General features: G+C 41.1%; 3 protein-coding genes and 1 long non-coding RNA gene across 4 annotated transcripts; 2 read left to right on the top strand and 2 right to left on the bottom strand.

Moving 5' to 3' along the window:
• Positions 1 to 3846: 3846 nt before the first annotated feature.
• Positions 3847 to 27585, top strand: STAMBPL1 (STAM binding protein like 1). Its single transcript, XM_034062349.1, has 11 exons — positions 3847 to 4069; positions 14933 to 15120; positions 16529 to 16746; positions 18115 to 18190; positions 20195 to 20290; positions 21598 to 21952; positions 22525 to 22649; positions 23546 to 23683; positions 24323 to 24435; positions 25983 to 26082; positions 27281 to 27585. The coding sequence occupies exons 2-11, from the start codon at positions 15037 to 15039 to the stop codon at positions 27335 to 27337; spliced, it is 1362 nt and encodes a 453-aa protein (XP_033918240.1). The 5' UTR covers positions 3847 to 4069; positions 14933 to 15036; the 3' UTR covers positions 27338 to 27585.
• A 476-nt stretch (positions 27586 to 28061) lies between these two features.
• ACTA2 (actin alpha 2, smooth muscle) lies at positions 28062 to 39336 on the bottom strand. Its single transcript, XM_005144032.3, has 9 exons — positions 39242 to 39336; positions 36505 to 36676; positions 34700 to 34828; positions 33288 to 33398; positions 32083 to 32167; positions 31842 to 32003; positions 31401 to 31592; positions 30328 to 30509; positions 28062 to 29528 (listed from the first exon to the last, which is right to left on the bottom strand). The coding sequence occupies exons 2-9, from the start codon at positions 36631 to 36633 to the stop codon at positions 29385 to 29387; spliced, it is 1134 nt and encodes a 377-aa protein (XP_005144089.1). The 5' UTR covers positions 36634 to 36676; positions 39242 to 39336; the 3' UTR covers positions 28062 to 29384.
• Positions 39337 to 55833: 16497 nt separating this feature from the next.
• On the top strand, positions 55834 to 68503 carry FAS (Fas cell surface death receptor). The gene is given in 10 exon segments (XM_031044660.2): positions 55834 to 55926; positions 61886 to 62051; positions 62623 to 62757; positions 64618 to 64726; positions 65224 to 65288; positions 65650 to 65724; positions 65865 to 65935; positions 66429 to 66450; positions 67237 to 67515; positions 67518 to 68503. Coding segments are annotated over 10 exon segments (1110 nt in total). The 5' UTR covers positions 55834 to 55878; the 3' UTR covers positions 67658 to 68503.
• Positions 67626 to 82282, bottom strand: LOC115945666 (uncharacterized). The gene is made up of 4 exons (XR_004079945.2): positions 82224 to 82282; positions 77387 to 77456; positions 70722 to 70850; positions 67626 to 69152 (listed from the first exon to the last, which is right to left on the bottom strand). It is a non-coding gene; the product is annotated as an uncharacterized lncRNA (long non-coding RNA).
• Between the last annotated feature and the right edge of the window lie 50028 nt (positions 82283 to 132310).

Genomic DNA, 132310 nt, shown 5'->3' on the forward strand with positions numbered 1-132310 from the left:
TTCACTATGTTAGTGTGCTCACCTACAAGATTATTCCAGGAAGCAAAAGATCGCATGAAAGGGCTCATCATTTTAGGCTAAGACATGGTAGCTCTGCCACTACGGGTGATTATGGGCAGGAGTTTAAACCCAGATTCCTTAATCAAGACCAGTGGCAAGCGAAACCCATTTGATGATAATCTGGGAGATAAATATCAATATATAAGCAAAACATGTTTGCCTAATGCAATATAGAAAACACATGCTAAGGAGATGACAGACCTTCTCTAGCAACTTGTGGTACCATCAGAAACTGAGCTCACATCTTCTGGAGAGGTTTGCAGTCCAAGACACAGAGATCATGAAGTGGCTAACATTGTTTACAAACCCGTTTTCTGACCATGCCATAGAACCCAGAGCAGACCTAGCGCACCTCCACAATGTAGTAGGGCAGACCTGGCACAGGCACATTAGACATTACACTAAATACAAAGGTGAGCTTTAGGTCTCAAGGGAAGGGGAGCAGGATCAGGAATTCCATCTCAGGTAAAGAGGAAGTGAGCACCTCTTTGAACTGACTGGCAGTAAAGCCTCTACTTTCATTCACACTTCTGCAGCACCACCCAACATTCAGACAAGATGCACATAATGAACCTAACAGCATAATACTGTACAAAATATATGATGGAAGGGAGAGAAAATTAAAAAATCACAAAACCAACCTCCTACCCTCACCTTTTACCTGCCGCAAAATGAGGGCTACCCATGAACCAAGTTGGATATCCTGTGAACCATTGTCAAAGCAACCCCAGGCACAGCTACAGGTTGGGCAGAGAAGAGATTTAGAGCAGCCCTGTGCAGAAGGACCTGGGGGTGCTGGTTGATGAGAAAATGAATGCACACAAGTGCTCACAGCCCAGAAAGCCAACCGTATTCTGGGCTGCATCAAAAGGAGCGTGACCAGCAGGACAAAGAGGGTGATCCTGCCCCTCTACTCTGCTCTCGTGAGACCTAACCTGGAATATTGTGTGCAGTTCTGGTGTCCTCAGCATAAAAAGGACATAGGGGAGCTATTGGAACAAGTCCAGAAGAGGGCCACAAGGATGGTCAGGGGACTGGAGCACCTCCCATATGAATATAGGATGAGAAAGTTGGGGCTGTTCAGCCTGGAGAAGAGAAGGCTGCATGGAGACCTCATAGCAGCCTTCCAGTATCTGAAGGGGGCCTACAGGGATGCTGGGGAGGAACCCTTCATCAGGAACTCTAATGATAGGACAAGGTGTAATAGGTTAAAACTTGAACATGGGAAGTTTATATTGGATATAAGGAGGAAATTCTTTACTGTGAGGGTGGTGAGGCACTGGAATGGGTTGCCCAGGGAAGTTGTGAATCCTTGATCCCTGGCAGTGTTCAAGGCCAGGTTGGATGAAGCCTTGGGTGACATGGTTTAGAGTGAGGTGTCCCTGCCCATGGCAGGGGGACTGGAACTAGATGATCCTTTCCAACCCTAACTATTCTCTGATTCTGTGTGAACGTGTCTCTGCCCAACTGAAAAAAAGCAGCAGGCAGAAACTGGGAACTGCCCTTTCTGGGAGATGAATGAAGAGGGATCTAGCAGTTCTTCAAAACCTGACCATGTGGACATAAGTCTGAGATTAATCTTACTCAGCTTGGAAGCAGCCAACAAGGCGTACTCCAGGACATCAAGTTCAAACTTCTCTAGAGGGCCTTCCTGTCCCACAGAAGAACCAGCCACAGTGCTGTGTTTTAAGCCTAGTAAGCCTAGGCAACTAAGTACTGTGCAGCCACTCACTCCCACGCCCTGCAATGGGATGGGGAGGAGAATCACAAAAACCAGTAAAACCTGTGTGTTGAGATAAGAACAGTTTAATAATTGAAACAAAGTAAAATATAACAACAGTAATAATAAAAGGAAATATATACAAAAAGGAATAAAACAAGCAACAACAACAAAATTAACAAGTGATGCACAATACAGTGTGATGGTCACCACCCACTGACCAAGGCCCAGCCTGTCCCCAAGCAGTGATAAGCAGCTCTCAGCCAGCTCCCCCCAGTTTATATACTGAGCTTGACGTGCTGAGGTATGGAATATCCCTTTGACTGGTTTGGGTCAGGTGCCCTGTCTCTGTTCCCTGCTGGCTTCTTGTGCCCCTCCTCATTGGCAGAGCATGAGGGACTGGAAAGTTCTTGATCAGGGTAAGCGCTACTGAGCAAAAACTGAAACATCAGTGTGTTACAAGCGTCATTTTCAGGCTAAAGCCAAAACACAGCACTGCACCACTTACTAAGAAAAAAAAAACCCAAAACTCTATCCCATATGAAACCAGGACATACAGAAACAACCTGCAAAAGGTTACAGGTCAGTAACTCAGCACTTCTTGGGAGTTGCTCAGTTCAGTAACCAGCACTTCTTGGGAAAGAACAAGATGTAGTGTTTTCCATACTGAACACCTAAATTAGCCTGGTGTTCAACCTAACATCACAAAGGATTGCCAAATTCTCTAATGGAAGACTACATTTTCCAAATAGTCTTCAGATGGGCTCCCTAATTGCCATAATTTCCTACAGCTAAATGTTTTCTTCTTACTGCCATCCACCTGGAACGCAGTCCTGGAATGGGCAGTGTCTGGACAAGAGAAACACCCACCCCTTACACTTCCTCACAAGACAGTTAGCTACTCAGAAAACACCCTTGCAGCACTGCAAGTGTCCCTTGCACTTCTGCTTCCGGATATGATTAACTCAACAGTTCCAGTGAGCACAGATAAAGCGCTCCATGGCATAGAACAAAGCCTGTATTTTATAATATTTTCAGCTAAACTTAGTGAACTACAAGTGTTGCAGGAAAACCCCAAGGTAACAAGGTGTTTGAACAAACAGTATTTTTGTTGCTTGCCCAAATCACTCCCTTCTCCCCTTAAAGCCAGGACCAAGACCTGTTGCCCCATACCACAGCCACCAGCACCAAGAGTGATACTTCAAGGCTGGGATGCCAAGCAGCCAGAACAGCCACACTCACAACAGGAAGGATGGTAAATGCCCTTACCATGCCTGGGAGTGTAGGGTGACTACAAGTATCTTAGACCACATCTAGACACCTATGCCCAGGTCTGGGCCACAGGAAAGACAACATGATCAATATCTGCTGAGCAAGTTCAGTAGAAGGCCACCAAAAAAGTAATCCAAAGTTATCATGGACTGATGGCTGTGTTGACAGGACATTCCTAGCAGAGCTCAAGGCCAGCCCACAGACCTGCACTGAACTGCACTGCACTGAACTGCACTGCACTGCACTGCATTGCACTGCACTGCTGTGCCCTGCATGCCTGCTCAGAAACCCAGGCTGGCAGCCTACTGCAAACCCCCTACCGCCTCTGCCTTAAGGAACAAAAGCCCCGTCCTCTCCAGCTATCCCTCTCTCCCGGTTCCACAGCCCCCTGCGGACCACCACGCCTTCATTTAAACCTTTCTCCACTTCCTCCTCACCCATACACCTTCCTTAGCAACAGTGCTGTGCTCCCCTCACTCAGCCGCATTGGCGTTCACGTTAGCTCAGGCGCGGCACGCTGGCCCCTGTACCTAGCACCTATGGACTGGAATGGCTGGGCCGACCCAGGAGTGCGGGTGAGGTGCCGGGGACACCCGCGGGTGTGCACGGGCCTTGGCGCTCCCCTCGCCCTCCCGGGCAGTCGTTGGAAGGCAGCTGCAGCCCCGGGCACGCGGCGGCGCCCGCGGTCGTTGGGCTGCGGCGGCAGGGACCCCGCGGTGCAGAGCGGACCGCGGCCACGCCGCTCGCCCCAGCGCCGCGCAGGCTCCTCCCTTCGCCCCGCACCGTAACCCGGGCCGGCTGCGGCGGCGCAGGGCGCTCCGCTCGGCTCCTCACCGCCGTGCCGCCGGCACCTGCCCGGTCCTGCGGGCGTGCCCACTGCTCCGAGTCCCGGCGGCGGAGACCCGGGCAGCCCGGCCGCTCCTGCCCGCTCCCCTAGGCCCCCCGCAGCGCGGCGGGCGCCTCTCGCTTTGTCTCCAGAACCGGCCGCCGGAGCCGCTCACACGGATGCGAGATCCGGTAAGCAGCCGTCGCCTTTCCCAGGGAAGCGCGGGGCAGGGAGCTGGCGTGGCGCTGCTTCCATCCTGCTGCTTTGCGCCAACGGTCCCTGCGGGCAGACGGAGGAGGGGGTGGCGCCGCGCTGCGCTGTGCCGTGCCGTGCCCCTTCCGGGGCCGGGGAGCGGTGTGAGCCGTGGCCGGTACGAGCTCCATCAGCCCCGTTACCGTGGTGAATGTCCCTGGTGCGTGATCATCCCGTCCGGTCCCCGCCCCGGTGTCAGGTGCCGCGATCCCGGGAGGCCCACTGGAAATCGCCCTCCTCCAGGCAGGGCGGAACTTTGTGTGCGAGGAGCCTCGGCCGTGTGCGTGCCGGGGTGAGGAGGATGGTGCGGGGATGCGGCGGGGGCATCGCCGTGCCACTTTGTGCGGGAGGCGAAAGCAGCGAGTTCCGCTGGGCAAAGCTGCGGTTTTCACTGCGCCCACATAAATAGGTGGTGATAGGTAGTGTGATGGGGAGCAGAGAGCAGGGAACGTTACCCTGTGTCAGAGAGAAAACAAACTCAGAACAGCAGTCTATTTTTAAATAATTTCCGTATGCTTGTGAAAGATCAGCATCAGACCGTAAAGAATGTAAAAAAAAAAAAAACCAACCAAAAAAACCCAACCAAACAAAAAAACCGAGAAGAAACAATGTTCGCTGGGCATCAGAAATCTTCCGTAAGCTGTTTCTGCTCGAGTACTTCATTTTGCACCTACCTCTGACTGAGTGCAAGTGCGCTGACAGCGTAATTCACTTCTCTCACACATGGATGCACTGCCCTGTTTCAGAAGGGTGGCAAAAAGTCACTTCTGGAGGAATTTCTCTTGGTTTGGAATTATTTTATTTAATATGCCTATGGTTCTGAATGCTTGTCTGAGAAGTCATGGGCAGGAAAAAGCCACCTTTTACTGAGAACAGAAAGTGGTGAGATTATGAAGTCTTGGATGGACTGTGTTCCCAAGGAGTTCATTCCTCAGGCAAAGGCCAGCTTTGAGAAAGTTCTGTCTCCACAGAAGTGGATTTTCTCCTTATTGCAGGCTAAAGAGCTTGACTGTCCAAAGCTGTGGTTAGCATATATTTGATAAATTGCCTTAGACCATCAGGTCCTAGAAAGTAAGATACAGACTCAGAACTTCATTAAATACTCTTAGGAGAATGGAGTCCAGGTTTGTTGCTATGTGTGTTGCAGAAGCAATATACTGTATTACTCTAACAGCTGGATTTTCTGATATAATAAACGCATTTCTGCCTGGTATATTGCATGTTTATTCATACCCTTAGGTGCTAGTATTGACAAGTCCAGAATTTCGTGGATCACAGGAGAGTGTAGGAAGCATTCCTCCCAAATCCTGTATAATTCTGTAGGTGAAAATTTCATGCTTACGTTTCTTTAATGGCATTTTAAATGGCTGTAAGTGCAGGGGGGCTGTTTTGTAGTATAATGTTTAAAAACAGGGTTCAGTGTCTTGCAGTAATGTGTATTATTAATATTGCTGTGGAGTTACTGCAGAGGCATTTCTCATGGTTTTTTTTTGTGTGTATGAAGTACGTTCAAGGTCAGGCCTTCAGGCATTTCCTGGAAGTTAATTACCAAGCTGAGGAAAAGTATAGCTCAAGGTGAGGGGCGTCATGAACTCTGCAACTGCTGAGGGAGTGGCAAGGTCACTTATGCATGAACACACAGAGCACACACTGTATAAAAGTAAATATTTGGTCTCTGCTGGACTTGTACCATAGTGGATTTTATTTTTTTCCTGTTCTTATCTAATTCCTGAGATTTTATTTCTGTATCAAAGGTTCCATTTCAAGTTTGTGTTCTGAAACTAGTTTGCTGCCATGAAAATCTTTGTCTGTATCACTTTAACAAATATTTAAGATTTAGATTGCCATGCCAGAAAACATATTTTCTGGCCATAATTTCCATTATAAATAGAAGTATTGGTCCTTTAAATCAAATTATCTTGCTCATACAGTTCATGAATGGTCCGTGTGTAGCGGCTTCATATTGTTGCTGCATTGGCATCCCTGTTACAAAAATCCAGCATTTTCAGTTTTACATGGATGGTGATACCTTGTGGTAATGCTTGTGAGTCAGGCACCTGCTCAGACACAGCCCATTGCCTACCATTTCCCACTGTCAGCTCTAGATGACTCACAATTCAGCGCAACATGGAACTGCATTAGGGAAGCTGTGGGCTCAATGTGCAAAGTGTCTTCCTCTTTTAGCATCTCTGAACCACTGTTGAAAGGCCTTCAGAGATGTCTAGGTCTTTCCATTGATACAGAACGGGGCTTGGCTAGGCTGCAAAGGTCACTAGAATCATCCTGAAAGGAAAAGCAAATAATTTGGCGATAAGCTCAAAAATAGCCTGTGCAAAGCTTCACTGGGATAAATAGCCTGTTGGCCAGCCAGTGTTCAGCTTTGACATTCTGGATAATTCAACTAACTTTCAAGCAGCCCTGTGAGCTGATTGTGTTACAGTCAGTGCTCTATAAACCATGTGCTTACCATTGTCAATCTTAGCAAATTACAAAAGAGATGAAATATTGCAACTATCCAAGGGGGAGGCGAGTCTAAAGCACACTGTACTCTTCTCATAGAGCCCGACATTCCTGGGTTTCTTTTCCCCCATCTGCTCATAGCATGAGAAATCCTGAATCACCTAGGGCAGGGAAGGAGGTTAAAGACTTCATCATGAAACCAGCTAACTGTGTTATCTTACTATAACCATCATACCATCATATTGCAGAAACATGCCAGGTTAACTGGTAGTTATTTGTACTGGTTGACCACATTCCATCCTTTGGTAACATAGTTACTAGCTTTTTACTTGCACTTTGCTTACTTAACCTTTAGTGTAAAAAATAGTCAGAATCCATTGAACTAATGCCCCAAATTGGTTTTTGTAGATTTGAAACCACAAGGCAAGCTTAATTCTTTATAGACAATTTAACAGACTTCTGATGAACTGTGAATTTATATGGGGGCTTTGAGCAACCCAGTCTAGTGGAAGGTGTCCCTGCCCATGGCCAGGGGGCTGGAACTAGATGATCTTTAAGGTCCCTTCCAACCCAGACCATTCTATGATTATATGTCAGAAATGTCAATTAATCTTAATTCTCCTTTTTTGTCGCCTGCATTTTGAACCATAAGGAAGTAAGGCAGAATAGGAATTTTCAACAGATAGGACAAGAAATTTATTGTTGCAGCCAGCTATTCACCCAATAAATATCCTTATTAGAGGTTATAGAGTGTGAAACTGTTATAAAATTAAGTAGCAAATATTTCCAGAAGAATCATTACCTTTATAGGAAGAAACAGAAGGTTCTTCACCCTTTTTTATTCTAGAGAGATTTTGCCTTTGTAGGAAATAGGGTTGCAGGTAGAAAAATCTGTGAAATCATGCTTTCTTCATTTCTTGGAGGTCTATGAAGCGGTGCAGACCTCTGTCTGATTTTAGCCTCTCATTTGTTTCCCTTAGCAACACAGCTTCTGGTCATTATGGTTGGAAGTTAGTTTTATCAGTGATGTTATGTATTGCAGGTATCTCTTTTTTCAGTATTTCAGCTAAATCATCAAAGAATAAAGTATATTACAACAACTATTTCTTTTATTTTTCTGCCCTCTCCTGGTTTACTGTGTCTTGGTACACTAATTTTCATGCGGGATTGCTGTGAATTTCCTAAAGGAAGGAAAATGGCACTGTTTTTCTATGCCACATCAAGAACACCTTTTTAGTGGGTCACTGTCAGGATGCTGTTCTATATTGCATAAGTATATTTCAGTGACTGCTGAAAAGTCTACTGCTTGTAATCCAGGACATTCTAACGTCCGTGTTACTTTATCCATTATGTTAAAAATGCTTTTCTGCTGAAACTGAATGGTGTTAACAAAAAAGGGAGAGGAAGGGATTGTGTTTTGTTTTGATACAAGAAACCACAAGAGAAAGAACTGTCAGCAGTTCACAGATGCATGCTTCAATGTTCAGTATTTCTAGTCTGTTTTTAGCCTATTCTCTTAAAAGTGACTAATATCTTTGTAGACAGAGCATATTAACAAATCTGGTAGAAAGCCATCACCTATTCTCAGATGCATAGGGTTATGTTGTAGCAGCACAAACATACTAGATTTTGACTTCAAAATAGTCTGCATAAAAATAAATGAGAAAATAGGTGGAGTCAGAGGTCGAGACCTCTGTGCTCTGAAGCAATGGGAAAAGCCTGTAGGTTCTACATTCATATTCTCTGTAGCAAGTAAAAGACAGGATCTTCCATGTGTCATTTTGGATGTTATCTGTATATTATAGTGGTTTATCAGTCTTAGCTGGCCCAATAGCAATATAATTTTATTGCTGTAGCTTCTTAATGCAGTAATGTTGTATCTGTTCCAAAATGAAAACTGTCCATAGAAAACAGCCAGTCAACGATATTCAAGTGGCAACATTAACTAATGGCAGTAATCCAAATATTTGTACAGCAACAATAGAAGTGTTCAAATAATTGGTATAACTTTTTAACTAGAAAAAATAAAACAGACCCTTATGTCACCCACAGTTTCTGTAGGTGAAAATACAGCTCAGTTTTGTGAGGTAAGATACGGCACTGCATGGCATAACCATATAAGCAAGACTTGGGTTTGGCAGATCTGTGCGTGGAGGATCTCCTCTGCACATGATTTCTCTCTCTCAGTACCCAAAGCAGGTGAAGATGCTATTATTGACACGCTGCAGACACAATCTGTGGAGAGACCTGTAGGCAGTGTGCTGAGAGATGGGTGGATCTGGTCCTTCACAGCAGGTGAACAAGAGGATATAATCTTGACCCACTTCTAAGAAAGATGATTGTATAGCTTGGCAGCTGTCTGTGGGAATTAGTGGAGCCTGGAAGGAGGTCTTGGCTATGTTTTTTAAATGGAGCTGTATAGCTGCGGGGCAGTGTTATGAGCTGTTACTGAGACGGGCATTTCTACAGACAAGTTTAGTAGCTCTTACTATGAAGAGCAACTTCTCCATAGAAAGATGTGTGGTTCTCAGCAAGCAGCTCCTTGCACTGCTTCTTTTCAATGAAAAGCCATTCTGTTGGTTTTGGTTGGTTTTTTTTTTCTCTGCACAAGAGAATGATTTTGCCATGACATTCAGTGCTTTATTGTTTTTTCCAGAAGAGACTATTTGCTATACTAGCTGAATCATTTGCTGTAACGGTGAACAGTTGTTTCAGGAAACATGTTGACAGATGAACATGCTGTTTCTTTTTGGAGAGAACGAGCAGAAGGCAGTTTTCTATTTAGGCTGTTTGTTAGCAGATTTTACATCAAGACCAAGTGTGTGTATAAATTACTGTATGCTGTGCCAGTATATGGCCTGGCATTTCAAAAAAAACTGAATGAGTTTGGTGCCTGCATTTTTAACCTATTTTTCACCAAATTCACTTGAACATTTCAAGGTACAGAAGTACAAGTGTCTGCATCACTGGTGACATTGGCCTGAAACAGTCCTTTATCTGGCAGTCACTGACTGACCCTTTTATATTCTGAGGCACATCTAAGTTCTAGGATTCTATAATCATCACACTTCTTAGTACAGAAAAATGGAATATTGTTTTAACTTCTCATGACAATACTGAAGTAACCTTTTTCTTACCATGGGCTAAATGCAAAGTAGTGCTGTCAAATAGTTTATAAAAAGCAGAACTATGCCACGTTTTATCTCCTATATTAGCAAATATTTCTCAGTATTAGGATTGGGATCCTTATTTATGAACTGAAGTGAATGATTTTGGTGGGAACCATATCTGGGCTTTACATTAGACAGAAATATAGAACAAAAGGATGAATGTTTCTGAAATAATCCACTATTTAAAAATATGCAAAGAATAAATCATTGCTAATGCCTTAGGTCCCTGTTATTCTTAACAGAACCTAATATTTGAATCAAAATGTTCTTTGGTAAGTTTTACCCATGATTTCTTTAATGCAGTATTTTAGTAAGACCAATAGTCAAAATATTGACAAATGTTTCCAACAGTGGTGAAGTCAGTGTTATGACTAATTCCCTTGGTATTTGAAAATATGTTACAAAGGGGAAACAAAGTTTCAAAGTAAGTAATAACAATATTTCAAAGTAACTACTAATGAGTAAATCAATACTGAAGTTTGGCAGTTATTTGTTTATAAATATAAAAATCTCATTCAACATTTGAAAACCTCTTCTGAAAAACTGAAGATGGAAAAGCAACCTCAAGATAATAATTAATTGAAATTCAGTCCTCATGCTGTACAGTCAGCTAGCTCCTGGAAGGTACTGGTACTCTGAGCTCATCTTTGTGTCTTCTCCAGCAAGTCTGAGCAGCACAGGTTCTGTTGGGGTACCACCAGTCACTGTGAGCATCCTTGATTGAGCATGGTCCTGCTTGGCTTCACTGTCTTTGCTGGTACAGTCCTCTCTCATAGTCAGGTTATGTTGGTGAAAGATGTATCATAATAAAGAGACATTTCAGCCTTGGGTGATATGGTTTAGTGTGAGGTGTCCCTGCCCATGGCAGGGGGGTTGGAACTAGATGATCTTGAGGTCCTTTCCAATCCTAACTATTCTATGATTCAAAGCCCGTCATAGGAATGCATGAAGACAGACAAAAGCTTTTTCTGCCCAAACTGTGATCTGGCTTTACACAAGCCATTGCAAACACAAAATATGTGACATAAATAGTTCATACTGCACCTGACCTAATAAGCCTTGCTGTACAGCTGTGTGTGCCACATCTTGCTATCACAGAGCATAGTTATATGGCTTGAAAACTTAGCAGGGTCATGCTTCTCAGGCTCTAAGCACAGGCAAAGAGGCTCATTTGTCCACATCCATCCTTCCTGGCAACTGTTTGAAACATGCCAGCATGTAGCAAATTGTGAAGGCATTAGAGAATTTGTGATGAATTATGATATTATACCTCTCAGAACACCATGAGAGTTTGTTTATGCATTCTCCAGATCTTCTCATGTTACCTCTGTCTTACTACCCTACTCTTGAGGTACTCTGTATGTCTTGATAGACATATTCTATCTTTATGCACTACTATTTGCATATACTTTTAAGTTAAAATTGCTCTCTCTGCTTCTCACTTCCCTGGTGCTTGATACCATGCTTGTTAGCCTGAACAGAAAGAATCATTTTCAGTGCCATTTAAAATGCTGATTTTCTCACTTTGCTCTGTTTCCTATAACTGAAAGCATTTGATTTAATCTAGCTGGATTTTGCAAAGGATTAATGCATAGTAAAAGAAGCTAGATCATATAGGAAAGGAAATGTTTTTTGAGGATTTGGTGAGGAGTGCCATTACCAGTGAAATAGAGAAAAGTTTCTTAACTATCGAAAGGATGTTAAATTCTTATATAACTATCAGAAAAGATATAATTAGAAAAAGTTTGATTTGCATGCTAAATGTCCAGGCATTTCTTCTTAATCAGCATTACCTAAGCCCATATAAGTTAGTTGGTGTGCCTAAAACTGTAAAGCAGAAAAAGATACATCTTTAGTCCTTGAATTTAGAACACTTTGCACTCTAATAAACTAAGAGAGCTCCAAGCTGGCATTGTTTCTTATGGCCTGTGGATAGGGTTGGAGTGTAGTTCACTGTGTTGGCTTAACTATTTTGTTTGAATACAATCAGTTGTATATACACAGAGAGGTTTGGTATTTTGCTCTTTTAGAGTGAAATGTAAATGTTTTTCCAAAAGACAAAGAGAATGGGCTATTCTTTACGCACTATACAAGCTCTTAGGGTGCATTTTCAAAGCCAGCTTGTATTGTTCTAGGAGAGTACTGCCTCAGAAATGGGCAAGTCTGCTTGCTGGCTTAATGTTTCTGCCTCCTTCCTTGCATTTCTGAGTTTGAGAAGGAAGTAATTTTAAATTTCCATTTGCTTTTAATTTGGATCAGCTACAACTTGTCTTGAAGTCACTGGTGTCAATAAAGTGGAAGGACAAAGAAGTGTGATGGGGGCATAAGAGGAGCCCCTTGGCAGTGTCATGGCCTTCAGGCAACTGAAGGCAATTGTGAAGCTGCGCCATGAGGAACATTATGTACAGAGGCATCCCGCGGAACTGACTGTGGTGGTGTTTTTAGTAAAGCTTAATTTTCTGCATTTTAATCATTTATCAATCTGGCCAGTGTGTCTGGAGTGCAGTCATAAGAGAGCCCACGTTCTTTTTAGTTTTAGGGGTTTTTTTAAATTATGCTGCCACCTGTAATAGCTAATATCTTTGATTTTTATTTGGCATTTTTGTAAAAGTGATACAAGTTCATCCTAGTATGTATTCTCTATTTGCAGTGTCTGGGTTTTAATGTGTTCCTGAAGCCAAATTTGAACAGTTTCCTCTTTCATTTGCAGTGATTCCTCTGGTAAGCTCTTGCACTGTGACAGAGCTTCTTCATCCTTTCAAAACTCTGACACAATTTTGAGGAAGTGTGATATTTTGCTGTTACCAGATGTCTCCTGTTTAAAATACCTGATATTATACTTTGGTTTTCCTTATTAATACTTCTTTAGTTTTAAAATTCACTGAAATCACATTTATAACTTTATATTCTTGAAGTCAATCAAAATGAGAAATTTTTGCAGGTTAAGGGTTCCATGATGCCTGCCTGTGCCGGTTCCAAGAAGATTTTGGCTGGGGGATACCATAGGCTGCTTTAACAAAGGCGTCTTTAGGAATACTGTCCACAAAAATCCAAACCAAACCACCAATTAGTGGCTTTTATGTTTCCCACTTGTTGCAGTAACATTTCTTTCCTTGCCTACAAGCAAGGCTGAAAGGTCTAGGTGCAGTAATCACTGAAAGAAGCATACTATCCATATCCCATGCCCTCCATTGGAAAGCATCTCAAGAGCATTCTCTTAAATGTTCATTTCCTCACTAGGTTTTAGAGAAAGTCCAAAGCAGTTTTCTTGCCCAAAAGCTGCTAACTGAAATAGAGAATTTAATAGAAATATATTTCTTCTTTATTTTTGAACAATTTTTTAAATATATAAATCAAATTCTAGAGTATTTTGCAGTTGTCATACTTTAATGCATACTCTAGACCAAACCTATTCTTCCATCCAGCTATTGTAGATCTCTTTTTGTAATTGTTATTCCCAAGCCACACAGAGCATATGAATGCAGGATCTCTCACTGAAGATTTTATTTCTGCTGAGAACTGGAGCTACAGGGGCAGAAGACTAATGTGAGCTCTGCACTGGCCAAGCTTTTAGCCCTCTCCTTTCACAGTCTACCACACCTACGGTGGCTCGGCTGAAGACGGGTTTCAGGTGGAACTAGGCATAAGGCAGTAGGTTTCTTTGTGCTAAAGCAAAAAAATGCCATTACTGTGATCCCCTGGGGCCTTCCTACAGCTCATGAATAGGCAATGAATAGGCTCTTGTGCCAAGGTGATCATTTACACCAGAGCTCCATGATATAAAATTAAATTGTTTAGAGAACTGTTTCCATTAGCACTGCAACCACAACTAATGTCGATGTTTTGGGCATATATGACATGTTCCATTTTTTTGTCACAAGTTTTGCAAGGATTTGTAATACCTTAATTTCAAAACCTTAATTTCAAAGAGCAGGTCTTGAAATTGAATTCACAGACCTGTGACGTACCTGATGATGAAAATAAAAATCCTGAAGGTGGAAAACATGGATATAAAGTCAAGCAAGAATATATTCATTGAGACTGGGAGGTTGTACAGAAAAGTAGCATAAGACTGGTTTAATAATGCGGCATGAGAATACCAGTAAGGGCTTTTACAAGTAAAATGGGATGATTCTGATTATTTCAAAGGAAGTCTATTACTGAAATGAATTTAATGTCCCCTGTAATACTTGTGCTAATGGTTAAAATTAATGACTGCTCTAATAGATACTGCTAGTTTTTTGAAAAAATAAGGAAGACCCAAATACAGAAATCAATACTTGGGAAACGCAGCCAGCTAAAAACACGTTAGGGTTGTTTTTCTCTAACCCAGAGTCCTCTAGCCTCTAGAGAGACATGTGCTGAGAAAATATCTTTGCTGAACCCACTCTTTATGCTTTTATGAAAGCATAAACCATATATATATATACAAAGTGCCTTTGACATTCAGGAGCAAATCTGTTTAGATTGAGTGCATGTAAGTGAAAAAAAACACATTAAGTGCTTCTTTTTCATATTTCCAGTGTAATTTAAATAATTAATTTCCCTTTCACAGTTGTTTTTTTTTTTTTTTCTGATGGCCACATGTCTAAATATTTGTCTTCACTGTTCAGAGCTGTGCAAGGAACAATTAATATCAGTTAACTCATTAGAGTTCACTGTATTTCGAGTGTTGTTGAAGTCAGGAACACATGGTGCTTGAAGTGTTTTCTCTGCTTTACATTACTTGTATGAGTTTGTGCTCAGTTTAATTATAGGTTTAGCAGAAAAAAGATGTCAGATTCACGCTGTTTATAATTGTATTTGTCAAAACATACTCTCAAGGAAGCACAGATTCTGTGATTAGTCTAAACTTTTAGTTTAGATTAGTTTAAACTTTTGAGCTGCTTGAAAGTTGGGGGGGTGTGTTAAGTTACTGTAAAAATTGTAAATATAACTTTTTATTACAGTGGATTTGAACATGTTATAATATTAGAACAAGCCAGCTAGTCCAAGCTGTCCTGTAAGCCCCTATGCATTCCCATTTTAAATTCTAGATGCCTGGCAAATTTTAGATTATTATTAAATATGCAAATACTGTGATAGTGAAGTTATGAGTAGGTGCAGGCATGCAAACTTACATGACATTTGAATGTAGTACTAAATCAGAATGACTTGCCTTATTTTTTCCAGCACATGACCACAATTATATATCTATGTTTCCCTTGGGCTAATAAACCCTGAGACAGCTGGCTGCAAATATTGAGTGCTGGATTCCCACTGCCCTTTGCAGTCAGATGGAGACTTTGGAGGAAAAGAGCAATCTCCTTGGTTTGCAGACAGAAAACAGTATGGAACAATCATTCACTGTCAGCTCATTGGTATGTATTACAAAGAAATGCTTTAATGGCTGAGCACCCTCCCTTTCAAATAGGAAACAATTCAAAAGAGATGCTTAGCAGTGTTGGCTGTCAGCTACAAGGGTTGCTTCCTGCATACTGCCAGTTCCTCCCACATTCTGCGTGATGGCTTTGTTGCAACATATTTCTATATATGTGGTTTATGGGGTTTCAACTTGCTTCAGTGATCAGGTTTTTAAGAAGTTGAAATGAACATTTTGAATAGAAAGGGTAAAAATTTTCATCAGAGTAAGAGGAAATAACTTGTAGTAGCCAATTATTTGGCCACTTAAGAGGAAGTTAGTTATAATAAACAGCTACGCTTCTTCAGTGGAGTTCTAACTTCTTGGGCTGTAACTGCCTTGTTTGAAAGTGGAAATGAACATTTGAAGACAACTGTTGACTGAGCAGGGAAACTTACTGCTCTTTATTGGGAACTATACCCAGCAGTCACATGATGGAGTCAGAGTATTCAGGCCCTCCATCAAATTATTACAATAACTTGGGACAGAATCCTGTAGAACTTCATGTATGGAGGTTTCTAAAGAGAATACACTTTGTGTTGCCTTAGATAACTTCTACAGAGATTTAATAAATTTTCTCTTTCTCTTTTTTTTTTTTGTGTGGTTTGAAGATTTTGGAAGGGGATAAGATCACTTTTTATTTGTGATTGCAATCACTATTTATTTGCAATTGAGAAACATGTTGGAATGTTTTAACTGTTTTCCTGGTGGTGAAACCAATGCCTATTTTGTGAAAAAAAGCTAAAGATTACTACATTCAGCTCCGGGGCCTCCAACACAAGAAGGACATGGATTTGTTGAAACAAGTCCCAAGGAAGGCCACGAAGATGATCAGAGGGCTGGAACACCTCTCCTATAAAGACAGGCTGAGAGAGCTGTGCTTGTTCTCTCTGGAGAAGAGCAGACTCAGGGGAGACCTTATAACAGTCTTCCAATACCTAAAGGGGGACTACAGAAAAGCTGGAGAGGGACTTTTTACAAGGGCAAGTAGTGATAGGATGAGGGAGAAAAGCTTTGAACTGAAAGAGGGAAGATTTAGGTCAGAAATTAGGAAGAATTTCTTTACTGTGAGGGTGCTGATACTTCGTGTAGGCTAAAGCAAGAGAAGCTTTGTCCAGAGAGGATGTGGCTGCCCCATCCCTGGCAGTGTTGAAGACCAGGTTGAATGGGACTTTGAGCAACCTGATCTAGTGGAAGATGCCCCTGTGTGTGGCAGGGGGCTTGGAACTACATGACCTTTAAGATCCCCCCCAACACTAACCATTCTGTCATTCTATAATTTCCTTTGAGTTTCTTGAATAAGATCACTTACTGAAAGCAAAACTTAATATCTGGTTCTGTTTGCAAACCTCTCTGTTCTTTTTCAGAAAAAGCTGGTAGCTATTCCTGACCATACAGACATCTCTGTGACCCCAGAAGAGAGAGTACGTGCCTTAAGCAAACTTGGCAGCAATATCACAATCAATGAAGATATCACTCCACGTCGTTACTTTAGATCTGGAGTAGAGATGGAACGAATGGCATCAGTATATATGGAGGAGGGAAACCTGGAGAATGCTTTTGTGTTTTATAATAAGTTCATAACGTAAGAAACTGTTTGTAGTCTTTACAGCTTATAATTCTGAGTAAACTGAAAGCTGCAGTGAAAACAGGGCACACCTTTAGGTTAGGGGAAAAATGTTGTATGTTCTTGCAGAATAGCTTTGTTCTCTGAAGATCTTTAACTAGAGGCTTTGTTGTAATTTTGTCTCAACTGTTAGTACACTACTCCTATCCATCTATTAATTGCCAAGACGTGAACTAGCCTAATATACAGAAGTTTACTATACCACGCTACACTATGAGCACTGTGTCCTACAGATTATTCTGTATCTGTCAGCATGTTGTTAAAATAAAGTGCATGGCTTAAAAAGCTATGGTTAGATAAAATTTCTGAGCCTTTAGTAGCTATGCCCTATGAACTTTTGCTGATCTTCAAGATGGTAGTACTGCACAGCGCTTAAAAACCATGAAAAAATGGCTTTTGCCTCATTTTAGTTTTCTTCCCTAAAGGGATTAAGTAAAATGTATTGCTGCTTACATGAATAAACAAAATCCACAACATATGTTCTTTGTATGATTATTTTTCCCATGCAAACCACCAAATCTGGAGGGCTTTCTTTGCAGCTCTCAAAATAACCAGCTGAAAAATATATCAGTGGCAGATTTCAAACTAGCTAGTTTTGTTATAGTATCGTTTGGTTTTCTTACTTCTGAAATGGGCTTTTTTGTATGTGTATTTTAAAATTTTCATAACAGAATACCTCTTTCCTCCTCCCTTATTTTCCTCATGCTTTGAAAACTAGACCAAATCTTTCTTATTCCACTTAATTTTAAACATCTGTATCTCTATAAAAAGAGGGTCTGGAGGTGAACATCATACAAATTGCTGAAATAATGATAGCAGCTGTGTATTCTAAAGTCTTTGCAGCTGAGTATTGCCATAATTTAGATGCCAGGGTAAGTTCAGAACATTGCAGTTAGCTGTGCAGCTTGATCTGGTAAAAATAACTGCTGTAATGACAGTCAGTTCTGCATTCTGGACTTCCCATGTAAGATTTAGTATTTCAGGTCAGGACAGATAAAGACAGCAGAAATAGGATTTATTAACACTGACTAGGTGTATGGCAATTTTGAGAGCTATTTTTAGGGGCTGGCTGCTAGGTAGCCCTTTTTTTTCCTAACCAAAGTATGTTTAGATGTAGAAAGTAGTCTCCTGTCATTACCCTATGGGTCCCATGCAAGTCTCTACAAGCATCTAAGTGTTAGTTTAAACAAATTTGTATAAACCTGCTCTGAGTCAACTGGAACTCAGTGTTCAACAGTTATGTGAAACTGATTTTTCTGTCAACATAAAAGCTCTTGTGAATGTTCCTCTGGCTACTGAAGTGAGCACACACTTTTAATTTTCTAGGTTGTTCGTAGAAAAGCTGCCCAATCACCGAGACTATCACCAATGTGCAGTACCGGAAAAACAAGATATTATTAAGGTAGGGTTATGGTTTCTTGGCCTTTAAGAAATGTTTGCCCGGAATCTCTACCTATTTTCTCAGTACTCCCAATTCACACATACCCCATGGCAGCCACCACACCTCTCTTCACTAACAATTCATGTCTTTTTTTTGTTTAATCACCTGATCAGTATTGGAAATCATATTATCAATCTACAAAGCAGACAAGAATACTTTATGAAGAAGTTAGTAGACTGTTGGAAACCCAGGTACCTCTATTTCTGAAAGTCTATATATTAAAAATACACAAACTCAACAGTACTTAGAGTTTGATTCTGATCCTAGTTACATGAGTAGATAATGGTCCAAACTGGCTATTGCAAACAGGAAAAGAGAGATGTGTGGCATTACTGGTGTCTGTGTGGTATTTGTTTACCCTGCTAAATAATCAAAGTATATTTTTTCTTTCTTTATTACCAAATATGTAGTTACTTAATACCAGATTTTTCCCTCCACTTGTGTATAAAATAGTTTTACTCTCTCTTTTTGTAATTTCTAAAAGAGAATTTCAAATACAGTCTTATTCTGAGCTTAAAATATCTGGAATTGCCCAGTGAGAAATGTTAGAATAAGCATAAATGCCCCTTGCTTCGTGGTGCCATATTTGCATCCTTTCCCTACAGTTAAAGTTCATTGGTGTTTTATTCAAAGCTGTCAGGGTCCGACTGGGGAAAACCCCAGTGTTGGAAATATTTCATTCATGATCCCCAGAGTGAATTTAAGACACAAGTGAGGTCATGTACCATAATCAGTCGGTTTATTTCTTATTAAAAGACAATTATAAAAAAGGAAATGACTATAAAAAAGATAGTGATAGGACAGATCAGAAAAAAAGATAGAAATTCATTCATTCATTCATTCAGAGCTCAGAGAGATAGCCACCGCTATGGATCCAGTGGTGTCCCGAGGATTCAAAGTCACTGTCCTCAGTAATGGGAGTCCTCCAGGGTCTGTAGCTGGCATCAGAGGACAGTGTCCCCAAGGGCCCATAGTAGTCTTTGGAGGTGGGTGATTACCTTTTTCCCCTTTTGTTATGAGGTGGGGGGAGTACCTCTGTTCTTAACATTACCTACTGCATGTTCCTGGTGGACCAGTTTCACTGGCCTTGCAGCCAGCTCTTCAACTGTGCATGTCTGTCAGCTATCCTTGAGACAATGCACAGTTCCTCATACCAATCCTTGAGATAATGAATGGAGGAGTCTTAGTTCAGCTCCTCCCACCCATCTCTCAAATAATGGACAGTGGAGTTCCCTCTCAGTTTCTCATACCAATCTTTGGGACAATGGACAGTGGAGTCTGGTTTGAGTTCAATCTCTCACAAAAGCCAAAATGCTTCATGCCAGATTTCTGGCTGTGTCTCACGCAGTGGGGCACTCAGTAGGTTTAAGCAAATGGTCTCTTTCCCTCTTTTTCCCTACAGCCTCTAAACGATTTTGTAGTAGCCTCATCATCAGTACAAAACATGGGGCATTGTTTTTGTTTTACAAACAGGGGTGCCACAGGAAGCTACCAGCTGTCTCTGCAAATAAACATTTTTTTTTTCTCCACCTGGAAATGGCTATATTCAGATATATTTCTGTCCATGGAGTCCCAGAGAACACTGTGATGATCCTACCTGAAAGTTTGACTTGGCTTCTTTAATAAATTACACCTACAACAAAAATGTTAGTCATCACACAGCTATTAAAGAAAACAGAGATAACAGATAGCAATCTAGAAAAGAAGGATTAATCTTGCATTGAGATAAGTAGTAGTCATGTCACATCTTTCATTGACATATAGTTTTACTGAAATCAGTGTACTACAGAAGTTTCATAATATGATGAATTAGTTCCTTTCTTTCCTGGGAGAAGATTGATACTTTTTTTTTTCCTATTTTGTAATTTTAAGATCTGTATTACAGCTGAGTTTTACTTTCCAGGTGGTTCTTTTAAAAAGTGCAAAGTAAACTTATCTCTCTTTCTTCCCCATCCCACCCCAAAGAAATTGAAGGAGGTCGCATTTCCACGGACAGATGAATTGAAGAGAGATCTTTTAAAAAAATATAACTTAGAATATCAAGAATACATGCAGAATCAAGTAAGTTTTATATGCTTATTAAATAATTGTTGTTATGAATTATTTCCTGTCATATAAAACATCTTAAAAACGAAGCAGTAAAATGCCAGTTCTACAAGAACCTAATCATTTCACAGGCTGCTTAAAATGACTTCTCACTTCTCAGAATCTAACCAGTTGGTCATTTGAAAGTAAATAATGCAAATGTGTGCTTGGAAATAAGTGTGCTGTGGTATTTACTTAGTAACTGTCTACAAGTATCTAAATAGATCTTGGGTACACTCTGGTTCTGTTTTGTAAGAAGGGTACTGTTAATACATCTGTATGAGTATATGGAAAAAGTCCCTTAGCTCCTGATAAGTTCAAGTTTGAATTGAACCTGCTTTAGTCTTTAAATAACTGCAAATACTTGTTTCTTATGTATTGAAGTCACTGAGAACAGGATCTGTAGTTTTAAAAGCTTGTCTTGGAAAGAGTATCTGGGAAAAAAACATCTTTTTCTTTCCTTCCATAAAATTGACTCCATATTCCTATCACTGATCAGCTTGAGGCTTTCTTTCCTGCTCTGTTTTGTTCATGACATTTAAGAGATGACTTTGCTGTGGGTTTGGTTTTTTTTTTTCATTTGTTTCTGAAGATGCTTGAAGTTCTTTACTGGTGAAGAGGAAGGGCCATTGAAACCCAAAGCTTCCCTTGCAGTTCGTGGAACAGCAGGTGGCTTGGGGACAAGATGACATAGGCCAGGGTGGAGAAGCCACCTAATGTATCAGGCTGGAGAGGCTATGCACCAAAGGCAGATTAAGCAATCCAGGGAAAGCTGAGGAAAGAAAGTAGCAGAAGAAATTTACCCAAACAGCAACTTATCCAAACAGCAGCAACAAGCAACAAAACCAGATAACAAAATGGATTATGAAACCTACCCAGAAAACTCATGTCTTCATAGATCTCTTGTTGCATTAAAAATTGTAAGGGCTTACTCTTCCGTCTAGTCTTTTTACCATTACTGTTCTGAAAAGTCTTGGTCTGTTGACTTTATATATGGCAAATGAGGCCAGTGTTATAGCTGCTGAATTAAAAACAAAACAGCATGCAGCACACGTATGCTAACTGGAAACTTCATGTTAGTAATTCCTTACTTTCTGTATTTCCCTCCATATCCTACTGCATTTGAGGATATAGCTGTATTTTCCAGTTCAGCAAATTTCAAAAGACTCAATTTTTAATGACAGGATCTGGTGGTTTTATTAAACAATTAGATTGCTTCTTTCCCTTTTTTTTGTAGCTTTTTTTAGTGTTTTGAGACTGTCATTGTTTTTCATATGTTTCAGAACAAACGTAGAACTGAATTTCTGAAGAAACTAGAGCATCAAAAGCTAATAGAGGCAGAGAAGAAACGAATTGCGCATATGAGGCAACAGCAGCTTGAATCAGAACAGTTTCAATTCTTTGAGGATCAACTTAAGAAGCAAGAATTAGCTCGAGATCAGAAAATCAAAGAGAACATGGTTATGTCTGAACAGATAGATGGAAGTACACTATCTTGTATTTCTGTACCAGACAACAACTCCCTGTCTACTGCACTGCTTCAAAACAGAGAGGGGAGCAGCAAATCTGGCTCCACTGGGCATTCACCTCCAGTAAACAGGGTCTTAAAACCAGCAGCTACTTTAAGTGCTGTTCAGAGTAAGTGCAGAAATTTTTCTTTATTTTTTTTATCTGCCTCTTTGCTCACATATTGCATATGCTTATGTATATATTCACCATGAGAATGTCCGTAGTGAAATAAGCATGAACCGGTTCATGCACACACAGAAGTTCCATATAGTTTCTTCATTTTAAGAAAGGAGATTGGTTGCACAGTTTCGCATTTTCCATTTGAGTACCAATAGATGGATCTGGGGACTGAGCCTTCGTGTTCCTGTGTAATGAACTCTGAGTCTTGCCATGGATTTCAGAACAAAAAAAGCAGAACATGCAGTGCTTCACCCTGGAAAGCCCTGGCCAGGGATGGTATCAGCTCACTGTCACCTCAGGAGCAGGGTAGTGGGCTTATTTTATGGGCTGGTGACCTCAGTTTAGAGTAAAGTGATTGTGCTGTGGATTTTCTCTTGTTAGAAATCTGTGATTTGGAATTATAATTCTTTCACTTCTAATAATTTTTTGTAACTGTGTGTATTTCCTTATATTAAGGAACTTCATTGTGTAAGCTGCAAATGCCTTTTTCTCACTCTTTTTTTTATTTTCTCTTTTGTCAGCTCAATTGGCAGAAGCACTCAGAGGCGTCATTTTGCCCAGGGATCTCTGTCACAAATTTCTGCTGTTAGCAGAGGCAAATACATTAAGAGGAATAGAGACATGTGGAATTCTCTGTGGAAAACTGGTACAGTTTAATGCTCACATTTGTTTGGGGAAGACATTTGATAGTGCTGTATTTTCCTGTAATGTCTTGATTTCAGAACAAAAGCAGATCTAAACAATTAGTCTTTAGTGTAATTAACTTCATATTATAAATTGAGGGGTCACTTCAGCAGCGTAGGCTTGCTTTATTGGGGAAACATCTGATCAAAGTACACTGCTGTTATAAAAGGTAGCAAGTTTTTCAGCTGTACATGCTGTACAATACAAGCTTTTTCGAGTACGTTCTCTGGCATTCATGTAAGGTAAGTGAGGTTTAGTTGCAGGACAATGAAATATAAAGACTGTTAGAATCTACAGGAGTCATCAAATTCATAACAGCACAACAAAGAAAATCCCTCCCTCCATCAAGCTGTACTACATCTGATTTTCAAGCTGTTTGTTTATTTTTGTTTTGATTTTCCTTTGACCTAGATAACAATTAATGTCCTTTTAGAGCAAGGAAGTATGCCATGGATGATGCTGGCATATATAAAATTTTAAAAATTATGTCCAGGTGTATTTGAATCGTATAAAGAGAAAGAATAGCAAGAGTAGTGATGTTACAAGTTTCACAGAAAATAATAATAGTATTCTGAAACCTCTTTTTTCATGTTATTTTAAAGGACAACCTTTTCACACTCATCTCTGAGAACACTGCAATATAACAGTCTCATGTTGTTACTAATACTACCCTGTATGCTTTCATGATAAAATGTTAAAGCATGTTTTCAGCTGCAGTAAGTCAGTCAGTATAGCTGCACTGGAATCAGCAGAGCTATATAATGCTTTGGTTTAGCTGATAGGCTGACATCTTTCAGATCCTGATTTAGCATTTATTTATTAGTTCATTTGTTCAAACAGTCAATGTTTGTTTTACAGACACATAATGAATTTACTATCACCCATGTAATAGTGCCAAAGCAATCTGCAGGACCAGACTACTGTGACATGGAGAATGTGGAAGAGTTATTTGGTATTCAGGATCAGTATGATCTCCTCACTTTGGGTTGGATCCATGTATGTATGACTCATAAATTCCAGCTTTTCTATATCGGCTCTGCACACTATGTGGAAAAAAAGAACTTGGAAACAACAAACTATAGAACTGGAATAATCCAGATTAATTTGCTCACTTAATTCTCATTGTTGTCATGTAAATTAGCACTAATGTTCTACACAGATAAGTGTTTCTTAATGCAGTTGAGCCATCCTGACCACACAATGGGCCTGCATTTGCCAGTACAACTTTTGTTTATGTTGACCTAGGAGTATTTTATTACTTTCTAATGCCATTTATTTTCTACTGTATTCAAAAGGGGAGGGGAAGGACGTATTGTGTTGTTTAAATTTTATATTAATTTCGCTCTTGGGGATTTTGGACAACAGAGTCATTTGCCTTTGTCTTGTGCTTCTTCATTCCACCTTTTTTCCCTTGTGATCAGAAAATTGCTTGTGCATCTGGTTGTGAATATGCCACCATAAATCTTGTACTGAAAAGCCACCCTAACAATGTAGAATCTGGTTTAACAGAAATTTAAGAAACCAATGTGGGGAAGTACTGATGCTTTTACTTGTTACAAATTACTGTTCTTTCTTGAATGTATATCAAACATGATTGGTATTTCATGATGTTAAGTTTTCCTTTTCTTTTTGTAGACACATCCAACACAAACAGCATTCTTATCCAGTGTTGATCTTCATACTCATTGTTCTTATCAGCTAATGTTGCCAGAGGCCATTGCAATTGTTTGCTCACCAAAGCATAATGAGTGAGTTCCAATTATTCTAAGTAATATTTAGATATTTTCCCCCACTCCTTGCTGCAAAATCTGATCAAGTGCAAACAGCACATGTCAACTGGGATGAAAGGCAGGAATACTGTATTGTGAGTTTGATTTCTTTAGATTGCTTAGACTTGCATTCCAGTTAGTCTCTATGCACAGTATTGTTTATGGCTTCTCTCTCCTCCTCCTCCTTTCCCAGCCCAGGGTTTTAAATTTTATTTATTTTCATACTCTGCTCAGTCAAGTAGTAGTGACAGGAGCTGTTCTTCTGGAGACCTCAGTGTCAGTACCCTACCACAGACCTAGCTTCATTCTGTCTGATGAAGGAAGTAGAGGGGTTAGACATACTTCTCTAGGATGATCTGGAAAATGCAGTTTTTGGAGTAGAAAATTAAAGATCACATTTTTTATAAAGTCCTATTTTTGTACTTCATAAAATATGAACAGTAAGTTTCTGGAAAATAAATGGAAATATGTAAGTATTAATGTGAAGGTTTATAATGGAACAGCTTGCCCAGAGAGGGTGTGAAGTCTACATCCCTGTAGATACTCAAAACCAGGACATGGTCCTGGGTAACCTGTTTAAGGTGATTCTGCTGAAGCAGGGTGTTGGACTATCTGTAGAGGTTCCTCAATCTCAACAATTCCATGATTCTCTTTTGGAGTGCTTGGCACTTCAAAACCCCAGGGCTAACACAATTTTTTAGATGGTGCATTTCTTCAGCCTTCCTTTCTGGCCGTCCACCTTTTTAGATAACTTCTGTGAATCCCATTCTGCTTGCTTAGTTTCCTGTATGAGCCATTCAGGTAGCACAGCTCTAAATACAGGTTGATTGACAAGTGCACTAGGCTTTGTAACCTAGAGTATGCCTGCATACCTTTTCTAATCTCCAGTCTTCCAAACTTCTTTCATAGTTTATGCTGATACTCTGTAACAAATGGAACCTGTTACTAGTATCTGTAACATTTATCAATCAGGTTCTGTCCTGTAGCTATTAGGTATTAACGTTCTTCCCAGAAGATGGGGTTTCTGACATTTTAGTCAACACTCAGTTTTAGGTCATACATATGCAGCAGTGCATTTTGTAGTGCTTTGTGTTACTTACCCAAGAGTGGGGAGGATGTGTACTCTCACCAGTCATTTACACAGCTAGCTTAAAGGCTGCTCTATTTTAAAGTTGTCCCTCTAGAGTTTAGTGAGTGAAATGCAAACCAGAACACCTAAGTTTCTGGTTTCTTTCTGCGTGAACTAGCCTCGGCCCTTAGTAGCCTATCCTCGCTAATGAGAATAGCTCCAGTACTGTGATTTCTTTTTTTCAGTCTTCCCCTCATCATGTCTTCCTTTACAAGAATACAATTCCCCTTGATTCCGAATAGTTTTAAGTATCCAACTCAGCCTTGGCTCCTGTGTACCAAAGGTCACTGAGTACCACTCTGTTGTCCTTCTGTTAAACTAAGCAATTTGCATGTGAAACCTTGAACATGTATTATGGGAGCAGTATGTAACAGGAATTTCAACTTTTGCTTTCCAGCACCGGCATCTTCAGACTTACTAATGCTGGCATGTTAGAAGTTTCTGCTTGTAAAAAGAAAGGTTTCCATCCACATACAAAGGACCTTAGGTTATTTAATGTAAGTATATAATCCAGCATGATTTTGATTATTCAAATTCTTGCCCATGGTTCTGCTGCAAGCAGAACTTACATGTGCTTCAGGTTAGATTTCTTTATAGTTTTTCCTTCATGTTAATAATCTGTTACCCGTAATTCCTTCATTGCCCATAATTTTCCACTGACTTCTCAGTAACTACCATATCTTTTGGTGGTGTAATTAGCATAGTATGCTATATCTATAGTATAGTAAGAATTATCAGAAATGTCACTGTCACCCAGAAGAAAACAATTTTTACCATTGAATAATGAAGATTTTCTTTCTTAAGAAAACTCATTTTCCCACTTCAAATACAGAGCATCTCATATAGCTCAAACAAAAATGATCAGGTACAGAGAAGTAATGCTGAAAGACATTGGAAATTATTTCTTTGTTGAAGGACTCTCAGAATATCAATATTACTCCACAAAAGGAGTAGAAATTGGGGTTCTTTGTTTTCTTCTCTTCTGTTATTATTGACTGTAGGGAATAATAATAAGATTGTCCAACTCTGAAAAAAATGTAAGACTTCTTTTTCCAGATGGGCTCTCTTCAGTGACACCTTACAGACTTAGTTCTTTAATGAAGTTACTGACCATTTGAGCTGATCTATAATCATTAGACACACTGCTGTTATTGTATATTGAACACAAATATCTTTTCAAGTACAGTCCCCCAAACCCATGGATATTCCAACAAAACCAGTGATCACAGCCTCTAAAGACACAATCTAGTCCTAAATGATTAAAAAAAAATCCACTATATGGGCAGACATATCTGAAACCACTGCAGGAGAACAACAGTGTTCATACATTCCTTGCTGCTGTTCCCCATCACCTTTTCTAATGCAGCACACACCACCTTCTTCATTTAAGGTATCCCACACTGTGATACATAAAGGATCACACAGAACTATAATCTGTTTCAGAGGCTAAACCCTGAACAATATTATCTTTATAAATTTATTTCTGATTGGATGTTGTAGTCCTTGCTTTATTCAGCATTCTATACCTGTGATGGTCAGGATTGCCTGTCAACAGGCACAGTGACAGGTACAGTCAAGGCTGGACAGATAGGCATAGTATTAAGCAGGCTCAGAAAATGAAAAAGAAACGATAGCCCTCTTATGCTGCTTTACTGAAAATTATTTTTGTGACTAATGGTTTGACTTCTTCTGCAGCCATGTTCCCATGTGGTCGGGAAAGACATAAAGATAATTGTGCTGGATCTGAGGTGATATGGATGGACAATCACTATGTTACTGTACAAATGGCCAAAACAGAAAAATGGATCTCTGTTTTTCCTACATTTTCAGAAATGAATTTTATATTTATACATTTTAGATTGAATGGTTTGATATTTATTGCTCTAGCCTGTTTCAGAGTTATTTTGTTGCTCCTTCAAGATGGATTTCAGTGGCATTACCCCTGAATCTGTAAACAAATCTCACCTATAAACCACAATAAAAATAACTTCAAACAGTAACTGTGTTGAAATACATAACGTTTCTTCTGTCACATGTTGGCATAATTGCTTTCTGAGAACTAGAGATTTTTAACAGCGGCTGGCTCTTTGTGACCTCTGACTACTTATATCTTCACTGCTTCAGTGACTTTGCATTATATGTAGTAGAGACAAACACAACATTTTGGGTGATTTTGGGGTTAGTTTCTTTTTTCGTCCTTTTCTCTGCCCCATCCTTGTACAGCTTCACTCTCAGCCAAGTTATCAGCAGAAAATACTTAGGAAAGCACAAGTCCTTTACCTGACAGCTGACCATCATCACATCTTGAAATATGAGAGATACATCAGAGTCCCCTGGAGAAATGCGTCTTCTCCAGTGACCCTGCAGTAGAAACCTTTATTTGAAATAAAGTTCTTATCCCAAAAGGGATTCCTTGGATCTATCTAGTGATAGATAAAAAGATGTAGATAGAGTTAGAAGGAAAAGCCATACAAAGTTATTTGCTCTTACACGAGTTTATTCAGTGTCTGTTCCAAGAACCTAGATGGACTGTACTTTAAATAGCAAGGTTAGTACAAAAAAAGTTCGGAACATGTGCTAACAGTCAGAAGCTGGACAAGATCTGGAACCCAGGGGTAATGCAGACATGGTAAATAACAGGTGCTGTTGCAAAAAGCTAACACATAACAGAGGAGTGAGGTAAATGATTGAGTTTAGACAGGAAAATAGGTAACAAAAATAAATAGCATCCTTTATCCTGAACTCTAATGCATACAGATTGCAGCAAGTTCCTTAGAACTGACCTTTTCCAGATCTGTCTCAGTGAATTCTTCTTTCATGTATATACTTTTAAAACAGTATCAGTAGCATCAGGTGCTATGCATGTACTTCTAGTTGAATATCAGCTTTCATGTATTAAAGACTATAAATGGAATCAGAAAAAAAATCGCAGAAAAAGAAAACTGTCTAAATCTTATCTACTTCGATTACATTACACCCCTGCCCCCATAAAAACAACCCAGTTTTGAAGAGAAAGTGTATTAAGCCAGCTTAATTACCCTTTAGAACTTGCCAGAAATCACAACATAAAAATAATAAGCTGCCCTCATCCTGAGGGCATATGATAAGAAAGTCACATGTTCAATCTAATATTAGTGTTCAGATGTGCTCCCAAATGAATCAGTTCTTTAAAGAAAACACACAGAATTGTTGTAGTACACATCGTGCACCTCTGGGGCACAAACTGTAAGAAATTAGCGTTTCCAGCGTGACAGTTGTGAGTTAAGAAGTGTGGATAGATAATATTTCTGGATAGAGCAGATGCAAAGCAGAGTGCAGATGCTCATCCTAATATCAAACACATGCTATGCTCCTTTGGTACTGCCCAGAACTTTGTAAAAATTGAAACTGGTTCTGTTTGAAGACTAAAATGCTTTCAGAGGCTAAACTTTGACAATGTGCAGCCTGATAGCTGAGCATTTTCTAGCATAGATGTCACTGACTGAAAGGTACCTCTTTTTCAAAGCCCAATATAGTGTAGTAGCAAATTGGTGTCACAAGATGGAGCTTCAACCCAGCTGTAATGGTACCTCCACACACGCATTTTATTTTCTCTCTTTGTTGGTTTTTTTTTTGTTGTTGTTGTTTTTAAATAGGAGCAGCAATTTCATAGTATATTTAAAATTTATTTTAAAAAAATACAGTACCAAATTAATTAGAGTAATTACGATGAAGGATTTATGGAATGAAATTATAAGAATGTATTTTCCTGAATACATTCACAGTAATAAACTAGGGAGGCATATAAAGATAAAGCAATTTAAAAGCATTTGCGGTGAACAATGGATGGCCCAGCTTCATCATATTCCTGTTTGCTGATCCACATCTGCTGGAAAGTAGACAGGGAGGCAAGAATAGAGCCTCCAATCCAGACGGAGTACTTACGTTCTGGAGGAGCAATGATCTGTTTAAGAAACAAAAGCATGAAGTACAACTGTCTACAGTGAATAAAATACATTTGTTATAAAAAATTATTAAAGCAGTGATATTTGATATTAACAAAAACATTGTATCTCTGTGCTAGTGTCATCCCTGGCGTTACAGATAGCCATTGCTACAAGCTGTAAAGTTAAAAACTTGATATTTAAGCCTGAGTCTAAATTCTCAATTTCTCTGCTTGAGTCAGTCTGCTGAGTAGGACTAGTGCATTCATTTTTTCATGGTTGCATATGAGAGAAGAAGAGGTGATGCTTGCCCTGGAAACATATAATGGTAGCCCAGAACGGCTTGGAAAAATGAGTGACCTATGGAGCACTCTTATTGGTACAGCTGATAAAATGTTTGTAAAGCAATGAAGGAAGATCTGAAGCAGCAGAAAGAATATTCGCTTGTCAGAGGCTCTTCCTTTTCTGAACTTACAGGACAAGGATAAAACCAATATTTATCTCATCTCCATCATCCAAAAAGGGCTGAAGAAGCTTACATGTAGCCCCAGTGGAAAATTTAGCCTGCTGGATCCATACTATTCTTTGACTATGCTAGGGCAGTTTGCAGAATTCACTGTGATCAAGGAAATGAGAGGAGGGAAAGCTCTTTTCCTTTCAGCAACAAAGTCACCAGGTGGCGATTATTTGGTAGAAGGTACAAACATGACTCAAAATATGTGCAAAGCACTTACTTTGTAAAGTGTCGCTATGTTTCACAAGACTTTTGATGACTTTGTATGTGCCAGCTCAAATAATCTACAAATGGTTGCACCATACCTTGATCTTCATAGTGCTGGGAGCCAGAGCAGTTATTTCCTTCTGCATCCTGTCTGCAATACCCGGGTACATTGTAGTGCCTCCAGACAGTACATTGTTGGCATAAAGATCCTTTCTGATGTCTATGTCGCACTTCATGATGCTGTTGTAAGTGGTTTCATGAATGCCAGCAGACTCCATGCCTGGGTAAAGCACAGAAGAACTCTGAGAAAGCAACTCCATACAGAGACTTCAAATTGCTAAGAGCTGACAAACTGAACTTCAGTGTCTCTTTAGAAAGCCACCAATCTTCAGAGCTGTGGAAACCTGGAAAGTCATTCTGCAGCTGCCCAAATTATTTGCGCAGTAGTTCCTTGGTGTGCAGCTCTCCTCCTTTCCACACACAACTCCTCCTTCAAAAGAAAGCTGGGGGTGTGGAATAGTAAAGTTTCCACTAGACTTTTGCAGGCAATCGCAAATGTCCTAAAAAATCCTTATATGGTCTTGGAAGCATTTCTGTTCTTTTTTTTTCTTTTTTTTTTTTATCAACTTCTCTTTTTTTTTTTTTTTTTTTTTTTGTTAATGGAATGAGCCAACCCAGAGACAGAACAGTCACAATATGTTCTAATACCTCTAGCTATGCAACTACTTAATCTGTTTCTGAGCTGAAATTCTGTCAGCTGTCAGAACCAATTCTGGGTTTCTGTGTGACCTCATTGTAAATTCACCTTCACGGCTGGAGCAGTCTTTTGAAAAATAGAAGTAGTGTTGCCTGCCCCCCCACAATCCTCACACTACTTAGAAAAGTGACTTTGTGGCCACACTTCTTGTAGTAGTCAATTGCAAATGGCACAAGCCCAGTGCCAGAAGCCAGGAGTAAATATTCAGGGATTATTCTGGGAAAGCATTTTGCCTTATTTTTTGATCTGAAGTTCCTCCTACCATATTAATAGCACTGTTCTAAAACATTATTTTATAATGGGTGCTAGGACATACTTGCCTATAGGTCTGACTGAGTTAGCAATGGGACACAATCGAAAGAAAATAGAAATTTTATGTGCAGTTTACAAAGACAGAACAATCATTCAACCTACCAATGAAGGAAGGCTGGAAGAGGGTCTCTGGGCAGCGGAAGCGCTCATTTCCAATGGTGATCACCTGACCATCAGGAAGTTCATAGCTTTTTTCCAGAGAGGAAGAAGAGGCAGCAGTGGCCATCTCATTTTCAAAGTCCAGGGCCACATAACAAAGTTTCTCCTTGATGTCACGGACAATTTCACGCTCCGCTGTCAAGAGGATTCAGTCTTTAGAATGGCACTCAGGAAGCACACAGACTTACTGACAAGTTGTTTCCTTTCATCCTCCAACACCCTCCCCATTTTTTAAATATACCCTCCGCTAGTCTTACAGAGGACTTTCCTGTTGGAGTCCTTCTTGTGTCTATTCAACTGCAGAACCACTGCTAGCCCTTCTAAGGCCACTAGAAACATTACACATTAAACAACTCCCCTTCTCAGACAGCAGCATGTCCTTACCAGTGGTCACAAAGGAGTAGCCACGTTCCGTCAGGATTTTCATGAGGTAGTCTGTCAGGTCACGGCCAGCCAGGTCCAGGCGCATGATGGCATGTGGCAAGGCATAGCCCTCATAAATTGGCACGTTGTGGGTGACACCATCCCCAGAGTCAAGCACAATCCCTGTGACAGAATAACACATGTTTCATTCCCAGGTGGACATCAACACACTTAACTATTTCATGTTCCTCAAGAGGCCTACCTGTGGTACGTCCAGAAGCATAGAGAGACAGGACGGCTTGAATAGCTACGTACATGGCTGGAACATTGAAAGTCTCAAACATAATCTGAAATGCAATTAAAATAATTGTCGTAACACTACAGCATTTTCCTTATTTGAAGCAATTTGTTGAGGGGATGAAGGCAAGGTTATCTGTATTTCTTGATGGTAATAACAAAGAAGGAAAGTACAAACTCTAACTCAATATTTGTCTTACAAGACATCTCCCTGTACCTGGCCTATATCTTTAACATATGCACATACTACAGTGTCCTGCGTTCAGCAGTAGCAGTCATTTTTCTCCCTAGTAGCTGGTGCAGTGCTGTGGTTTTGACTTTCAGCCTGGGAACAGTGCAGATAACACCGACGTTTTTAGTTACTGTTCAGTAATATTTACTCTGACCAAGGACTTTCTGAGTCTCATGTTCTGCCAGAGAGGAGGGGAAGCCGGGAGGAAGCAGGGACAGGACATTAGACCCAAGCTAACCAAAGAGGTATTCCATGCCCACGTCATGCCCACTATATAAACTGGGGACAGTTACCCGGAAGGGCTAGATCACTGCTCAGGTCAGGCTGGGTATCAGTAGGTGGGTGGTGAGAGGTTGTATTCTCTTCCCTTAATATTTCCCTTATCATTATTATTGTTGGTGGCAGCAACAGTGATTTGTGTTATACCTTGGTTACTGGACTGTTCTTATCTCAACCCATGGGAGTTACACTCTTTCTATTCTCCTCCTCATCCCTCCAGGAGCAGGGGGAGGAAGGGAGGGGAGTGAGCAAGTGGCTGAGTGGTTCTAGGTTGCCAGCTGGACTTAAACGACAACAGTTCTTTTTGGCACCCAACGTGGGGCTCGATTAAGAGTCACATGCTCTACCGACTGAGCTAGCAAGACTCTGTTGGCTTAAAGCATGACATACAGATAATTTTGTTATAGGCCTGGCTGTAAAAACAGATTAAGATGACATGAAGCTTGGACAGGCTGAAGTACTCACATTCAAAGCAGTTGCACTGTTTTTCTAAAGTAAATATAATAATTCAGATACGACAGGTGATCACTGTTCACTTTGCATCTTCCACAGCCAAGAGAGACAGACTACTGAAGAGTATGACTAACTGAAATGATGAAGTTCACATCCTGTTGAATTCACAAAGTTTTAATTACTCCACATCTTTAGTGTGAGCTTACCTGGGTCATTTTCTCTCTGTTGGCTTTGGGATTCAGTGGTGCTTCAGTCAGCAGAGTCGGGTGCTCTTCAGGTGCAACACGGAGCTCATTATAGAAAGAGTGATGCCAGATCTGAGAACAATAGGAGAAGCCAAAGGAAAGAAACACCATCAGCAGCAGTTCAGAATGACTTTCAGACAGGTATTGCTCTCCAACACTCTGCTTAAAGCCCTAGATATAGGCTAGTAATGTTTCTCATGTAGTTGTTCTTATAGCCTCCATAGAGATTACCAAAGTAACTGTAGAAAGAAAAGCACTATCCTTGGGTTTTACTGCTAGTAATACATGACTTATTTTAAGGTCACTTAAGTTAATGAAAATAACTTAACTGTTACTCTAACAGCAGAAGAGACAGAGCAAAACGGTGTTGATTCCAGCAACACTATTTCAATAATGAATGAAAGTTCCAGAACAGCTCTAGAACATATGCAGACCTATGTGGCAGAATTCAATAGATAATATGTCTCTTGAAGACAGTTTCATCTTTTGGTTTGTAGAGGCCAGCCCAGGAATTCATAAAAAGAAATGAAGTCAAGTGGTTTGTGAGAACAAAAGTCAGCTTGTGTTTATCACTTCTGCTCAAATTATTCCTACCAGTTATAAAAATCTGATGCCAAGTGAAGTGCACTGAGGAGGTTAATAAACCAAGAAGTAAAACCATCAGACTTTCTAAAGACCAAGAACGTTGTTCTAAGCTTGTTTTCAAGCTGGCGGTGATGAGGGACTGGTTGATGTTTTAGGCATTTGAAAGGTTTTGCTCCCAGGTAAAAGAGTCAGTGAGTTCTGTGTGACTCCACAAACTTGCAGTATGTCTTGATATCCCAACTGTTTCAAATATCCTTATTTCCACAGCATAACAGAATAGAGATACCATCTTAGAAATTATATCAACCCTACAGACTGTGACTGTAAACACGGCTCCGGCAGCCTTTCATCGAAACACTGGCTCTGAAATCGATATATTGCACTGCAACATTGCTATTCTTTACAGTGTTAAAAAGTACATGTGTAAACAGTGCCCTTCACATCAGAATTACACACATGCTTTGTATTTTTGCAGAAACAGATAACTTCTTCAATCGCATTTCCTTACTGGTAAATTGAAGATATTCTTACATTCACCTTCTTTACTTTTACTTTTTTTCTTTTTTTTTTTCTTTTCCAGTAATTAGGAAAGATTTTTAGATCAGATGCATTCCTAATGATACTTCAGCTTTAGATGCAAGTTAACCTTTGCTGTTAACAAGCTTCTCATCAAACCATACTTGATAACACAATGCTTTCATCTGAACTTTAGTGGGTATTCTATAAACATTTGGTTCACAAAGTTCTGTTTACCAGTAACACACATCAACTTTTTAAAGCTGAAATACCTTCTCCATGTCATCCCAGTTTGTGATGATGCCGTGTTCTATGGGGTATTTCAAGGTCAGGATTCCTCTCTTGCTTTGAGCCTCATCACCTACATAGCTGTCTTTTTGACCCATACCAACCATCACACCCTATAAAATAACACAAATGGAGTTAGTCTCTCAGGGAGAGGTGTCACAAAGTAGATAGAACATTAGCTGTGAAGTAAATCCATTGCCAGTTATTCTAGTTACTAAATACTTTGCGAATACTAATTAATGGAGAGTAACTTATTGTTCTTTAATTGCCAAAATTAAATGTTTATTTAACTTCAAACTCTGCAGTTCATGTTTCCACTACAATTTAAGTAAACGGAATAAGTACAGTTTTAAATGCATCAAGATAAAGTGGAAAAATAAGGTTAATATTTGCTACTATTTAGAGATGAACTGTCTACTAAACTATAACAAAGTGGAGTAAAATCAGAAAGTATGTTGTGCCATCTAAGGATCAAGTCAGAGCAATACACAATTCACATTTCCCAAACCTTAAATTTCAACATTTTTTAATATATATTTTGAATACTATAATATTATTATTAGAGACAGACAACTCAAGTCTATTGCTACAGGTTTCTTTTTAGGTATTTTCATGGATCCTATAGAGATGGTCCATAGACCAGAAGCTGGAAAATAAGGATATACACTAGTCTTTGTGTTAAAGTCAGAAATACTGGGAAGAAATAGTATGTAGTAGGATGCTTTGAGTGCATAATACTCTTATCAGAACTAAGTCACTACAGACTCCAAATCTTGCCATTGCTAACACTGTCTTAAAAAAAGACAACTTGGATTTACAATTTTTTGATGGTAAAATCCTTCAGGGGACTAATAGTATATTTGATACATGATCAGGAAAGAAAGGTTTTAAAAAACCTGTATTTGTTTCCACTGTGATGGTACTGCTTGGTTTTGACCAGTTAATAGCATTTACACTGTCTTCAGAAGCTGATGCTTGAATATGGTTTTTAAATTATGGTAACACCGAGAGGCCTCAATTAGACCTCCAGCCCTATATGCTATACTGAAAGCTCCTGAAGAACTTAAAATGCTTTTGCTGGATATGTCAAGTGCTGCACTTTACAACCAGTTATCTCTTTCCACTTCACTAGGGTCTTGGATGGCATAGAAGCAATTAAGCAGATTAGTTTGTTGTGGCTTAGGCAAGATGCTCTAGTTCATAATAATGATGATCTGGCTGACAAACTCCGTATTAACAACTCAGATAATAAATGCATTTTGCCAACTATTAAAACTGAGTGAAATGCATCATATACTCAAATGTAAACCTTGAAGCTAAAGAAACCCAACCCTAGGCAGCTGCTCATTTATGATACAGTTAAATGAATAAAGTCAGGAAGGTTGATAGGAAGCTGACTGAAAACTTCTCCTTCCTCCTTTAGTTTTTCACACATCACCTATCATCACCTTTTAGGGCAGTCAAAATTTTCAGATATTTCTGTGTTGGTTTTTTTTGTTTGGTTTTTTAACTAATTTTATTTACCAAGTTCTCTGAGTGATCCAAAATTAATGGCCAGGGAAAGGAGGGCATAGAAGAGAGTGAAAAGTTTTGGAAGGGTTCCTCTCACAAGCTAAGAGACCTGCTTTGACTCAGGTTAGTGCACTCTGGATTCATTTTGCCTGGAAATACTGTTACACAGATCACCCAGCCCCAGACACAGGAAAGGTGGCTCTGGGGTGGAGAGCTGGGGCTGGTGCAGCAAAACTTTCTACAAGCCTAACATGGAATAACCAAAGCAGTTCATTACCTGGTGCCTGGGACGACCCACAATGGAAGGGAAAACTGCTCTTGGAGCATCATCCCCAGCAAAGCCAGCTTTACAGAGCCCTGACCCATTGTCACAAACAAGGGCAGTGCTGTCCTCTTCCTCACACATCTTCTACGTCAACGTCCTCAGGCCCTCCAGACAGAAAACAACCCTATGAAAACAGCAGGAAAGAATTAAAAAAAAAAATAATTAAAAATACTCAACCCCCAAAAGCCCCATACTCAGGTAGCAGACCCATCCTTGAAGACAGAGATAGCTGTCTGAAAGCAACCAGCACCAGCAAAGAGAGGCACCAGTTTGGCAACCACCAGGTCCCTGCACGACCATATGAAGGAATGGCTCCCTTTTGAAACCATGAGAAGTTTCGACCATGTCTGCCAGAGGGATGTATGCACTAAAGATTATCCATAGGATTCCAGAGGAGAATTCCAGTCCTGTGGCATGGGCAGACAGATCAGGGAGCAGCAAATATTTATCTAAATTTGGCCATAGAAATCCATGGCTGGGGTGGGAGATTAAAGGGGACACTGGGCTGACAGCTGCGAAAACAAAGATCCATTTGCATCAGTTTCAGCACAACTTTCCCTCCTCTTCTATCACCCTGACAAAGCCCCACACATGTAGAAAGCTGTCAAAGGTAAGAGTACTTCAGTCTTCCCCATTCAGTCTTGGACTTCCCAAAAACTAACCAAATCTAACATTATGCATGTACCAGGAATGTTTTCCAGTAACCTACTGGGTGAAGATGTCCAATTAAGTTTACATTTAACCTTCTAAATGAAAAGAAATATTCCCAGTTAAAAACAACAAAACAATTTAAAAGCCTTTTCCACCTCTCCACTAGTCACTTAATAAAGATAACCCACCTCTAAAGTGAAGGCAGGAATAGTATGTGTTTTAAAAACAGGCCATAGAATATGCTATACCAACATTTCAAAGCAGCTAATAAACTGCATTTGTAGAGTTTCAAAGTAATTTATGTTGGCTCCTTGTCTCAGTAAAAAGAAACTGTTTTCCTCCTCTGGCAAGAGGAAGATGATATGGGTAATAAAAATGTTTTGAAGGCTTTGTATTAAAGTGAATTACAGAAACAAGCACTGAATACCAGGACTCGAGAAGAACTATTTGCTCACAATTTATAGTGTGGTAGGGAATCACTTGGCTAGCTCTGAGCCCAGGCTTCCATGTAGAACTCAACAAATAGCAATGTGCTAACAGCTAAAGGAGACAGCTGTCATCCACAGACCAGCTGACTCTGCATGCAATCTCCAAAACCTTCTTCTGCAGGAATACTGGAAGCACAGGGTGAAGTGGGAATTGGGTCAGCAAGAGCCATGGCTGATGAGCAAGGGAGACAGTAATCTGTTTAGCCTCTACAATGGATGGGACAAGCATGGACCATATAACCTTCCTTTGAGATCCTCTGTCTCTCTCCAGCCAGGCAAACACAAGACATAGCTGCAGCCCTGCTCCTGCAGGCTGCTTGGGCATAGCTCCCAGGGGAAGACAAGGATAGGGAAATCAAACTTCATATACTCCAGATATTTTATCATTATTATTGGGAAAGGGAAGTAAGTTGCAATTTTTGCATTTATTAAACTCCTGGGAAAACAAGCTTTATACATCCAAGCATTTACTGAATGGAGTACAATTGTTATCTAACATGAATGAACAGACTGGTTTGGACAAACCATTTCCTAATTAGGAAATAGGCTTCTCAACCGTCTGTTTTTGGAACAGAGTTTGAGGTCAGGGGTTTTGCTCCAACCAATGCAGCTAATGCAATGCCAAAAATCACTTGGGGGAGGGGAAAGAAAGGGGCAGGAAAGGCTAAATTTCTGAGCTTAGTGGACTCTAAATGAAAACCATATTTAGTAATAAAGCACAAAAAGTTGAAAAATCAAAGCTGAATGATTTCAGACAGCGTTCTGCTGCCAGCCAGTGAGTTAACAGCTCAGGACTGCCATGGCATGTAGTAGCAACATCTTACAGTGGAAAATGTCTCTCAGTACTATGGCAGAAATGATATTTTTCTCCCAAGTAATTAATACAGTATTTAGCCTCTTCTACCTGCTTTACATCTAAAGATAACCAATTACCTCATCAATATCCACAACACGCTGTTAAGAGAACTCCAGCCCCACAAGAAATACTGTGTAGTCTGTTTCTCAATGAAATGCTTGGCATTTTACAAAACAGTAGTTTCATATATGCAGAGACAGGGACAAATACACACACATCCGCATTAGATACTGCTAATTTGCGTACTTCCCAGCTCTTCTTGCAGTCACATTCCCCAGTACACTCACGTCACATTACACTGAGTTAACAGCACTAAAGCAAACCTGCTGAGAAGCACTACTACATACCCCTCCAGGAACTCTGTTCTGTCCCAGACTAACACAGGTCCATTTAAACATTAATATATCTGTCATTCCAGCTGTGGCATTACACAGACTATGTCTTTACACAGTTGCTGGAGTGCTGCTGGAATCAGCAAAATCGTCAGGTAGAAATCCTTCCCTTTCAGGCATGGTATAAAATTAAAACAACTCAGTATAGATACTACAAGCATTTTTATCATCAGTTCAAGTCTAATAAGTTTGCTTAAGCAAACTACAGCACAGCAGTACATCCTCCAGAATTGCTTCCATTTGACAGTATTTGAAGTCCTCCAGCAATCTGTAAATCATGCTACTGGTTCTGTGCCACTTACCCTGACAGTGCTTGGCTGGGGATAGCTGCTCTGGGATGGTGCACTCTGTATCTGAACGCTCTGAGGCTATATAGCCCCTTCAGCTCTTCTCCTCCCACTAACCTCCCAAACAAGGAGCAGAGACAGACAGAGACAGAGCTGAAATCTCTGACAAAACCATATAGGGACCTTATTACAAAAACCTCTAATCTGGATGGCCACAGGCCCTGTGTCTCTTCCACTGCATTCCAGTATAGAGCTCAAGAAACAGAAGGAGACTTTCAGCTGTGTAAGATAAACACTTTAAAACTTCAGAAGAGTTGCTAAAATACAGAGAGACAGAGCATGCCACAGTAGGCACTCTGGCAGGAGGAGCATGTGCTCAGACAAGAGAGGTCCAGGCCTCCACAGTAACATCCAAGAGGCAGAAGGAGAAATTGGGAGAGCAGTCATTTATACCAGGGAAGGTGTTTTTAGAGAAACACTTTGCTTTCTTTAATGATTTTGACAAAAAAATGGAAACATTTCTAGCAAGCAAAACAGCTGCTGAATTTACAATAAAGTTTGGCATTTTGCTTGTATGCTAAATGTCCATATGCTTAAGGGTAGCGAAAAAATTACCTACTGTTGTACAGGGTTCACAGTGCAGTCTTCAAAGGTTGTGAGAATGTTCTGTTAAAAGATTGTTTGATATCCTCTGGACTGTGATGGGTTGAAATCCATTCTGTTTCTCTGTCAGTCTATTTTCAAAAACTCAGAAGCTGGGGGCTGACTTTGTGCTAGTGCTACTCCACTGGCAATCCCAAGTCTGGACTGACATAAAATCACATCTCAAATTGTTCAGAGTTAAGTTCTTGAATTTTATAACCTTCAGCTAAATTTTCTGTTGAGCATATCTTTAGCAAATAAAGCAAGGGTTCTCACTGTACAAGTTATTTTCAGCACAGGACTGGATTTTTGCAGCTATAGCCAGTTGTTCTCTGGACAGGCTGGTTCTAGTGAAGCAGCCTATTCATAGTCAACAATGTTTTGCCATTAAGTTTGTACTGAAGACCAGAAATCGGCATCTCTGAAGTCCAATACTAAACCATTGTAAATTCAAAATTGGTCAAGAAAGATGTGAGAATCCCAGTGAGATCCTTGCTTTGTGAGTCTTGTTACAATGAGGAAGGGCATTATGTGTTTGCTTACAGAGTGTTTTCTGCCTAATTGAGTAGTCTTAATGCAAGAAAAGCTCCCATAAAACCACAGTGGGAGTTTTTCTGATGCGGAGATTTAAGGATTAGGCGACTAGTAGATACAGCAGATAGGCAGAATTATGGATTGAAGACCAAAGGAATTTAACTTTTAAGGAAAGGAACTTTTAAGGAATGTAACTGCCTTTCAGGGTCAGAAACAGAAGCTAGCAAGTGTTGGAACATGAGCCATGCAAAAGCTATTTATTATTTCACTTCCAGCACTGGTCAAAAAATAACAGATACTTTACATTAAAAAAAATAAATAAAAGAAAAAAACCCACCAAGGGAAGCAACCTAAACCAGAGGATATAAGCAAATCCTTTTTTGCTTATCTTCAACTGATATTCAAAGGACAGCTAAACCCAAATTCTTTGCTTTCAAACAGCACTCAAAAACAAAGCTGAGAGCAATTGCATACCCCATATAAAATGTATGGTATTAGATTGGGGAGCTCAGGTCAAGGGGAAAGAGAATTTCACACAGCAGAATCCTTCACTGCAGTATCATGTCTGATTTTGATGCAAATATCAATTACCTTCAAAGCCTACAGAAGCATCATTTACTACAACTCCTTGGAAATACCAAGACTGGGACAAAGACCAGAAAGAATCCAAACTCTTCACCTTATCTAGAAGAGGTTCACACTCCCAAAAAAGCTTACTGGCAATGATGGTATAGCAGTTACAGCACCCCTGAGACTGCAGAGCCACATAAACAATCCTTCAGTAGAACTGGTACACCATTCACACTGCACCTCAGCATAGCTAGAAATATAGGCAACAGTTTTCTGCAAGAGGCCTCAGTGGATATTAGAGGAGTCAATGGCCACACAGATACTACAGACACCTTCATATCTCTGTTAAGTGGGGATCACACATCATCTTGCCTGTCATGGGCACTAAAGATGTTGGAATCCTGGTTTTCAGGGTGCTCATGAAAAGTATATGGCTGACACAAAGTCTACTTCAGAGCAGGCAGTTGTTGGTATGGTGGTAAAGAGGAAACATCAGTTGTTTGGAGGTAGCTACCATATGAAGGATATTTGTTAGAGTCAGGGCTATGCAGACTAGAAGGGGAGAAGTACTCCTAGAATAGCAATGGATACACATGAACAGCACAGGAAAAATGCAGAGATGCTGTACAACCATGCCTCTAGCACAGAAAGGAGAGCCAGTGCTCAGCAGGCAGCTTGTCTCTGGGGTGTTACGTTATGGAAGGTGCTGAGGCAGGAAGGAAGGAAGGAAGGCAAACAGGTGAACTATGCAAGGAAATTAGATCAGTCTGGCTTGAGAGACATTATAGAATATAGGTATTTCTTTTATTTTTAGTGACTCCATGCTCAAGTTATTATCACACAGATATTACTACAGATAAAAACACATGGGAAAAAATACATTAGTATTCTCAGCCACATAGGTCATTGCCAGAGGGGTAGGGGGCAAGGGGAGAATGTACTTGGCATGAGACAGGAATAAGAACCTACAGATAACTGAACAGAGCAAGTCTTCTGAAAATCAAGCCTAATGCTGGGGATCAAACCTGTGAACCCTCTTGTAGCTATGAGCAACTACCAGTTTAGCCCAAAAATATATAGAACTGGCTGCAGTTGTGCTCAGTGGCTCAACATCCAGCCGGAGACCAGTAATGAATTGTTTCTCTCAGGGATCAGTGTTGGGACCAGTCTTGTTCAACAACCTTGCCAGTGACATGGACAGTGGGATTGAGTGCACCCTCAGCAAGTTTGCGGATGACACCAAGCTGTGTGGTTCCATTGATACGCTGGAGGGAAGCAATGCCATCCAGAGGGACCTGGACACGCTTGTGAGGTGGGCTGATGCCAACCTTATGAAGTTTAACCATGACAAGTGCAAGGTCCTACACCTGGGTCGATCAATCCCAGGCACAGCTACAGGCTGGGCAGAGAAGAGACTCAGAGCAGCCCTGCGGAGAAGGACTTGGGGGTGTCGGTCGATGAGGAGCTGAACATGAGCTGGCTTCAGTGTGTGCTCACAGCCCAGAAAGCCAGGCATATCCTGGGCTGCATCAAAAGCAGTGTGACCAGCAGGTCGAAGGAGGTGATCCTGCCCCTCTACTCTGCTCTCGTGAGACCTCACTTGGAGTATTGTGTGCAGTTCTGGTGTCCTCAACATCAAAAGGACATGGAACTGTTGGAACAAGTCCAGAGGAGGCCACGAGGATGATCAGGGGACTGGAGCACCTCCCATATGAAGACAGGAGGAGAAAGTTCGTGCTGTTCAGCCTGGAGAAGAGAAGGCTGCGTGGAGACCTCATAGCAGCCTTCCAGTATCTGAAGGGGCCTATAGGGATGCTGGGGAAGGACTATTCATCAGGAACTCTAATGATAGGAGAAGGGGTAACGGGTTAAAACTTAAACAGGGGAAGTTTAGATTGGATATGAGGAAGTTCTTTACTGTTAGGCTGGTGAGGCACTGGAGTGGGTTGCCCAGGGAAGCTGTGAATGCTCCATCCCTGGCAGTGTTCAAAGCCAGGTTGGACAGGGCCTTGGGTGACATGGTTTAGAGTGAGGTGTCCCTGCCCATGGCAGGGGGCTTAGAACTAGATGATCTTAAGGTCTTTTCCAATCCTAACTATTCCATGACCCTATGATTCTATATATAATATTTTTTCCAATAAAAAGAACACACCATTCCTGAAAGTAGTTTAGCTTCCCCTCTGAAGGCCACTTCCATCACCATTTTCTGCTGCCTATGTCTCAGTACTCATCCCACTAATTTGTGTGGAAATTGCCACACTATTTCCCTGGTGTTTCTATACCCTGATGTTCTAGTTCTTTCATTGTATCCACAGTCAAAACCTGTGGGTTTTATTTGGCTTCCAATGAGAACTTTTCTGTTTGCCCACGCTGAACCCTCATGCAGTCTCCATCACAGGAGCATGTCCAGAGTATGATCAAAGAAAATAAGCAGAAAAAGTAATTTTGCCTCTGTTTCATACCCTTTTCCCTTACTTCTTTATAGTGATAGTAGCAACACTCCCATGAACGTTAGAAACTTCCCTATTGACTTCAAACATCTCTCAGGATTTCAGTGGAAATTGTTGGCTACATATTCCTGAAGTTCATTCTTTTTCAGTAACTTCTGCAGATTGTCATATGGACACAAAAAGTGCTTGGGACTCCACAGCAGCAGGAGCTGTACTGTCACCACACCTAGGAAACGGGCTTCAGCTAGCTGGCCTGAGGAATGCTAGTTCAGAGGCCACACATCAGTTTGTAGATGCCATATTTTTTTGGTAACGGAGGGCAAAAACTGCAGTCTTATCCCAACTGCTATAGAAAACCTGGAATAAAGTAACCCCTTTGCTCATAACATTACAAGCCATTACTTTATAAGGCAAAACAACTTCTGAGACGTGCATGGAGACCTTCCTGCCTGCATCCAATTGGCTGTTGAGGAATGAGGCTCTGCTAAATATGTCTCTGGCTTCTTTTTATTTGGGGATTCCTTTCATCTTCGTAGCATTAGCAGAATCTCTAAATGTTTTGGTTTGTCTGGCTTCAGGCCCTCTCCCCTATCTCATTGATAGGCTTTACACATCCCCACCCGCCCATTTTGAGAAAGACAGGAATAAATAAGCTTTAGGGAACAGAAAGTCCCTCTACTAACCTGATTTATTGCAGCTGTCACACAGTATGTATCTGCAAATTGTCGGATCAACCATAAGCTGCCAGGACCATAGACTAGCTTTCTCTACGACTGTCAGGCTCTTGCAGTGGTCTCTCCCTAACAACTAAGAAGAAGTGACTCTAATAATTCTCAAAGATGGAAGTTTTCAACCTAAAAAGTTTGGAAAATAGTTATGTCACTGTCATTCAAGAGCTACAGGATACAGTGTTCGCCTCCTGGGCCTCTTGAGCAGGGTGATGAGGCATGTTAATTCACAAGCTTCCTTAATCTTCTTGACAAGGTATCTTCCTCCATGATAGTGTGGTAAAGTTATCCCTTATTCAAAACAAAAGGAGTGTATTCAGAGTAAAAATGAGCTAATGGCTCCTTTCCTGTCCTTCTTAGATAAATAAATAGAACATAAGAATGAGCCCTGGGTCAGGCTGGTATCCATCTAGCTCAGTATCCTGTCTCTGAGATTTCCTAAGAGCAGATTCTTAGGAAAGGAATAGGACTTGTAGTGATAATTTTCCTCCTATATCCTTTCTGCTTCCTTGTGTGTAGCATAAGGATTTCTTGAGCCAGGAGTTTGTGCCTATATCTTCATGCATAATAGATGCAGATAGATTTTTCCTTTATAAATCTGTCTGATTTAAACACATGGTTTTGGAGACAGGGCGTCCTCAATATTTTTTTTTTAATTAAGCTCTACATTTTATTTGCAAGGCAGCATCCATAGCTCACACTCCAGCTGGCATAAACATGCCAAATAATAGAAAAAAACCCCATCAAATATACCAGAAGCATAAGCAAAAAGAACACTGTCTTTACACCAAGAGCTGCAAATCCACCAGAGATACTGGATAAGCCCTGAGACCACTGGCCAAGGCTGAGCTCTGCTCCACTGTGTTTAAACTCCTAGCAGCCCCTCAGTAGCTTGTTCACAGGTCATGTAGACCTATCTGCCCTAAATGAGGCTGAAGACAAGGCTTCAGGATAATGTTACGTTGGCATATCTCCTAAGGGCTAAGAGAGAACAGGCTCCCCCAGACAATTATCCGAAGCTCTTCAGTAACATGCTATCTGAAGTTGTCAAAATGTAAATGCAATCTTTCACCATATTGCTGTAGTCCTAAGACCTATGCAACATGTGCTTGGGGCAGGCAGAGCACAGGGGTCCTTCCTGCACAATAACTTCCCAATTAGCATATTCCCAGACTGACAGTAATGAGGAGACCAAGTTTCCACCACATTTTTGGAAGTGGTTGCTGTGTTGTTATCTCTTCAAAAGAAAGGCTTCTAAATGAGCTTGCACATTAAGAGAAATCAGATCATTCCTATCACAGAAATTTGCAGGAAGCAGATGTCATAAGGCTATGACTTAGAGATTAAACCTGTCGACTCTGCATGCCTTGTTATATCAAGCAGCTTCACAAGCTCAAGTGCCTCTATCAGCCCTTTCGGCTAGCTCACAAGCAAACAATTAGGAAAAAGACCTCTCCAGGGCAATTTCTTTCACTATCAAATTTTATAATTTCCTGTAGTGCTGGAGTTTCATTTTTTGTCACTGGCACAGCTTCTTTGCCCATGGGCTCTGGATGATGGCAACCCACAGATATCAACAAGGAGGTACCTGTCTCTCCAGATGGCTCATCCCTGCTCTCTAGCCCCTTTTTCTTAGCACCTGGGCTCGGTGGATGCAGAGCAGTTAGGTGTCGCTGCTGGGCAGAACAAGGACACCTGGCACTGCTCCAACTTCCTTATCTTCTGTATGAACCACTAAGCACAACCTATGAACAAACTCGTCTCGAGAGCACGGCTGAGCTGGTTTTTTGAACCTACATGAGAACCACCCTATCACAGTGAAGGAATTGGAATGTTATGTGGCAATAAAAATACAAGGGGAAATCCACAACCTGTGTGACTAAAGTGAACACATACTTTTAGAAAGACCTTATGGTAAAAAAGAAATGTACTTTTGGGACTGGCATGCATTTCTATGAGAGTATAAACTGTCATACAAAATTGTCAAAAATAACATGGCAAATACAAACATATTTAACTCGTGTGCACTTTCTGTACCAGGAAAAATTCAGATGTTAATTCAAAGGATTGCAAAACAGTTTGGGGCTTTCTATTGTAACTCCATGCAGGAGGGTGTTAAAAGAGCCAGCAATAAATTTGGGCATGCACAGTGCAGCAGATTTGGATAGCCTGCATTAGTCCAGGTGTTTCACAGAACAGGCCAAAGTTCCTCCAGAGCAATTAACACTTATTTTCATTAGTCCTTAAAAATGCTTAAGGGGTTTTCCCAGAACATGGAGAAAGGCAGTTAAACAAAACTTTCCAGCACAAAATGGCAAGTAGCTAATTACAAACTTACCAGATGAACACACCATTCAAAGTTAAACTATCACAGCTGCCAATCTAGAATCCAAATAATAAAAAATAAAAGGAGATCATATAACAAATGCTGATGAAGAAGGCTTTCTAAAAATGGATTCTTGACAAAATTTATATGAGAAGTATTACAAACATAGTTGTAAAAGCCCTCTGAAGATTTACTTTCTAAACCATGAGCTAATTAAAAATAAAGCAAATGCAGAATCGACCTATGCAGAGCAGCATGAGAAGTGTCTATCTGAAGTCTCACAACACAGCAGCAACAATCTTTGGTGAATGGGTGTGATTCTGTGGGACAGTCCCTATCCATCACGGGCTATACACCTTCATGCCTTTATCAGTGATCTGAGCAATAACATAAGTTACAGATAAACATCACAGATAAAGTGTATATGTTTTTATAACTTGCTACAACTTGCCTTATAGATCTATGATAAAACAGAGTCCTTTCCCGCAGAATCTTGTTTATAATATGAAGCCTTGAGAAAACTCTTTGCATCTCCGGCCTGTGCAAAAGGATCCCTACCCCCATCCATCGTACTTTTGATGAACATCATTGTGGTTGATGGAAACAAGGCACAGACAAACAGCCAGCAAAGCGGTGCCTGATTCACCACAGGCTGCAGGAAGGATACGACTTCTCTGGTGCTCTTCTCTGCCCTGTGTGCAGTGTCAACATGCCTCTGTCGCCTTCTTGCACACATCCTGACTGCTCCTCGGGCCTGTAAGACACTCCTTGTAGCTGCTGTGGTGCTCCAGGAGACTGATAGCTGACAAAGGTTGGTTACATAACCAGAAGGAACTGAGCACATAGCTATTACTCATGCTCTAGCATGTTCAGCTTACGTACCCCTCCCCAAACAATGCTCAAGTCTCACAAGAGGACTGAAGCAGGCAGGCTTTTTGCATTTGCTTTGAAAATGCATCTTAGTTATGTAAGGTAGTTTATTCTTTCTCTTTCTTACAGACAGTCATAAGAATTATGGAAAAGTGCAGATAACATGATGTTTCTGTTTAGTAATTTGGTTGGTTTGCTGAAAGTGTAGCAGCATTTTCCAGCTAAATGTAGGGTTTTTTTTCCTCTTCCACCAAATGTGTTTTACATACCCACCTTTAACTGTTTACCCAAATTCCCTATCAGACCAATGTTTTGTTCTTTTCCTTTTATGAGTGAAAAAGAGACTTAGAAACAGACTTCTGAAACAAACATAACCATCCTTCAGAAATAAGGAAAAGCACAGAATTCTGCAAAGCTTTTGCTCATTCCAGCCCATTTCAACATCAACTGTTGTACCACTGGCCTTGTGCAGGGTGAAAACTGTCAGGACTTTGGTCTACTCAGCCTATAGCCCAGCTGGAGATTTCTCCAACCTAAACTGCTATTTGATCCATTTCTTAACCAGTTAATGTCCTGTATAACACACACACACATATAGTGTGCCCATATGGACCAGTACAGATACAGCTTTTCCTGCACGCAGCTTTCCATTCCACCAATGGAAGGCAAACATCAGCTTGGTTTCACTACAGTTTTCAGGACTTCAAGAATATCCCAAGTACCTACAGGCAGAACATGTTAAAGCTTACTGATTCATGTTCTGTTCTTCTTGCAAGTCAGTAACAATAAATAAAAGACGAGGTTTTGTATATCTCTGCTTCAGGATCATGGTTTCTACCACATTGTCAGTCCTTTAAGTACTTCCCAGGTTTTTCTTTCTTTCAGCTCCTCGCTAGTAACTTTTTAAATAGGCATAGAAGCTCCTTTCATGGCTGCAAAACACTGTTACCCAAGGATCTTGAAAAAGCCTGGACAGTTTCCACATCAGGATACCAGAAATACCTATAGCAGTTTCAGCTTCTTAATTAGAGCCTGCTACTGGATTGTATTTAGCTGTCTCTGAGAATTTATTCACTCTTCAGCATAACATAAATCTTTCCTCTGGACACTGATTAGTCTGTGTTACACAGCATGAACACATTGTTTAATAGAAGAAGAAAATGATGTAATTAGCAGGTCTTCAGCATAAGCATGTCCCCTTTTCTGAATCACATCTAAACAAAGTAGTGTTGCTGTAGTATTTTATATCATTAAAAACTCACTGCCATTTGCATTGCAAATGGCCAGTCCTTCTCAGAAAAGTGGGCTGGAAGCAACAGGGGACACCCACACTTGGGAAAAAGGGCTGACATTCGTTTTCTTTTTTCTGCTTACACAATACAAACTACTGTTTTCATGAGAGCTAAACTTCCTCATTACCTTGATTTTAAAAATGTATAGTTATTCTTCTGTAGATTTTTGTCAGATCCTGGGTTTCAGATACGCACCCTGAAAAGAAAACATGCAGGGTTTTTTTACCAGGTCACTCAGGAATAATGGAACTGTATCTGGGAGAGCAAGGAACAAGCTCCATGTAGAAACAGCCCTCCACTGCACCAAGCCAAGGTGCTCCAAGGTGCTGCCATGAAGCAAGTACAAGGCAGACCAGGCTGCCCCTTGGAGGGGCTGATGGACAAGGGGGCTGGCAGATAACCCTGCCTCCCAGAGGGAGGGAAGTCCCTTGTTACTGATATAATATACTTTATGCACATGTTCTGAAGTTTCAGCTTCAGTAAAGACAACATCAAAATTACCATCGATCTTAAGTAAAATCATGGCTCACTTAAGTAATTCAATGAAAGCTGACAATTTGGTCCAAAAACTCTACTTCAAGAAGGTAAGACCATTTCCTTACACTGTTATAGCAAAGGAATGTGAATCTTCCTCCATTTCTCACATGAAACTGAGGAACTGCTCTCCTCTCAGCAGGCTACCTCTAGACAGGGGATTTCTGAGTATCTCCAAGCTTGATGAAATGCGTGGGAAACCTTTAGCTGTTAAAGCTGTGGCCTGCAATGGCACCAGACTCTCTTGCTTATCCCAGGGAACCAGAAGCACATGTTTTGCTGTTCATCCCTCTGGAATCCCCCATTCAGTCTCCCATTCCTGTGTGTGAGCTGGCTGACAGCAAGAGAGGCAGCTACCCTGCAGTGCAGAAAGGATTCCTCTTCCGAAATACTTGGCTTCCAAGAAGTATTTCAGAAATGATTCAGCTGAAAAATATCACTAACATCTTATCTGGGAACTTAACACACTGCTTTAGGCAGCAAATATCAGGGTATCTCTTCTTGTTATGACGACCCCTGGAGACACACAGCTTTCTAACACATCATTTAATTGCTGATGAGAACCACCAACAGAAAATAATGAACTGCATTTTGGTAGAAATATAAATTAGTCTGTACAACATACTCATTTAATTTGCTTCATGCTTATAAAAGCTTGACTATGCAGCAGGCTGTGCAGCTGAACAGAGAAGATATGACTCACTCCTGTAGCTGCACAAGCTACCCCGGCCTCTTGTCTGTTTGTGCAGATGTGTGGTAGAAGTGGGTGAGTAGGTAAAAGCAGGGAACAGTGAAAGCCCCACCACCTCCACACCTTGCTCTTACCACAACAGCCCCTCTGCCAGAATTAACCCTTGATTGTCCACCTGAAACACAGGCCCTGGTTAGAAGTGCACAGCAGTGGCCAGAAGACAAACATTCAGAGCAAGATCACTGCATCCTGTTCTCGCTATGAAGAACGTTTGATGTTGCAGAGGGTGATGAACTGCATCTGAGACATTAGTGGGAGGGATAAATCTTCACAGAGCTGTCCCTCCCCTTCCCCTCCTCCTCCCTCCTCAAAGAATTTCAAAGGTTGAGCTATTTGCCCCAGAGAATGAGTTTGAAGTTTCAGCTACAAGGCATTGCTTTGTCTAAGTGTGCTAGGCTCACTTATTAGAAAGAGGGGCATGACAGAGCAAAGCAAACTGGTAGAACTACATCCTAAAAGACATGTTACTTACAGTGTCAGAAATTCTGGTCAAGTGTGGTATGTTCAGATCTTTAAAAATGTTTCCTTTATATTCTCCTCCCCACCACCACCTTTAATAAAATTTGTCATAGATAACTTTAAAATTCTTATGAAAACTTCTTTCCTTACAAGGTGTTTTTTGGGTGTCACTTACTCAACATCGGAAATAAATACATCTGGTATGTCTGTTACTGCCATCTTCAGATCAAAGTCTAAAAGCAGAACTAAAGACCTCCTTTCACTCACATTTACCTTTTAACACCAGACATTTATCTACAGATCTTTTCTCACTCATTCTCAGTACAAGGATTCAGCCCTAGATTTCACTCACAAATGCAGAAAACTAATACTACTCACAGACTAAATGACCTGTGCTTTGGGCAAGCAGTGTCTGAAGGGGAAAGGTTTGAACCTGGAGAACATCTAGCCTCCCTAGCACATTATTTCAAGAGCTTTTACAGCTCATCTGTTACACATTTGACAGTTACCACTCACTGTATGCCAAGCTTTGCAAGCATAAAGCATTATCTTAGTATTAGTAATAACATCCTCAAAAAACAACTAAGAGTAATTAGCCTGAAAAAAGAGAAAAGAGCACCAGCCAGCCTTTGAAGGAAGGGGCTGTCTGCTGTAGCTCTATAAAACACTTAAAAGAGAAGCATTTACAATATATCAAGTCACAAAATCAGATTTTAAGTGAGCCCATGTGATGTGCAAACTATTTGCTAAATAATGCAACATTCAGGATCTCAGCACTCACTGGTAGAGCACACACACAGAGGAGTGGGACAGGATGGTCCCATGGCTAAAATAAAGTCAATGATCAACCCTAAGTTAGAAACACATCTACATTTATGGTAAGGTTATAGTGATTGGCTGCAGGAGCCACCGGGCATGCAGCCAGTTTGCTTTCCCAGTGTAAGGAAATGCTCAGTTTGTTTGAAAAATGATTTTTTTTTTTCCCTGCTGTGAAGAATGTATTGACGCCATCAAACTGGGTCTGCTGAACAAATCATGGATCCAGGGGTGTGCCAAGGACTTGAATTACAAGAGAAAAGACACTCATTTGTTTCAGCTTTCTTTTAGAGCGACAGGGGCTATTCCCAATTCCTGTTTATCACCTTCAAAGAACTGTTAGAGAGGACAAGTGACTTTGCTACAAGTCTTGGTTTCCATGCTGTTTTGCTTCACTCTGTTTTGTTGTGTTTGCACTCTGTTTTGTTGTTAGTGTGGGTTTTCTTTAGATAAACTCTAGCATCTATGGCTCCACAGGCTGCTCATAGCAGCCTTCCAGTGTCTGAAGGAGGCCTATAGGGATGCTGGGGAGGGACCCTTCATTAGGGGCTGTAGTAATAGGACAAGTGGTAATGGGTTAAAACTTAAACAGGGGAAGTTTAGATTGGATATAAGGAAGAAGTTCTTTACTGTTAGGGTGGTGAGGCAGCAGAATGGGTTGCCCAGGGAAGTTGGAAATGCTCCATCCCTGGCAGCGTTCAAGGCCAGGCTGGACAAAGCCTTGGGTGATATGGTTTAGTGTGAGGTGTCCCTGCCCATGGCAGGGGGATTGGAACCAGATGATCTTGGGGTCCTTTCCAACCCTAATTGTTCTATGATTTTATGATTCTATATATCATTATTACTTCTAAGAAGACCATGCTGCCAGAACTCTCTGATCTGATTTTATATAACACCATGCAGCAACTTTACAAAATAACCCAAACCCCACAGGGTGTTCACAAAATTTTCCAGTCACACACTGCTTTCTCACTTCTATGCTGTCGTATCAGCCAGCCTCTCCACCTGCAGAGCAGGGTGTTTGGGCCTACACAGTGCTTTGCTACCACATCATCTGACTGAGAACCCCTCATTGTACCATAAATCCAGTGGTTATAAGTAGTATTTTAGAAAGGGAGAAGGGCAACCTCGAATTGCCAGAATCTGGCCATACCTAACTGCAGCTAAACAGCCAGCAGTTACCGTGGTTACAGACCACAGAGAAAAGGGTGCAGCTAGCCGGTGGAGCAAGGTCACCCCTTTAAATTTTCATGAAAGATCTGGAAAACAAAAGGCAAAACATTCCAACATAAAACCGTACTCAGCAAGGGCTGAGTTAAGGACTGGTGCCACTCTGATCATTTCCCAACAAAGTAACCTGATGCTTGTCAGGAGCATCACAGAACGAAAGGGAAAGGTCTGAACCAAAGATGAAGGAAATGTAATAGGGCTGTGTGACTAATGGATTACCCAGCCTAGTACTTGAATCAAAAGTTAAAATTAAGTTGTTCTGAACATATAAGAGTGAAGGGGACAGGCAAAACAGAAAAGCAAAATAAACCAGCATGCAGACAGAAAATGACTGTACTTTGAGTCTGATAAAGTGTTTGAGCTTTATCTCCTTCCCTTTAAATTTCAAGTTATTTACAAAACATGAATCACATAACAAAATGTTTCATTTTAAGTATTTCCAAAACATATGATCCTATTTTCCTCCCTTTTCAGCCAAATCAAGTTGTCCAAGTACAACAGTGTGTCCTTGAATCCATATTTTAAGGAAAACTTACTATCTACTAAAAGACAGGAGAATAAGTCAACATATAGCAGGCAAGAAAATGCAAAGCCATAAGGAAGCCAATTGTAGTGAGTTCATAACTCTTCTAAAATTCAGCACCTCCTCCATTTATTATATTAAGGTATCCCAGTCTAAGTCTCCTAATGTGCAGGTCAAAGAAAAATGTAAGTTTGATGGAACTACTTTGGCTAAATTATACTACATTAATCTAATTGCTCAATCTTAGTACAAAAGTACTGCTAAATAATTAGCAATACGCCAAAACAAATCTAAGCTAAATATTAAAACCAACCAAACAACCCAAACACCACAGTATATTTAAATTTTAAAAATCTATAACACTATAACAAAGAAAGAAGTACTAAGAAAGAAAGTCACATTTATCCCTCTATGCCTCTGGATTTCATACTTTGAAATGAGACCAATACAGTGAACAGGCCTCTGGGCCCTCAGCCATGTTGTATTTCACCTTGACAAATTTTTCTTCACCTGGAGAGACTAGTTAAGTTAGCCTTCCCAAAAACTTAGCAGTTCATAATATCATAACACTGATAGAGCCAGCTTCCCTAGGGGCAGGTAGTCTTCTGGAGAGGGAAGGAAAGGTTGAGATCAGTTAAGGCTTGAACACAGATTCCAACTAAGCAGCTCCCAAAGACAGAACATTGCTATCATGTGTGTCCAAAATGATTCTTTGGGTGCTTTTGAAGAATTTCTTATGACCAGTGCACACACACGGACATAAAACAACAACAGTAGCAGTAATAATAATAATCATATTAATAATAAATAGTGGTAGTAGTAGTAGTAATACCACCACAAAATCAAAACAGTAAATACATAAAACACTCCACTTTAATACCAAAGCCTTACAAGTTTAAAGATGAAATTGCAAAGGGAACTAAAAAGTCAGCCTCCTGTGTGTTAAGCGCTCCTGGATTTTGATCCTGCAGCAGTCCCGATTCCTCTTTGCACACTAGGAAATGTGCAAGGCCATCTGCTGGTAAGAAAAATAGCTCCATGTCTTGTGTTGCTCAGCACTCCTCAACAGACACCTGAATTGAGCATTAGATGAAGCATGAGTCAAGAAAATAGTCAAGGCTACCACTTTTTCCAACCAAAGAAAACGTTGCTGCAACCCAAGGAAGAGTACAAAGATGAACCACTGGCCTTACAGTGCTCACCAATACCAGCTCAGGGTGGTCAGACAACAATAAAACCCTCTCCAAACACATTGCTGTTTCTTGGTTTGTATTCACTATACAGGTAGGGAAAAAAAAAACCCAAACAGCTACAGTTATCAACTACATGAGGTATGACTACAAGTCATATGCACACACTAACCTGGTGTCTTCTCAAAGGTCTCTCAGAGCTCCCTCCCAAGACAAAAACACTCCACCGCAAAACGTGCAGTCATCACACCTCCGGGTTGGGGGCAGGAAAGAATGCAAACCACATGTGCTCAGTAGACGTTACCTATGTTAGCAGAAGATACTAGATAATCAGGGCAAGAAGCACATTGAGGTGTTAACGAACACAACCGATGCCTGCTGAGGGCACAGTCAGGTTGGGTTTGAGTTCAGTACAAAGCACAATGCCTCAGATGAGGAATTTGGAAACAACTGTTCTGAGCTTTCTGCTGCAGCAGGCAACCAGATTTGGACAACATCGCTCACAGTCCCTGCTCCACCCCTACTCGCCCGCAAATTTCCGCTAAAATCAACAGCCTCAGGTACACACTGATTTGGGTTTTCCCATAGGAATAAGAGATGTGAAAGACAGGCACTGCACCAGGAGAGGTGCCTCTTGTTCATCATGCTCCTTAGTGCCATTGGAAGGCAAAAATTTGGTTGTTGAAGGATACTCCAAAGGCAGCACCTCTAAAAATGTGTCAGCAGTACATTTCTGTTTATCCGGAAGTGGTTAAAGAGCCTGAAATAGTTAAAACAGCAGCTAGTTTTTTGATGATGCTATAAACCCAGCTTAGCTGTAGGGCAGCTAAGAGCCATACCAGCAGAAGATCTGAAAATGTGAGTCGGAAACCACTGAAAGATGGTGTTTAAAATGAAAATACCAGCTCAATTGCAACCATGGTCTTCCCAAGGCAAAGGCATGTCAAAACCTGAAAGATCAAAACACATACCAGTAACTGACATCATCCAGTCATTTCTAAGGCTATGAAGGCCAGACTACCACCGGCATTGCAAACCCCTGTAAGCATGCAGGAAAAACACAAGTGACTGGAAATAGCTGCAAACTACAAATCACAGGCTTGAGCAACAGAACAGCACAAGGCAGCATATTCTCCTGCAATGAATTATAACCTGCTCTGAATGGCTGCTCCACTCCTAGGGGTTCAGGACTCCCCTCCCTGAGCATGTCTTTCCCAATACTGAAAAAGTGGAGTTTCTGCCCTAAGTGGGGGTGCAACTGCTCTACCAGCAGCTGAAGAACATCAAACATCTTATGTCCAGCCCAGTGCCTATCGGCATTTTGCTTCATGACTTTACGACCATGTCTGGCATTCACAAGCTGCTGACTGGGTGCACCCGATCCCCACAGAGCCCGAAGACTTTAGATCCCTGTGGAGCACACGGTACCCACGACACCCAAAAGCCGCCGGCTTGCCCGTGCGCAGCTTTCAGAAGGGAGCTCAGCACAGAGAGCAGGGGCTGCCGCGGGATGAACTTCCAGTTCCACGCCTGAGGGTCACTCGGGGGAGCAGCTCGTGCACGGGGACTGCTCCTACGGCCATGGCAGGACAGCTCTGTCCGCTACCAACCGCTTCGAGCCCCTCCAGAGCCGGACCACCGTAGTGTTTGCAAAGGTGGGAGGAGTCGAGTGTGCGAGGGGCGGAGGCTGCCGACAACTGTGCCGGGAAGCGCTTTCGCATTGCCGGGTGTGGGACGATGGCCGGCGGCAGTAGCATGGCTCAGGGACTCCTTCCGCTGCTCCTTGTAAGTGCCTGCCCGAGGGGGTGAGCGGCACGGGCGGCGGGGAACTGGGCGGGCGGCGGGGACAGACCGGCTGGGCAGCTGCAGCCGGGCCGGGGGTTGCCTCCAGGAGCGCTGCCTGGAGCAGTGCCCGGAGTGCTGCCGGGCTGCTGAACGCCGGGAGCCCCGACAGTCGTTTGTGTCGAGATTTCAGCCGATTCCTCCTTTTCCTTTAAGAAACTCACCTTCATGTTCAGGCAGTTGTGATTTCACTGTCACTTCTTGGAGTGTCTGGGAAAGGGAAGTAGGCATTGTGGAAAGAGGCTGGAAGAGGAAGGGAAAGGGGATGGATGCAGGCGGGTATCGGGGACCCCGGTCGTGTGCCACAGCAGCGAGGGGACTCGACCGGAGGGGACTCGAGCGGACAGGAACAGGCAGCACTGGTTGCGTATCTGCCCGAGTAAAGTGCCACATGAGTTGAAGCCGACCTGCACTGCCCCTCAGGGGATCTGTAGCGAAGTGATCTGGTAAAACCGCAGAAAAGTAAATACCTGTGGCAGGGGCGTTTGAACCATACCGACGGTGACTCAGAAGAACCTAGAGAAATAGACCCAAGTCCAGTGGCATGAAACACCGCATTTACTGGAAGTGCTGGGGCAAGGCCTTATTTGCTTGCTTTAGTCATCCCATATGGATGGAGAGTATGAGTGTCTGCAGCTTCAGAGCATATCTGTCACCAGTAAACTTACTTTTGCAAATGATCACTTTAGAAGTGCTACCGTCGATGAGGAAGGTAAGGAAGTGTGTCAGTCTCTGCGACACAGGGACCTGCACTGGTACAGGTGCATCAGGCCAAAAGGGCTGTAGTGTCAGCAAGCTCCAGGCAGGAGATCCAGGAAGAGCCAAATGCACTGGCTCTGGCGAGCTGCCCTGTGGCAGCCCTGCTCCAAGAGCCCCGAGATGGGATATCTGAGAGTCCAAGGCATGGTAGCAGGATAAGGCAGGTCACAATAATCCCTGCTGCATAGCAGAGCCGTGACCTGCCTGGAAGTGTGGATGCAATATAAGGGCTTCCCCAGCCCCAATTCTCACCTGTTTCTGAGAGAAGTCACTGGAGTTCACATTCAAAATCTCTTCACAGTGTGGTTATGTTGTTAACAGTGCAGGTTTGCTTTGGGGTTTGTCAGGTTAAAATCAGGTGTTAAGATAAAAATTACTCAAATTCTGATCTGATTTACTATATAACAGGCAGTAAATTATTTAAAGTGTTTCAGAGGATTGCCTCTTCACAAAACACTAGAGCATAGTTAAATACAAAGAAGGATTTTAATTTGCTGAGGAGTGTGTACTATCCGTTTCGGTACAGGAGCAGCAAACAACCGGCAGAAATGTCAGTCTAGCTACAACAAGATAGTTTGTAGTATCTTGGAATTATCCAGAATAAAAATTAAGATAAAAAACTATTTTATGTTATCACACAGCTCTCAGAGAATAATTCCTATTCTTATTTTCTGCTTGTTCCCAAATGGCAGCACCCCTTAGAAAGACTGTAGCACTCCTGACATGCTCTCCATTTAAAACGAAAAACTGTGGTTGTTTTCTCTTTTTCTCATTAGCATGATGTTCCATTACTTCTAAATCAGTAAACTTGGGCAGCTTTTGACATAGTAGTTTGGTTATACCAGAACATCAGTTTGTTGGATGAGACCTCAGTTTTGCAATGAAGTAGCAGCAGTTGCAGGGACAGTCATGCAAAATAGCAATGGCCGATGTAGTTAGAAAACATCTAATCTTACTCTGTAAAGCTGCAAAACCACGTAGTGCTCAAAGACAGATTCTGAAAGGAACAGGCCATCTTGAGGAAGTGTTATATAAATGTTTCATAATTGTCCAGTATGCCTACAGAACAGCAGTTTTCTGGAAATATAGAAGACATACCTTTGAAAACAGGACTCCTACATTACTGTGCTGATCCTTCCTTCTCATTTCACAGACAACTAATGCATGCATTTAAAGGTATACATATAAATAGCCATGAAGTCATGGGGGGACCCAAGACTCAAGTGAAATGAATAAAGGCCTTGGTCCTGGAAATGTTTGTTTGCTCATGTTTCTATAGTCAACTGCCTTTATCTTCACTGAGCAAAGAGAAAGTGCTAACAAGAAAACTCTATTGTGCTACAAAAGAAAAGGGGGAAGAGCTGCCAAAATTCTATGCTGTCCAGCTCTTGTTCATCCTTAGTCACATCACCAAAGCAAGGTGGGAGCTGTTAATACTGCTCCAGCTCTCCCAAATTGCATAGTACTTAACGGGTATTTACTAGTACAGTACTCCTAAATAAAAAACCTAACCAAACCCCAAAACAAAACATAAACAATCAACAAAATGATCAACCATACAAGCCCCTCCTCCCAATATGCTGCTGTAATTTGCAGGTGGGTCAGCCAAGATCTGAAATAGCAGTGGACTGATTTTGAACAGCAACAATTTTAAGACACTGGACAGTAGCTGAGGCTTTTTGCTCTCACAGGCACATGCATCTCTCTTGAAACTTAAGTAGCTCAGGATGCTTCTAGTCAGGGGGGGAATACCATAAAAGATTTTGGAACAAAAACTACTATTTCTATTTGTTATTTTGGTGCTAATTACCACCTTCTGCCTTGGAAGCAGAAGTTACCAGAGTAAAAGAGCTAAGGTAGAGAATCCTCTTAACAGGCAGCAGGAAATTACTTACACTTTTAAAAAGCGTTTGAGAAAGCATTAACCTGTTAGGGTTAGTGCAAGGGAGACCAGTTACATAGAAAGCTGCATTAAAATGGAGCTAAGTCTAGCAACTGTTAGTCAAAAGTACCAGAAGAAAGTCAAAGTGCAGAAAATTAGTTCGTTTTTCTCAACTTCCACTACACAAAAAAAGAAAGAAAAAGCCCCTCTCCCCCAGCTTTTTTTAACACTCAGAAAGCCCCTGATGAGCTCATGCATATTGCCCCATGTAACAGATATGGAGTGGAAAACCAGGCCACCAAACTCTGAAGGCATTGGCCTTCTTATCCATAGGCATCTATGGATTAGAGATGGGAGAAGTCACTTGCCAACAATAAAATGTGTTGTAAAGACAACAGGAGAAAGCAGAGACAATTTTTCTCCCCCCAGGGTTAAAAGTTGTAAACTTTCACAAGTCTTGTATGCAAATAACATGTTCACACACCAGAGCTGAGATTACAAACCCATAATGAGATTTTTCAATTGAAGGAAATTGACCCTTTATGAAGAATACTCTGACATAGGAAGAATTGAAGGCCTGTGAATTCCAAAATCACACAAGTATTTGAAGAAACTAAAATTCCTGTCACTCTGCCCGGGAAAACAGATGAAAACAGATTTTATTAGTCTCCTTAGGGGCCTGTTGGTGAAAGAATTTTGGAGGACTCTGTAGGAGTGAAGGAGAGGTCTCTTAAGGCCCAGGCAATGCAAAAGGAGAGAAACAAGAAAATTTGGGCACATCGTAATTCTTATGGGTTCTGCTAAGCTTATATATATCCCTGATTGGTTTATTTTGTTCTCATTTACTGCTTAGTTCAGTCTAAGTTTTCAGTTTAATTATGACAACTATATTTTAGGTTAAGATGAGAAAGGTAGAAGAGAGCTCTTGTGAGTCATTTTAGTATGAAAACAGCTGCTGTTTGTACATGTTGTGAAAAAGCATCTATCACCCTGCATACGTAAAAGCCCCTGAAGTGCTTGCTTTCCACTACTGGCAGAGGAAGGGAAGCTGTTCAGTGGCAAAAAGGAAAATGGTTGAGATGCATGCAGAAAGTTAAATGACTGTTGACTTCTTTTTTCCTGTAAGACACACCAAAATTTTTATATAGTACCTGGGTTGCTTTTAGCCAATGTAGGTATTTGGTGCTGCTGAAAAGTCCAGTTCTGAGAAGTGATCCCTACTTCTTGTAAGTATACCAGGAAGTCCATCTCCATGAGCAACAACAAAGGGCTTCCATCAAAAAGTGTTGCATTTCTGTCCCCCTGCACTGTATCAGTGCAGCTCATTTATATAAAGGTGCAAGCAGGTGGTGAAGAGATATGTTTGCATCATGAAGGCTATGTCTTTGCACTTACTGTGATTGCAGGCGCTCAGTAAGCACATCCCCCCAAAATCAGCTAAGTTTTACTGATGTTAGTCATTTAGAAAGATGTTTCCTTCTTTCATTATATCACATTTTCTGCATGACTCTGGATGTTTGCTTGCTTTGTGCATGCTCTGTGCTTTGCAAGTGTCCTTCAATTTCTCTGGTGCACCCAGGTGGTGTCTGTGGGTATGTTGTGATAATCTTCACTCTCCCTTTTCTCTTTGCTGTTGCCCAGGGTTCTTCTCCCCTGACCCTCCTGCAAAAGATTTGACTTCTCTGTTCCAAAAGCGGAGATTTGGGTACTGAAAGCAGGATGCGGGGTGTCCTGTGGGTGCAGAGCATTGCCAGGTGTGGCTTTGTAGGCAGGTGAAGCATTTTAGTAATTATCTTTTAATCAACTTTCTACCCCAGTTTTTAGTGAGGTGTTTCTCCAAGGCAAAAGGAAACAAATCACACTACTTTTACATGCCCATTTAACAGTTTCTATTAAGGCCTTACATTAACTTTGCCCTTTTAGCATCATTTCCCTGGGATTCCAAGAAAAGCACCCTCAAAGCTTTGGCAGGAAGAGAATCAGCACTGAATGGGGGAAGTGACAGGCTGAGCATCCATACCCACAGCTTCTCAAGTGCTATACTGCTTTATAGCAGCTTCTCCTCCAGGTGCAAAGAAAGTCTTCTTCATTTTAGCCTAGTAATTAACATTAAATACATTTTAAAACAGGTGGCTGCTAAGGAAAAAAAAATGCTTTTCATCTTCTCATTTCTGAATAGATCAGGGGATCAAAAGAAGTGGCTACATGTGGAAGTCAGCAGACAGTGGTCATACTGGTAACTTCACTTAATTAGCCATAGATAACACTTCCTTCACTTGAGAGCCCAGTTTGAAGTCCAAACCCGTTCTCAGTAATTTAACATTTAAGACAATTAGAGTTTTCTGCCTCTAACTAAAGTTACGGTTGGCATCCAAGCGGTTTCATGCAAAATAATGAAGATTGAGTTAATCAGCCATTAAACATCACCAGATTCAAAGAGAAATCTTTGAATGTGCATGTCCCTTATTGTTGGCAATAACAGATATGGTCAAATTTGTATTAAGCTGCAATTCAAAAATGTTCAAAGATAACCAACCATTCAGATTAACCTCTCTCAAATAGCCAAGACAAGATGAAAAATAAATTAGTCCAGTCAAAGTTTTGCTGATTAAAAATGTGAGTGAATCTGTGATCAGTGGGATTTCTAGTCCATGCAGTGCACCATTGGTATAAGGATTTGGAAACTGTACTGCACCTCATTCCCCTCTAATCTGCTTTGCAAAAAAATGTACCCTGCCACCCCTCTCCTTCACAGCATGGGTTGTTTTGCTGTTTTGCCAGGACGGTAGCATGGCTCTGTTTCTTCCCAGGCATCATTTCCCTCCCTCCTTCAGTATCACTCCCAGTGTGTATCTGAGTCTTTTGTAAAATACGAAACATTTTTCCATTCAATTAAAGAGGAGCAATAACAGTGAATGTAGAGCTCATCTTAGATGTTAAGACTTCAAACTCTTCAAGTCAAGGACTGCTTTGAACTATAATTAAGCATATGATCATCTGTTATAACAACACCCATGTATGGGCTTGTTCTTAAGCATTAATGTTCAATCAGTAGCTGTAGTGGGAGTGTTCATAGCATTAAATCTGTGTCCTTATTGTCCATTATCTCTTCTGGAGTAATGAATACCTTTAATAAAAGGGTGATTATCATCAATATGTTTAGCAATAGAGTAATGGTACTGATGTAACAGTGCCAGTATTAAAACACACCTGTGGTCTTTGATAGACTTTTTTATGTAACTTGTTGTTCTTCTCTCCCAGGTGGTGGCCTTAATTATTGAAACACAGTGCAAAAATCAGACTGAAGCTACAATGCGTATAACATACAATCAATTAATTAAAAAGAAGATAATTGCTAAGAGGGAAATTAATTGTAACTGGGATGAATACATTGTAGGTGTTCAGTGTTGCAAGAAATGTGAACGTGGTGAGTATCATTATAAGACTGTTGAAAAGTCATTAAGAGTGGAAAAACAGCATGCACAATTGCTTTCTGCCAGGATAGCTAAGCGGCATGCTATGGTTTTCTGGAGGTAATGCTCCATTCTAGCTGTATCTTTCCCTACTAGAGGGCATGAGACGCTTCAAAAGTATTTCTTGAGCTGAGTGAACCAGTAACTTTTTACTACAGATGATAGTTCTCACAAAACATGCTTGTCACAAAAGAGCAAAGAATTACATACACATATGTAAGAGAGGTTAAAAAATTGCAAGCATGGGCTTTTGCCTACAAGACCCATACATTCATGGGGTTTCCAATTTCATATATATAATTTTGTTTGATATGTCCTAAATTGGAGGGAGAAGGAGGATGATCAGATCTTGTGTATGCTACATTCCTGAAGAGCATAAACATATGCATAAAGAATATAGATTCTGTCCATATTTGTAAATCAGAAAGTATTAGGGATTAGAAAGAAAGGCTGACATAGGTCTTAAAGCTAATGGCTTCTGTCCAAAAATATTGCACATCCTAATTCTTGGTTTTCTCTCTACAGGTTTTGTTAAAAATGTCAGCTGCCCAACAGATACTAGCAAACACTGTGTTCCATGTGAAAATGGAAAGGAGTACATAGATCATGTCAATGATCTGGCCAAGTGTTTGAGATGCGCTTCATGTGACAGCATATTTGGTATGTCTATAGAAATAGCTACTGTAGCAATGCTCTTCCTTGATACAGCATTTGACTGAAAAATTTCCACAGCCCATGCGTAGTGGATAGCAAGCAGGTGTTTGAGTGTTTTAGTATTAGTACATGCAGGAATTCATGTTTAATTCGTAAGTTTATTCTCCAGTTCCCTTTCACCAAGCACAAAGTTGCAAAAAGAACAAGCTATGTTGGTCCATTTTTTTCTCATTATATGTGCCTTTGCTCACACCAAAGTAGACCCTATACAAACTGGTTAGAATTATGGAAGAAAAGTTCTCACTCTTCTTTTTCCTTTATTTAAAAGAAGAGGGGTGTTGTAAAAGCAGGGGTGGAAGATTTCCCAATGGTTTCCTCCATAGTCATTTATGTAATTATAATATTATTTCAAATTGCTGGAGCTAATAGAGTGATGACTTTTATAAGCTCAAGATGCTGTGTGGGATATAGGTTCAAATTAGGAGACTATGAGGCATGCCTTACTGGGTTAGACCAGTGGTCCATCTACCCCAGTATTCTGGGTTCAGCAGATGCTATTCTCAGAAAACATGAAGAAACCTGTACACTTTCTGAGGTCTATTCCCCACTAAGTCTACTAGCATCCACAGCTGTGGGAAATAACATTAGAAGGTCCATCCCTACCTAGTCATTTTAGAATCTATCTCTGAACAATTTGTGCATGAACCTGTTAGGGGGCACCAGGTTCCAGAAATTCATGACCTGTTTCATAAATATACACCATACTTTTTTTTTTTCTTTCTTTTTTTTTCAGTTGATTAACCTGATCTCCTACCAGTTCTACCAACTGTCCTGTAGTTCTACTGTACTTGGATTTAGGGAATGCTGGTTCTGCATTCCTCATATTGAAAATCAAGTTTTGTGACTGGAGAGGTAGCTCTTTTCATTAGCTACTATAATAAGCGTTTCTAGATGGGTAATTAAATTGAGTACAGCAGAGCAATTTGATGTTTTGAACATAGCCACAAAGGAAACTATTTGTTAAACTGAAGGGGAAATAAAAAGTGTGACTAATGGGATTACTAGTCATATAATGCCACGGACAACAATGTAGTAGAAGAGAAGTCAGTAGAAAACACCAGGCAGGAGGAAAACTGCCACTGAAGTTCCGTGAGAACCCTTCTTAGGATTGTTCATGTTTGAGATTTTCATGAATAGCTTCAGCACTGGTTTTACAGTAGAGGTTCATCAAATTTGAAAGATAACCTGGTGTCCTGCTACAGCAGGGCACTGATTATGACAATTCAAAACTTCACTTCTATTCCTATATGACTATGAAATCAGCTTTCCTACTACAATAATATTTAATGCAGAAAAAATGTTTCATAGATGGAGATAGCTACACTGATGGTAGGAGAAAAAAAACACATTTCTTTTGATACTGAAGTAGGGAATATGCTAGTTAAAGAGAATAGAATTCCTCACACACCTTGGAGGTCCTCAAGAAGAGATAAAACTTCTTGTCTGCCAGGGAGAGTAAAGAACCTGTCTCTGGCATCAAGAAGGGAGATGGGCTGTGTGATCTGAGTTTCATTCTGGCTTTACTCTTCTGGATGGGAAAAAGCAGCTGACAGCATTTGGCAGCGCAAGATGTGTCCTCTTCTAGGAAGTACTTTATCCTGTGATCAGCTTTTTGAGCTCTTGGCCAGCAGAGGTCTCTTTGCCATCTTCGTATTTCCAGCTATGCTGTTCTTGCAATTAAGCTTCACTTGTGCTAGCAGTGATAGACCTAAAGTCATCTGAGTGTGAGGACAAGAACTTGTGAGCAGAGGCCTGCTCTTAAGACCTGCTTTTTCAAACTAACAAACTTTAAGAAATATATTTTAGGTTTGGAGGTTGAAAAGAACTGTACCCAGGCAGAGAACACAAAATGCACCTGTGCAAAGAACCATTTTTGCAGTTCTGAACCATGTAGGCATTGCGATCCTTGTACCATGTAAGTTTATGCCTTCATCATTTCATATAAAATTACTAATGTTCTATGTTGTCACACTTTTTCCTAGCCAGTTGAAAGACAGAGGATAAATCAACATATAAACTGAGGGAAGACATTAGTTTCTCTCTGCACTTAGCTTGTTGAGTTGATTTAGCTCACTCAGCTTGTGTCCATGCAGGCTTTCCAAAGGCATGCAGAACTTGTGTACATCCACCAAGTCTGTATATATTTCTTAAAAAATGTAACAAAGTTTTTCAGCTTTTCTGTTGTCTTTGTGTGATCTACTGTTGTTACATCTAGAAAATAATTTCCACACCTTTTTCCCCTCCCATACCTTTCCATGCCATTTTCATACCTATTAAATTCCAAGCTCAAAAAAACTTCACATATGAAATATTTAGCTGATAAGAAGTGTTAGAAGATTTTGATTTGCTCTCTTGAGTGTTGATGAACAGAGATACAAATCCCATGATAATTCTTCTTCATGTCTTCTGCAGATGTGAAAGTGGTGTAATTGAAAAACAATGTACTTCAACTTCAGACACTGTGTGCGGAATGAAAGGTACCATTTTAAAACTTACCATAGTCTAGCATCTGTTCTGAGAGCTGTATTTTGAATTGTACTGTTTTACACAATGGCTCCTAGCAATTCCTGAAAGCTAAGAGCTCATATCTGCTGGATCCTATACTGACCTGTGAAGCATGATTGCTCTTTTCCCTTGATCACTGTACAGATGCAGGAGCGATTACTCCTTTTCAGGGGTGGCTCATGATAGATAAGACTTAAACAAAGAAGTAGCTTCTGCCATTAGGAATCAACAGAAAGGCTTTTATAATCTGAGACAATCTTGTTTAAAGTTTAGAGAATGTTGCTGTACTGCATTTCTTGACTTAACTCTCAGGTAATGTTTCCAATGTTCCAGCACAAACAGGAGCACCATGGTGGGCCATAGTTTTGGGAGTTTTGTTACTACTTCTAGCAGCTGGAGGAATAATGTGTAAGTGATTTCCTAGTCCTTATATCTATCATACTCTGAATAAGATATTCAACTGCTTACTCAGATGTAGTTTTATGTTCTTGGCATCCAGAGGAGAGATATACTCTGTCCTGGATTTTAAAAATGCTTATTTGTTTCAGACTGCATAAGACGAAAGTGGTTTAATAAAAGGAAAAGGCTCCATGAATTCCCCCAACCATACATTTCTGATGTAAGTATTGTTGCTTAGATCACAAAAACCAGCTTCATGCAAGAAACTCTGTTCCATTTAAATTACAGTGGAATTCCACAAACATGCACATTCCTCTCTCTCATGACATTTTTGAAGTGAATTTTTCCATGAGGACTCTTTTGGAGAAGTAAGAGAAACACTGGATTATTTCTGCAGGATTTGTTAACATACTCCCTATGTACATGACCAAGGTCAAAACTTCACAAATCATCAGGCCTCCAGTGCCCCAGGTTACCTGTTGCAGTGCATACTTTTAGGCAATAGTGATTGTGAGGTGATTCCTCAACCTCACCCAGGTCAGAAGAAGTCTGTCTATCCAATCTCATTCCCTCACCCCTCAAACAGGGGAATCATGGAGAAAATGAAAAGAAAAATACAAAAATCACGTCACGAAATGTGTTTATCCTCTCATAAAAGATCAATGTTTTACAAAACTTGTTTCTACTCATTGCTCTCTTGTTTCTCTTTTCAGGAGATAGCACTTCTCAGACGAGGTAAGAGACAAGTAATTTCTCAAAATTCAGTAGAAGAAGAAAAGTAGAGACATGCAAATACTCCACTGAGAAAAAGGGTATTTTTGTGTAGACTTTGCTGCTGACTGGAACTGTCATTCTAGTGCAACAGTGAACACTTTGTAAAGAAATGTCAGTTCATATTGTGCTTATTCAAGCATTTAGCTGGTATCATGAAAGTTTCGCCTCAGGAGAAATTTCTGTTGTAGAGGAAGCAATCGCAATTACTATTTGACAACAGGTGAAATTCTGTTCTGCACTGGATACAGACACTAGGAGGCAGAATTTCTAAAATCATGGATAATTATAATGGAGTAATCCCACATGCAGAGGTGGGAATCACAGAAACACAAACCTGCCTTATGTTCAAGGGCAAATCCACACTAGCAACACACAGTAGGAAAAGAACATAAGCTCCAAGGCTGTATCACAACAAAAAACCTGTCCTGTTCCAGGCCCTTTCCCAACACTCTTTTGATGAAAAGAAGTACATGAAGGATGACCAGACTTTAATGATAGAGAAGGACAGGATATCTTACAGAGGAAACAGATTCTCTTTCAAGTGGTAGGAAGCAATGAGTTACCTAGCATTTGGTAGGAACGTGTAAAAGCTATATATTGTAAAAAAATCACATCTAAAATAGTCTGGGTCATGAATACCTGAAACTGCATTTGTTTTGGATATAAAAATGATCAGTTCTTAGCGCAGGTGATAAAAAACAGTGAGATATAAGTTACCACAGTATTAATTTCCTTTTATGCTTTTAGATGTTGATTTGAGCATCTATGTTGTTCATATTGTGGAGGAGATGACATATGATGAAGCACTGAAATTTGTTCGTTGTCACAAAGTACCACAAACTAAAATAGATGAGATTATTCGTGATAACATTGATACATCTGAGCGGAAGATCCAGCTTTTTCAAGTCTGGCTTCAAAGACATGGAATGAATGGAGCCTATGAAACCCTGATAAGAAGCCTGAGAAACCTTAAGATGCGTGCTGTAGCTGATAGAATTGAGAGAAAACTACAGGCAGCTGTTTCCAACTGAGTAAAGGGGGAGAATTGTACAATGATGACACTCAGCAAAGCAGCATAGGGAGCACTCAGGAAGGTAGAAACTTGTGGCATTTCACGACACAGACTCAAGTTGATGTAGAGACTCAAATCCCACTTTATTACAACTAAGCCCTTTTTATCCCCTTGTTCAGTATTTTCCCAACCTGCACATACATACAACATTCAATCTCATTGGCCCCTGTAAAACTCTCCAGGTAAATAGTCCAATCACAGTGTTGCAGACCCTCTCACAGCCCACACATCCTCTGGCTTTACACATCCCAACTCATTGCCCCAGGGCTTGTCAAACCACCAAGACCTCAGATCTCATTCCCAAACTGTTCTTCATGCAAATCTCATCACCTTCACTCCCCACATCCAGGTATAGGAAGAAGAAATAATGATATGGTATGCCCCTGTGTTACCTAAGTGATGTAGTGTTTTACTTACATGAAACTTATGGAATGTTGCGTTTTTCAAAGTGAAATCTCTGGTGTTAAGATTCTATGAAATATACCATGAAGAATACTTGAACAACAACAACAACAGCAAATGATCTAATACACACCTGATGAATTTTGTATAGTGTTGAATTACAAAGGTGTTGCTGGGTAATTAAATTCTAGGCTACTGTAAATGGAATTTCTCCCTTGTATAAAAGCACCTCTGTGTGTGTGTATACAGAGCTTTGTTTATGTGTGTGTATTTATATGTATACATGTGTGCAAGTTTTCCATATAAAAACATGCAGTGCTAAGTAAAAGTTATGTCCCTTATGCTCTGCAATGATTGCAAGCCTTTTCTAATGCTAAAAACCTGCAAAGAAGAGGAGCTGAAGCAGCACAGCAACACAATGGTGCTTGGAAGGCAACCTGCAGAAGCTACAAGGACTCCATAAGCAAATGTGCCACACTAGCTCTTCTAATGCAGGAACTGATACAATGAAAACATCTTTGTCATTAAATAAAAAATCCACATAGTGCGTGTCTTCCATCCTTCCTTCTTATCATGCACGCTACAGATGTCATTTTTAAGTTTTCTTTTACTCGGGTTAGTAAATCACAGAGACTCCAGAAAAAACTCACCTCACCTCTCTTCCATTATACAGGGCTTTGCTCCCACGTACAAAGATCCAGCAGCCCTGGCTGCTTTGCAGCAAGGCCTTTTTCAATCACACACCCATTTATGCAAAATCTTACAAAGCTTTTCAACAGCAGAGGAGACTTTGGTAGGAAGGCTGAATTTCTTCAGGTCATGCAGAGAGCAGGTGTTCTTTCTTCTTTAGCTCCAGCATCAGTTCCATAGATTGAGAGAATCTCCAGCTGAGTCAAGACTCAGACAAAACATGAAGGGGCTGCCTGGGCTTGCTCCCAAGTGCCAGCCAGAGTGTGCTCCTGCTGGATAGAGTCCAAGCATGGGCACCAGTCCCCGGGGTCTGGGAGGGGGAGGGCAGGTCTGGCGGCAGGGTGCTGGGCACTGGCAGTCAACCCCTGGGCAATGCAGGGTGCCCACAGCCATGAGGCATCACTCCAAGAGGTCATGTTCCTGGGAGTGAGGTGCCTCGGAGGGCAGTGTGTGCGCCTTAACACCAGCTGGAAATCTGTGTGTGGCATTGAGTAGGAGCCTGGAAGGAAAAGCAGGCCTTCAATTAGCTTCAAAATCTTTAAGCCTTTCATAGGCTTGACCAGAGCTCTGAAGGGCACAGGGCATGCTTTGTTGCCAAGCTCAGACCCAGTTTAAGTTGTACAGCTCTTCCACAGGTCTCAAGCACCACGCAGAAACTAAGCATTCAGAAAAATGTTCCATCCTGCTTTGGAGCCTCTTGCCTCTAACCTTCCTCAGTGTCTAATCAATCAGCTTGCCACTACCATACTGCCAAAATCCTCACGCTGAGCTGCTTTACAAAGGAAATCCGTCAGGCTGCTACAGCTGGATACTTTAATAGCCATGCACCAGACCTGCGCACCGATGAACAGACTAAGGCATAGTACTGCATAAATTACTTGTGTCTGTTCTGTGTACAGATCTGACATACTGCAACAGTGTGCTGCTCATTGCCGTGTTCTGGCCAGGCTTTACATATGTAAGAGAATAAAATGTCTACCTTTCAGAAAAGCAGCATGGCAGTTGTGTAGGCTCTGCCATCTTTCCTAGCTTGCAGTTCAGTAGAAGCACAGCCAAGACAGGAAGGAAGCAAAGCTCCATGCTCTCACATGCCCTGATAGACAGGCCTGTGCCATGTCCCACCCAGGAAGGCATAAATGTAGCTTAAAGGTATGTTATGTTGGCTGGTGCTTGGCTTGACCTTTGGCTTTTCATATCTTCTGGCTTCATCTCTCAGAGTGAGGCACCTGGCCACCAGAAACTGAGGTTACCCACCTCTCAGGGCTTCAGTGGGTCAATTTATAGAACTGATCTGAACTAGGCAGATCTTAAAACAGAGGTACCAAACCTCATAAATTTGTGGCAGTGAAAACGATGAAACATTCTTCTTTCATCACACTGGAATTGCCCAACCTCAGTATAATGAGGAGGGTTGAAAAAGAAAGTCCTTGAGTCATATTCTACTTCTGCAAGAGCTGCAAGGCTGAACCCAGACTGCCGTTAACTCTAGTGGTTAGCAATGCATCACAATTTTTTTCTCAACTGGAACACTGTGCATCAAATAACAGAATTGATTCTATTGGGCAGCTGGTTTTCCAAAGGAGTGGGTGGATGTCTACATTGAAGGTAACAGTGCAGCGTAGAGCCATCTGATCAAATTTAAAGTACCTGGACCTGGGATCAAAACTGACCTAATTCTGCCAGCCCATAGAAATACACCCAGCTTTCCACTGCCTCCTGCTTCTGACCCCATTTTCAAACCAGGGCTTATGGGCGGAACAAAAAAAAAACCCAAACAATACACAAAGAAAAATCCAAACAAACAAAAAAAAAGAACTAAAAACACCACAAGACTCTCCTGATTTACGGTAACCCAGCATCAGAAAAGCAAGTGGAAACAGAAACTTGCCCAGGGAATGACTTGGCACACTTTTAAGAGCAGATTACCAGCGGAAGCTCTTGGGCAGCCAAAGATTTGCAAGAACACTTGCATTTGTTATTTAAATAGCAAACCCAGAGCAATTGTTATTTAAAAACAACAACAGAAGAACAGGAACACAGAAATGAAAGGCTAGGAGGATGATGTTACCTCAGTCCTGAGAATCGAAAGTAACCACAGGAGCCAGGGTGTGTTCAGAAATTCCACAAGCTGTTTTGCTGCTCACCCGCACTGCAAACTGCAGAGTAACTTCTGTTGCCCCGCAAGTAAACCAAACACCTGCAAGAAGACAGAAACAGGGTTATTATTATTGCAGTGTGGCACCAGGAGGAAGCAAAAGCAGCTCAAGACAGCTCTGTGATACAGGATTGCTGCAACATGAAATAACTGATTTTTAAAGTCATCTTGCAGGCTGCCAGTTCTTCAGAACACATGGCTGAGGAATGAAGTGCTGAGTACAGAGTCTGAAATGTTTCTGTACATGACAAGCATATTAAAGCATGAGATAGCCGTAGGCATATTTCCTATACGGAGGAGAGGAAAGGAAAACAATACAAACTAATTTGTGAGAAGAATAAAACTGTATTGGGAAAAGCCTCGGAGTTATTTTTTCTGAGGGAAGATAAAACCCCAAAACTCACATTCCTGTCTTACTGTTTGTCGATACTTTGATTTTGGACTTGAAAGGGAAACTCACATTCCTGCTATCCCACTGATAACAAGAAGAAAAGCGCCTACCATATTTACTGAGTCTCTAGTACAGTCACTAGCTGTGCTTGAGAATTACAAGGGATGTGGGAACAATCACAAACGTACAGTCAGTGTTTTCTGGATAGCTATCCAGCAGTTTTAGTTCAAGTTCCTTTCCAAACTGAAAGCCCGACTTTTAAGGCAGACAGAATGCTAGAGGGCCCTTTTCCATAGTGTGGCAGGATGGCCATGATCTGGGGTGATCTCAAAGGGTTTTGAGGTTTAAGGTTTGTCTCTAAGACACGAGGACACCACCTATTCCTGTACTTTGGGACACAAGGGGCATAAGTGCCCTGACAGTGCCCTCTCTTTAATCCAAGAATGGATAGTGGTCATTAAATAATTCATAGGATGATAGAATGGTTAGTATTGGAAGGTACCTTAAAGATCATCTAGTTCCAAACCCCCTGCCATGGATGGGGACACCTTTCACTAGACCAGGTTGCTCAAAGCCCAATTCAGCCTGGACTTGAGCATCGGCAGGGGTGGGACATCTACACTTCTCCAAGAAACCTGTTCCAGTGTCCCACCACCCTCACAGTGAAGAGCTCTTTGTTAATGTCTAATCTATTTCAGTTTAAAAATATTCACCCTTGTCCTATCACTACTTGCTCTTGTAAAAAGTCCTTCTCAACCAACACTTCAGTTCTTCTCCTCAGGGCTACTCTCAATACAGTCTCCCCCAGCCTGTAGTTGTGCTTGGGATTGCCCCACGTTCAGGATCTTGCACTTGGCTTGGTTGAACTTCATGAGGCTGGCATAGGCCCAACCCTCCAATTGTGTCAAAGTTCCTCTGAATGGCATACCTTCTCTTCCAGTGTTTCGACCACACCACACAGTTTGGTGCTGGTAAACTTGCTGGGGATGCACTCAATCCCACTGTCCATGTAACCAACAAAGATGTTAAACAGCACCTGTCTAAACAAATCAAATCCCAAGGAACACTGCTTACCACTCTTCTCCACTTGGACATTGAGACAGTAACCACAACTTTCTGCGTGCAGCCATCCAGCCAATTCCTTATGCACTGAGTGGTCCATTCAGTGTTTTTGAACCTCTCAATGAAATCTCATCAGCTTTAAATTCCTTTAAACTTGTCTAAACTATAACCCACTGCGCTGGCGAGGGGCGGTGGTTGTGTCCGGGGGAGAAGGGAGGCAACAGCCAGCGCCTTCCTGGCGCTCCTAGAAGGCACAGATCCAGCTGCTGGCAGACCCGTTCCCTGCCTCTGCTCAGCAGGTGGCAGCCTCTGTCCGTGCAGTCCCGCGCGTGTCTTCTGCTGGTGCCCTCGCACTCCCCGGGGCTGGCTTGGCAGGCATGGACAGCTCGCGGGAGCTCCCTTCCCGTCTGCTTCCCCGCCTCTCCGGCTGGCTGCTCTCTGGGGGATGGATTATTCTCAGAGGGTAAGGACATGTTACATATGAGCTCGCACACAAAGAGAGCAGCACACTGGCTATGACAAGAGCACAAAGCCTTGTCCTGCTATTGCTGAGCCTGCCGTCAGGCTGAGCCAGTTCCAGTGCTGCTTTTACATGTGATCCCTCAAGTCATGTTCCACAAGACTTAACATTACACCTACAATGTCATAAAACATTGTGTGACAGCTTCTGAACACTTCTCAGATTTGAGGATGAGCACAGCCTGACCCCCTTCAACTAGCGCCAAGATTAAGCAGCTCAGGAAGTCCCACACTATAGAGCAGCTGATGACTTGGCATCACCAGTTTTAAGTTTTGTAACACATGGAAAAAACTGTGTCATAACAACACATCCAGGCTGCAAACTGGACACTAAAATCTGGAATTGGCACTGTTACCGAGGTATGTGCAACATTACCTGTGCCAACATGAATATGCATTGCAGTGAAGTCAGTTATGAATGTTCACATAAAACAGTTGAGAGACATGCACATAGTTGGTACTTACACAGCTGTCCAGATACCAAAGGTAGGTATTAACAGTGGCCAAGAAATCCTACAAAAGACTAGGCTTTTACCTAGTGTCCAGAAATTGTGCGTTCCTAAATTTGGCCCTCTGAAGGGTATAATCCACCATAATCAAGTGAAAAAGCAACTGGTGAAGATGGGGGAGGAGAAGGTGTGGGTGGTGACAGTTTAGAGGCTTTCTGGAGGAACTGGCTTATGATTTACTCTTAATTGCTACAACATGCTATTGTAAATGTCTTGTTTTCTTTCTCTTCCAGGCTTGTAAGTTAACATATAATTTTAAATAACTTTAACTATAATTTTAAATGACTATACATTAAATGCAGTTTTTACTTCTGTTCTAGCTATAGAAATGTTGGGAATGACCACCTCAGGAAGCTTGCTACCAAGACTTTTTTTTTTTTTTTAATCCTACAAAATTTATGGCTGTTGCTTCCATCAGAAAAACTGGAATGAGTATGAATGCTTGAAAATATATAATCCTCTACCATGAGACATCAGAGCTTCAAAGTACACCATGTTTCATGCTTTTTGTAAGCTCTGGTTTTGTATCTTTAACAAACAGCAAATCAGCAACTAGCTGTCCAAGGTACAAAGCTGCTTAACTGACATGTCTTTCCTAAGAAATTTATCTTATTATATGAACTTTATTCAGATTTAACTACAGCACTCAAAAGCCTTGCCCTGACATCAGGCACAGTGGTGTAAGGAACTTCCAAAGAGCGTCCATGAAGAGCCTATGAGGAAAGTAATAAACAATATTACTCAGTGCAATTTAAATAATAATAAAAGGCTACATGGGCAGGTGTTCTTAGGTACCCTTTAGGTGAGCCTAAACCCTAACCCTTTAGGGAGCCCGGTATCAGTGGTTATACACACTAATAAGTACTTCCAAGGAGATTCCTGCACTCTGGCAACACTGCAAGGTACTTGGGTCTCAAGCCTATGCACTGAGTTACATTTACCTGGTGACCCAGAGAATATACACTACAGGGGAGAACCAAGGAGATACATAGAAAATTTGTGGGGTTATTTGTCCTCTCATCATTGCTTTAAAACTGTAAGACCTACTGTCAGTGCAAATTTTTAGGCTTTCTTTTTCTTTGTAAATGAAAACAGATGAGTAAATTCATGAGCTGGAATTTGGGAGCTGGACACAAGATAAAAGCTCTGTTCTGTGCAGGGGCTGCATTTGAACAGTCTTTCAGAGACCAGCTTCCTCCTCCCTCCTCCAAAGGCATTCCTACATATATCACAATAAAAATGCAAACATCATCCAGGAAATTCATTCAACATCCCCTAACTCATCCAAGTCCAAAGGAACTACTAACAGAACATGCAAAAACATTACTCAGAAAGAAATACTGTTTTTCTACTTTCTTCTCTCAGCTGTGGACCTATTCCAAAGATAGTCATGTATTCTTTTTTTACTTAAATGGAGGAAATAGTTCTTCCAAATGTGATTGAAAATATTGTTGGTGAAATTAAACCAGTACATTACGTTTGGACAGCAACCAGGTCCAGAAAATTTTAGCAAAGGAAGTGTTAGAAGCATAAGTAGTTTGAAATACAACTTCAAGTGAAATCCTACTTTGCTTGGATTCAAGTTAGCAACAGGGATCAAAGAGGCAAACTACCCCAGTTCTAGAAAGCAAGATTTTTTTTCTTTTCAAGGCTCTAATCTGTCATCAGCTTATACTCACTATTTAACAAATCTGGGCAGACACTGTTAGTATAGGTAAGTCTATAGGGGACTCAATGACAGAGCCAAAAAAGCAAAGCAGACTTTTTAAATCTAAAACTACTAGAAGAGCCTTCTTGGAACTAAAGGCATAACTTAAAATGGGATGATGCCTATCTCTTTGGTACGTTGCCACACTATCAAACACTGAAATGCAAGTCAGATGTTCCTTCTTCTTCTTCTTCTACTCTAACCCCATAGTAACAGGCACAGTAGATGTTAATATTCACATGAGATGTGACAGAACCTGGCTGGAATCCCCTTCTCCACTCTGGAACAGAAAATTGCATGCAAGTGTCCCACCTCCCGGAAGTCTAAGTCTGGGCTGTTTGAGGACATCTCTTTCCTGATCACACTTGTTGCAGCTGTTTCAGTATGTATAATTGAATATTCATTGCTGTGAAAGTTTGAAATTGATTCCCTCTGTTCAGGGAATGCCTAAACTATTAGGTTATTCACATGATTTTCCTGCATGACGTCCTAATTTTCCTGCACAACATCCTCATCTCTAAATTGGAGAGACATCAACTTGATAGGAGAACCACTCAGTGGATAAGGAACTGACTGGATGGCTGCACTCAAAGAGCTGTGGTCAGTGGCTCAATGTCCAGCTGGAGACCAGTAACAAGTGGTGTTCCTCAGGGATTGGTGTTGGGACCGGTCTTGTTCAACATCTTTGTTGGTTATATGCACAGTGGGATTGAGTGCACCCTCAGCAAGTTTGCGGATGACACCAAGCTGTGTGGTTCGGTTGATAGGACGGAGGGAAAGAATGTCATCCAGAGGGACCTTGACATGCTTGTGAGGTAGGCTGATGCCAACCTCATGAAGTTTAACCATGACAAGTGCAAGGTCCTACACCTGGGTTGGGCACAGCTACGGGTTGGGCACAGCTACAGTTTGGGCAGAGAAGAGATTCAGGGCAGCCCTGAGGAAGACTTGGGGGTGTTGTTCGATGAGAAAATGAACATGAGCCGGCTCCAGTGTGTGCTTGCAGCTCAGAAAGCCAACTGTATTCTGGGCTGCATCAAAAGCAGCGTGACCAGCAGGTCGAAGGAGGTGATCCTGCCCCTCTACTCTGCTCTCGTGAGACCTCACTTGGAGTATTGTGTGCAGTTCTGGTGTCCTCAACATAAAAACCACATGGAACTGTTGGAACAAGTCTAGAGGAGGGCCACAAGGATGATGAGGGGACTGGAGTACCTCCCATATGAAGACAGGCTGAGAAAGTTGGGGCTGTTCAGCCTGGAGAAGAGAAGGCTGCATGGAGACCTCATAGCAGCCTTCCAGTACCTGAAGGGGGCCTACAGGGATGCTGGTGAGGGACTCTTCATTAGGGACTGTAGTGACAGGACAAGGGGTAACGGGTTAAAACTTAAACAGGGGAGGTTTAGATTGGATATAAGGAGGAAGTTCTTTACTGTAAGGGTGATGAGGCACTGGAATGGGTTGGCCAAGGAAGTTGTGAATGCTCCATCCCTGGCAGTGTTCAAGGCCAGGTTGAACAGAGCCTTGGGTGATATGGTTTAGTGTGAGGTGTCCCTTCCCATGGCAGGGGGGTGGAACTATATGATCTTGGGTTCCTTTCCAACCCTAACTATTCTCTGATTCTGTGATTGGTTATCTAGTGGACCACATGCCACAGGGAAGACAGCCAAGGAACTGTCCAAAACCATCTAGTGCACAGGGGCTCAGCAGCCAGTACTGAGAATTCACTTGTAGACACTGGCATCTATTGAGGTATTGGGTATCTAAATTCATCTGCAGGTTAGACTGTAGGAGGTAGCAAGAGCTGTGAAGGCAGCTCTTGCTACAGTTTTGCATTGTCACACTACATTGTCCTTTGGGATTTTTTGTTTTGTTTTGTTCTTTTTTCTGGGACTTTCTTCTTGTGAGAATGCAGTACTGTTTATGGTATTAAACAGGAAATTAAGTCTTCTAGCTGAGGTAAACCCCAAGAATTTTTCCTGTTAAACAATGGACTCCACAGGGAGTTCCTATTTAAAAAGAAAGGGCTGGAAATTCCAGTCACCTTACGATAAATTTACACAAGTCATGCTGCTAATGCTTACTTTCTGAGACTCCTGAGACTAGAAGGGACTTTGAAAGGTCTTTTACTCCAGTCCTTTGTCCTGAGGTAGGATTAACTACAATGTTTTTGTCCTACCTCAGTGATGGAGACTCCAAAACTCTAGGTAAATCGTATTGAAGTTTCACAATCTCTACTCTTATAAAGTTTGTCTTAATATCAGAACGAACCTTTGGTGTATTTTCAGCCTGCTACATCTTGCCATATCTTGTATGACATGGAGAAGAGACGGTTCCATTCCTTTTTACAACAGGCTTTTACATATTTGAACGTCTTTATCATGCCTCCTACCTCATCTTTTTTGCTCCGTTAGGCTACGCAGTGGTAGTTTGTTCAACCTTTCATTGAAGAGCACCATATCCTGCACAATGACAAGAACACAAACATGTAAAGAACATTTTCTTCTGCTTTTCTGCATGATCACATAAGCATAACTAAGCATGTTAATTCATTTGCTTAGTTATCTTTGAAACTTGCTAATTAGTCCTCAAAGTAGGAGTGTGTTTTCAGATGCATACATTTCCGTGTACATTGCAATCCAGAATTAAGCACATAGGGGCTTCTGACTCTCCCTCACGTGGCAGTACTATGCTTAGGAGTAAATAATGTCTAAGCGAGGATTCTTTTTGAAAATCTTATGCTCAAAAAAATTCAGTCTAATTCTGCTAAATCTCCTGTATCTATTACCATGTCAGCTAATGAAGCAAAGTTCATACAGTTAGTGCTTTAATTCCACAAGTAGTTGGCAAAAATATAATGGCTGAAATTAATTTCCTTGGCCCCTAACCAGGCACCTTTTGCAAGTGTGAAGGTATTCTACAAATGAACAAGTTCACTGTCATAACCAGACCCTGGCCAATTCTGGTTCTTCTCCACATATCCTCTAAATATTGCTTTGTGAGAAGCACCATGGAGCTGGGCTTTGTACAAAATCATTGGGCATTACAATGCTTCAGATTTCATTTCCAGAGGAAATGTTGCTTTCATCAGGATGAAGTCTGCATTCACCTACTTGAGATATACTATCTAAAAGAGCTCTGTACGTCTGTTTCCTTTATTCAGCTGTCATGCTAAGGGTTTGCTGAGGAATTCTCTCTTTTCTGACTCATTGTAACAAGGCCACAAATATGCAGTGCATTTCTTTAAATAGTTGTCTTTTTCAGTTATTGTGTCAGGGCTTTAATGCATTTTGAAGTCTCATGGGATCATTAAATCATTGGAAACATTAGGAGTTCTAACTTCAAAATTGCAAGAACAAGACGGTAACATTTTGTGCTAACCAAATTACATAACATATATACACAGATTTTATACATATATACACACACACATATATATATGAGGTGATCCTGCCTCTCTACTCTGTTCTCGTGGGACCTAACCTGGAGTATTGTGTGCAGTTCTGGTGTCCTCTACATAGAAAGGACATGGAACTGTTGGAGCAAGTCCAGAGGAGGCCACGAGGATGATCAGGGGACTGGAGCACCTCACATATGAAGACAGGCTGAGAAAGTTGGGGCTGTTCAGCCTGGAGAAGAGAAGGCTGCATGGAGACCTCATAGCAGCCTTCCAGTATTTGAAGGGGGCCTACAGGGATGCTGGGGAGGGACTATTCATTAGGGACTGTAATGATAGGACAAGGGGTAACGAGTTAAAACTTAAACAGGGGAAGTTTAGATTGGATATAAGGAGGAAATTCTTTACTGTAAGGGTGGTGAGGCACTGGAATGGGTTGGTCAAGGAAGTTGTGAATGCTCCATCCCTGGCAGTGTTCAAGGCCAGGTTGGACAGAGCCTTGGGTGACATGGTTTAGTGTGAGGTGTCCCTGCCCATGGCAGGGGGGTTGGAACTAGACGATCTTAAGGTCCTTTCCAACCCTAACTATTCTATGATGCTATGATTCTATTCTATGTATATATATATATATAACACCACTCCTTGCTGTGACAACACTGCCACTGTACCCATCTTCTAAGTATTTAGTTACAAGACGCAGCCAGACTGCTACCAAGAAAACTAATGCAACTGTCACTTGTCTAAAATCAGTTCTTTCCTGGAATTAGTCCTTAAGATTTAATTTCAACATAACTCTTATGTTTTTTTGTGGCCACAACTCTTTCTGAATCACTCTAATAACTTTCTGAATCATTATAATTCATCAACTCCTACACTGCTGGGGCACTTTAGGCAGTTAAAAAAGTTGCTGACTCCTTCTTTTAAGACATAACTCCTGGAGTGCCTTACCTTGGCTGCTGTTCCCACAAGGTAGCTGACACACCATGGTTTACCATACATCATTACTGTGCCAGCAACAGCACAGCCACATTAGTTATAGACAATAATAACAAGACAGAAGAACACATGAAATAAATAGAAATATATTTAGATTTAAAGTTTTCTGTTGCAGCTCAGTAACAAATGCTTAACCTCCTAGGAAAGGACCCCTTCCCTAAATACAGAAATTCAGGCACTGTTGTTCAGAGCATAATTCAGGATGTGTGTACATAGGATTTCCAATGAGAATATTGCTCAGTGCCAGAGGAAACTATAGAACCCCTTATCACCAAAATGAAATCTTAATCTAAACTAAATAATTTGATATCAACAATGCTAAACACATTGACCAAGGTAAATAAGTACTTCTATCTCTAGCTCAAAGGCTTCTTTCCCTCAGTTTGAATATAAATATATTCTAAATTGGTTATGAGAGCACATGTGACAATCTAGATGGAAAAAAACAAAGGTGGGTACTGGGAAATGGGCATCATGTACCCTAGATCTCACATATGTATGTGTCCTGCATGCCACCCATTACTCATGCTATCACAAGATGGTTGAGTTCAAGATCCTCAGGGCAGTGAGAAGAGCGTGCAGCAAGCTCACTGCCCTGGACTTCAAGAGAGCAGACTTTGGCCTCTTCAGCATTGTAAATGTAAAGAAGGGATGTTTCTCAAGTACAAAACAACACAGATGTTCTGGCTGCCTGTATGCTTGTTTGATATTTTTTCTGCCCTGACCTGATCAATGTCAATTTCAGGCATTTCCCTTGCCATTGCTGTAGGTAGTGCTGCTAAACACAGCTGGTTTCTGATATCTAGCTATAGTCAAAGAAAGTGCTTCCTTGTTTATAATAAGCTCTAAATCAAGCCTAAATTATTAGAAGAAAAGTCCCTTGGAAATTAATAGATTGAATTTCCTTCACATTTAGATGGCTGGCCTAACTAACTTATTTCAACAGAACTACTTTTAATTTCTACCAATGTCAGTTAAAGTGGAATTGTAATAAATTAATGTTGGCTTCTCACAGGACTCAAACTAGATCTTCCAGACAGTTGGTAGAACCTAATGGCTACCTACAGCATCATGCAATGGCTGCAGAAACTTTCAGTTCCATCCATGTATGGAAAGAATAAAAATAGAGAACTGAAAAATACTCTGGTTTTGAGATGTGTAGGAAAAAAAGCCCAAACCAAGAGCTACAGTGTGTTACATCATGGTTAATCACAGAAGAGAACTTCCTATTACCTAAAATAGAAGGAGAAAGGAAAAGGAAATATAAGACATACAAGTTTGATACTTACTGAGATGTTGACCCAAAATAATTTCAGAGCCTAAATTTAAACAAAAAAGTATATTTGGGGTTTGCGTCTATTAATTCGATAAATGTCTGTATTCTGTTTTCTTAGTTTTTAAGTTAAAAAAAAAACAACAATGAAACAGCATAAACATTTTACTGTCTTTCAGAAAGCTGGGCTGTTTAAACAGCTGCAGGCATACCACTTCAAGTGGAAGATAAAACTTGCATGACTAACAATGTGACAGTGGCTCCACATAGGCTACAGCTGCAAAAATTTGGTTTTCCTTCTTCACTGTTAAATGAAGATGTCAAAAATAAAAGTTAAACTGCATATATGGTCACACATCTTTCTCCCTATCCTTCATTTATCTATTCTTAAAGTTCAGGCTATCTCTTTTCTTGGGTTGTACTTAAATTTCTGTCTTGAACTCTAGCACCTGAAATGATGAGGATAGAAATACACCAGAACTTCTAAGCTATTTTTTTCCTCATGCTACTTAAGGGTCATAAAGTCAGTGTACCCTAAAGCCCACAAAATCCTATGCTATAGGCTTGTGCATTTTCCCTAAGATACAGGTGCCTAGCCCTCAGTTATTTCCTGGGGTAGCAGGATCAGTGGCCATGTACATCACTGCGCAGCACAGCAGTGCCCAGCCGATTCCCTTAGTCCCCTCCAGTAAGCCATGTACCCAGCTCTCCTTTGTCACACAACTGCATCAGCTGCACTTGGAATAGCACAGCCTGTTTCTGCAAGAACAGCACATCTGGTGCTGTTGAAGAAAACTGGATTTGTTACATACACATAGACTGGGTGTGCAATGCACACAGGCTAGATGTTATGCTCCTTGAAAACAATGGAGCTGCTGTTCAGACCTGCTGCAGACCAGCAAAGTGTATTTGTGCTCAGGGAAGACACCAGCAAGGAACAACCTATGAGTGCCAGAATAATTGGTGCAAGCTACTGCTAGCCACCTTCCTCAGGAGTAACCTGAGAGCACACAGGATCTGAGCCAAAGAATTGTTCTGGCAACAGAAATAGCTTGAACCTGGCTACCTTGAGTTCCTCAGCTCCTCCTATCCAATATATGCCCATCTTTCTCTATCTTGGAAACCACCATGAGCAGTTCAGGATTGCAGACAAGGAGACAGTTCCCAGCTTTATTCCCACGATCTGCTAATATATACCTGGGGCAAACAGGAAAAAGAATATTCGATGCTTTGCCTTGTCTTGAAAGCATCTGCTTTTGTCATGGTTTAAGCCCAGCCGTGCAGCCTCTCTCACTTCCCCCCTTTCTCCTCCCTGCTCCCAGAGGGATGGGAAGGAGAATCAAAGGAATGTTACTCCCATGGCTTGAGATAAGAACAGTCCAGTAACTAAGGTATAACACAAACCACTACTGTTACCACCAATAGTAATAACGATAAGGGAAATAACAAGGGAAGAGAATACAACCTCTCACCACTCACTGACCGATACCCACACTGACCTGAGCAGTGAAGAGAAGAAGGAGAAAAATTACTGCTACTGCCAAACCCAGGACAGCTTCTCACCTGGCAGTGGTGCATCCTCTCCAAGAATCCTGTTCTGCACAGAAACTTCCCACTGTTCCTTGTAAGACTGCCTCTAAAAGAAGAAGGGGTATTTTTACCAGACTTTCTTTCAGGTTCTTAATTTTCTTTCCTTTGTCACAGGTATATTCTAGGGCAGTAACTGGTAGAAAATATACTTCTACCAAGCCCACAGCTTTTCTATCCTAGTTATCAGAATGAATCAGAAGTCCTGCCTTTCAGGACACATTGCCTCCAGAGCTTGTGCCTCCCATACCATCCACCCTTACAGAGAGAAATAGCCCAGATTTCAAGCACCTTTGTGGAGCATTTCTAGATGTTTGCTTTTCCTCTGTGACATCCTAGTGTGCTTTTTTGCCCGCTCCCCCAGGGAAAGGCAGTGACTCCCTGTGTCTGGCAAATTTGCTATGACATACAATGCATCTCCCAAAGAACACTCCACAAAAAAAGCTTATTCCCAGCACTGTTGGCCAGAAGAAATTTGCTGGAGAAGAAACAAAAGGCTGTTTCCACAGTGTCATAAGTATATTTTTTCCTGTCTTCTCAATAAAACAGTCTTAAGAGCTCTGCACTAAGTGGGAGCAACAAGGCTAACACCAGTGAGATGAAATAGAAGACAGGATATGTCTGTGGAGGAGATGAAGATGGCATTAGCCAAGAGAGGGACAAAGCAAGCATGCTGGCAACAGAGGTGGGGAGAAAATGAGTAAGCAGCAAAAGGTGGTGACTGATTTTGTCACATGTCTGCAGCAGTAGCGAACAGAGATGCCATAAAAATGGATACACCACTGCAAAAAGGAGGATCAGCTACACCCCTTGACTGAGGCAATTCTAGAGTATGTAGACTGCTCTGCCATCCTGAAAAAAAAACTCTGGGATGCTATGTGTTCTCATTTTTTCAACAAGATGCAGTATTCACCCATGAAGCAGCAGCATCAGGCATGTTTATCCTGCTTCCACCCTTATTTCATGACAATGGAAGATATGGATCTCAGACCAAGCTCCTCCACTGCTATCTGATCCAGCACACCTTCCTCTTCCTTAAAATATGCAAGAAGGATCTTCTCCCTGTGCCCCTTAAAAACTCCTTAAAAATCTGGTCACTCTAACCAGAGCTATCTAAATCACACAACTTCTCACTTCCCCACCAGAGAAGGGTTTTGTAGTCATCTCTGTGTTCCACAGCACTGGTGGTACAGGCTCTTCTGCCTCCAGATATTCCACTTGATATGGCCAAAAGGGAAAGAGAAGTCAGTCATCACACATGGAATCAGTATGTGAAGGTCTTGTGTGCTGCCTTCTCCTCTGAACTTAGCATGACATACTGGCCACAGTTTCCAGAGTGTTTACATGGAAGTGGTTTGGTTTTGTCTGACTGCTTGCTTGTCCTTTGCTTGCTCTATTTGTCTATTTTCTCTGCTCTAAATTCCCATGCTAAGCAAAAGTTTTATTGCAGTGGTATGCAGATCTTTTTCTGATCACCATGTACAGGCTGCATCCCTTTCCTCCCTAGTTTGAGCTCTCTTAAAGCCAAGCACAAATACAAACATTAACACACTGCAGTACGGTGTCATGTCAGTGTTACAGGAAGTTATTTCTTTTTTGTTTGAGGTTTGACTTTTTTAATTTATTTTATTTTATTTGGTTTTGGGTGGGTTTTCGTTTTGGGTTTTTTTCAACTGACATTGCATAAGGCTCTTCAAAATCAGGGAACAGTTGCTTTGTTTCCCCCTACCACAGAACAGGCAAGACTTTTTTAATCTTCTTGCAGGGTGTGACAGCTTCCTGCCCTTGGAGGCTGCACACCCAGCAATGCTGCTAGAGGCACTGACATGGTGAGACCTGCACAAGGCTGCTCACCACAGAGGCACTGTGCACTGGCCTGGCACTGCTGCACCCTCCCAGCGCTGATCCAGTGACTCAGCAAGGAGCTCCCAACAAAATCCCACACCACAGACTCTGTTTCTACAAAGCCCCTCTAGCTTTCCTTGCACTTCAGGCTGAAGTTGCCTTCTCACCAGAAACTGGGGTACCAAGACCACCTTAGGACCACAGACATGCCTGAAAATACAGCTTTTCCTCTCACTGCCCCACAGGGTGTGTGGCTGCCAACAGGGCAATGGACCTACATCTGTACATACAGAATGTGGAAGACCAAACTACGTGGACATCACTGAAAACAAAAATCTCAAACATACTTAGTAATTACAAAAATAATTTTGCTCTCATCTGTAGTATGAGCTCACAGTGAAATCACGAAGACTTTCCCAGCAATCAAGAGTAGAAGTAAGCCCCAAAACAATTGTCAGAATTCAGAAGAATCGAAAACCCCAGCTGGTTAAATGGGAGAAACTCTGCTGAATTCAACACATCCACTTTGATGCTCAACAAAGCTTGCTGCCCACGTTGCTTAAACCTGTGGGCTGGCACCTATCTAAATCATCAGAATCTAAATATAAATTCTCTGTCCAGCTACTGCTAAGAACATTCTAGTTCTTAACACCACAATAAACAGATTAGACCAAATGATCCCTACAAAAGCTGCAGTGAGCAATCACGGGGGCATGGATCTTCATGCTGTAGAGATATTGTCTTATCTCAGAGACTCTCTTAAGAACAATTTTCAGTGGTGCATTAGTGTCATGATTTTTCTTTGTTGATGTAGCCATTCATCTGCTGTGCTAGCTTTTGCTCTCATATGAACCTAACATACAGTCAGCGTAGTCCTGGGGGGGCAGAAATAAACCAACCAAACAACAGAAGTCCCAAACATCACCCTTGCAGCAAAGTAAGTACCATCTGAAATTCTGCGTCTGCTTACTGTTAATAGGGAAACTATTAGAACATTTGGTCAAAGGTCAGGAAGCAGCAAGGGCTGCTTAGGAAGTTTGCCATAGCAAATTCATAGATCTGAATGGAAATGTGACTGGAAAATATGTTTTATATCCTAAATAAAATCACCTGACCGGGAAGTCTCATCACAAACAAAAGTACTCTGCACTCTGAAACAAGCAGCCAGGCAAGTCTGATCTTGTATACACTGAATTCAATGGGAATAATCCCAGTAGGTCTCTTGGAAGTAGAAACAGATCAAAAATATCCTGACTACTTATAATCATAAATAAAACTTTTCTAGTGAAGAATCATTGTTTTAGCAGAATACTTTAAATTTTACTAATTTTCACAAAGCATTCAAAGCCTGTGGAACAGAAGGTTTCATCTCCCTTATCTTGCGAAAAGGAAAAAAAATAATCCCAGTTTTGTATCGTTGAGGATCGCTACAGCATTTGCTCCTTGGAGAATAGTCATAGGGTAGGGAAGTCTATTTGCACAGCAGTCAAGACAATTATATGCCCACGTTTTATTCTCATCCATAAATCAGCCACATCTTACATAAATGCCAAATTCTACTGAGCTACAGGCAAGTCTCTTCCCATTCCCAGACGAACACGAATGGAGTTTACACAGCCCACACCTCATTAAGCCCAAAGTTTTGTATTGCATACCTGAGAGGCATAGCCCAGACCTTTATCTTTAGACCTTCCTGAAGCTATTGTGCAGCCAGGATCATGTAAGAGTGTGCAAATGCTAGCGCAGGTAACAGGATGCCCATAATTGGCAGTCTTCTTAGTTTTTAATCCTTTATACTTTTCTTTCCAAAATCTTGCCTCAGCAAGTTGCTCTGGGCATGCTATTTAAATTAGAAAGAGATCCACAAGTATTTTCCATCAAAGATGCCCCTAATGTTGCCTAATGTAGCAGGCAACACACCAATAATGTTACATAAGGGTGATACAGCTGCCTATTTGCCACCAAATGGTGAAACGTCTCAATATCTATTCAGCCTTTTTGAAGAGAATGTGCCTGTGATCTTGGCAGGTGCAGTATATGATATTCCTGGTCCATGGAAATCTCCATGACTCTGCTGTGCATATAAATGCACATTTATAAGACAAGGAGCTATAGGTCATATGTCAGAGAAGCAAACAGATACTAAGGAAAAGTACTCAAAAACATTTGTGGAATAGGAAATAATTTCTACACATCACATTGCCTTTTTAGTTACCACCATCAGAAAACTTTTAACCAATGTTTCATTTTCATTAATCTCACATGCGTACAATAAGCAACACGGAGGAATAGAACCAGTTATGAAGAGAAGCCAGCAGAATGCCTATGGATTCAAAGTTTTCCCCAGGACTAGGCTAGAGTTGTATAAAAGGACGACATCTGGCTTCTTCCACTCTACCCAAATTAAACCCAGCCAAACAGGCTATTTAATCTCAAAGGAAAACATCAAGAGATAAGAGAGACCAGACCTTCAGAATGACCGTGCTTATGCTGCATACTAAGGGATCAATCTTGCAGCTGCAGTCCCAAGGCAAAGTCTTCCAGGGATGGAGAAATTCTGTGGAATGACCTTTAGCTTCTTAATTCCTGGAAAGAAACAGAGGGGAAAGTCAGCAGACACCAATGTTGCCTCCTCTTTACCGCTACAAAGATTTAAGGATTCCTGCTCTCCGGAAGATGAAAATTCCTCAGTACTTGGAGGCCACCCCAGAAGCAGGCAGAGTACTCTGTGCCACTTGCATGGCCAGGACAGCTGCTCCTGCACCCCATAGCTGCAACCTACCCAAGAGGTTTATGGTAAGGACTATTTTGCCATAGCCGCAGGTAGGCAGCTCACAAATGCTGCTGGAAGCTATTCAAAGCAGGTTTTGCACTGACTGGACAATTCCCCTGCATCACTTCCTCCACTGCCCTCTGCCTCCCTTTCCTCCCATCACAGGGCAGTAAAACTGTCATGCTCCATACAAAGGTTTATGTAATCATGCTGCTGGTGTATGGCTCTTTGTCTTTCATGCTGTTGCTTCCTTTTCCTAGGGGCTTTACACTCTTTGATCAATTTCAAGCAAATCTGACAACAGGATACCAGCCAAACAAAAGATGTTCTCCAGGTTGCAGAGAAATAGATGAGGAGAAGGGATATTTTGTAATGAAGACAGGGCTGTAGAGTGGATGCCATTTAGATTACACATTGGGAAATCCAGGCACAAGCCATGACTCTGCAAGACTGGCATGCCATTTATTCTGCTCCTTGTGCAACACTTTACCAGTCATGCCTGCAGGAGCATTCAGTCCTTCAGTTATTTACCTACGGAAAGTGGGTACATGATCAGTACAGGAAGTCAAAACCAGTAATTAACGGCATGGAATTTTCACACCTGGAGAAACTTGCTGTCTTTAAGATTATTATGCCATCATCAGATTTGCTTGAAAGTGGCCAAAAGCTGGATAGGAAGCTGCTGGAAAAGGGAACGAGTAGATAGCAGACAACTGTATTAGTGACTAACATCGTTCTGCTTAGACAAAGATTACTAAAATATAACAAAAGTGACTGGTAAAAAGTAAAGTTACTTCTAAAAGTGTTTACTTATGAAGCAGCCTCCGTAAACACAGAGCTTTCTCAGAACCTGAATATAATGTCAGTGCAAGTTTCTTATGCAAGCAGAAGATTGTTTGAGAGTTCTCCATTTTAAACATGACAACATTAGGGAAAAGTCATACATTGTATGATATATCTTGGACAGTACTCCTCAGAAAACTTCTCTCTGTTTGTCAGGCTCCTGTCTTCTACAATTTCTGCTCTGCCATTCAGTAATTAATCAAAAATATCATCAGCTCTTTTGTGCCTGTAAGGAAGTCTGTGTGAAGAAGAAAGGATACTAAAGTGATTTAGTAAAAATAGAGAAGCAATATAGTTATCTACCACCACGTCATGGTCATTCCATCATCTGTAGGAAAATTGATATTATAGTTTTGTAACACAAGACTGTAGTAGCAACAGTGTCTTAAATTAGTCCTGCTTATTTACTCCTTACTCATTTACTCATTTAGTCAGCCATTTACTCCTAGCATACTAGCCCCTGACACCATATCAAGGAACAGATTTGACTTGAAAAAAAAAGAAATAAAGATGACCCTTTTTTTTCTTTTCCCCACAGTTGTTTTGCCAGAGCAGCTCAGCTTCTTGAGGCAGCTTGCAGGATAGCTGGGAAAACACTTGGACTGGTGCTCCTGAAAGAGCAGCAACGTTCCACAGCTGCCTGTGTTTGGAGATGGAGCAAGGAGGAAGAAATCCCTCACAGATAAAGGCAGGACTTTGGTGAGTCAGAATAACCTCAGTTCCACAGTAAGTCTAGGATGAAGTGCACTGTAAGCTTCTATTTGGCTAGTAAACAACTTGTCCCTCACACCTATTTATGTTTCTCATTACCTTCTAGCTTTACAGAGTGCTCCTGCTCCCTCCTCCTAGCTTGCTCTGGCCTTAGCCTCTTTGCCTCCATCTCTGGAGCAGTGCCACATCCTCCCATGACAACTCACAGCCTGACCTCACAACACTCTCTGGTCCCAGGTTTCATTTCTTCCCCACCCCTGGAGCAGGTCCCAGAGTCATACCTGCCACCATCCTTCCCTGCCAGCAGCCTTCCTGTTGCACAAGCTCCTCCATTTGCATGCTACTGGATTCCACTGCCAGTTGGATTACCTTCTTTTGTTGGAAGAAATGCAGACACAACACAGGTACAGCCCCAGCAATAGCTTACTGGGCAGTAGTTTATGACAAGGGCACAGTAGGAAAGCAGGCATCCTCATTAACCCTCTGGGAACATTTTTCCCTTTTCACATGTCCTGGACCCATCTGCTCTTGTCTTGGGCAAGTTCTAACAATGGTGTGTGCCACATTAAGATAGCCTGAAAAAGATACCCCTGGAACTACCGTTCTCCATTGCTTCTGACTTCCCTGCTCCTTCTATCCCATTTTATCAGTCCATCCTGCTCACACAAGAGGTCCAGGTCAAAGAACACAGTAGTGCAGTGAAACCATGTGTGTTCCAGAAAAGCAGAATTCACTTTTTCCCAGATATACTCTGCAGAGGATCAGCACTACTCAGGACTGTTTACTAAGGGACAATCACCTCAAAATATGGCCCAAGCAGAGAACACCTTGAGCAAATTAGTATAGTGAAGAACTGGTGAGGAGAAATAGACAGGTTTTCTCAGGTCAGAAGAAAATCTCCAGCCAAAGCTGGATGACCACTAGTGGATAATCTACAACCACAGAGCCCAGGCACAGAGAATTGACTGGAAGCCACCCTCTTAGATGAGGATGTGGGTTGAATCATCCTGTGGCTGCAACGAATCAGAACCATATGACAAGTGCCCTGAGGTCTTGCAAGCATCAAATGGAAGCAGAATGTGGCAAGATAATGTTGAAGGCTGTGTGAGATGTAGCACAGTGATAATAAATCTCCTGGAGCAGTCACCTCTTCACCTCTCCATTTCTCCAAAACTTGCACTTATCTCTGCCCCATGGGCCAGAAGTCTCTCAGGATCCATGATCTGGTGGACCAACTGCAGCCTGCAAGATACACCTCTAGCATGGCCTGATCCCATCTGTTTTCATCTTGGGAAAGCTGTGACAGTGGTGGGCGCTGTATTAAGTTAAACTGCAAAAAAATATCTCTGGATCCACAGTTCTCCATTTGCTCTATCTGTGCAAGATTCTCTCCATGATTTAATCCAGCACTGTTGCTCTGCAGTCTCTGTATATTGGATACAGGCTAACAGTGAAGGAAGTCAATGGCCAGCAACATACCTCACTCTGCTCAGAGGCTGACAGAACCTTAGCCAAGCCAAATTCCATGCTGCAAGGGTTGCTGCTGCATTCCTTGGTAGCTCTTGGTAGGAGGCTAAAGGGGAAAACTACTTTCACAGTGACAAGATGCAAATAATGACTATCTCTGACATTGTTTAGAAAAGCTACTTCCAGAGACAATAACTGATACGGGAAACAGAAGGCTGAACTTTCAAGAAAACTGGCCCCAAACCCCCACAAAGGAACAGACTATACACCAGGAAATCTATGATGCCACACACCCCTAACTCACGACAGCACAAAATCATCAATTTAATATGATCTTACTATGCGTAAGGGAGTCAGATCCAACTGCACCTACACCTTAAACTGTCTTAAAATTTTTCAGCTGGCAGATCTGCCATGCACACTCATTGTAAGTGCTCGTAGGAACACATCCTCCTGGGTCTCTGGACTTCTACATGGTATGCAGATATTCACACATCTTTTTCCAGCTACTCTTTTGCAACTTCGGCAAGCCTATCAGTCATTCAATGAATGTTTTGTTTATCCCTCCAGGAACTCAGTTGCAGGTCAGATCTTGGGTATTTTATGATGATTCTACCTGCATTATCAGGCAGAAATTCCAAAAGGGAATGCTGCCTGCGTTTGCCAGGAATGCTGCTACCACAGGCATTGGAACAGTCGTCCACCTTCTACTGTGACACTTCCTCTCCTCGCATGTACCTCTCACAGCCACAGAACCTCACAACCAGGATATACCTAGTTGGTGTCCTCCTTTGGTCCAGTAGAAAGGTTTGCTCTACTTCAGCCAGTTTTGGAAAGGTATTTGTATTGATTCAATTCTCTGACAGCACAACAAAACATATGCATGACTGCATCCAAGGTGTTTAATTAATTAATTGGTCAGTATATCTCCTACAGTTTTTATTGGAGCATTACCACAGCATCTTCACTTGTCTTCTGCCATAGCCTCATTTTGCAATGCAGAGAGTGCTGACTTGTGGTAGTTACCACAGAATGTATCTTTTATGTTTTTATCTAATTCTGGGGCAAGGAAAAGATCTAGGTAGGGAGCAGAGATAGTGAAAATGTATTCCACTTATTATGCTTCACTTGCACATTCAAGTGCCAAGTCCACAGAGATATTTGTATAAACACCAAATTACTGTTTAGCTACCAGGCATCTTAAGTGGTTTCAGTGAAGGTCTAGGTGCTTAAATTCCTCTGTGTCCCCCAGCTAAACTTTCTGAGATAGACCAAACTTTTAGTTTTACAAAAAAAAAAATAGAAGAATAAGGCTACAAAATGAGGTGCTGGGGAGAACAAGAAGAAAAGGCAAAAGCAGAAAGGAGGTAAAATTTGTAACTATTCATACTGAAGCAAAAAAAAAGACGACTTAGAGTATGACACATGGATCTAAAAGAAATATTGGGATTGTTAAGTCAAGAAGTTAAAAGTTCAGAAACTGTCAGTCTGACTCATTTGCATGTGGGCAGTGGCTAGAGCTTTGCAATCCTTGCTGTTCAAGCATACACACCAACACTGAGTTGCATGCTGCGGAGTTTCCACAATATCCCAGGCCACCAGTTATCCACAAGGCTAACAGGAGTGGATAAGCTAGAGAATGCACTAAAGACAGCAAGGTAGTTGTTGATAGCAAGTTGCTGTTAGAGACAGCAAGCTGTGTTGTGACAGCTGCCATGTCCCAGCTCATCAGTTCCCCGAACGCATGAGGAAAGACTCACTGTTGGATAAACCTTAAACACCTACTCACCTTAAACCAACACTGAACTTAGGTCAGTCTAAAGACAAAATGCAGGTAAAACAGCATTTGCTCATCACATTCAAGATAGGCAGAAATCTGTAGATTTTACAAGAATTACTGAGGGAATCAGAAAATTCTTATTTGGATATCCAGATGTTCTGTTTTTTTTCATGGGATTAAAGTATATTGCTCTTGGCTGAGACCAGGTGTGACCAACAAGCTCAGGAAGATCATTAGTTTTGTTGTGGCTGTTCCTCACGATCTTTAAAACATGCTGTACCACACTCTGGGTGTGTTTAATGGCATAAGCTCCACACCATACTTTTCACAGACCAATGGAAAATATCCAGGCTCTCTCTCCCAGGCACTGAGACGTGTTTCAGAGACAGAGAAGGCAAGAAAGTGAAAAAGGCAAGCATGTTTTCTCTTTGTTTCACTCCTGTGTCTTTTCCCTCACACTGCCCAGTCTGGCTCTTGACTCCTGAGCATTCAAATCAAGTGCAGGGACCTGGCTTGCAGTCACTTGCCCTTATGAGTCAGAAAGGACAGAGCATGCTCAGCCACAAGAGACCTTTAGAAAATGTTGATCTTCTATTTTAAGAAGCCAGTGCTGAGCTACCTGTTGGTGGCCTGCATGTTGGACATTTTTCATTAGCAAAACAGCACAGTTGTTACAGATTCAAAGGTCACACTGCTGATAGCTGAGGCCCTGATCTGATGCACATGGGCAAGAGATCACCTGAAAGAAGGTATCATCAGAATAGTTTTAGCATTGCAAGAAAACTTCATTCTCCAAACTTAATGTAAGCATATCCCTTTTGTTTATCTATTCTGGGACTTAATCCACTGTCTTTATTCTCAGTTTTATCCCCCTAATCTTGAGGAATGATTGACATCACTAAAGTATTTGGAGTAGATCTTGCGCAATGACTTTCATGAGGGACTGGCTCAGGATTTTTACTTCTTAAGGTTTATACCAAAAACAAAGCTGCCCATTTTGCAGTGTTGCATAGTTTGGCAAAAGATCATGTATCCCATGTAAAGCTATGTGCAAAGTGGACAGATTGTGGATGTCATTTCTGATCAGGCTTTTCATGTCTTTAGTTAAGAGTGTGTCATGCATGTTTGCACAGGTATGCATATATTCTATGTATATATTCTTGCTGAAGTACAACTGCTTTTGGTGTGTGGTCTGCACAGAGGAACTGTTGAAGTTTGGCCTCAGTGCAAGCTGTAAAAGCTTCATGTTACACAGCAAATGTGGCAGTAAACGGTCAACTACACAGTCTTTTTTAACATCAAAGTGTAGAACCTCTAATAATTTTCTCAAAAGCAATCTGAAGACATCTTCAGCTTTCAGCAGCAGAGACAGTTTATGGTATTTAAATAAGAGGAAGGTCAGACAGACTACACTTGACACTGCTGGGAAATGACAGATGGTTTTGAGAAAAAAACAAAAAAGGTCACTGAAAAAAAAGCAGCCAAATGATTCCCGTTTCTTTACTACATTGGTAATTAAAATAGGTTTCAGAAACAGTCACAAAAGAGTACAGGGAATTTCCTGAGATGTTACAACTTCTTGTCCCTCTCTGTCCCTGCTCATAGATAAAAGTAAATGCACATTAAGTAACAGAAGGAAGACCATTGCAGTGCATTTCCAGCAATTGAGGAAGAGATTATAAAGACAAAGAAATAACCCAAGAAACTGCAAAATCTAGCTAGTAGAGAAAGTAACTTATATTCACAAGAGACCATTCTTTCAGTCTTTCCATGTTATATCAATTCTATTTGCCTAGATCACATTAGCACTCGAGTAAAACAGTTGGGCTGTCTTCCAAAGCACTTCAGCTTTCCTTATCTGAAATGGAATTACTAACTTTCCTTCTTTACTAGTAATTCTATTTATAGTTTACACGTTTTCCTTTTACATAGAGGCATAGAATGAGTGGTTCACTAGGAGCTGAGCTGAAAGTGCCCAGAGAATAAAAGGAGGGGTAAACACATGGACACAGTAAGGAGTGGGATCTCAAGAACGTGTTAACAGTGGAGGTTAACAGTGAGCTGCTGACAGAAAGATGCTCCACACAACATACAACGGAGCTGTGCCACTGGCCCCAACCAGCCACGAGCTTCTGCTTTTTCCTGAGACTGTACAGAACTGAGCAAGAGGAGACCCTTGTTAACATCTATCTGTTAACACTCCCTGTTCGAGGGCAGAATCACAAATCCATATGAATCCTAGCAGATCCTCTACTCTGCTCTTGTGAGACCTCACTTGGAGTATTGTGGGCAGTTCTGGTGTCCTCAACATAGAAAGGACATGGTACTGTTAGAACAAGTCCAGAGGAGGGCCATGAGGATGATGAGGGGACTGGAGCACCTCCTGTATGAAGACAGGCTGAGAAAGTTGGGGCTGTTCAGCCTGGAGAAGAGAAGGCTGCACGGAGACCTCATAGCAGCCTTCCAGTATCTGAAGGGGGCCTACAGGGATGCTGGGGAAGAACTATTCATTAGGGACTGTAGTGATAGGACAAGGGGTAATGGGTTGAAACTTAAACAGCAGAAGTTTAGACTGGATATAAGGAAGAAATTCTTTACTGTTAGGGTGGTGAGGTACTGGAATGGGTTGCCCAGGGAGGAGGTAGTGAATGCTTCATCCCTGGCAGTGTTCAAGACCAGGTTGGACAAATCCTTGGGTGATATGGTTTAGTGTGAGGTGTGCCTGTCCATGGCAGGGGGGTTGGAACTAGATGGTCTTGAGGTCCTTTCCATTCCTAACTATTCTGTGATTCTATGATTCTATGTCTGTGAACTGCTCTTTCTGATGGTGATAAATGAAAACCCTCCTGAGATTCATCTTTCAGCCTTTTGTGATCCCTCATGAATTTTCCTAATACATTATATTTCCCCCAGGTCTAAGCAAATCTTCCTTTACTGCAGTTAAAACTCACTATTTCTATCCTACTTGCAGTAGGTATAGAGAAAAAAGGACACTATTGCTTCTATCTTTAATTCAGTCCATTATGCATTTGAAGACCAGTACTGTGCCTGTTTTTTCCCTGTGCCTGTTTTTTCCATCTTTCCTCAAAGATCATGTACCTTCAAAGATTCTATATTGCTGTTGCTCTTCTTGGAATTGTCTCCAATCCATCTATATCCTTCTAAAGACATACTGCTCCAACTAGACATAGTGCTGCAGCTAAACATTTTAGTAATGTCAAGTGGAAAATCTTGATGTATCCTGCAAAGCTAAGCTCTTTGTTTATACGATCCCAGGATTTGTCGTCTGCAGAATAGCAGCACTGTTGATGCATTTTCATGTTTTCAACCACTCGGTCCCTTTTCTGCAACTTAACTACTTGTTCCCCACCAAAAGCTGTGACAGACTGCTTGATTTGTTTTATAATCACATCCTATTTTTGTCAAATCATTCTTCAATTTGTCAAGATGATTTTGAATTCTACTGTCCTTCAATTTACTGAAAATATTATTGGACACAAGACATGTCCATGAAGCAGCTGATTGCTTATCTGAACAACATCAAAAGCCTCAATAAAATCACAAACATCCGAAACCTACTTCTTCCTCCATGCTCCCAAGGCCAGTTACGCCAAAGTCTAGAAGGCAGACAGACTGATCTGCTTATAAACAGTTTCACAGTTTATTATTACTTTAATTTAATCTATGCTGATTAGTCTTAGTTTTCAATTCTTCTTTTCTACTTTCCTTTTCACTGATGCAGAGAAAACAGCAAAAGATGGTTTTGGCAGTAGATACAAGTCTGTATTCAGCTCATGAGAACTGTGCAGATAAAGTCACTGAAGTTAGCAGTATACAAGGAGATGCCAGAAAAAAGAAAAGTATTTATAGAATTAAACATAACACTATGCTCAGTTTACTGCAGCAATGCAGGATCTACTGGAAGGTCAGAGACTTCACAAGTAGCAGTAAACAGCTAGTGTTCAGAAGCAAATAGAAAGTGTCATCACAATTGTATGAAAATTGTTAGGACAAAGTGAAAAAAAATGTTTCTAAACTGTAGTCCAGAAGTAAGTTTAACAATTGGAGGACATCCTGTCCTTTCCAGGGAAAGAGAAAAGCCTACTTTGTCTGGTTTACATATTCCTGGCACAAAAAAAAAAAAAAAAATTTAAATCTTATCTCCAAATTTGTTTTTAATTCAAATAGAGTAAAAATTCTGAGTGGATACTCCAAAAAAGTGCAGGAGCAAGGCCTTGCTTAAACAGAAAACTTACTCTCTCATTATGCTTGTTCTGAAAAGTTATTCTTAATAGGCTGAATAATATTTCTTTCAACTGACTATGAAAGTGCTTCAGTCATTACAGTTAAGTATGCTGATGACAGGCTGTTTTCCTTCACATAGATAACCCTTCTGTAGCTTCCGACTGTTATGACAATGGATTATTTCCATTTTCATCCATTAGATCTCATGGAACCATTGAAGTTAACCAGTTAATATGTGGGTAGAATCAGTGAAGTTAGGACCTCTAGAAGTCACCAGCTTACCAATGTGAGATCGAGTTGCTCACAGCCTTGTCTACTCAAGTTCAGAAAATCTTGGTTAATATTATTATTTCAGTATTTATCCATCACTAAAGCCATTCCTGAGGAATGCTGTTGCAATTTGCCATGTCAGTTGGCTTTACCACACATACTGCATGTGGTACAGCCTTGGACCTCTCACACTGGATGAAGCTGAAGTCTATGACTGCAGCATCAGCACTCTTATTTATCATGTACCTATTATACATTCAAATAGGCACTCCTAAAAGAAGTGCTTCTGGCATATATGACATGAACTGTCATGGTTAAGTAGCAACCAATTAATTTGTAGTTCCTTTTCTTGCAATATCTTAGCGTTTGCAGAATCACCTATAAGCCTTCCAAACAATATTAGACCACAGCTTCCACATGTATTTATGGTACTATTGAGTGAAGAAAGAAACCTTTTAGGCACTAATATAAAATGAGGAAGATAGGATTTGGCATCAGCAAGATATTTAAAAATTATTACACTATTTTTCATAATGAGAAAGGAGAATTTGTCTGCCAAATAACAATGCTGTATGGAGCTATGCCAAGTGCCCTCGGGAGGCATGGGCAAGTTCACTTCACTGGTGAAATGGAAAGTATGAATGTATCTGAATGCTGACAAAAGTACACGTAGGAGTGCAAATCACTTAGTGAAAGTCCACAGGCCTACTGCAGTTTCAACCACCTCATGTCAGCTAGTAGAAACAAGTCTTAACACAGGCAGATCTTCCAGCCATGGAAGAGAGAACCATGGGTAGATACCTATTCTCATTAAAAAAATTTCCATTCAGCTGTATAGCTTCAAGAAATGGGAATCCCTTTAAACCAAAATACTCTCCCATTCTTTCCTATGTGTTAGGGTATGCAAGGTTGGCACAAGGCTCAGAAATTTAAAACTGATTTAATTTATTTGTATCATCTCTTCTCCACTGATCCCTGTGCAGGAAGGAGAATTTGACACATGAGGAAAGCCTTCAAGTAAAATAAAATTTAAAAAAAAAAGAAAAAAAAATTGCAGAACCAATTCCAACATTCAAAAATCATTATTTTAATTTTGATTCCTTTGAGAAACAATCCTGTTCTTAATATACTTCATCCCTGTTTGAGTCTGTTACCACTTTACATGTTTAAAAACAAACACCCTGAAAATAAAACATGTGATGTGCCACAAAGTAAATAGTCTGATGGAAGTGTTTCCTGGGAGAAAAAGAGTTACAGCCTGCTCCAGCTAGCCCAATCCCCATGTTCAGCCATGCTGATTTTTTTTTATATCCAAATAGTCAATATATTCTCACCACTGAACATCCCTATCATTACTGAAACCAAAATATATCTATTCAATGCAGTGAAGCATCCAGATAGGCTTACCAGGGCCCAGCTTCCTCTAAAGAATAAAATGAACCAGGCAACCCTGCTTCCAGCCTTCCATGTCTGTATTTTCTCTCGCTCTTCCCAGTACCTCAGTTGAATGGATGCACACTGGGACCCTTGAACTGAGTTTTCTCCCTCTTTCCCAGTGCATTGACAAAATATCCCTTCTTTCCACATTCATAGTATAATTCTTACCAGTGTTGCAACTGTGTTACTCCTCAGTTTGTTTTTGCAGAGAGGCAGATCCTGCAGACACTTTCCGCCTTAGGGTTCCTTCCATGCCATAGAACATAAGGAAGGACATGGGAAGATTGCTTTCCATTTAGAAAGGATTACCATTTATTAAATCCCAGTAGGAGACTGGTACTGTCCCGATGCCATGTTTTCACTGCTATCATGTAGCACAGTAATATTTCCACTTTCTGTAATACCAAAGTGTTTTTTCAAGCTGGTAGATGAACACTGCACTCATGGAATTATCCCATAATCCACTCCCAATTTTTTTGCCAGGCATTGGTTCACAGCAAATACTGTGGGCAATCATGCAATCATACACAAATACAAGAACTACCAAAGCCTAGCTCAGGGTGACAGATACACTCATGTTCTGTGACAGTTATGCTCATGCTCTGTAACCTGAGGCCAGCTTTAGGGCAATTAAGTTTTCCCAAAAAGATTTTGTGTAACTACATCAGGTGGTCTTGTTTGGACCCTTTTTCTCATCTACTATTAAAGAGATTTCAGGATCATTCCTACATATTTCCTAGAAACACCCAAGCATTGCCTGCCATGGATACATATTTTGCAACATGAATAATGGGCTTGGTGAGAACTACTTACAGGAGCAATATGGAAACGAAGCATCAGCCTGGCCAGATCAGGTGGAACACAGACATGGGCAGAAAGTCTCTGACCATTTGGACCTACTCAAACTGAATGAAGATGCTTGAAGGGATTGCCTAAGGAATGGAGATATCCTGTTCCTCTGGGAAACTGCTTTGAAGAGAAGGGTGGAAGAGGAGTTAAAGCAAATCAAGGGAAGAAAGTAGTATTAGTTTATTGGACAAAACTTGTGAAGATTATGTGAATTTTAGCTGTAGATGTTGAAAGAATAGAAAAAGACCTAAAGGCTCGATGCTAGGCACAAAATCAGATGCCCAGATAGTGAATACTCCAGCTAAGGAAATACAAAATTGCTAATACTTCACATGAGGAAACATCTCATTAATAACCTTACGAGAATAAACACTTGCTCTCACTTCAAAAGATAACTCTCCTCTGTACATCCCAGTCACTCAGTTCCCACCAAAAAGGAAACCTTTACTAGTTTAACAAAGGCTTGAACACTGAAAGAGACAACTTAAGGACACACCAAACATGTTGAGATCCCAAAGAGAAGGGCATATCTCTAGAGGAAACATCTGGAGAGATCAAGAGCTTTTTACCTTGTTTGATTCTGGAAAATATAATCTTCGAAGCCTAGCTTCTTCTCTTAAGTAGACAAAAGTATTCCTAGTGGAAGACTAATTTTCGTAAGAAGAAATAACTTAGTTATATTTGGGGAAGAAAATTAATCTACATATTGCAATATGTGAGTGATATGGAGAAAATGTCAGAGATAAACATATCCCAGAGAAGCTTCTTTATTTTTCTTCATTATCATAATTACTTAATCTTAAAAACAATGGGTGTTGGGTTTTGTGCAATGAGAGTCGAAATTAATCTGATTTTCTAAATCTCAAGACTTATTTGCCAAAATGCTCTGCCTCAGCTCAGATTTGGTAACATTTAATAAGTGGTGGAAGAAACAGCAGGGAGCATGCTGAATCTTTGAAGACTACAAATGAATCAAATGCACACAGATTTCTCTGACTTCATAGTGTTCATTTGTCAAATGAAACTTAATTTGGCATTGACTTACAGCTGTCCCCAAATGTTGTTTATATTAGGCTGAGCACTCTGCAAGGATTTTCTGTGTTTAGATCCTACTTATTTTACTGTTTCACACAAAAGAACCCTAATATTTTGGCTGCCGCTGCTGACATGGACCACCAGATGTCATCCACTGCTGTCAGAGTTGAATTGATTGGCACATTAGGAGAACATACTCACTACCTTCTGGATCATATCAGTGAATAAAACTTCGGAAAAAAAAACAACCTTAATTCTTACTCTCAGCTTGTTTGATAAATGGCACCATGGATTTTTAGCACACTGTAATGAACTTCTGACAATTTTCAGATTTCCCTGATATTTAATACTAATACAGACCAATTATTCTCTTCAGATACCTTCCTGCTTCTCCCTTCTCACTCCTTACTTTACCCTGTAACTTGCTTTGAGAGGGAGTGTAATAACTCAAAACCCCACTTCAGACTTGAAACTGATAATATCTACTGTATGCATTCAGATGTGTAGGAGAAAGTTTGGAAACGAAGCAACTGCTCTAATAGGCTTATTTGTATGGGTTATTGAACTGTATAATAATTTCTAAAAAAACAGCTTTGAAATACATGGTTGGAGTTCATATGTGGTGTTGGCTACAACTCCCCAACCACTTGCTCTGCTTTGGGGAAAACATCATAGAAACAGGAACTTACATGGTATTTAATAAGTCAAAGCATTTAGTTACAACGTGGGTCATTGTTTCATGTACAACTTACTTAAAAATATAATGTTCGCTTACAGTCCATATATTTTATAATTTAAATAAGGGCATGCAATTTGTCAGTAAACATTGCCTTTATATGAAAATACAATAAAGTTTGTCTTTTCCTGTATTTACATAGCAGTCTGTCCACTAAGACCTATTGTTGTTATTGGCTTGCCTGAAGCCATTAATAGCATAGATCATCTCCTACTTAAAAGTCATGTATTAGTCTTGAATACACTCATCATTCTTACGATGACACTATCACTGGGGAGCCAACATAAAGAAAATGAACTCCCAAAATGGGTCTGCAAGAACCTTAGGAAAATTAATACAAGATTTCATATTATCAAATAAAAGCAAGTAACATTGTAGAGACCTTTGTTAATCAGACAACATTATGGACCAGCACAACACTTTTCCAAGAAAAAGTAGTGTGCTGCATCAATGATGCAAGGGGAAACAAAATAGAAGAAAGAATGCTACTGAAATACACCTGAGGACATAAGTCTGGATCCAAAACTATAGGTCGTGTATATATCCTAAATGTCAGCAGCCCTGGAATGTCCCTAAGAAATAGAATAGGGAACTAGAACTCTGACAAAGCATGCTTTTTTGATCATATCTAGAATGTCACCTGGAAGTCAAATAAAGATATCAGCCTTGTCATCTGAAGCTAAGAGATTCTTTGATGGAATGCTATCAATAGCAAAAGCTTAGATGTTGCTAAAACATCAAAGCTAGGACAAAATAAGGCATGCTAAAACTTTTAGAAGAATTATATTCTATTAGTACTTACACTTCATGACTTACTCTTGCCATTTTGATGGCTGCCAATGCAGTCTGCAGAGTCTTTATGCAATGAGGTAACTTATTTAAGAGTAGAGGAGATTCTACAGGAAGCAAATGCACATGAATATTTTAAGCATATGAATACAATGTCTTCAGGAAGTGATTGCTAATAAAATAATGATAGCAATAGTAGTGACACATTCATCGCTACAGCATCACAAACCTAAGGAACAGTTTACTATATAGAATGATTTTCTAATAAACTGTACTCTGCACAGATGATTATTTTGAAGTAAATTGCTATTCCACAAACAAAAAGGGTAAAAGCTTGCTGCCCTCACTACACTTTGCCTTTCCTTTCAAAGGAATATATTAACAAGACATTGTTCACCTTTCATTTCATAAAACTGCACAATTTGAATAGCCTTTTGAATAGCTCCCAAACTAGTAAACTTTTATGGCAGTAGGGTGTTGAGAACATGTTATACTTCTTTCAAAGCCAAGAATAAAGACATTAAAAATACAGGAACCAATCTGTATGACATAGTGCCAAACATAATCATAGTGTAAATCAATAGTATTGTACTGTCTTTTATCCCCAGCCTAAGGGTTACTTTAACACAGTCATGAAAAACAGATCTACCATGTCACTGAACTCATGCTTTTTCCCTCAGAAGCAGAAATAACTTTCATGTTCAAACCCATCCATTTTCCACTGTGTGCTTTGCACAAACTGAAGGCAAGGGTGAGTTCCCAAAGCCATTTGGTCCATTACTGTTACACCCAAATGAGGAAAGAGTCAGCATATGAGCACTAGCTGAGAGGCAACAGACACCACATCCACCAAGAGGCTAAGGTAAAACTGGCACCCAGCTGCAGAAGTGCTTCTCCATTACCTTAGGAATAAGCAACACTGGGAAACTTAATCCATGCCTGGATTGAACTAACATGCTTGCTCCTGCATGGGAACAGAGAAGAGCACTTAAAGAGTCAGATAGCTCTACTGGATGTTAATTGCTATAGTTTCCATTGCCCATGTTAGAAGCAGCTTAAAATACCATAAATCAATGCCTGTCCTCTTACATATCGCTCCCAGTTGGCTTTCAGAATAGAAATATGTGGCCAAAGAAGATACTAAGAGATGGACTAGGTAGAATCATAGAATCATAGAATCATAGAATAGTTAGGGTTGGAAAGGACCTTAAGATCATCTAGTTCCAACCCCCCTGCCATGGGCAGGGACACCCCACACTAAAGGTAGATTAATTGCTTAAATGATTTACAACTCAGCTCAGCAGCTCTGGCCTGATGGCTCTTCGTAATGTTTAGAAAACAAACAAAAACCCCAAACACCACCATCCCAGCCCCCCCCCAACAAACGCCATCACTACCACCAAAAAATTGCAACACTTGGCTTACCTAATTATTCTCTGTAGAAGAGTTGCTATGTATTCTACAGCTGAAAAACAAACTTCCATTAAAGTCAATGAATGGGTATTTTACTGTGTGACTGCAGCTGGAACAGAGCATTGCCCAAAGAGATTTTTAGAAGTGGCCTTATCTATTGTAAGGGCCATTTGTGTGGCATATCCAATGATCAACTAAATTTCAGAAGTCTTAGGAAATGCTTGAAATTTTTAACTCAGGTTAGCTGTGGTCTTTCTACAAGAGCAGGCAACCTAATTCCCTCATTTCATCCTCAGAAAGACTTTGGAGGCTGAGTGTATTTTCTGAAGAAAGCCCTGAGTTTTCCTCCTGGGGAACTGAAACATTTCCAAGATACACACTTGCTGTTCATGGATTGCTTGGAAGTAAAGCTTTCCATAAAAATCTAGTTTAGTTCAACAAACACTCTTCTGTGAAGGAAGTATTCACCTGTTACTAGTGGCACAAATTTTGACCCAGTAGATTAAATAATTTCCAAGTCTGGAAATCAAGTCAACAGACCCCTAGTTGGACGGCCACCTACCTTGCCAGGACATGCTCAGGCAGAAATTGTACAGACCTATGCTGACAGCATGAACAGATCAGGTTTCAGGTAGCACACAGTAAAGTTCACATCTTCCTCTTCCAAAAGGTACATATTTAATCTCTAATAGATTCAAAGAAGCTTGTTCCTCTTCAGTTTTTTTGCTAGCCTCCTAAACAGTCAGAGAATACTTAGATAGATGTAGAGATTCAGAACTTTAACAAGAGAGAAAAGTACTTAACATATAGCTTGTATCAGGCAGCCCAGCTGACACATACAGATAACTCTGCGCTCATTGTTTTGGGTTAACACAGTTCTGACAATATATTCTCACAACACACCATCTTCACCTTCTCTGGAGTATCTTCCAGCCCTGCTGTTACTGCACTAGCCTGAACACACTTCTGTGTAACTCTGTCTGCTTAGGGAAGAGACCCATGTAATCCAAAGACACTACGTTAAATAAGGAATTGAAAGTATCTGTACAGAAAGAGGCTTATATTCTGGGTTTCTCTGAGTTATAGCTGGTTTCAGTATGACCAGCAATGTACAAGATCAGTTTTATTAAAAACTTGTCAGTAGCCCAGATCTAAAGCCTGAATCAAAGCTGAAGTTGACTATCTCATTTGCTCCAAAATTAAAATGTTTCGTTTGTCTGCTTACTTTCTTTTGCCCTAAACAAGCAAAAAGTCATCAACTTTTTACGTGCGAATTTCATGCTGAAAAGATGATTCATATTCATGTCATCCTGTGCCCTTCACAGTATGGGAAGTGATCAAGGCACAGGGGAGACTGCATGAAAGGAGAAAAAAGTGAGAGAGAGAGAGAAAAACCAGACAATGTCTTCATCCAAAATTGACTCTACCATTAACTCTTTATCTCATTCTCAGAGCCCCCTTGCAATGCCCTTTTTTTCTCTCAGCTACTTTTTTATTTCAACCAAAAACCAGTTCCCTGCTCCCAGCCTTCCTTCCCTTTTTCCCCTTCTGGTGACCTTCTTTTTGCTACTGCTAGAAAATAAATTTGAAAGCCTCTGGCTTTCTCTGCATAGGAACATTCAAATTAGCCTCCCCCACTAAAAAGATTTTGCCTACTTCTGTCAGCCAGGAGTTTCCCAGCATATAAAGACCTGATTAATGTGAGATTTGAAATTCAAGTATCATTCATACCTATATTTTCAAAACAGATCTAAAAATACTAACAGAAGTTATTATTATGCTTCCACAGCAGAAACATTCCCTAATTTCCTATAATTACAGCTAAGCCTCATGCAGAAAGGGTATAATCAGAGTAATAAAACTGTTTGTTAGAGCATTCATTTGGTAAGACTAAAATTGCAGTTTTAAGCAAGCTGCTTGTGCTTTCTCAAAAACTTCACACATCAAATCTTTTAACGTGAATATGGCATTAAAATAATTTTTATATAATAATGAGTCAGTTTTATATTAAAAAATAACATTTTCTGGAATGCAGAAAGAAGGGACACTGTTGCTCAGCCAATTCCCTGTTAACATCAACAAAGACCCAACCTGACTTCAGCAAAGCTCATACAAACTCTACAACAGAGAGAAAACCATTGATAAAATGAGGCTCTTTTTTAACCTGTGCAGAAATGCTATAATTTATGCTTTACTGTATGAACTGGAAAAAGATGTATTTTGCAAATAAATTTGTAACCTGACTCATGCCTTCTCATACATGATTAACCACTGCCCTTATTATTCAAAGACACAAATCACATATAAGAATTAATTTGAAATTAAAGAAAGATTCTGCCATTTACCTAGCTAGGCTGGTTCTCATTTTCATTCAAATAATTTCAAATTATTCCTGAAAATACTCAAAATTACTTTAAAATTCCTTGGAGCCCCACTTCAATATCAGAAATGCTGTTTGTCCAATGTGGAAGTAAATACATGTTTTAGATCTTCCTCTAGAATCTTGGCTGTAGAGATTATAATGATAACACTCATCCTCAGTTATTAATTGCACAAATTAGGAAACTACCTTTGTGACGGAGGAATTTAGCAGGATATGCTGAATGACAGCATGCCAGCTGACATGCATGCCAGCATACACTGACATCCTCTTGCTTCCCTCCCACACAGGAATACACTCATCAGATTAGCCTGCCACCTACATAGCTCCTTCTACAATTGAAAAAATATTCGTACTACCCCATGGATGCTCTTTGTGTTGGTGAAATTGTGACATCCAAGAAATGGCGAGGCCGATAGTGAGCGAACATTATAGTAAGAAAAACCTAGAGCTTAAAATCTTCAGGAAAAAAAAACCAAACCAAAACTGCACTTTGATAATCACAGAAGTGAGTTATGGACATCAAGAAAACTCAGTCCACCTGTATAAGGTAAGGCAACTCAATACTCCATAGTTAACTAAGGCAGTGAGGTTGACCTTCATGTATGAAGCAAATTGGTTTGATCTGTGTTTAAATATCAGTCACAGTTCTATCACAAGTTATCCAGATCCTCCAGAAACTCCTGGAGATTTAGGGACATTGAGAGCTCAGAAGAAAACAGTCACATTAGGGGCATGCAATTAAAAAGAATGACCAGCTATCAGCTCAACAAAATCCACAAGGTTAACAGATCCTTGAAAACCCTACCCTTATGCCTGATACAACTATACCCACAGTCACTGAAATATGGCAGACAGCACTGGTTCTCATCTCTGTCTCTGCAGATGCTACCATTTCTAACAGTTAATACCATCTTCCAGGTTCTGCTTGCTTGTAGCCTATTTCTAAGCCAAACCTAGCCCTTCTTCAGCAGGCTCTGAATTCAATATAATCTTTACTAGCCATAGAAGCTGTCTCTTGCTGCATTACCACAAACAATTCATGATAAAGCAGCAAGCCCCTTTTCTAGACTTTGTTTTCTACAGCTAAATGAGGTATCATATGGTGCTAAAGCTCCCTTGAGTTTTAGGACCTGAATTAGCATTTAAGAAAGCCATGAGAGCCATTTGCTTTCAGAGATTCTATTTTTCCTTTTATTTTAACAGGTTTTAAAGGGTTCATACAAACTTTGCTCTCCCAGCCCTATTTTCTCAAATACTGACCCTGAACTCAGCTTAATATACATACAACAGATATTTCAGTGTGTCAAATGTGCTTAGGACCTGGGTTTCTTCAAACACCTCTTTAACCACAACCCTAATTTACCCACCACTGTAACCAGAGATCAACCTCTTCAGTCATTACCAGACCTAAACAAAATACTTTCTATTTAGTAGGTGATGGGGAAGTAAACCTTGCCCACCACCTACAGCTGCCTCAAACACTAAACTAATACCAAACAACACACTCTCTCTATGTGTAACCTAGGTATCACAGCTGGCCACTGAACACAGAGTAAACCATTCTTTCCCACTGGTACAAATTCAAAGCGTGCCTCTACGGGCAGGGCAGGTTTCCTCCTCATGTGAACAAAACAGGCTTGAGGGAGGAAAGCTATACCAGTATGAAGTGGGAAGAATCTTCTAGGAACATACATATGTAATGGCAATAGATCCAACTTGCATGCATTCCGAGAGAGAAGACACGGGACAGGAAGGAGGCTCACTCACATGATGATGTCAGTGTTAACTTTAGGGAAATGATATAAGCTCAGTGTCCTGTTAATGGAAAATGGAGAAAGAAATGCTACTCCAAATTTGTATGACAATAATTTCACTTCCTCATTAAGGTTCACATTGCTGATTATGTTTTGCCATTATATTTGCTGAGCCAAGCTTTTGTACTGCACTTGAAAGAAAATTATTGAATGAAAGAACACGCATGCTAGGAAACATCCTGTCAAGTCATTAATGAAAAAGAAAATCCCAATTTGCTTAGTCTTTTCTTTTTTTAAGGGAGTTTCTACTGATTTCTGTTTCTTTACCTGTCATAGCTGGCACAGCAACAATTTCATAAATCTCTCATGTTTTTCAGAAGTTGAGCTGTAAAACACCCATGTGATGTTTTCTGCTCTTACTAAGTTTAGCTGCCAGTAAGCTAATTCTCAGTATGTTAACAACTACATTAAAATAAATCTAAATATTAATATTATAAAGTACAACACAAATCTGCACTATCACTATAACTATTCCTATTAATACAATTTCTGGTTTTATTATTAATCCTTATAATATATTGTTAAATATTGTTAACAAAAAGTTAAATATTGTAAACAATATAGTAGAATTATAAATAAATTTAATTAAAAAAATAAATCTGACTGAAACCCATCCTATGGCTGATCTAAAAATGTCACAAAGGTGCCTTTGCTTCTTATATTTTGGAACACAAACACTTTGACTTATCTATAGTTCCAGATCTAAAAATAAAGCCCTCAAATAGCATTTTTGTGACAACTGAAACCAACAACCAAAAACAAGAACAGTTTCAACCAAAGAAAATAATGAGAAAGAATGTTTTCTGGAAGCCAACAAAATGCTGCTGAGAATCCCAAAGCTATTAAAAAACAAGCAAAAGGTTGGGTTCTTGGGTTTATTTGATATCAAAGTTAACTGTTACTCTGAAGCAATGTTTATTTCTATGCTTGAAAGAAAAAAAACTTTTTTCATATAAAGCCCACATTACATGTTTGAGTTTTGAACATGCTATGAGATTGAAAAAGCCATTCTGCCAGGTAATATATTTTATTAGGCAATTCAATATTGCTGGAAAAAAAAACAAAAACAAACCAGATTTAAGGTGTATTATTTTCCAAGACCATTGTCTGGTCTAGCAAAAGATAATAGAACTTCCTACAAACTCTTACTCATTTTCATAACAGTTAGATTAATCTGTAGTCTGCTTGGCTTCCTTCCCTTCATCCTTGCTAAATTTAGCTGTTCATGCCTCAGTCCATCACCATCATCCTTCCTGAAACCAATAGTAGAAGCAAGCTTGGGTTTTAGTTCTCCTCTTTCATTTTGAAGTCTATTTTTTCATTCTGTTTGAAATGTCAGGATTGGGTCAGTCTAAGCCAAATTGTTCAAGAAGTCTCAAATATAATGTGAATCTCATAAAACTATGTATTCGTGCTACTATATTCAGACACAGTTTAAAGCATGCAGTGCAAATTTTTTTTTTTTCCTGAGGATACAACGAGTAATTTTGGAAAGTATTTGTGAACTGTGATGAGCTAACTCACAAAGCTGCCTTCTCAAATTCCTCTGAAGAGGCTCATTCAGAGCATGAGCCTTGCAGGTAATCTAAAGTATCTCCTTAGGAGCCATGTCCCATTGGCTACAACAGGAGAACTGGAAAACGAACACCTACATGTAGAAACTAGTCTTTTCAGCTAACCCCTACAGCTGGATTCCTGTGAAAGTAACAGATAAGAAAGTCTTTTTTTGCAGATCCAGAAGCATGTCTAAGATGTCTAGGTTGCATACAAGCCAACTGCTTTCGGGAATTTCCAACTGTTGAATCCAGGTAAGTTGACTCACACAAATCTATGTACTTACATTCACAACTACAAATTTTAATTAGTATTCTAGGACATAAAGCCCTCTGATTTTACATGCAAAAGAATGAGCCACCAAAGTTCCTCATCTATTTTGCCCAGGGAAGTTGTGAATGCTCTGTCCCTGTCAGTGTTCAAGGACAGGTTGGACTAAGCCTTGGGTGGCATGCTTTAAGGTGAGGTGTCCCTGCCCATAGCAGGGGGGTTGGAACTAGATGATATTGAGGTCCTTTCCAACCCTAACTATTCTATGATTCTATGATCCAGTCTCTCCCTCTACTTACATTGCTTGCTTCTGTCATTCCCTTCTGAGAGCATCCCCTGATCTGTTTCATGCATAGTCATGTCACTTCCATTTCATCCTAATTATTGCTGGATATTTCTTCTAAAGACTCAACGTACCTTCAATTATCTAGTATCAAAAATATCCAAGCATGTTGCTGGCTTCCTTCTGCCTTTCACCATCAAATTCTTTGAGCATATTCTGTGCAACCACATCCTGGAAGCAGCTTCTTCCCTTGCCATCCTACCTCTACTGCCATCCTGGCACTTAAAAGAAGCTCCTCTGGGCTATAAGCAACCTGAGAATCAGTATTTAATACTTTCCCCTCTTGATTGTCAGGTGTTTTTCCAAACCATTGTATATAAATATACAGTCCTTCCCACTTCTCCATTTATACCTTATCACTGGTAAACCGTAAGATTTACAACTCAACTTCCATCTCTGGTCTGACAGTTTACAGATCTACCACCGAACACTAAGTGCTTTTGTCCCAGCAAAACCTTTCTTCCATGTATCAAGTATCTTCTTATAGATGTTGAGATGACATCTGAAGACCAGCAGAATCTAAAAAGGGCTCATAATTCCCTTCCAAATATCTGTCATCGTTTTTCTCTATTTTTCTCTAAAATATTAATGATGTTATTTCTAACATTGGCTTGTTCTTATGTTCTCATAGAAAGGCTATGCCTAAGTCTTGCCAATTAATTTTCAACACCACCACCAAGACATACGTCCTTAATCTTTTTTATTAGATTAATAATTTTTATTAGAGTCTTGATTGGCGCAGGATGTTTACAGAATAAAAGCATATAAAGCTTTTCTAGCTTTATCTGGCTAGAAGAATACATGCTGAGCTTGCTGACAGCAGTCAAATGCTTTTGTTGACGTAAAAGTTGACCCTTGCAATGTTAAAACACCTTCCCTTGAAAGAAGGGATTTGATATGGGAAGTGGGGTCTGACATTTTCAGTTTTTGGATTGCCAAAGGGCCCCCATTCATGGTCCCTCACCCCTCTGTTGCCACCAGTGAGGGGAAGCGCAACTGGGAAGGGCCTGAGCCCTCTCCCATCACAACCAATACAGATGACCTGCATGAAAACCCATTCAGCCTGTGGTAGTGGTCCTACAAAAGGAAGGGGGTGTTGCTTGGAAGAAGCAGGCATAGGGTGAGCTGGAGCAAAGTGGGACAAGTGAGGAGCAAAGGAGAGTTGGACACTTTTGACTTGTAATCTCTAGGGATAACTTCCTATATGCAATGCTCTACTTGACTCCCCTCTTCAATGGTCCATTGCATGCCAGTGGCCTAAGACCAGAAAGGCATCCAGAGATGCCAAGTACTGGTAATTTCTCCAAAATATACTCCTGTCTTCTGTAATGGAGCGTTTATTTTCAGACAAGTGTGTGGCAAATTTGGACAATGCAAGACAAAAAAGAAACTTAACAGTAAACACATCAGGATTAAAATACATGTAAATCAAGATTAAATCTCAGGTCCTTTGCAGGTGATTCATTCAAACCCATTTCCAAATAACTGAACTGATCTTGAGATTTCAGGACCTACCAGGAGTTTTCCAAGATCCATCTACATTAACTCTGTACATAGAGAGACAGAGCTAAGGCATTTTAGGCTGCTTGTCTGAGATTGGAAAGTTCACTCCCACGTGCTAAAAATCATTACAGATCCCACCACAGCACTGTCATCATAGCAAAGGCAATTCTTACCTACCCTCCCAGGACTTATTAACACTGTACTAACCTATTAAACAATAAATCCCAAACCTACCAACACTAAAAAATATAACACAAAAACAAAGGGGAAAAAATTGAGCTCATTTCATACACTGTATTTCCCAAGATGCTCTGATGTCAAAGCACAAACACAAACCACTCAGGGCTGTGCTTGTCACAGAGGAGTACTAAGCTGTGAAATTCCACTTATGAAATTGCTGAATCGCTGGTTTATACTGTATTTTCTATCTGTATGGGTGGGTCAGAAGAATTTTTGGCACAAATTTATAATTGGGAAATTTTTGTTAAAAAAACCCCCTACACCTTGTGCACTGAAAACCGTAGCAGGAAACGTAACATAAAAGCAGCACAGTCAGTAAGTATTCTAGTCAGGGTAAAACCAGAAGAGATGAAAGGGCTTAGATGCAGTTTTATGTGCTGTACCTGCCAAAGTTCCCACATTGGGTTGCATGGGTTTAGGCTCATATTTTCCATTAAAAGGTATTCTGTCCTTTCACTGTAAATGGAGCTACACTGTCATCAGAGGAAGCTAACCAGACGGAGTACTTTCTCCATAGTCAAGCTCACCATGAAGTCAAACTGAAAGAAAAAAGACACTGGTAATTTTGCTCTGTAATTTCTCCCATTCAGCTTTTAATAAAAACAGGTAATACAAAACTTTGCCATTCCTTGTGGTTGCTGAGCTGATAAAGGTTGGAGTTTCTACTTGGGTATTTGCCAATCTTTACAGCAAAGGGCTTTACCTATTTTGTATTAATTGTTCAGATATCAGTGTTAAACATGTCTAAATACATCTAAACATGTACTTTTTTTAATACTCTAACATTAGGCTTTACCATTGTGAGCTGCTTCTAGTTTTTAATTTTAATTTTCTAGCTTTCATTCCTGTGTATTTTTCTGCATGGGAACTGAACTCTCCCAGAAATCTGATCCAATCAAAATTCAACTTTTGTTAGTGATAGGACAAGGGGTAACAGGTTGAAACTTAAACAGCAGAGGTTTAGACTGGATATAAGAAAGAAATTATCTCCTGTTAGGTGGTGAGGTACTGGAATGGGTTGCCCAGGGAGGTAGTGAATGCTCCATCCCTGGCAGTGTTCAAGACCAGGTTGGATGAAGCCTTGGGTGACACAGTTTAGTGTGAGGTGTCCCTGCCCATGGCAGGGGGGTTGGAACTAGATGATCTTAAGGTCCTTTCCAACCCTAACTATTCTGTGATTCTATGTGTTTTGCACTTAATGTCATCTTGTCATCATTAAGCAAAAAAATTATACATTCTGGGTCTAATTCTGATCAGCAAAATATTTCCAACTGTGAAATCAGGTTCAGTCTCAGAAAGTTAAATGAAACCGGATCCCCCAGCTGTAGGAACACGATCCATCCTTTCCTACTTAACCAGCCACTCAGAAAGGGCAGGCAAGGGGAATCACCCAAGGGACCACCTAAAGTGTGCTCATATCATTGCCCTGATGAGTTCTAGTCTCCATCACAGGAAAGGAGGAAATATGTTGCCTTATTTCATTCCCTCATGTCATTGTCTTTCCTTGTGCTGTGACTGGACTAACCCACATGTCATCCAGAGATGGGAGCTACCTCCTGTGGCTGCTGAATTCAGGGCCATGAGGAATTAATTGCCTGCCTCATCTGTGTGCCAGATGAGGGGAGAAAAAGGTGTTTCAACTCACCTGTGGCTAAGTAAATGTTTTCGGCTTCATCCCACTACAACTTGTGTGCTGCTAGCTCATGAGCTGGTCCACCCATGACACCAGCACATGCTTCAACTGCCAGATTTTCTCATAGGGCATAGAAAGGATTTTCTCATATGGGAGAATTTGCAGACTGCAGTATAAACATCACAGCAGCTCAGGCCTCTGGTTACACTTCCATCTGTTACAACTTTTCTAATGCATCTGGCAAACAAACAAACAAACTTACAAATCCATTATGAAAGTGAAAAACACTTGGAAGGCTACAAGACCTACTTCTATGCTTTCACCAAACCAAACTTCCTTAAATTACAAAACTTAGGTTCTAAAACACTGAAAAAAAAAACCAAAACAAAAACACCTCTAAAGGAAAACCAGGGATTGAGGCATTCCCTTCTGCTTAGGTGGTGGAGATGATGCTGTGTATTCCAACACATGAGGTGCAGACAGTCTGGTTAATGCAAGAGAATTCCCTCCAAGCTTCCTGCACAACAGGCACTGTTTCCTGTAACAGTACATTTATCTGTGAGAAGGCATTATCTACTCGGAGTGTGTCTTGCTAAGGAGAAATTGAGCCCCACTAGGAAAATAGTGAGAGGCTCATTGCATCATTCAGCACCAATTCATCTTAGTTTCGACTGGTATCTATCTGATAAACTACAAATAACCTAAGATAATTCTTAACAATCACTTTCTCTCTTATTTGTTCAGATCAAACATAAGGAAATAATATGTGATAAAACTAATTCTTAAAAAACACACCTTCTTTAGGTTTGCCAGTGGTACCACAGCACTGAAAACTAACACCATATCTCCTTTTTCAGAATTGTGGGGGTATGCAAAAGCACATTTAATTTCAGGGTAGTCCACTACTGGGGAACAGATGCTCCAGTGTAGTTCAGAACACTCCCTCTCTCTGACTTACGACTTACATTGCTTTCTCTAAACTCTCATCTTACACTCCATGATCTACACTTCTCTCTCCCCCCTGCTTTTTACTTCTTCCCCAGTAAAAAACATCAAACAATTGTAACAAAATTAGCCTTTACAACCCACCTATATACTAAGTCCTTGTCATTTTCTATGTTCCTATGAGTCAGTGTTTTAATCACAGTCTATTTTCAGCAGATCTGAAAATAGATCATATACCTTCCTTCCATCCCTCGCTATTTTTCTTTTAGCACACCTTGATAGCCAGTCCCTATCTTCTACCTCTAAGTGTTGTTGTCTGGCCTCAATTTTACCAAACAACTTAGACAGGTAACAGAAGTTTGTTGACAAGCTGCAATCTAATGTACATAAAACTGGAGAGGGAGTAATGTATAACGGAAAAGGGAAACGAGTTGAAAGGCAAGCTCCTAATAAAATCCCTTAAGAATGTGCCGTGCTAGAGTGCCAATGAACTGTAATGCAGACCATGGGCAAGACTATGCAATGAGGAGCTATAAAAACCTCCTATAAAATAAGAGCTGCAATTCAACTGTTTACTTTTATCCAGGCATGCTTAACTTTTAATCTAAATCAATTCTCTGTTTTTCCCCTGAGTACTTTTCAGAGCTAGCAAACACTTCCCCAGCTAACCCCATGTAAACACTCCAACTCATCAGTCATACAACACTACATGTCACAGAAAGTGTTTACACTCACATTACAAACTGGCAGCTTCAGTTAAACTATCTAGAACAAGTACATTAACTTATGGACTTCTGGTTTCAACAGTTAAGAGAAGAAGCCTTCACCAAGTAGCTCACCAAATGGCTGGTTTAGGCTCAAAAATAATGAAGGGGCTATTTGAAAAGAAAAATGAAATTCAGATGTCTGTTCCCAAAAAGGCAAAAATATTACTATATTTCATCCTCAACAAAGTTTTTAATGCCTCTTATTCTCCTGTCTCCTCACTTGAAGCTATGCTTTTTTCTCTACCCAAAACCAAGAGAACAGACTTGGAGGTTCAGCCCACAGCTAAATCACTGCAGTTTTTTCCAAGAAATTTCCTACCCCAGCCAGCCAAAAATCCTTATACACGGTCTCCCCACTGTTTGTATCCAGAAGGCATCTCTTGCTAAAACTCACACTTGTAAGGAACTCCCATTAAACAAAAGCAAATGCATTTTGCTAGACTTTTCCAAAGATACACAATCTCTTTTGCCATGGTACACAGATGAGAGTGGTTACCAAAATTACCTTCCTATTTCCTTCCAACTGCTCAGATCCTCCTGTTATCCCATGCTTTACACTACATGAATACACTGTATTGCAGGGGGTGTGAGAAGAGGAAGGGAGGATGTTGTACATACCGTATGTTTACACAGTTCCAGTCACAACAGAGGTCTTCATCCATAAGCAGAGTTCCTAGACACTGTGATAATAAACAAAGAGTAACAACATGCCTGGCAGAGACAGGCATCTCAATCCAGGCTGTGAGCACTGAATCCCCCTCCAGCACAGTGCAGATTTCACATGCAATTGGTAGCTGCTCTCATTTCAGCTCAGTTTTCCTAAAGAAGCTATTCCTGGTGTCCCCAACACTCAGACCTGTTCCCACCCATGGCATGGGAACAACCAAACCGGTGACAAAGCTCCCAGGGCAGCCGGATACTTGGAGCAGACCCTTGCACTGGCACATACTGACTGCTGGCAGGCCCCCTTCCCAGCTGAGTGTCAGAAGCTCCAGAATTCACAGTGAAGAAAGGAAAGCAGGTCAGCAATCCCACAATGTGACTCAAAGTGATTCACAGCTCCCCACTAAGCACTTTCCTATTGAGATGACTGTGCTTCCTGACCTACACATGCTCTGCTGACAGGCCCAGCTTTCTCAGCCTGTCTTCATATGGGAGGTACTCCAGTCCCCTCATCATCCTCGTGGCCCTCTTCTGGACTTGTTCCGACAGTTCCATGTGCTTTTTATGTTGAGGACACCAGAACTGTACACAATACTCCAAGTGAGGTCCCACGAGAGCAGAGTAGAGGGGCAGGATCACCTCCTTTGACCTGCTGGTCACGCTCCTTTTGATGCAACCCAGAATACAGTCGTATTTTTGGGCTGCAAGCACACACTGCAGCCGGCTCATGTTCATTTTCTCATCGACCAACACCCCCAAGTCCTTCTCCGCAGGGCTGCTCTGAATCTCTTTGTCCAACCTGTAGCTGTGCCTGGGATTGCTCCAACCCAGGTGTAGGACCTTATACTTGGCGTGGTTAAACTTCATGAGGTTGGCATCAGCCCACCTCACAAGTGCGTCAAGGTCCCTCTGGATGCCATTCCTTCCCTCCAGCATATCAGCCAAACCACACAGCTTGGTGACATCAGTAAACTTGCTGAGGGCGCACTCAGTCCCAGCGCTTTGAGTGTGGCCATCCAGCCAGTTCTTTATCCACCAAGGTGTTCACTTATCATACTAATGTCTCTCCAATTTAGAGACAAGGATGTCATGAGGGACTGTGTCCAATGCTGTGCACAAGTCCAGGTAGATGACATCAACTGCTCTACCCCTGTCCATCAATTCCGTAGCCCCATCATAGAAGGCCACCAAATTGGTCAGGCAGGATTTGCTTTTAGTGAAGCCATGCTGGCTGTCACCAAGCACCTTGTTTTTCATGTGCCCTAGCATGCCTTCCAGGAGAATCTGCTCCCAGATTTTGCCAGGCACAGAGGTGAGACTGACTGGTCTGTAGTTCCCTGGTCTTCCATTTTCCCCTTCTTGAAAATGAGGGTTATATTTCCCTTTTTCCAGTCATCGGGTTCTTCACCTGACTGCCATGATTTTTCAAATATGATGGACAGTGGCATAGCCACTTCTTTCTCCAGCTCCTTCAGGACCCGCGGATGGATTTCATCAGGTCCCATGGACTTGTGCATGTGCAGGTTCTTAAGATAATCTCAAACCAGATCCTTTCCTATAGTGAGCCCAAGGTCTTCACTGTCACAGTCCCCGTGTCTGCCTTCCAAGACTTGGGTGGTGTGGCCAGAGCATTTGCTAGTGAAGACTGAGTCAAAGAAGTCTTTAAGAGCCTCAGCTTTCTCCAAATCCAGGGTAGCCAATTCTCCTGAAAGCTTCTAGAAAGGGCCCATGTTGTCCCTAGTCTGGTTTTTACTCACTATATACCTATAGAATCCCTTCCTGTTATCTTTAACATCACTTAAAAAGAAGAAGAGTGGTGCCACTGCATCACATCACAGCAGGAGCAGGGAGAAGAATGTCAGGACTCCCCTCAGGGAGCATAACTGGCCAGTTTCATAACTCTATGGACAATATTGTCAAGGTTAAAAAAAGAAGTTCATCTACCAGTAACGTAGAAGTTTCTGCACTTGAGAGGGGTTCCTGCTGGTGTCCATTGCTCCTCTTCCAACTGTGCAGGCTGAGTACTGATAAGGGTGAGAAACACTGGGGGTGCACAGCAGACAACTGGAGAGAATTCAGAAGCCACCCATCTCCCACAGGGAATGGCAGTGCCTGGTACAGACCAGCACCAAGGTGGCTGGTTCACTCCCATCTAGCAACAGGGGAAACCATCTAATTGTGGAGGCTGGCAGGGATCTCTGGAGATCACCTAGGCCAACCTTTGACAGGAGGGCTAGCTTCAAACAGCACCCATACACCTCAGTTCGCTCTTGTCTCTGTCCTGGCCTTGGAGACCTCATGGGTTTCAAGGCCTGAATTGAAGTCAAATGCAGATGGTGGTAGTAATAGAAACAGAAGGTGGCTTAAACCAGGCTGAACATACCATGTGAATGCACATGGTGCCTTAATTAAAACGACTGGGGATCCTTCCACCATATACACATATTTGTTCCTCCACCCTCCTGTTCTCTCTGCATCATTGGCCAGATGCAGTTCACTGTCTGCTGGAAAGCCAAGCAGTCTCCTCATCTGTGTGCAAGAATAAAAGGAAAAAAAGCCAAGAGTCACTTTCACAATGAAGATATTGTGTCACAGACTTCCTTATTACCCGTGCTGCTTGTGAGGGAGCTGGGGGTGGGGAGGACATCAAAACCCTTGGTATGGGAAGCATTTGAGTTGACATTCAAGTACAAACAGCTTTGTTCTATTAGACTTTATGCCACCAGAAGTGATTTCATCAGTCAGAATTTGAATACACACTGACCTGGATTTTCAGGAGCTTGTAAAGAAGATGGTTGTCTCAATCCAGCTTCACAGATGTATTGATTCCCATAGGGTTTGCTGTTCTATTTGTTGAAAAATAAAATAAATCAATGTATAGAGACAGTGGGTTGATGGGTTTTGAGTAAGGACACAAATGATTGGGTCAGGGAATGGGAGCAGTAGGATTTTTTTTCCCCAGAAAATTCTGGGAATTTCTATCTTGTATCACTGTTGGGGTATCAGCAGGAATGTTGTAAGCAGACTGACCTGAGAAAGTCAGTTAATTTCCTGATCCTGCTGCTATGTTTGCTGTTAATATCAACTGATACTTGGACAATGAGTCATCTCATTACCAGCAATACGTGACTTTTCCTTCTCAGCATTTCTAAGCTAGCCTGGAAAATAGAGCATACTGGGAACTTTAGAGGAATCTTCTGATGCTTATTGTGGGAAGTTACCTCACAGACCTAGGCCTTGTGCTAATTACCATCAAAGATCTGCTGCTGTCTTACAGTGATTTATGTAATGTGTTAGTAAGGAGCCACAAAGAGCCATATTTTTCTTGTAACACGAAGATTGCAAAGTCTCAAAAGTTTTCTCTGAGAAGTATTAAGTCAGTTTTATGGTGGCAAGGAACTCTAACAGTTTTAGCAGGGAGGACAAGCAAGATGACAATTGTTAGTATCATCTTTAAAGATTTTAGTATAGAAGAGGAATGTTTCTAATTAAACTGAGTTGATTTGGAACACATCCTTAATGTCCAAGTTAGAAAATGCTTCTGTGATCACTCAAAAGTTACTCACTGTTGCAGTCTACTTTTGTTTTCCTTCTTGTGAGTGTCCATGTCATAATAGGTTACCTTAGGCAATGTAGCAGTGATTGTTACCAACCGTTACAAGTCTCCTCCTTAGTCTCACTGGTGATTCAGCAGTTCACCTTAAGTTGTCTTCCTTCTCCATAAATCACCTCCTTCAGACCTGCTATTCCAACCTTCTTTCCCTTTGCACGATGCTTAGTTCCACTTCCTGTTCATTATCTCCTTTGGCTCCACATTCCCCTTGGCACAGCTGGTTTCTCAATCAAGATTTTGTCTGCCTTCTCCCTAAGGAAAACAGTAGCATCTAAAGCTACTAGATCTTGCTCCACAGAACCTTGCTTTTAAAAAACTCATTTTTATTTTGTGAGGGTTTTGTTTATGAAGGAAAGAAAAGACAACAATACCAGGACACACTGTCTGCCTTCAGTCTCACTTTCAAAATGGCTCTAAAAGTTGCAGAGCATCATTAGGGATCTCAGCTGTGATTCTGACCACACTTTTTTGCAGAAAAACAGTATCCCAGGCTTTGAACTCTATGTGACTTCTAAGCTCTTTGAAACACAGGCCACCCTCCCCTTCAGCCCATTTATAATAGGCTGAGGCTCTGAGTGTCTCTTTGCTCAGTCTTACTCTCACTTGTGCGATACACAGAGATTACACTGGTATTCAGAAAAGAACAGATTTCAACAAAAGAGCTTTGTAGACCAAACTCACGCAAGCTTTAATGATCTCTTCAGTAAAGAACTAATGATTAGTTTCAATCCTGAATTATATGTGATATATTCTATGTGACCTAGCACCTATGGTTATGACTCCTATCAAGTTAGAAGACATGTAATCAGAACAGATTAAACAAGCAGGAATGAAATTGCTTTTTATGTGGCAAAATAATTCATGGTTATAAGAAAACCACAGCAATTAGGGTCAAACAACCTCAGAATCAGAGCATATGTAAAATAAACACACAGGGATGATTCAGCTGCAAAATGCAGAATGATCAACTGCCTTTAAGAATGGTGGAATGGAGACTTTCGCTGTCACCATTATAAAACAGAAGCAGCATTTACAGGCTTTGCTTCTAAATAATCCCTAAATCCCCCAAAATGTCGCAAGTAAAATGAGAGCCCAGTGGTAGGAATATCATTATTTTCAGCATATGTGTACATTTAATGTATAAAGTGTGCACAACACCTTCAAAATAGACCACATTTTTCATTGCCTTTTGACTTCAAATCATCCATCCAAATAAATTAAAGGATTAAAATACCTAATACACCATAATACACATGGTCAGTAGCCAATTAGGAAGAGCTTTTCATTAATTATTACATTAAATATACATAATAACATGCAGAAAATAGATGCCTTGTGTGCATTCCTGGTTGCTGTAGAATACCAAAAAGATAAGCCCAAGTAAAGCAATGTAAAGAAAGAAAAGAAAAAGCACTGGCTTTTGATGTCAGTCTTGAAACATGAGACCATATCCTCCCAAGAGGATGTCATAGATTAAATTTGTATATAGCAGCTAACAGATTTTTTTTATAATAAAACTAAACTTTATTTGCAGAAAAGATGCGTATTTGGATTATTACAATCAACTAGGAAATTGATTATTTTTGTTAGAGCTAAAAATACATCTTAACACATCGTTATGATTCATTTCCATACATCAAAATTAAATGCATTTAGTTTTGGTTCCAAATCAAGCTAATAATTTTGGATTAATAGAAAACTTTAAAATATCAAGAAATAGATAATGTGACTTTTCTTCTAAAAATGGGAAGAAAAACACCCCATTTGGTTTGATTCCAAATGACTGTTTTTCCAAATGAAGCAGTTGAAGTCACAGAAAGCTCCAGTTTTTCTCTGATGTGTGCAGCTGTTTCTAGACACCTCTGCACATCTGTGTACCCCTTCCTGTGTGGCCCTGGAGGAGGGAGACCAAGGCTTTACCCCTGCAGGGGGAGGTGGGGACACCTCAGAGCACTGTGCCCTGTGCCAGCCTTGAACCTGTCCTGCTTGCAAGCACCTCTTGTGCTTTCAAGCTATCTCCTGCAAAGCCATTGTAAGTTACAGCTACATTGTGCTGTAAGTTCTTGGAGGGCTCAGGAGCTTTTGGTTAGAAACAGCAGATGCTAAGTAAAGAATAAGAGTTTGAGGGCAGAGGAGTAAGAGTCTGTGGAACTGGTCATGAGGGGCAATGTGGAGATGGTACAGGGAAACTGTACGGCATGGAATAAGGTGAAATGAAGAGACTAAGGAAAAAACAAACCTTTTTAGCTAGTACTTTTGAAATAAAGTGCCAGAACACTTCTGACTGTTGATCTCTCAATTTTCATTCCCCTAAAAGGAGGTACACTAGTAAAGTTGACCAAGATCCAGAAAGCTTTTGGAGGCAAAACTAGCACTGAAGAGTAATATGGCATCACAAAAAAGAAGGTGGGGAGCAGGGGGGAAAACACCCAGAGAAAGAGGGGATGAAAGAGAATTGTAAGTAGAAAAATATCAGTATTCAACAGATAAATTCTCCTTGCTACAGAGATAGTCAAAACTAGACAATGTTTAGACCAATTTCCACATATTTTGTTCTACTACCTTCACAATGCTGCTTGAGGTCTAACCCAGGATTTCAAGTGGATGGGAAACTCCCCATTTACCACATGAAAAATTCCACTCACTCTGTCCCAAAGGAGTGTTATTCCCCTTTTGTATTACAAAGTTGAGAAACCCCCAAAAAAACATTTCATATCCTTATACTTTTGAGTAAGTTTTTTTTCTCACCCTTCCAGAATCAGATACTAATTTCTGTTCAAAGCATTGCTGAAGTTTGCATCAGCACTTCCTTTTTATTTGGAAGGGAGGTTGAATTCCCATCTTGATATACTGCAGGCTAAAACCGAGCTTTTACCTAGGAGAAAGGATTAAGGCCCACTCAGGGTTTGGGGATTTTTTTCATTCTTTCAATTCCAGGTGCAAATCAGTTGGGATGACACTACTCAGACCAATGCAGTACCTTCAGGTGAGGGTGAATGCTTTCAGAGTATTGCTCCAAGTCACTGCAGCTTGTTTCAACCAATCTCCAAAAGAGGAAGCACTTCTGGAGCCAGTAACACAATGTTTTAGCCAGCTGTCACTTGCTCAAGCTGACAGCAAAATGCTAAAGAGAAACTAAATTAAGGAAAAGAAAAAAACAAAAGCTGGAGTGTTGATTTAGTAAAGTTTGAAGCTACCTTTTTCAAGGAATGCCAGGTAAACTATCACTGACCTCTACAGTCATCTTGTTCCTTGGTGTGGTTTCAGAAGTTGAGCATCACTCAGCATGCTGTTTCTCCTCTTCTCATTATTATTTTTTTCTTTCTTCTTCCCCCCCCCCCCTTTTAATTCTATTTTTTTCCTCTCTCATTTTCTTTTATCAATCCCATATTTGTTATTAAGCCTCCAAGGTTGAGCTTCTTTTTTGGCAGAATATTCCTACTGTGAATACATCAGACTTTCTGAAGACCAACAGAAAATATGTGAAATATTTGATAAGCTAAGAAAGTGTGGGCTTGACAATCAGGTAGTGAGGTGGATCAAGAACTGGTTGAAAGGAAGAAGGCAGAGAGTTGTGGTCAATGGGGCAGAATCTAGCTGGAGGTCTGTGACCAGTGGAGTCCCTCAGGGGTTGGTGCTGGGACCAGTGCTGTTTAATATTTTCATCAATGACCTGGATGAGGGAACTGATTGTGCCCTCAGGAAGTTCGCTGATGACACTAAACTGGGAGGAGTGGCTGACACACCAGAAGGCTGTGTTGCCATTCAGCGAGACCTGGACAGGCTGGAGAGTTGGGCAGGAGAAACTTGATGAAATTCAACAAGGGCAAGTGTAGAGTCTTGCATCTGGGGAAGAACAACCCCATGTACCAGTACAGGTTGGGGGTTGACCTGCTGGAAAGTAGTGAAGGGGAAAGGGACCTAGGGGTCCTGGTGGATAGGAGGATGACCATGAGCCAGCAATGTGCCCTTGTGGCCAAGAAGGCAAATGGCATCCTAGGGTGCACTAGAAAGGGTGTGGTTAGTAGGGCAAGAGAGGTTCTCCTCCCCCTCTACTCTGCCTTGGTGAGGCCGCATCTGGAATATTGCGTCCAGTTCTGGGTCCCTCAGTTCAAGAAGGACAGGGAATTGCTTGAAAGAGTCCAGCGCAGAGCCACAAAGATGATTAAGGGAGTGGAACACCTCCCTTATGAGGAGAGGCTGAGGGAGCTGGGTCTCTTTAGCTTGGAGGAGACTGAGGGGTGACCTCATCAGTGTTTACAAATATGTGAAGGGTGGGTGTCAGGATGATGGAGCTAGGCTTTTTTCAGTGATATCCAGTGATAGGACAAGGGGCAATGGATGTAAACTGGAGCATAGGAGGTTCCACGTTAACATCAGGAAGAACTTCTTTACTGTAAGAGTGACAGAGCACTGGAACAGGTTGCCCAGGGGGGTTGTGGAGTCTCCTACATTGGAGATATTCAAGGCCCGCCTGGACAAGTTCCTGTGTGATGTACTCTAGGTTACCCTGCTCTTGCAGGGGGGTTGGACTAGATGATCTTTCGAGGTCCCTTCCAACCCTCAGGATTCTGTGATTCTGTGAAATAATTCAAGGGTACTATATTTATAATATATTCCACTATTTAAGTTAGCTAATTTAAATAGGTTAGCATGCAGTAAGAGCCAAAATAAGAAACAGAGCAGTACAGTTTTATCAACTGCCAGTCCTCTTGTGCAATAAAAGCTAAATGTAAGAAGGTATTATCCTGTCACACAATACTCCTGGTACTATAACAAAGACTTCCAGAAATAAGTACAAATAGGTATTTGGTGTGCCCAGAACATCATACGCATTCCTCCTAGAACTCATTCCGCGCTTCTCACCATGTTTTTCCATGTCATCAGTCTGCCACCATTCCCTTCCCTACAGCACTTCTTGCAAAGACTGCTCTCCCTGTTGGCCAAGTAGGGGTCACAGCTCTGGAGTTCACATTCTTGTGAATAACTGTGACAGTCCCGAGTTCATTGTCAGGTCTGTTCTGCAGATGTGACAAAGTGATCACAAATAGACGTGATCCAAACAGTACTGTTCTGTTTGGATCACAAGCTGGTTCCCTATTTTGACACATTTATATTCACCCTTTTTTACATGGAAAAGAAAGAGGGCCATAGTTCAAATCAAAGAAACAGCTTGTAAGCTGTGAATCCTTGTTTCCTGTGAATTATTGTCTTTATGAGTTACACACTATAACCACAAAAACCACAGAACTTCTGCCAGGTCCTGCCTGACACAGCAGTATCTCCAGCCACCTCCAGGTTTTCTGTACTGTCCCACAAAATCCTCAGTCGTCTTCCATGTTCCCAAAGGTCACCTCCCATACACACTGCAACATCACACTTGTGTCTCATTTGGCTTTTAGCTAAAGAACAGACAGCACAGGCTTCAATCAGTGCAGAGCTGCGCATTTGTGCTGGGGCCAGCAGACAGTTTCACATGCTGCAAACCAGGGCTGGTCCCTCCCTGACCCTTTGTAAATGCGTAAATAAAATGGTGTAAATATCTTTTGCCTCTTTCCAGCCAGTGACTGATTTTCATAAAATGTGAGAACACGTAATATCTTGGGACCCCTCCTGCTCTGTCTGATTCTGCTGAGTTGTGTAACAAGTCCACAAATTACTGGAAAATCCTGATGGATGCTGTGGTTGCGTAACTGTCATTTCTGTCTGAAACAGTGCGAAAAATTATACTATCACCACCACACAAGTTTCAGCTGTCTTGGAATCATAGACTGATAGATCAGTTAGGGCTGGAAAGGACTTTAAGATCATCCAGTTCCATCCCCCCTGCCACAGGCAGGGACACCTTCCGCTAGACCAGGTTGCTCAAAGCCCCATCCAAACTGGCCTTGAACACTTCCATGAACAGGACACCCAGAACTTCTCTGGACAACCTGTTCCAGTGCCTCACTACCCTCACAGTGAAGAATTTCTTCCTAATGTCTAACCTACATCTAGTCTCTGTTAGTTTAAAGCCGTTCCTGCTTGTCCTGTTACTGAGGTATTTAATGCTGTCTTTGCCTCAGTCTTTAATAGTCGCACCAGCCATCCTCAAGGTACTCAATCCCCTGAGATAGAAGGGAGAGATGAGGAGCTGACTGAAGTCCCCATAATTTGGGAAGAAATGGTTAGAGACCTCCTGCTCAACTTAGACATATACAAATCTATGGGGCCACATGTGTTATACCCGGGTGCTGAAGAAGCTGGCAGAAGAGCTTGCTAAACCACTCTCCATCATCTATCATTAGTCCAGTGGGCAGGTCCCAGAGTGTTGGAGATCAGAAAGGGGAGATAGGAAGACCCAGAAACTACACGTATGTCACCCTGACCTCAATGCCAGGAAAGGTCATGGATCTCATGATCCGAAGTGAGATCATAAAGCACGTTTGGGAAAACTAACAGATTAGGCACAGTCAGCATGAGTTCATGGAAGGCAGGTCCTGCTTGACCAACCTGATCTCCTTCTTTGGTAATCACTTTATGATTGATGAGGGAAAGGCTGTGGACATTGTCTATTTGGACTTAAAACATTTGACTGTCTCCCGAAGTGTTCTCCTGGATAAATTGTCTGCTCATGGCCTGGATAGGTGTACTCTTCACTGGGTTGGAAACTGGCTGGATGGCCGAGCCCAAAGAGTGTTGGTAAATGGTATCACATTTAGTTGGCAACTGGTCACTAATGGTGTCCCTCAGGGCTTGGTGTTAGGGCCAGTGTTGTTTAATATCTTCATTAATGATCTGGATGAGGAGATTGAGTGCACCCTCAGTAAATGTGCAGATGACACCAAGCTGGCTGGGAGTGTCGACCTGCTGAAGGATAGGGAGGCTCTGCAGAGGGATCTGGACAGGCTCAATGGGCTCTGGCCAGTGAAAGAGTTTCAACAAGGCAAAGTACCAGGTCCTATGTTTGAACCACAACAACCCCATGCAACTCTACAGGCCTGGGGAAGAGTGACTGGAAAGCTGCTCACCGGAAAAGGACATGGGTGTGCTGACTGATGCCACTGAACATGAGCCAGCTTGTGCCCAGGCAGGCAAGAAGGTTAACAGCATCCTGGCCTGTATTAACAATAGTGTAGCCAGCAGGGCCAGAGAAGTGATCATCCCCCTGTACTCAGCACTGGTGAGGCTGCACTTCAAATCCTGTGTTCAGTTCTGAGTGCCCCTCTACAAGACATTCAGGTGCTGGAGCAGGTCCAGAGAAGGGCAGCAAAGCTGGTGAAGTGTCTGGAGAATGAGTCTTATGGGGAATGGCTGAGGGAACTGGAGTTGTTTGGCCTGGAGAGGAGAAGTCTCAGGGGGGACCTTATCACTCTCTACAATTACTTTTCAGGTAGTTGTAGACCTGAGGATTGGTCTTTTCTCCCAAGCAGCAAGCAATAGGACAAGAGGCATGGCTTCAAGCTGCACCGGGAGAGGTTTAGATTGGATAGTAGGAAAAATTTCTTCACAGAGAGGATGATCAGGCATTGGAACAGGCTGCCCAGGGAAGTGGTGGAATCACTATCTCTGGAAGTGTTCAAAAACCATATGGATAAGGCCCTCAGTGATATGGTTTAGTAGTGATATTGGTAATCCTGGGGTAATGGGTGGACTTTATGGTCTTAAAGGTGTTTTTCACCCTAGCTGATTCTAAGATCCTGGAATATTCACCCAAGCAGAATAAAAATTAAGTTCTTCACTGAAAGCCACTGGCAAAATTAAACTAAACACCAGTTACCTTTGTGTAACTTGAGTCCAAACCTTGCTTTGGATCCTGTGTTGTTTTTAACATGCTACTGTCAGGACTTTTTTCACCAAAAAGCAGTACTGCAAGTACACAGCTGTAATGGCATAATTATTAGAGAGTCCTTACAACACTGGATTTTACACATTTACCCATGTACTGTAACAAGCAAAACAAGTTTCTAAATCCCTTTCCTTGCCACAACCAGCTAGAAGCTTAGAGGGCACTACAACTACATTAAACAATTAAAATTTGTAACAAATTTGTAATAGTACTAGGAAAGAGATAAAGCCCCATTACTTGTTTTGTTTGGATATTAGTGCTTTGTAGATAACACACACACTTCAGCTTTTTGGGTATCTGAAAAGACCAGTTACTGCCAAGTCAAATTTAGATGCCTGTATTAAGAATGTTTCGATTAAGTTCTTCTAACAAAGAAGTGAATACAGCTTTACCAGAATACATGTTATAGATTTCTTCACTTTCCATTCACAGCTTCACCATAGCCACCAGGAAGGTGTAGGCACCAAGAAAGCTGTTTGATATAGAAGGGTGAAGCAAATACAGTAGAACTTTTCTGCTAAAATGCCTGGGAGACAAAGAGTGAATATTTACTTCTGACTGCTATTGTATTTTTTGAGTTAAAAAGCTCCTACAGTTTTAAGTTGAGCTCTTATTTATTACTCCTGAAACTAATGGAGAAAATACATCAGGTCACAGCAGATGAAGAACATGTATATTGGTATATTTTATTCTTCAATTGGATTTTCTTCAGCTGTAATGATTAGAAGTATAATTCATCCTCAGGGAATGCTTAGGTCTCAGAAGAAGTTTTGGCAGCAAGAAGCAGATGCTGGAAGTATTTGTAAATGCAGAGGGTCCATACTATCTATAGCTCTAGCTGCCTGGGAGATAGCTTTTTTCTCTGTGTTTGCAAAGTTCCTGGCACCTAGAGTTTGTAGGGTTTCAAAACCATATGATACATAATAGTACTTGAAACAGTGAGGATCTATCAGTACAGCTGATTTCTAGAAATAATACTGGTGCTAGCACAGAAGCACTGATTTATCCCATTACTCTCTGATTAAGAGAGTTGAGAAAAGAGCAGGGAAGCAGTAAGCTGAAGTTCAATAGACAAAGCAGAACAGAGAATCAGCTTGTTATGCTGACATGGCTGAGTGCATGTGCCTTTCCACATATAATATGCTCCGCTTTTTTGTTATCTGTCCTGAGTTTTCAGATTAAAGCAGTGCCTTTGTGCTAGCTGTGCCAAGTGCGGAGGCAAGCGAAATTCCTTCTATTAAAAATGGTTCAATTACTAGGCTACAAATATAATCACAAAAAGAGGGGGAAAAAAGAAATAAATCTAAAACCCTGTCGCGGTTTAAACCCAGTCAGCCATAAATCAGCCACGCAGTTTCTCGCTCACTCCCCCCCTTTCTTTCCCTCCCCCTGCTCCCAGAGGGATGGGAAGAAGAATCGAAAAGAATGTAACTCCCACAGGTTGAGATAAGAACAGTCCAGTCACTACTGCTACCACCAATAATAATAATGATAAAGGAGATAACAAGGGAAGAGAATACAGCACCTCACCACCTGCCAACTGATAACTCACCCCACCCAGCAGTCAACTAGCCCTTCCAGCTAACTCCCAGTTAACCTCCTGGGCATGACGTGCTGTGGTATGGAATACCTCTTTGGCTAGCTTGGGTCTGGTGTCCTGTCTCTGCTTCCTTCCGGCTTCCCCTCCTCCCTGGCAGAGCATGAGACTCACAAAGTCCTTGGTCAGACCAAACATTTGAGCAGTAACTAAAAACATCAATGATATCAGTGTTGTTCTCATGCTGAAAGTCAAAAACACAGCACTGCACCAGCTACTAAGGAGAAAAAATGACTGCTACTGCTGAACCCAGGACAAACCTTTATATAGTGTATTGGCTAAACTATGGAATTAATTTCTAGCAAGAAAAGGAAGCAGAACAGCAAACTTAGGGCCTAGGTTTAAGAGTGGTGGGAGGGGAATTTTCGTTATGAGCACAGCATCAGGATTTGTTAGAAAGCAGATAAAAGAGAAAACTATCAGTCATGGCACTTGCAAAAGAGGGCTGCTCCATAGACTAGGTGTCCACCAGCCAGTTCCAAGCTAGTGATTTTGCTTCAGCTTTCTGGCTTAGGAAACATGCATGCCCATGCAATACAAAATGCAGACATCATAAACTGGAAAAGCAATTCCCCATAGACAAGCTGCAAGAAGCATCAGACAGTGCTGAATCCAAGCTGAGCCATGGCTGTGGGAACAGAGGAAAGATACTAGATGGAAACAATTAACCCCACAGAACAAGTAATTAAATTGCTTTCCTCATCGTATGAGTAGCCAAGATATTAAAGCATTACTCACTTTCTTGAGACTCCAAATTTAGTTCAGGCCAATCATATTGAAATTGTCACTGGTGAAAAACTCTGACACCTTGGAACACTGCATCATGCAGCTCTACGTCAGCATGGCTCTGCTGACCCCACAGGCATAGCTTCACCACGTACAAGTCCTTTCCCTTCATACATCCTCAGCCTACTTAGCTTCCACATCAGAGCCTGGCACTTGCTTTGCACCCAGGGAAGAGCCACTCATGAGAGTATTTGAGCCACCACCCTCAAACACACAATGCAGCAGAAAATTCCAGTGTGAGTTAAGGTCACTTCATTGAGCACAGTGACCCAAACCAAAGACTCCCCAGCCTAGGATGCGGGAGCAGAAAGCCTTTTCACCTGCTTCTTTGAGCTGGGATGAACCAGTGTCTAGAGTGATAGGTTACAAGAGAAGCCCCCAGAGAAGTAAAGACCTAGAAAGAAAACACCTGAAGTGCAAGCCAACACACATGGACCTGATTAGGAGAGGGAAAAGGACAGAGGCAAGCACTTGCCTTCTCAGACAGAGTTTCCCAGGACAGGTTGCAAGGGATAAGCCTGCATTTGCAGCAGGACATGCGTATGAAATGTAGGAGTCCTCAACCGATGCAGGCACAAGGAAGTAATCATCTGACTGCTTAAGTGAAAAAACACTGCAAACCTGGCAAAGCAGCTGGCAGTACTCAGCCAGTTTTCTTAGGGGAGGAGGGGAAGCTGTCAGCAGCTGCTCAAGGGAAGTCTTTTGGGCTTACCAGGCAAAGAGAATACCAGCGGAGAAGACTGCCAGATAAGAGGGAAGGCAGCTGGTAGACATTTGCTCTTTCTATAAGCTCAGCTGACTGGGCCACCTCTGAGCTTGCAGGTTTTATAAGCTTCAGGCATCAGAGGAGCATGCTCACACAGTATTAAATTGTTCCAGCTCCCGGCATCCATGTACTTCATATATTCATTTTTCTGAATGGCTTGATATATTCTGTCAGCTATTTAGACTAGATCCAGAAGTTTTGTAAATACACCACTTAAAGGCTTTCTAATTACTCAAGCATGCTGTTTTCTGGGGCTGTAATCTTCCACAGAGTCTGTGAATGTTGAAGAGGTGTGTAAGCACAATTTTTAGCACTGCTTTTTCATATCCATTTTTTAAAGAGGGTACATCTTTCTTGCCTTAAAATTAGATTATCTGTAGATTTTGGGCTAGATTTTGGGCTATTTAATCCCCTAAATTGTTCACTGATTAGTCCTGAGGACAAATAAAAGTACCTGCTATCTAAAGTCTCCCTGGAAGTGTAGGTAACATAGGCTTCCACATCCCTCAAAATCCCATATCTGTAGCACTGAAATCTCTCTCCATCCAGTAAAACCTAAGAAGTCATGTTTCTGCCTGCCTGGCCTACTAACCATCCAGCTTGGTTTGTTAGCTTTGTGGTTTCCCACAGACAAAACCTGTTATCTCAAAACTGGACATGGAAAAGGCACTCCAGTCCATGTGCCTGTAGATTGTTTGTTAACTTAATCTTATACCTGATGACACAAAAGTAAGTTTGCATTTATGCTTTATGACCAAAGGCAAGCTCCCTCTTGCAGGTCACTGTGTTTTGCTGCTGTGGGAATTTCCAGAAAGAGCTAGATAACAGACAGTAAAATCTATGAGTGGATGTGTAGTCTGTACTGGTCCAGCAGTAAGAATTTGAGGGCTGAAAGCATCTGTGTCACGGTGGGAAGTATGTATCAGAGCAGCAACCCACCTGACAGGTAGCTGACAGGTAGTGCACTGCACTGGAGGACAGTGATGGAAGTGCCTCCAGGCACATTGCTTTGCTTTTTGTTTCTCCTTTCTCTCCTCCCCCTGTCCACACCTACATCCTACCTGATCATAGGAATCATTACAGTCTGGGGAAGAAGGTGATTAGTAAGCTTTTCAAATCTTGTTTTAGAAAAGAAAGATTTAAAAAAATCATAGTTTTCTCTAATTAAAGGACCCCCTGAATTAGTTTGGTTCCCTTTAAAGTCTGGAATTCTTGTGTTGGTTGGTCTGGGGGCGTGGGGTTTTTGTCTGTGTCCTAAGCAACTTCAAATTTCCATAAATTAGAAACACATTTAATTTTCAGAAGACAATTATTTGGCAGTTGTTTTTATGAGAAAAACATACTGCAAACACAACTCCAAACTGTGCATAAAGACCTTTCAGGTTGGATTGTATGGAGCAACACAGGACCAGCCTAAATATTTGAGCAAACTGGTACATCATCAGCCAAGCCCAGCACACAAAGCCAAGGTCTTAGATGCATGTGAATTACATGTAAATGTGACAGCAGGACACTGAATGTGCTCACAGCCTAGAAAGGCAGCCGTATCCTGGGCTGCACCAAAAGAAGGGTGATCAGCAGGTCAAAGGATGTGATCCTGCCCCTCTATTCTGCTCTCATGACACCTCACCTGGAGTATTGTGTGCAGTTCTGGTGTCCTCAACATAAAAACCACATGGAACTGTCGGAACAAGTCCAGAGGAGGCCACGAGGATGATGAGGGGACTGGAGCACCTCCCATATGAAGACAGGCTGAGAGAGCTGGGGCTGTTCAGCCTGGAGAAGAGAAGGCTGCATGGAGACCTCATAGCAGCCTTCCAGTACCTGAAGGGGGCCTATAGGGATGCTGGTGAGGGACTCTTCATTAGTGACTGTAGTGATAGGACAAGGGGTAACGGGTTGAAACTTAAACAGCAGAGGTTTAGATTGGATATAAGGAGGAAGTTCTTTACTGTTAGGGTGGTGAGGCACTGGAATGGGTTGCCCAGGGAATCTGTGACAACTCCATCCCTGGCAGTGTTCAAGGCCAGGCTGGACAAATCCTTGGGTGATATGGTTTAGTGTGAGGTGTGCCTGTCCATGGCAGGGGGGTTGGAACTAGATGATCCTGAGGTCCTTTCCAACCCTAACTATTCTATGAGTCTATGATTCTATGATTATTCTCTTAAACAAGGTAATCTGGGAATAGAACCATGGGGGGTTTATATTTTGAGAAAGTCCAATATTACTTGGGTTTTTTCAGATGCAGAACTACAACTACTTCTAAAGGGCTGCATGGTGGTAGGCATATAACAGTGGAAGCTTAATACTTGTGCATGAAAGCAAGGATAAGTAATACTGCTGAAATGACTGCTGAGTCCACTAAGATAATGCCACATCAAAGAGGTATTCATTCCTTCCAATGGAGTAACATTGGATGACTATTAAGTGTTCTGTCATTAGAAATTCAGAGATAGCATAGTCTGACAGCCCAAAGAGATACTAGCTCTCCATTTAATCCAGACAAAACACTAGATTAACTGAGTCACTAAATCCATTAATAACATAGATTATTTTTCAAATCATAGCTGTAGACTATAGCTGTGCTGTTTTTCCTCTGTAAAGTGCCTGCATTTGATCAACATGAACAAGAACAAATCCTTTTACAGAAGTGAATACTGACTCAGAATGGCTCTTAACTTTGTACATTCTCTCCAAAGCACCTGAGAAGCACACTTCCCAGCAGCTCTGAGAACACACCCACTAAGCAATAACGTGTCCCTTTGCAGTGTTTTATGCTGTTACCTCAAAATTGACAAACAGGGTATCATTAGAAACAGCCTATATTTCGAGAGAAGCATATTGCTAAATTGCTAATTGTGGGAATTTGGGAACTCATGCAATTTATAAGATCAAAGAGTTCAATATTTAACCATGTGCCTAAGACGCAAGACACAAACAGGAATGCATAAAATCTTACTTCTTTGACCTTTATTAAATTAGGAATTTTGAAGATATAAGGTGGACAATAGCAGCATCAAAAATCTCATTTTATAGCTTAGAATCATAGAATGGTTAAGGTTGGAAAGGACCTTAAGATCATCTAGTTCCAACCCCACTGCCATGGGCAGGGACACCTCACACTAAACCATGTCACCCAAGGCTCTGTCCAACCTGGTCTTGAAC

This window comes from Melopsittacus undulatus, chromosome 4 (assembly GCF_012275295.1).
Source record: "Melopsittacus undulatus isolate bMelUnd1 chromosome 4, bMelUnd1.mat.Z, whole genome shotgun sequence".
In the NCBI taxonomy this organism is placed as follows: Eukaryota; Metazoa; Chordata; class Aves; order Psittaciformes; family Psittaculidae; genus Melopsittacus; species Melopsittacus undulatus.

Excerpts from the sequence above, each read along its gene's own strand:
- STAMBPL1 (XM_034062349.1), top strand. The coding sequence starts at position 15,037 with ATGGAGACTTTGGAGGAAAAGAGCAATCTCCTTGGTTTGCAGACAGAA. Across the intron at positions 23,684-24,322 it reads TCACTTTGGGTTGGATCCAT|ACACATCCAACACAAACAGC; the intron begins GTATGTATGACT and ends TTCTTTTTGTAG. Across the intron at positions 24,436-25,982 it reads TGCTCACCAAAGCATAATGA|CACCGGCATCTTCAGACTTA; the intron begins GTGAGTTCCAAT and ends TTTGCTTTCCAG.
- ACTA2 (XM_005144032.3), bottom strand. The coding sequence starts at position 36,633 with ATGTGTGAGGAAGAGGACAGCACTGCCCTTGTTTGTGACAATGGGTCA. Across the intron at positions 31,593-31,841 it reads CTACTCCTTTGTGACCACTG|CGGAGCGTGAAATTGTCCGT; the intron begins GTAAGGACATGC and ends TCCTCTTGACAG. Across the intron at positions 30,510-31,400 it reads CTTCCAGCCTTCCTTCATTG|GCATGGAGTCTGCTGGCATT; the intron begins GTAGGTTGAATG and ends TGCTTTACCCAG.